We start from the raw sequence: 116502 nt of genomic DNA on the forward strand, positions 1-116502 counted from the left end.
GTATCTTGTGGGTAGCCCCCGAGCCAAGATTTGGAATTAAAGATCTAATTCGTGGCGTCAAATTCTATTCAAAAAAATATCTGCAGATTTAATCAGATCCGATATCCGAAAAGATCCCTTTTTCAGGTAATATCCCAGAAAAATGATACGATTGGACATGTCACACTGACTGCACCCGTAATATCCTCAAAAATAAAACTCAGGATACTTTATCTCTTTACTATTGATCCACGTGAGGATTCACTGTGCAGGGAATCTGCATTATTATGCTCGTGATCGCTATAACTGTAGCATCACGGGTTGTCCTCCAGTGAAGCTCACGCGGCTATAAAAGGTGGGTAAGAGGCCTTGCCAGAAGCACCATCTTTCTGAAGCCATGGCTTGTATTTGATGTTCTTGCTCTCGCCCTCTTGAAAGTTGTGTAGTGTTTTCCAGCAAAAGATGCTAGAAGAGTGCTTGCGAGTTGCAAGAGAAGTCTCTGCTACCAAATCCTGCAACCCTGCTTCTCTCAGCGGATCCATGCTGGAAATCATTTCCTTGCATATTCCAATGAGACAGGTTCTCTTTGGACTGGTTGCATCTAGTTGTGTCATACTCTTGGGGTTCCCGGGTTAGGAGTACCCAAGAACTGACATCTCTGGTGGAGAGACTTGATCTTGTCACAATGTATTCAGGGAGAAGGAGAAATTCCTTTGCAAGATGCAAGAAGAGGTCTTATGAGGCGCTTACTGTAATCTGTCTCGTTGCTCTTGAAACTTTTCTCCCAGAATACAAATATCATTATTCCCTTAGTGGGGATAACAAGTTTGTACTTTGTAACGGCCTTGGGCCGATCTAGCTATAGCAGGCCTCGCCCAGGAGATCCAGGAGGTGTGCGTGTAGGCCCAAGTTGTTGTAAAGCTTTAGAAGAAGTACTCGAGTTGTATTATCAAGCAGTTTACTATGTTCGAGTATTTTTCTCTTTTCTGGAATATAATCCTAGAAGAAGAAAAGTTATGTCGAGTAGTTTGTTAAGGGATGTGAGTGTTTTCTTTTCTGGAATGTAATCTCAGAAAAAAAAATGTCTCAAAAAAATCCAGTTTTTACCGCAAACGGTAAATAACTCTTAAATTTCTGGATATTTACCGTTTTGCCACCGCTACTATTATTTGATAGAACGGTAAACTAGGTTTTACCCCTCCGGCCGTCATTCCCCACTTTCACTGTTTAGATCTGTTCTTGCGCTCCTTGCTTTTCCAGATCTAAACCTTCTCCTTGCCCTCTCTAGATTTCATTTCCTTGATTAGGGTTTAGCCATTTATGCGCGTTAAGCGACCGGTGAACTTCCGGATGGCACCCAAGAAGTCGAGCAAGGGCAAGGGTGTGGAGGCGGAGCCGACCCGCGACGAAGGGTGTATGCCAAGTAAGTGCTCCAAATCTGACTTGGAAACCCTTGTTTCTGCTGGTCTTTTGCTGGCGAAATCCTTAATCCAATGGCGTTCTGCCTTGGGTCATGATCGTCCGTATGAAAATATAGGCGAAATCGTAGCTTTTGCCCCTTATTTTGAACGGGGATTGGGGCTCCCATGTTCTGGTTTCTTCTCTGGGCTCCTGTCTTAATACAGGATCCAACTTCACCACTCGATCTCAAATTCTTTTGTTCATATTTCCATCTTCGTACATTTGTGCGAAGCTTTTCTGGGCATCGAGCCCCATTTCAAACTTTTTTGATTCTTATTCCATCTTAAGCCCTAGCCAGATTCCTACAAATTAGATGTAGTTGGTGGTGCGGGCCTGCAGCTTAGACAAGGGAAAGATAAAGTGTATATCCCCTATAAGCTTTCTGGTAAAGTAATCGACTAGAAGCCAAAGTGGTTGTACATAGAAAACCAATAGGAGACCCTTCCAGCCATTACCCCAGGCCCCCCGATTCAGAGACTTGAATGGAATAAGAAACCAGTCGATGACAGTCAGGTCCCCGAGCTACTTAATAGGATTGCCAAGTTAAGGCAAAAGCACATAAACGGGGAAGCTGTTGTATTTGACTAGTTGAAGAGAAGGATCCAGCCACTGCAGGCTCGGGAAACATTCGGTTTCCAGTATCAGGGAACAACTGACCTGTCACATGGTACTCGGAGGAAGAGATCTCGAATGGAGAAGTCTTTAGTCGAGTACAGCGACTGCTTAGGAATGTGAAGGATGTACCTATTGTCCTTGATACTTTCTCGGCTGCAAATCCTCCGAAACAGGTAAGCGTCAAAGTAGTCGACTTATGTTTATCGAGTACCTTGTCTTAGCAAGATTCTAATAGAATTTGTTTTTGTGCAGGAGGACGTAGCTTTATATAAGAGCAGCCCTCCCTTGCCAGACACTTATCATCCTTTTTTTTCTCTTCTTCCAAATGCTCGTGCACTACCAGAACCAAATCCAGAAAGGTATGGTAAGTGACGTAAACAATTCTGATATTTGAATTTGCTTGTGCAGAGGATGGGAACGCGGCTAGTGACGATGAGGGTGGGGAGCGTAACCCCAGCCCTAGTGCAGGTGCTCGGGGGGATCACCCAAAGGGCGCCCGATCAGTTGCTCGGAAGCATCGGAGCTCTGCGCGGATTACCAGTGACATGTAAGAAGCTATTTTTATTGTAGTTGAGTACTTTTTTGCAAAGTTTTCCATCGACTTGCCTTTTTTCATCTGTATTTTGCTTTTTAAGTCCGCCGGCCAAGATGTTGTGGACTTCAGCATCTGGGGATGATGCTGTGGTGGGAACGAAGGTCCCTTCCACCACAGCGGACTCGTCAAAGGGGGCAGGAACTACTCTGTCGCAAAAATCTGCACTGGCGAGTAGTTCCAACGCCAGTGACACTGGGAACGCCGGGAACAACGGCAGTAGTGCTTTAATCAATAAGCCTCTCCCCAAGTTCGCCGTGAAGAAACTCTCAATGATAAGAGCATATGCGTAAGTCTCTTGGTACTTGTTTGCATATTTATCTTTGTATCGAGTGCTTTTTAACTCTGGTATGTATTTGCAGTAATGCGCTCCTATAGGCTAGGGGTCAGCAGAGGTCACATCCTCGCCCCCTAAGCCTTTGGCACAGAAGCCCCAAGCACTCCTGATGCGGACGCTCGAGAGGTGGAGATGGTGAGGTCCATTCTGCGGGATTCACCAACTCCGGATGTGGAGGAGGGAGGCGAGAAGCGCCCGGAGGAGGCCCCCATAGGTAAGCTTGTTGTGCCCATTTTTCGCTTTGCATCTGCTGCATTGGTTTTTGTAACCCAAGAATTTTTCTCTAGATCCCCAAAATCAAGGGGATTATGTGGAGAACATTGAAGAAGCGCCGCGTATAGAGGCGGGCCTTGTGGTGGGGGCCAGTACTTCCCTTGCTTCACCAGGAAGTGCCCTACCACAAGAAGAAAAGTTGAAGCTTGCGCACAAGTTCTTGACAGTAAGTAGTCGAACAATTCGAGTACTTGTGTTTGTATGATCAAGTAGTAGGTACTGATCTTTTGCCTTTGCACTTTGTCAGGAGTTGTTAGAGCAAGGGAGCAGCCAGCCCCAGGACGACTCAGAGCTACTTGCTCTAAGAGAGCAGGTGAAGAAGCTCTCGTCCGAGAAGGCTGTTATCCATGAGAAGAACAAGAAGATCTCCAAGGCCAAGAGATGTTAGTCTTTGCCTTTGATGTTGCAGTCGACTAGTTTGCTTCATTTGGTATTTATAAGAGTTTTTCTTTTAATCGAGTACACAACCCTCGCAAAATCGTTAAAGATTGAGGAAAGTTTGGTACTTGATCTAAAGATTCTTATGTACCGAAACACAGATGAAATTGAGAAACTCAAGAAGATCAAGGCGGACTCTGATAAGGAGATGCTGGAATCTTTGCAAAAGCTGAAGGAATTGTCAGAGTCCAGGGACGCGCTGCAGCATGAGCTTGAGGAGCTCAAAGTTGCGGCTCAAGCTATGGTGGACATCGTGGAGATCCCAGAGGACAACACAGACGAGCCGCTTACTCTAGCGGGGAAGCTACAAAAGGTTCCCCAATGCTTCCAGCGGTGTGTCTCGGAGACCACCCGACAGTATGTGGGACACATGCTCGGGTTGGTAAAGTCCTACTGGCCAAATACACCACTTGATCCGCTGGGTGAGGGTGCAAAAGCAGATTGTACTGAAGATCAATTTGATCGATATCTTACAGAGACCTCAACCGTTGCGGACAAGATAGTGGACAGCTTGAACAGGTTCTAATTTTCTTGGAGTTTTTGTATAAGAATGATGTAATGGGCTGCTGGAGCCTTAAATACTCTTTATTTTTGTACAAATGCTTGGATTTGTTTTGAGTACTTGGTGATGTTCGGCTGGATCTGCAAATCCATTAATTGTCGAGTAGTATTTACTGAAAAAGTATCACAATGAGTACTTTTGTAAGTTTGGCCGCAAAGCGCCTACTCTATCTTTAGTGGTAGATACAAAGTATCTTACCTTATAGAATACTCAGGGTGTTTGCCTTAAGAGGCAGGGTTTACTCGAAATTATAGTGAGTAGATATGTTCTACTCCAGAACATGGTGATGTTCGGTTAGGATTGAATCCCGTAGGATTAACCAAGTGGGAAAAGCACTAGAAGTAGGCAATCAAGCCGTAGTCTGAAGGGTATTTTCCTTTTGGAGGAAAATGAGTGTTGGAGCAGTGTCCTATGAACCCGGTTGTCCAAGCAAGTAGGAGACTCATGTCAACTACTCGGAGTACCAAGAACTGTAGGCAATAACTTATGAACTTAGTAGTCCCAGGAAGCGGGAGACTCTCGTCAACTACTCGGGGTACCAAGAAAACATGAGACACCCTATGAACTTGGTGGCCCGAGTAAGCGGGAGACTCCCGTTAACTACTCGGGGAAGCAAGCCCTTAGTGTAACACTCTCGGTGGTCCAAGCAAGCGGGAGACTCGCGTCAACTACTCGGAGTACTAAGAACTTTAAGTTATGTTCTGCCCTTTGTCTTTTTGGAGTAATTTCCAAAGTTGACCGGTTAGGATAGACCTCGTCAGGTCACCCAAGTGGGAAAAACTTCAAAAATATCCATAAATCTACTCGATCTAGCAAGTAGGGTGTCTTCTTTGAAGACTGGAGTCATCTTTAAAGTTGATCGATTAGGATGAACCTCGTCAGGTTAACCAAGTGGGAAAAACTTTAAAGATATCCAAAATCTACTCAAGCGAGCAAGTAGGGTGTCCTCTTTGAGGACTGGAGTCATCTTTAGAGTTGACCGGTTAGGATCGACCTCGTCAGGTCACCCAAGTGGGGAAAAACTTTAAAGATATCCAAAACCTACTCGAGCAAGCGAGTAGGGTGTCCTACACAAGGACTAGAGTAACTTCTAAGGTTGACCGATTAGGATTAACCCCGTCAGGTTACCCAAAAAGGAAAAACTTTAGAAGTATCCAAAACCTACTTGAGCGAGTGAGTAGGGTGTCCTACACAAGGACTGGAGTATCCTCGAAGGCCGACCAGTTAGGATGAACCCCGTCGGGTTACCCAAGTGGGACAGACTTTGGAGGTACTCCTGAACTAGGTCGTAGCCTAAAAAACTACTCAATGGTTGCTCCTTGATAAGCAGACAGGTTTTCGAGTAGTGTAGAAGGGGTGTGTAGGTCGTATGAGTGAGAGCAAAGTAGTCGACTTATGAGGAAATCAACTTTATTGAGAATTGTCGTGATTACAGGGATTTGTAAAATGACATACTCTTACTCTTAAGACCTAACCCTTGCTCGTAGTAGTAGATACTTGAGCAATGGTTTACATGACTAGACATGAAAGTATTAAGGATAATTCTAGTTGACATAATAGTCGACTAGATTTTTTGGTAAAGTTTCCTTCACCAGGGGTGCTCCGAGTGCTTTGCGGAATGTGTTGCACTCAAAGACTGTGTGGGAGCTCTATGGATGCATAAAGCACTTACGTAGGAGCATTTTGTTGATCCTGTCCCCTCCCGGGGGTGTTTCACCACGGTGATGAACATGGGGGTTGCCCTGAGGAAGGGTACTCGTCTGCTTGCGCTTCTTGAAGGATCTGGAGACATGCGCTGAGATGCGGTAGTTGGAAGAATGGATGTAAGCCTCTATTTCCTCATGCTCCTTTTTCCTTGAGATGATCACATTTCGTGCATCACGGCCAATGTTGATCACATTGCGTAGATCACTGTTTGAGTAGTCGTAGTTGTCGCCTTGCTGCTCTTGCTGACAGTTGGCGATGCGCTAGCGCTTGAATGCCCTTTTCTAGTTAAGCAGGCAACGACGCTCCTAGAGATCCTCCGCTATAGGCTCCTCCTCCAGTTGGACGGTTACTGTCACTGCTGGTGGAGCTGTAGGCATATCTTGTTTGATAGTAGTCTTGACTTCTGTGACTGCTGAGGGAGTAGCTTCCATGTTGTCGAAGAGGTACTCGTCGTAGTCGTCAGAATTGTAGTCGTCAAGGTTGACGCGCTCCATTGAATCGTTGTCTGATTCGTGGAGCTCAGAGATGCGAACCATGAGGATTTCGCGACAGAGATCCTTGATCTTTTGGCTTTGTGTTGCTTCCTGACAGATCCAAAGGAGCGCCTTTCTGGAAGGGGAGGACAGCTAGCTTAGGAGCCTCAAGGGTTTGAGGGGATGTCTCCTCCAGGCGCACTGTCCGTCCTTGAGGTGTCACATATATGACCAGGTTGGGCAAGTAGTTCTGGTCGGACATGGTTGTTTTAGTCGAGTTGGATTCGACTTCCTTTGTACTAGATTAAGCTATCCAATTCATCCTCCGAGTTGTAAGAGTACTCGGAGTCGGAATCGGTTAGGCCATCGATTTTGGAGTATGTATGTTTTGGGTGAGCGAGGAGTGGGATGCCAATCTCTACGCGGAGGGCGTTCTCATTCATCCAATGTAGCCAGGATTGGTTGGGAGTCAGCCCTTCTGGCTCTTTGATCCAAGGCTGGTCGAAGATCGACTTGCTGGATGGTTCGGGGGGCTTTGGGTGCTCCCTTTTTCATTTTGAGCTTGACTAGTTCCCAGAGGGCGTCTGCTATGTGTGGTGGATGAACCATGGCATTCATGAACAAGTCAACGTCGTCTGACCAGTCCTCGAGATCATCATATGGTTCGAGGTTGTCGAGACTTTCCATGAACTGATCGAAATCCTGATTGAATAAGGGGTCAGAGATGTCGGTTGGTTCAGGAATCCACTTGTGAGCAGGTTTCGGTGAGGAGTTCTAGGGTTTCCTAGAAGGAAGCGGTCCCATCCGGTCAAGGCAGGGGTTTGCCTCCTTGGGTTTCCCACAGATTTCTCCTTCTGAGTTCTGCTTTTTGCCTTTGCATAGTGCTTTCGGCTTTGTTAAAGCAGTCGATGAGCGCAGAGTCTACTCGATCGATCCCTGAGAACATATCGCCCGACCGTTTTGGAGGTGGGTTTAATGCTTCTGGGTTCTGCGAGGCGTTGGATGAGCCAAGAGCTGATTCTGCAAGCTTGATACATCCCTCAATCGATCGTGAGGCCCAGTCTACTTCATCGAGTAGTTCTGAGTTAACGATCTGAGCACGTTTAATAGACTTGAGATAAGCCACATATTTTCCGAGGGTTTCAGAAAACTGAAGATTTTTGGAATCAGAGTTTGCATCGAACTCGTCTGACTCGTGGGTTCGAGTTGAAGTCGACACGTTCTCAATAGTATCTGAATTAAGCTTGAGTAGAACGTGGTTTCCTCCGAGTTCCGCTGTGTTGCTAGTTTCGGCGGGTTGGTTGTTGGTTTTTGTTTCAGACATTTTGTTCATGATGAGGTGGCTAGAGAAGCCGCCCGATCCATCAACTGTGCAAGCCCAGGAACCGAAAACAAGGGTTGTGCCCTCGTGTAAGGATCACCGGGGTGTCCGACCCTAGAGGGGGAGGGAGTGAATAGGGTTGTTAACGCTTTCTATCCTAGGGCTCAATCTATTTGCATAAGATAAACCTAATATGTCCTACACATGCTAGTTATGACTAAGGTTTATCTATGCTACTCTCTACTTACCCCTAAAAGACTTGCAACCTAGCCAATCCTAATCAAACCAACTAGGAAAGTAAAGTTACACAAGATAGAGTAAATGTGGAAATGTAATATGGTAAGTAAAGAGGTAAGTGCAAGAGGGATGCAAACTCCCGAGTAGACACGGTCATGTAACGGGGTTCGGCACAAACGCCTACGTCCACGGGACACCGAGGCTCTTCCGATCACCGTCTTGCACTACGCCACCAAGGCGATGCCGGCAAGCAAAGGCAAGCGCCCACAAGACATCGAGTCTCGTGCACCGCCACTGTCTCTCTCGGTCACCCGGCCGAAATCCACTACGGAGCTTCTCCACCAAGGATGGGGTCTCCTCTTCCCCCGCACAAAGTGCAGTTGCCACTCCACACCAAGACGGAGGGTCACACGACGGATCACAAGATGCTTGCCGCAGCAAGGCTTTCACTCAAGCTAGTTCTCTCAAGAACTAAGCCTAAACAAGCACTAAGCACTCTCACAAGTGTGCTTAAGCCTATATGATGTACAATGAAGCTCTATGGTGGTTGGAGATGATCTTGAACTCTTGTATGCTTTCTTGGTCTCCAGCACTCTCAAATGAGCCGTGGGGTGGCATATATATAGCCCACACACCCCAAACTAGCCGTTGGAAAAAGGCTGACAAAAAACGCTATCACCGGTTGAACCGATGCTCCCGTTTTTGTCATCACCGGTTTAACCGGTGAGTGCATTTTCCAACTAGCCGTTATACTTCAACGGCTACCTCAATCGACCGACGTAATCAACCGATGCAACGTCGGTTTAACCGGTGAGTGCAGTTGCTGAAAAACTAACTCTCTGGACAACTGCACCGATGTTCACCAATATCTAATCGTCGGTTTGACCGGTGTATAGAATTTCCTCTGTCTTCATCTGTCAATGCACCGACGTATGTAATTTCTTTAGCGTCGGTTCAACCGGTGTAAATCCCTAGCCTGGTGTACTCCAAGTCAATGCACCGACGAGTGTAAAACACCCAACACCGGTTAATCTGGTGCCAAACCCTAGCGGAACCCCCGTAGGGGCGGCCCTTCGGGCCTAGCTACGCCTATCTTCTCTTTGTCATCACTTGAACCTAAAAGCCAGAGAATGATCATCTTAACAATCATATTAGTCCAAGTGTTGTGTGTGTCATCAATCGCCAAAATATTATATTGAAATATGGCATGAGAGGCCATTTTCGCTACACCTCGGGCACGATGTTGGCGTTGCTTGATCTAGCCATCGAATTCGCCGATGAACTCGTCGAATCACCTACCTGGCGCGCCAGCTGTCGGTGTTTACCGCCAAGCCTGCTTAGGCATACCCTTAGCAGTAGGATTATTGGTAGGGATCAGCTGCTCTGGAACTCGATGGTGTAAGGAACACAAGGATTTAGACAGGTTCGGGCTGTGAGGTGCGTAATACCCTACGTCCTGTGTGGTTGATTGTATTGCCTTAGGTGTTGATGTTTTGAGGGGGTCCCTGCCCGCCCTTATATATTCAGGGGGACAGGGTTACATGGAAAGTCCTAGCCGAGTACAGTTGGAGTCCTACTATAACACAATCGGGTAGTTTCCTTGTACTGCAGCTAGTTCTACGCCTATTCGGGTAGTTACAAGAGAAGTAAGGTATATCCATGTGCTATCCCTTACTCTAGAACATTATATGTCTATAAGCAGTCCCGCTGCCCCGGATCTGGCATCTGCCGCGCCGTCGCTACACCCTCCACCGTTGGCCTAGCAACAGAGGAAGAGATGGGGGAGCTCGAGGGACTGACTCACCAGATCTGGTGCTCTGACGCCGCGCCATGGCCGCCGCATCACCGGATCTACTCACGCCCTCCGCCGTCACCGCCACACCTAGCCCCCCGCTCGAGTTGCCGCTGCACCTCGCCCCGCGCGCCACCGCTCCTCACAAGTAGAGGAGGGGCAAGCGAAGGGGGGAGGGGAGGGGCAATAGCGGGAGGGGTGGAGGAAGGGAGGGGCACTGCCAGGGTCGCGCCGGAGGGAGCAGTGCCACTTTGGCCGCGCTAGAGGGAGTGGAGGGGAGGGAGGCGTGGCGGCCGACGCCGGGTGGCGTTGTGTGCGGTGAACGGTTTGATTCGGCCTGGAGAGGATAAGTATAAGGGCGGACCGGTTTGCCGTGTGCTGTATATCCGACACAAGGCAAACTCGTCTACTTTGTCGTGTGCCCCTAATCTGGCACATGGCAAAGTATCTTTGTCGTGTGTTTTCGTTTTTGCCGTGTGTTTCGCGGGCGGCACACGGCAAACTACCATTTTTCGGTAGTGATTTACCATATTCTCCAGGCCTACTTTTTTTGCCAATACTAGAACATTGTTTGTACTACTGGGGCCACTATCCTCACATGAGTCACATCCCCCTCTCCCCCCCCCCCCTCCTCCTTGCCACGCCGTCACTAGAGCCGGTCGTCGGAAGCCCGTGCGGTAGTGAGGATGGTGGCTGTGAGGCAGATTCTCTCTCCTAATCCTCTAGATTTAGATTAGGGTTCAAGGTCCCTAGTGATGGTAGTGCAGGGGCCAGCTGCGGTGGGTGGTAGCTCCCCGTGGAGGGGGGTTGGTGGCTTGCAATGCATCTTCCCTTGTTGGGGGTCCTACATCCGATGCCCGACGGCCTGTGGTGAGGGCCCGCCGGCCGGCGGCGTGGTGCCTCGAGGCCGTGGAGGTCCGGCCGCGGTGGGCTGGGCCCTCCCCCTATGCGTCGCCAACGAGCATTTCCTCGGCTTCACAATCGTGGCTACGACAGCAGCGGCCTGTGCTTGTGACGGCTCACGGCAGCGATGGCGCGCGTTGAAGCGACCTTTACTGGGCTGAGCTCCAAGAGGAGGCTGTCTATATGTCTCTGGTGGCCGCCACCGTGAGGGCCTTGTTGCCACTCTCTCGTCGTTCTGATGAGCACCCTAATGGGCATGCTGGTGGGAGCTACCTGGGGTCGTCGGCGTCGTGCATTGCTTCTTGGTGTGCAGGTTATCGGGCGAAAGCCTAGTTTAGTCTTCGACTACCGGTGATGAAGGTGTCATAGGTATTGTTTTCCTTCTTAAAGGCATTACCATGAGGACCTCAACCTATAGGGACAAATCCAAGTGAAAATCAAAGAACCGACACGCTGGGTTTGGGCGGCGGCAACATCTTGATGTTGCTCTACTCTTGAAGCGTCGTCTTGGAGTCCTTGTTGGCGATACCTCGATCAGCTCGGAGCAATCGGTGTCTGATCTGTTTGCATAGTAGAGATCGACTCAATGCGATTTTCTAACTCAGAGGGTGACCAAACGACATAGGAACATCGACGATCCTTACATCAAGAGTTACTAAGAAAACAGTTGATGTCAGATTTTGTTACTACATGAAGGACCAAAGTAAGGTGGAAGGAACAATGTAGAAGAATTTCGAAACTTAATCTTTTAGGCTGTCTTTTTGTTTCTCACTGTGTCTTGTCTTCTGTGATCCTCAGTTGGAGGTTGGAGCTTAAGTACATGTGTAAACTTCTAGCTTTGTGGTCAAGATCGAATTTTTCCTTTAATATAAAAATCCACACTTTGCTAGCTTTCATAATTTAAATGATTCCATATGGGTATGTCCAAGCAAGCCATCCTTTTTGTAGTTAAAAAAAGAAGCATGGTCTAATCTTTATTTTTGCCCTATCCTTGATGGCAGCAATACATTTTCTAATCATGTTGCAGCCAATGGTCTGAGCTTTGGGTCCCACCTCTAATTTTCCCCCAGTCTTCCGAGGGAAGGAAGCGGGAGCGGAAACCCAAGTATAAATTTTTGCCGCCTTCGGGCCTCCTTTTTGAACCCAAAAACCAACCACCAAACCGCCTTCCTTCGTGCCCTCCAGTCGCTGCGAGTGGGCCCATGTCGTCGTCCGCGGCGCACCAGAAGGCGGCGGCGGCGCCGCCGCCGGCTGAGGAGGAGGCGTCGGAGCACGGGCCCTTCCCCATCGAGCAGCTACAGGTCTAACTCCCTCCGCTGCACCATCTCCCAGCTCTCAAGTCGATCCCTCCAAGAACAGATTTCTTGGATGTTCCACCGTTTCTTGGTTGGTGGTCCCTGGGGGGCTAGGGTTCTTGATGCTTTCGCGCCCCTGAAACCGCGCGAATTCGAGGGTTTGATCGACGATTTGGTCCGTTAGGAGGGGTTCGCGGAGGTGGTTTAGCCCAATTTGGGGAATGTTCTTGAGGCCTCCCAATCCCCCTGTTCTTGATTGTTTTCTCCACCGAAATTCCACAAATGCTAAGGGAATGAAGGTTCTCCCGTCTGATTTTCGTGTTGGCGCTACCAAATCCTAATTTCTTGTAGGATATTGAACTATCTATCTCAATTGAACTGGATGTGATTTGTTAGTCTTATCTCAATTGGAATTTGGGGATCTTCTGTAGGAAAAAAAATACAGGTGTAGCTGAGCCATCAAATAATTCTTGTAAATTTTTCTCTGCAGGCTTCTGGAATAGCTGCACTTGATGTGAAAAAGCTCAAAGATGCTGGTCTCTGCACAGTGGAATCTGTAGCTTACTCTCCGAGGAAAGATCTTTTGCAAATTAAAGGGATTAGTGAAGCCAAAGTTGACAAGATAATTGAAGCAGGCAAGTAATTGTTTGCTTCTGTTTTAGAGCACATTGTTACATTTCTTTTTCTATGAAAAATAAAATTTCCGTGTGTACATCTGGCAGCTTCCAAGTTGGTTCCACTAGGATTTACTAGTGCTACCCAACTTCATGCGCAGAGGCTTGAGATCATCCAGATTACAACTGGATCAAAAGAGCTCGATCAAATTTTGGATGGTAATGTACTGCTGGCTATCATTACTTTTTAAATGCTTTACTGACATAATTGTGGTATATGATAAGTAATAACAAAACTGTGTAATTATGTTTTCAATTTAACAGGAGGAATAGAAACTGGGTCAATCACAGAGATCTATGGTGAATTTCGTTCTGCAAAGACTCAGTTGTGCCACACTCTCTGTGTCACATGTCAGGTATTGCGCTGAAATACCAATTCTAAGATACCACATCACCATAACCATACCGGCATGATTTCTAGAATAACATGCTACAATGTGTCTTTGTCTGTATATTGAAAAGGTGCCTGCTATTTACTTCTCTTTGGTCCAAGGAAAATATATTAATTTGCTCTTCTTGTAGTAATTGTGTAATTTGTTTTTTTTGTTTGACAAATGAGGTAGTGTTTATGCAGCTCCCATTGGACCAAGGTGGTGGTGAAGGGAAGGCTTTGTATATTGATGCAGAGGGAACATTCAGGCCGCAAAGACTTCTCCAGATAGCAGACAGGTGATATGGCAATTGAAATATTATTTGCTTCACTACTATATATACTCTAACTATTAAATAAGATTGTTTTGCTTACAGGTTTGGCTTGAATGGTGCTGATGTACTGGAGAATGTGGCCTACGCCAGAGCATATAACACTGATCATCAATCAAGACTTTTGCTGGAGGCAGCTTCCATGATGGTGGAGACCAGGTGAGTTTATCCCATGGTTCTTACGGCGGTAAGGCAATGTGTGGCGAGTCACCACCGCCCAGCCGCCTAGGCGGGCTAAGGCGACGCCTTAGCTTAAAACAAGGGAAGCGCCTTGTCGCCTAGGAAACTTTATCCATTTAAAAAAACTCGGCCGGGTGGGGAAAGACCGCCCCACTGGTATTAACTTAAGAAGAAGTCTCGGCTTCCCCGACCGAGAAAATCCCCGAACCCTAGCCCCACCCTGACACTGAGAGACGTAACCCCTGGGAACTATGCCTGGGCCATGTAAGGGTCCTCAGGCCGACCTGGGCCGTCTCACAACCAGTGCTTTGGCACATAGGGCCAGCGAGGGGATTTTTTTACCCTCAGCCTGAAATTCGCTCCCACGGGGAGTCGAACTCAGGACCTGAGGGGTGCCGCCGGAGTGACTAACCAACTGGGCTAGCATCCTTTGGCAGGAAACTTTATCCATTTATATAGAATTTAATATAATGATACATGCATAGCAACAGTAACAAACTAAACCTTTGATTTCACATGGTATTTTGGAGGTGTGGTAATGATAAGGTTGGAAAGATATCCAATTTGTTTTGGGTTGCTTACTTTGCTACTGATAAGCAGCTAGCAGCACTAAATAAGATATTAAGAAACTTCATTTATTGTCCCCGTGGAGCACAAGAAAAGGGTATTAGTCGTGATTCACGATCCACATTAACTTAAGAAGTTGGCACACTGGAATCAGGCAATGCATGCTATTTTAATGTGAATTGGTTCATATGTACTTTGCTGATATATATCACATGCCCTTTTTTTTGCTTTTTGCTTACTAAATCTTACATGGGTTCTTCATTGGACAAAACATCTGTACTATTCGAACTGATATCTTATGAGGCAGACCAATTTGTTACATTTGCTTTAGTTTGGAGGATCCTAATGGTGTGGTTCAATAAGAGCATTTTTTGTATGATAATGCTAGTGTAGCAAGTAACAGGGTATTTTGTATGATAATGCTAGTGTAGCAAGTAACAAGGTATGTGCCAGGTTTCTTGCTCCTGTCATAAAGCCATTTAGATCTTGGTGTCTTGACATCTTAATTATTTCATAAATTCAAACATTAGAACTCCATTTACCTTTTGCCCAACACATGCTTCCCATCCCTAGGATCGCTAAATTAAAGCTCTATTTCTGCAGGTTTGCTCTGATGGTTGTGGATAGTGCCACAGCCCTATATAGAACTGATTTCTCTGGTAGAGGGGAGCTATCAGCAAGACAGATGCATCTGGCTAAGTTTCTTAGGAGCCTTCAGAAATTAGCAGATGAGGTAATCAGCTTTTACTTTGATCACTGATGACAATCACGAAATATTAGTTCTACTGAATTTCATACATTTGGTCTTGCAAACATTATGCCAACCAAACATTTTATGTAAATGTATTGCAACCAAATAGGAACAATTGCTTCTACTTTTATTTTGCTGTATGCTGTTAGATCAGCAGATCATCCATAGCATCAACAGATTGGTCTCATTCCCATTTGGTATACTCACTGCTTTTATCTTTCCTTTTATTTTTCTTTTGCTGGCTCTAGTTTGGAGTGGCAGTTGTAATCACTAACCAAGTAGTTGCTCAAGTGGACGGGGCTGCAATGTTTGCTGGGCCACAAATCAAACCAATTGGAGGGAACATCATGGCTCATGCTTCCACAACTAGGTCCGCTACATCAAGTAACATGATGTCTATAGTGCTGTTTCTGTTCATTCCATGTTCTCTTAATCATGTCAATGTTGCGAAATCAGGCTCTTTCTTCGCAAGGGGAGAGGGGAGGAGCGGATATGTAAAGTAGTAAGCTCTCCTTGTCTGGCTGAAGCTGAAGCAAGGTTTCAGATATCATCCGATGGTGTCACTGATGTCAAGGACTGAAAACCTATTTGCAGCCTAGAGTGCTCCTTGCCTGCTCATATGAATCTCATGTTTGCTGTTTGCATTTGGATCACCAGAGATGCTTGAATTGGTGCAGGAACCTTCTTGTATGAACATGTCAGTATGGGCATTGTGCCTGAGTGTATCTGTTGTATCTTGGACTGGCATTCTCATCCAAAAGGTGTCATGATGTGTAGTGTGGCCAAATGATAGATGTACAGTCAACCACAATTTGGCAACTCCTCAGCATACTGCAAGCATCCCTGTCCATCTCAATGTACTTTCTTGCCATGATGCTAATGAAATAATTTCGTTTTTTTAGTGACAGACAGTTGATGCTACCACCATGGGACTCTCGGTTATTTCGGTTATTATGTAAATTATGTTCCTGGTATACATACAAGTATATTGAACAGTGAAATGGATACATATTCCTCTATGAAAATCTGTTTTTTATGTAATCTATTTAACTGTCCATACATACTCACTATTCAGTACTCTTATATCCGTACTTAGAAGGCAGTTATGTTGATCTTCGGTATTAGCAGTGATCCAACAGTCACCATCCTGCTGTGCGTACTACCATTCTTGCAGCATTTGACAGAGTTTGCAGGTTGAATGCTTTGGCCGTGTTTGGATGCAAAATTCCAAATTCCAAAATTTTTTTCCGACGCCTGCATGGAAATTTAAATCTAGACAAAATAAAAAATACATTGCGACTGCTGTCTGTAAATGGCGAGACGAATCTAATGAACCTAACTAGGCTGTAATTAGATGCTAAACTGCTACAATAATGCTACAGTAAACAACCTCTAATGACGGATTAATTAGACTCATTAGATTCGTCTCGCGATTTACAGATGAGTTTTGTAATTATTTTTGTGATTAGTCTATATTTAGTACTTCAAATGTAGAAAGATGTCTTTTCAAAAAATTTACGGGACACAACCAAACACAGCCTTTATCTCAAAGCTGCCATCGTATCCCTTGCATTAAGGAAGGCTGTACCATTGTGAAATCTTTGACCCAAGTACCTGGATGGATGTTGTATTAACAAGTATTGAATATAACTAGACATGAAGGCTGATTTTATGTGAAACAGAATGCGCATAGCCAGTTTAAACTTTAAACTCATTCAAATCCATGGCACTGGCGAGGAAAATGCAAGATGTCAATGGCTACCAAATTATCACAGCTAGCTACACAAAGTGTGTATGACAAAATTATCTTCTCTTGCACAACTATTCTCAAGAGTTTTTCAAGCATCGCATCAGTACCATAAAGGTGATACATCATAGTCAAAACTGACAGGAAAAACCCTGGATTCAACAGCAGTAACACCTCGATTGAGACAACAGTTTCCACATCAATGATCATAGGTACAATTGAATGAGCTCATCGCTCACAACAGATGGTGTGAGAACACCAAGATCGGTCAGGAGAAGCGTGAGATATTGCGGAGGGGTGTAGTCTCTTGCTGATGTCTCAACTTCCACACCAGTGGGTACTGGGACTCCAAAATCTATCGGCCGGTGAGCTGGCGTCATATCCTTTTGGTCCAAGGGATATAGACGAGCAAACTGAAATTAGCAAAGACATAGGCAACACCATCAGATGCTGGTTGCATGCCGCAAACTTCATGTTACAATGCCAATCAAAATGCATCATGGTTTACATAAACTTGCTGTGCATAACGGAACTAATCACTTAAGTAGTCATCAGTAGTGTTTCAGTGTCAGCACAATATGTGGCAGGCCAAAAACTAAAATTAATCTCAGCTGCTATAAAACATTCTCTAAGAGAATCCACATTCTTTAAGACATTTTTGCATCCCAGTACCAATTAAAATATATCAAGAGATGATAGTAATGAGGGAAAAGCTTGTGAATCAACAAAATGAAAGTAATTATCACTTAAGCAAATTATCATAGCACACATACCTTGTAACTTTCAGCTGCCACGTAAACAGGTTTGTTCATACTATGAGCCACAAGAGCTATCTGATAAGTGCCCATCATGTTGATTATTCCTCCGCTCTCAACAACCCCATCAGCACCAACAAATACCATGTCAATTTCATCCATGGAATAAGCAACAGCAGAATCAATTAGCACCTTAACAGGGATGCCCAATGCTGCAAGTTCATTTGACATTCTTAAACCAGTTCTGTCTGGCCTGCCCTCTGCAGTCAAATGAAATAACAAACAGACATTAGAAATTACAAGAGTTTGCAACCAATGCTTCATATGGATGCTTGGCTGCTTCCTATTGCTCTCAGAAGCAAGAAAGCGGTTAGGCCAGATAATCAAACCAGAGTAAATAAACATAACTCAAAACTGATTATAAATGAGAAAAATGTTGCTTAAGAGTGGCAATATAAAGGTTATGAAGGAAGCAAATAGTGAAACAAAGACTACTGCTATTTGCCATCAAATTGCAGAGCACTATGCATCATGATAATTGCATTTCATGCAGTGGCGGAGCTGGTGGATTTCGACGCCTAGGGCCACTTAGAACTAGCCCATAACACAACAGCAATAGCCGATACAAGCGCTTAAAATGTAAAGTATATCTCAACTCGAGGTCCAATCGTACAACAAACTTCGTAAAAACTTGAACAAGTATAAAGAAATATCTGAGTAGTGCCAATTTAGTTAACTGTTCCTTACTAGATAATTATGGCCTGTTGATTGGCATGGACCTTCAAAATATATGCTCTTCTGGCTGCATTCCTAATGTTTGGATGCATTTTCTCGATTGGTAATTTGGTATATGCATAGATCAGGATCAGCAACAATGTCAACATCATTGAGTATAACATGAGGATAATTGCTAGTAACTATTCCTTCTACTTCTACTTGGTCACCATCTGCATTGTTAACTCCTGTTCCTAATGTTTCTGATTCTGGCTGTACGGATTGAGCTACGATGAATGTTGGCTGTTTGAATTATAGGCGTAGGAGCTGGTGAATAAAATGATTTAAGTGTCTTGCACCCCTTCAGTGTATAATTGTTGTAGGTGTCTACAAATTGCAGCATCAACAGATCTATGAATTGAAGGATTCATGAGGAAATCAACTAATCAAGAGCACTGAATACTGATGAGTGATGACTGGTCTGCTGTCCTGCTCTGCTTTACTGCTTTTTTGGCTCCCCGCTGCCAGCAGTCTGGCACAGCAGCACCAACACCAACCCGCCGCGCTCACTGACTTGCTGCCTGGCGCCGGGCCGCTGCTGGCTGGGCCCCAACCGGCGCGCAGCAGCTACGCCTCAGCATAAATCCAAGTCACCAGGCGTTGGGATACGCTTGGACCATGGATGGGCAAAGGGCTGCGGGTGTGTAGCTGAGTGCTGTTGTGTCCGGACGCCGGTGCCGCTATCGCTAGGATTGGCACTTCGTCAAAGGAGAGGGCGGGCGAGAAAAGAGCGAGAGGCCTGGGGACGGGAACGGTAAATTTTTGTCCAGGGCTCTGCTGGTTTTGACACGAGCAAGGGCGACGGGTGCTTCTTGATGGGCTACGAGGAGCAACAAAAGGCTGCTTTGGGCCTTCATTGTTGTGCTGCTCGGCCACACAGCTAGGCCACTTCATGAAAAATCTACTTGGGCCATGAAAAATTAAAGAGGGATTTTGGGCCATGGCCCTACTGGCCCTAGGCCCAAATCCATCCCTTCATGGAATAAAAATGATATCATATAAAGATCAGAATAAGACTGACTGCCTAAAGGAACATAAAAGAAATTTAAGTTTGAACCCATTACGATGCACTTTCATGCAAGAATATACTATTTCCCATCACCAATCATTGTAGATTATTAGCATGTCACAGTGCACTTTCATGCAATGCGTGCATCTTGCAACTAGGTCACTGTACCTGTGCATAGCACCCGGAAGAGCTTGCGATTTGATGCAGCTAGCTTTAGAACTTCCAATACCACTCTGGAATACCCATGTACAAGCATAGTACATCCATCATAAATGAAATCCTGGCTGAGCATTGCAATTGTCTTGCGAGCCTGGAAAGGCATCATACCAAAGCATTAGTAAAAAGAAGGTACAAATTCTTGTGTATAAACTAGATTTTAAGTTTTGTATTGGCAGATAACCTTTAATGATATCTCTCCAAATTTTTCTCCACGCTCAATTAAGCGTGATTTTGCTGCATCAAACTTCTCATGCTCCAGATGTGAGGTCCTCGTTACAAACCGCATGAACAAATCACAAGCAGCAGACAGAGAAATGGAAGTAGCATCCCAGGACTGAAATACATAGGAATTTTTAGTGTTATTTACCAAAGTGAAAACTGAAAAGATCACATGAAAGCTATAACGAAATTAAAAAAAAACATAGAGCAGCACATGATATGCCATCCACATGGATAAATTATATTGTCAGAAGAGATTAACAAAGGAAAACCATGCAAAAGAAAATAAATGGTGACAGGTGACATCACGGTGAAGGCATGGATTTGCACCCAAATCAAACATGGAACTAGTAACATGACTTGACAAAGGCATAATTACCCATCCTCGGGTTCAGGTAACTGCAAGTATGAAAGCGCAATGCAAAAGGAAAAACTACATGAAGCATGATGACTTTGCACATTAAAACGATTATATCCATCGAAAAAACTGCAATATTAGGACTGCAAACACTGACCACTTGTGAATTTGCCACTCCCAGTGAATGACACGGTGGGACCATCTGTGCCTATGAAATGTAGGGCCAATGGCAAAACTGCAAAGGACAATGTTTGCGGTCCCATTTTTTCAAATTTCTCATATCCATCAAGGACTGACATTCAACAGTACAAGATAGGTTAGTTGAGTTGAGTCATTCGGAGCATTGTAATTAAGGTGACATTGTGCCACTACAAAACTCGGGCCAAAAGTGATAATTAAGGTCTGAACCACTTCTATGGAAAGGAAGTTTCAATTAGCTATCTTTGCTTAACATCAACACACACAAATTTCCAGAACGGATAAGCTATCAGCACCAGGAAGGCCAAGACCCGTCGAGGGAATCATGCTGATCACTGTAAATATGTACCCTAGCGCAGCAGCTGGGAAGCATGGAGCAGGTGAATCGGCCGGGTTACCGACCTTGAGCTTGTCGGAGGCCTTCTTCAGCTCGATCTCGAGCTCCATCATGGTGGTGGCCCTGCTGGAGCGGATGACGGCGGCGAGCGCCATGATGGCGGCGACCGCCTCCGCAGCCTCGGGCTTGCGGCGCCAGAAGTTGAACTCCTCGATCACGCCGCCGGCGCCCCCAGGGGACGGGGGCGGAGCGGCGGCCGCGTCCGCCGCCGCATCAGCGCCGGGGTTGGCGGCCGCGGCGGCCGCGGCGTGGGCCAGCCAGTCGCTGGAGATGACGGCGTGGTGCTCCGCGCGCGTCTGGTAGTAGGCGGAAATGGGCGGCGGGGCGGGGCTAGGGTTAGGGTTTTGGGCGGCGTCGGCCTCCATGGCAGGGGAGGTCGGAGGAGGGGAGGGAGACGAGGTGAGCTTGTGTCTCCGTGAGGGATGATCTCAGCCGTCCGTTGAAGGGAGGTGATAGTGTGGTTTGTGATGTTTGCTTTGGCACCAAAATTTCACCAAATTCATTCCAGTTTTAAATATACAAAATAAAAATGATTGCGTTGTTAATAAATTCAGGTCGAATGAATCTCAGAGTGAGCAAGGTGAGTTTAGAACCTTATATTCTCTCTTTATTGCAATAAAATAAAATGATTCTCTTTTGGCTCTCTTTCATCTTATAGTTGGGTCGAATATCTGTGCCTTTTTATAAGACACCCACTTTGCCTTCCCTCTCTGAAAATTGGCATGATCTCAGTGACGAAGATGCACTTTTGCCCCCCGACAACAATCCCATGTCCAATTTTCATTTTGGACATGGAATATATCTTTTTGCACAGATCAAACACGAATAATATGAATACGAATTACAAAAAGTGCACGCCCAATTCATTCACATTGGCAACCACGAAGATGCTCCCCTGTATAAAAAGTTAGTAGGTCGTTACTCTGCTTTATGGTTTAATTATCAAAATTCCTTTTTCTCAAACAACTAAGGGCATTTGGTCTAGTGGTATGATTCTCGCTTAGGGTGCGAGAGGTCCCGAGTTCAATTCTCGGAATGCCCCCTTTTTATTCATTTTTGACTTTCTTTTCCTGTTTCGATTTAATTCAGGCCATTTGCTGGATTCCACCCAGGGTGGCAGGGGTACCCGTTTCATGTTTTAAATTGACAGCGGATAAAGTTATTTAATTCAGGCCAGTTGCTGGATTCCAGGGTGGCAGGGTGTACCCGTTTCATGTTTTAAATTGACAGCGGATAAAGTTGTCATACAAAAAACTTCAGTTTCTTTTTTTATGGAACATAAAGACCAACACCTTAAATGCACTTTTTGGTGACATATAAAGAAAATTACCCAATTTACCTTTTATTTCATATGTGTATAGGATTTGTTTCATTTGTGCCAAAGCCCATATTAAAATCGAGCTGTAGTCAAACAAAGCAAAGCCTTTGTGCATCTTGACCCGGAGTGAATGGCTCAGAAAACCCTGGAAGTCTCCATCTCAAAGGAAAAAAAAAAACCCAAAGTCTAAAAGAAGGTATCTCTTTGTTACCTATAGGCTATAAAGTTACTGATAACCATATAATTTTCATGTAAACTTTGGAAAACTCTAACGTAATGTACAATCTCATTATTTTTGTCACAAAAAAGTGCGCCTTATCTCTCATTTCCGGTCTTCACCGAAACTCCAGGTGTTTTACGATCACCCATCCTTTATTAGCCAAAAAAAAAGTGGAGTTCATGATCATTTTCACCCATTATGATTAGCCGTTACCGTTTGCCATCATGTAGCTTTTGTATGCCGTTTAATCACATAGTCGATTTGTCTACACTATTGATTTTGTCTTTAGAGTTTTTTTTTTTTTTTTGCTCTGAGAGTTTGCTGGAAGTGTTTAGTTCATCACGTAGTTTCTAAACATGTCGTGAAGTTTCTAAACTCCCACGTCCGCATGTCGTAAAGTTTCTAAACCGGTAGGAGTTTTCCTTTTCTTTTTGGACTAAGTTCGTACTACGAATCTTTGTAATTTTGACGAATTCAGGGCCTGGAAGACCAGTTTAGGTAATCAATGTTCATTGACAAAAAAAAAGTCTCTTTGACCCAATTTTTTTTATCAACAAGCAATATTTAACTTCGATTCAAATAAGTTATTAGATTTATCATGGAAAATACTTTAAATTTTATAACTTTCACCATTTAAAGTATTAAACTTTTAAAAAGTCCATTTACTACACCAAACAATTTAATTCGTCTGCACACCTTGTAGACAACTGTTGACGTCTATCTGGGCCAACATATGATCGCGCTAGATCGCGCAGTACGCAGCGACGCTCCTTGCAGTGCCGCAGCACCAACCGGTCAGACCGGTATGGTGGACCGGTCAGACCGGTCTCGCCGGGGTAGCCCGACGAGGATCCAACGAACGCCCGCTCGGGAGGGACCCTGTGACATCCTGAAAATTCACTAAACAAATCATGCGCTAAGTTGTTTTTCGTTGAGCTCGACTCTCTCTTAAACCCTGAACCCTAGATTTTCTCCTGAACGACCGACACCCGAATTCATTTCGTGTCCCATCTCTTCCCATCCAACGCGACGCGTCGCGACCGACCGCCGCGAATCCCGCTCCCTCTTTTTCCTCCTTTCCCCCCTGGCCGCGTGCCTCGTTCCCCGTGGCCCGCACCCGCGTGGCGACGCCACGCGTGGCCGACCGCGGCTGCAGTCGCCGCTGGCGCGCACCGCCCCCCTCCTTTTCCTTTCTCTTTTTTTCCTTTTTCCCCATTTTCTTTATTCCTTTTTCCTTTTTTTTTTCTTTTCCTTCTTTTCTTTCTTCCTTCTTCTCTCTCCTTCTTCTCCGACGCGCGACAGAGCTGCTCCCAGCCCGGCCCGCCTGCCCCGCGCGCGCCTCACCTCCCTCCCGCACGCGCACACCCACTCCCGGCAGATCACCGCGCTGCACCGAGCCGCCCTGGGCCACGCCCCCCTTCCCCACTTCGGCCTGCCCTGCTCCACACAGGCACCTCACTCCCGACCGCCCTACCGCGCGCGCGCCCCGGCCCCTGCTCGCCTGCCTCGCCGCTGTGCGGGCACGCACGCACCGCGCCCCGGCACGCCGAAGCCGTGTACGCGCCCCGGGCCGCGACGCCCGCCCACGCACGCCGCTGCACGCCCCGCCGAGCCAGTCCACGCACGTGGACCGCGTGCTCGGAGCGCCGCCGCGCCGCCCGCCGCTGCCAGGCTACCCGCATGCGCACGCCGCGGCCTCCCCGCCCGCGCCTCCCCGCTGCGCCCCGCTCCGCTCAGCGCCGCTTGCGCGCGCACGCGCACGGAGCGCCGGGCCGTGGCAAACGCGCTGGGCCGCAGCGACGTGAGCTCCGCCGAGCCCACGTGCACGCCGGGCCACGCCGCGCGACGCCCGCCGCTACCCTGTCCGGCCGCACAGTGCGCCACTGCTCGCCGCCTCGTCGCCTGTGCTACCGCCGCACGCCGCTCCACGACGAACGGACGCGGCCGGAGCACCATTACTCCGACCCGTGCCACTCGCCGGCTGCCTCACCCACCCTCACCTACCCCGCTCCGCCTCGCCGACCTAGCACGCCTATAAAAGAGGGCGCCGGCACCGCTCCTCCACACACCAAGTCGTCACAGCCGCCGCCCGCCTCCTCCCAAGCCGCAGCCGCGCCGCCACCGCGAACCGCTCCGCCCAGTGCCGCCCGCTCCCGCCGAGCCGCCTCTGCGCAGCACCCCAGCTAGAGGTGAGGATGGGGATCGATCCGTCGAAACCATCTCTCCCTTTTCCCCCCGGTCCCGGCCGCCCCCGAGGCCCGGAGCGGCCGGATTGACCGCCGCCGACGCCCCTAAGCCGCCTCCTCTGTTCGGCGTCGGGAGGAAGGGGATGAGTGGCCGTTTTGCGTCTAGGCCCTCCCTCTCCTCCCATTCTATTAAGGAACCCTTTCCCCTTATAACCCTTTTTCAAAAAGAACCCTGCCCTTTGTCCTAATTTCAAGTAAACCCTTTCACATAAAAACATAATTCCAAGTATACCCTTGACCCTTCCAGTTTAGTCCGAAGGTTTCTAGAAATTTCAAATAGGCCCCTGCCTTCTCAAGAAATAATTACCACTAGGTCCCCGATTCCTAATCTAGCCCCTGAACCCTCACAAAACCTATCATTTCATGCGCCAAAACAACCTCGATCGACCCCAAACTTTATCATACCATTTCTAACATAATTATGGACCGTGCCTTTAGCAAACCACTCATAGATGTTACTTCTATTTCTATATTTTATGTTTCTCCGTTTCGAGCTCAATGATAAAACTTGTTTTTCCTGTTTCTTGATTGTATGTTTGTTTGTTTGCGTCGTAGACCACGGAGTGAACGAAGGAGAGCCCGTCAACGAGCAGTACTGTGAGCAAGAGAACGAGGACCAGTTCCGCGACCCCGAGCCCGAAGGACAGGACTTCCCCGAAGACTTCGAAGACGGCAAGTTCAATCCCATCCTTTGATGCATGTTTCTGTCCTAGTTTTTATAAACACGACCCAATGGCCTGCTTTATAAAGTTGCATATGTTTTACTTGCATGAAAACACGGTTGGATAGCCACCCCTTGATTTGTGACGACTATTCCTTGACCACCTAGATTAATGTCTGATTTTGCTTGGACGTTAATCGATATTAGAATGCTTAGGACTTTACTCATAATACGATTTGTTTTATAAAGAAAATGTGTGCGTGTGGGATGGGATAAATGTGGTGTTTTTGTAAGGAAAGTTTAGACGGGATGGATGGCATATCCACGGATTTGCCATTCGGTGTGCTCGTGCCAATGTGGCAGGGCAATGAAGGGAGATATCCATCTTGTCGTGTCTAAGGACCGAGTTGGTGTGTCATCTCACCTAACTCCACTTTCGTGCAAACCACTCGACCGTTGAATGGGCAACGGCGTAGCATAAATCCCACTAGTTGGTGTGGTAGCCATCAGGAGAGCTGAGAGCAACGGGTAACTAAGGAAAAGGGATAAGCCCCGAGTGACTTATGCCCGGTTATACCTAAGTGAACGGTCAATGACCCCTTGGTGCATCCCGTGATGGCTAGTCAGGCTTAGCTATGGTGGGTAATGGCTATGTTGGGATCTACACCGACACGACGGTGTTCGAGTTGTGGTATCCTACTTGTGGGTAAAGTTGCACACCTCTGCAGAGTTAAGAATCTATTCGAATAGCCGTGCCCACGGTATTGGGCGAGTTACGGTGTGGTCACATAACTAGTGTTTCTTTGGGATGGGCTAGTGTGAGTTGTTTTGGAATTGTGTCCGGCAGTTGTGCCGTGTGCTACGACGGACGGGGAGTCCGGTAGCAGTTTTAAAACCTGAACTCTGTGTTACTGCAAAAACTGATTTCTAAAAGGTTTTCCGTAAAATAAACCCCTGCATAAAATGTCGTTTTTCTGCAAATTAAACCGTAACCTTATCCTTGATTTACCTATGCATATTATTCTGTCATAACCCCCACCGTGGGTGTGGTTGGACTTGCTGAGTACGTTCGTACTCACCCCATTCTCACTTTTTACAGAAGAAGACCCGGACTTCGTGCCAGACGACGCTGAGTAGGGTTATCGTTCTACACCCAACCTTGCCTGTGGAACCGGCCCCGTTGAGATGCCTCCGCTGTCGCAGTACTCTGAGCCCGTAGTAGACCCTATGTGGTTTGCGGTCTGGTGTTATGTTGTAGCTTGGTTAATAATTATCATCATCTGTATCGAGTGTCCTCCAAGGTTTGTATGGTTTTGAACCATCTGATGTAATAAATGTGGCATCAGCCTCCTGGGACTGGTGCTTTGTATCACATTTAAGTCTTCTCTTATGAGGGGACGCTTCAGGTGGTATCAGAGCCGTAGGTTGGCCGTAGGACGTGACCCTAGGAGCGAAACCCGTTTTTAGACCCTTTACCTTAGGACTTTTCTATCCTTAATCCTTTCCTCACACAAACACTTACCTTTGGTTCTTGCCCTGTTCCAGATGGCTGACAATGGATGGATTGGCGGAATCTGTTTCGCAGAGCCCGGCCTTCCCAAGTTGTTGATACTCAGCCTGGAACGCATCGGAGTTGTGGATCCACCAGAGTTTCTCTATCGGGAGTACGACTCCAAGGGTACTCTTCGGTGTGACCTGATGATCTTCATAGCAAGAAGCGCCCGCTATCCTGATGTGGACCCTTGGTTCATCTCCACCACTGGATTCCGTTTCCCGGATACCTATCGGAAAGCCGCCCGTAAAGCCCTGCGACGGCTCCGAGTGATCTACAAGCATCACCTTCAGCGTACTCCTATGGGATTTTTCCCGCCGACTGAAGGAAGAGGACGCACATGGATTGCCAGGATGAGAGGACTTGGAAGAGAAGAAGAAGACCTGGAAGACACGGTCTCTCACCTATCCATCTATCTCACCGGCCTGGATGAGCTCTATCGCGAGCAAGCAGCACAACTGAAACAGCAGGTCCACAGAGCAGAAAAAGCAACCCAGGAGATGGAGGAACAACGGTCGAGGACTTTCCATGCCGAGTATTCCCTAGCCGCCCTCCAAGTCCAAATGGATGAAAAGGAGGAAGAGCTGGAAGAACAGCGGGCAAGAGCCACACGTGCCGAGAACTCGCTAGCCGCTCTTCAAGCTCAGTTGCGGAGATACGAGGCTCGCTGGGGAATAGGTGGATGGATAGAGGAAGACGAAGAAGAGGAAGAACCCATGGAAACCCATTGGGACGTTGGCACTCAGACTGAAGAAGAACCCGAAGAAACCCACTGGGATAAAGGAACTCAGACCGAGGATGATGTGATGGATCAGCACCTTCCACTGAAGAAGCGCTCCTTTAGAATTGAGGAAGAATCCCCATGATAGGAGTAGTCTCTAAGCTAGAACCCTTGCTCTAATAATCATGTACCCATGAAGTTGTACCCCATCATGATGCCATAAATAAAAACCATCTACCCCTTTGTGTACCGCAAATATTTGTGCAAGTTTTTCACTCTATCTTTATTTTCAGATGGCTGAGGAAGGATGGACCCAGGGCGACTGCCAAGCTGCACCTGGCTTTCCCAGCCTGTTGATCAACGCCCTGGAAAGCCTTGGCGTTACGGAACGCCCAAGGTACTACAGCCGAGAGTACGAGCATCATGGCACTCTCCGCTGCAGGGTGATCATTGTCATCACCAGAAGTGAGCGCCACCCCAACATCCAGTCGTGGCGAGTGACCGCTACGGGATTCAGGCACCAAGACACCTATCCCTTGGCCGTCAGAAAGGCACTTCGGTACCTATGCCGGATTTTCGAAGAACACCTAGCACCCACGCCAATGAGGTTCTTTCCGCCGGCCATCAGGACCCCTGTTTGGGAAGCCCGCATGAGAAGCCTGGAACGGCGCCGCCATGAAGTAGACCCTTTGTACCAAGTGGCTAACTATCTGGCCGCTTTGGACCAACTCTTCGATGAGCAGGCCCACCTGCTGAGGGAGCAGACCAATCGTGCCGAGCAAGCTGAACTCGCGGTGAGGCTCCAACAGGTCCGAGCAGCCCAAGCCGAGGCAAGAGCCGCAGCCGCGATCAGCAGCGAAGCAGTGGCACAGGAGAGCCTCAGACAGGCCCGAGACCGGCGCATGCAAGAATGGACCAGGAGTGGGACCCCAGTTCCGGCCATCGGAGAAGATCATGTTCTACTTGGGACACCCGTCATAGGATGGGGAACGCTCTTTGGAAGCCCTCGAGCTCCACCCGAGAACCCCGAAGGGTCTACTGCTGTCAGAGAAAGAGAAGTTGCCGCTCAGCCCCAAGAGAACGGGAACCCGGAGGACGACGAGCCGTTTGTTTCCCCGGAAGCTCGTATCACCCCAGAAGAAGACTCGCCCCGCGAGTAGAGTGTCCAACCCTACCCTGTTGTTGCACCCTTCTAGCCCTTTCGGTTTAAGTTGTACCCTTAGTTTGAACCTGTACCCGGACTTGTAGTACGCATTCTAGTCGTGTTTCCGTGTTGTACCCTACCTCGCTTTAGTAAAAGTTGCTTGTTTGCCTTGTTGTGTGCTTGTTGTGTGTGTGCCTTTCGGCAGAAGGTTAATTCTGCCTTTTTCAGAAATACGAATTAAATAACTTAAACATCACCTAATCCCAATCTCACAAAAACCCTACCAAATCTGCAGATGGTTTCCCGAAGCGTCACGAGGGCCTCCCGTGTCAGGGACCCTGCAGCTGCTGACGCAGGAGTGCGCCTTAACGGGCAAAACCACCCTCAGGAAGAACAAGAAGTGAGTCAGGGCAGAGGAGAAAATCATGGTGCACAGCTGCCACCACCACCACCACCTTTCGTGGACCTGGCACAAGTAATCCATAACCAGACTCTCATACTGGAGACACTGGCCAATGCTCTAGTGAACAGGCAGCCACGAGAGCAGACCTTTAATGACAAGCTGACAACTTTTCTGAGGGCCAAGCCACCCACTTTTGCCGGATCCAGCAACCCCTTGGATGCAGATGACTGGCTCCGCGTGATCCAGAGGAAGCTCGAGCCATTTGGGTGCCAGGATCGAGATAAAATTCTTCTGGCTGCACATCAACTCACCGGGACTGCCTTAGCCTGGTGGGAGAATTACTGCGCTGCTGCCAGAGATGCCTCCACCATCACCTGGAATGAATTCGTGAGAGAGTTCCGCCGCTATCACATCCCCTCAGCTACCATGAAGCGCAAGGCAGATGAATTCCGCGCACTTCAGCAGGGGAATATGACGGTGGAAGAGTATACACACCAGTTTATGGAGCTGTCTCGATATGCACCCGAAGAAGTGAACGACGACGAAAAGAAACAGGACATGTTCAAGAAGGGACTAAACCCAGAACTCAGGACCCTGCTCACCCCTCAGATCTATCCTGACTTCAACACCCTGATGAACAAGGCAATCCTCACTGAGAAGGCCAAGAGTGATGAAAGAAAGGATAACAAGCGCAAGTTCCTGGAGAGTAAGGCCCGCCAGCAGGATCGTTCCCAGAAGGCCAGAAGTTTCAGCTACAATGCACCAAGGACCCAAGCCCCAATGCAGTACAGAACCCAGTCCCAAGCGACAGGACCACGGGCCCCTAACACACAGCTCAGAAGCCAGAACACCATGAGGGCCCCACAGAGTAATGCGAGCCAAGTCACCAACAACAACAGCAATGTCAGGGCCTGTTTCAACTGCCGAGAGACAGGGCATTTCATCGCCGATTGCCCTTATGCCAAGAACAAGCCAGCCACTTCAGCTTTCTCCAACACAGTGAACGGACCCAAGCCAGTGCTGACCGGTGCCAACCGAGTGCCCCTCCGTGGCAACACCAACAACAACAACAATCAGCAAAGGCAATCCCAGCAGTCTTTCGGACGGGCTCGCGTCAACCACATCGACGCGCAGGAAGCTCAAGGAGCTCAGGGTGTAGTACTCGGTGAGTACCTAGTCAGCTCAACTCTTGCAACAGTACTGTTTGATTCTGGAGCGTCACACTCATTTATATCCTTGAGTTTTGTGGAGAAACATAAAATACCTACAGTACTACTAAAAACACCCCTATTAACCCGGACGCCCGGAGGAGACATCAGGTGTCAACTGGGTTGTCTACGGGTAAGGATTAATTTAAGTGGGGTAGAGTTTCTAGCAGATCTAGTAGTACTTAAGTCAGAAGGGATAGATGTGATCCTCGGAATGGATTGGCTGAGCAAACACAATGGCCTCATAGGTTGTATGGACAAGGTAGTCCACCTAACAAACCCAGAGGGAGTCCGAGTGACCTGTCACACCCGGGAAAGTGGAGCAAACCCGATGGTGTTTAGCATGGAAGCCAAGTCCTTGGAAGAAGTCCCAGTAGTGAGTGAGTACCCCGATGTCTTTCCTGAAGAACTTCCCGGTATGCCACCAGATAGGGACGTAGAATTTGTCATTGATCTTGTTCCTGGAACCGCCCCCATAGCCAAGAGACCCTACAGGATGGCAGCCTCTGAGTTGGCAGAGTTAAAGAAACAACTAGAGGAGTTACAACGGATTGGCTTCATCAGGCCAAGTTCGTCACCTTGGGGAGCCCCGGTTCTATTTGTCAAGAAAAAGGATGGAAGTATGAGGTTGTGCGTTGATTATCGAGCACTGAACGAAGTCACTATCAAGAACAAGTACCCTCTTCCCAGAATCGATGACCTTTTTGACCAGCTAAAAGGAGCCAGGTACTTTTCCAAGATTGACCTAAGGTCCGGATATTTTCAGCTCAAGATTAGGGAGAGCGACATTCCGAAGACAGCCTTTGTCACCCGATACGGACAGTTTGAGTTCACAGTAATGTCATTTGGACTGACAAACGCACCGGCCTATTTCATGAACCTCATGAACAAAGTGTTTATGGATGAGCTAGATAAGTTTGTCGTAGTTTTCATTGACGACATACTTATTTACTCAAAGAGTATTCAAGAGCACGAGCAACACCTGAGAGTAGTTCTGGAGAAGTTAAGAATGCACAGGCTATACGCCAAATTCAGCAAGTGTGAGTTCTGGCTGGAGAAAGTAGCCTTCCTTGGTCATATCTTGACCGCGGAAGGAGTGGCAGTAGACCCCGAGAAGGTCGAAGCAGTATCCAACTGGCAGCAACCAACCAATGTCAGTGAGATCAGGAGTTTCCTCGGATTAGCTGGGTACTATCGGAGATTTATTGAGGGATTTTCTAAGATAGCCCGGCCCATGACAGAGCTGCTCAAGAAAGAGAAGAAGTTCACCTGGACGGAGTCGTGTGAAAGAAGCTTCCAGGAGTTGAAGCGAAGATTGACGACAGCCCCAGTGCTAACCCTGCCGGATATTCATCGGGATTTTGTCATCTATTGTGATGCGTCCCGACAAGGATTGGGTTGTGTGCTGATGCAGGATGGGAAAGTCGTTGCATATGCTTCCCGTCAGCTCAGGACTCATGAGCAAAATTACCCGACTCATGATTTGGAGCTTGCGGCCGTAGTGCACGCACTTAAGATCTGGAGGCACTATTTGATTGGAAATAAGTGCGAAATCTTTACCGATCATAAAAGTCTGAAGTATATCTTCACCCAACCAGACTTGAACTTGAGACAAAGAAGATGGCTAGAATTAGTCAAAGATTATAATCTTGAAATCCATTATCACCCTGGTAAAGCAAATGTAGTAGCCGATGCCCTAAGTCGGAAATCCTACGGGCCTAAGAATGACCATTTACGAGAGGAAATGGCACGATTAAATGTGCACATTGTCCCTCGAGGTTCCAGCCAAGTGCTGAACGTTCAATCCACTCTAGAAGAACGAATCAGGAAAGCCCAGAGAGCGGACAAGGGACTGATGGAAATCCGGAAGCAAACCGGAGAAAATAAGGCACCAGACTTTAGAATGGATAATAGGGGAACATTGTGGTACAAAGATAGAATTTGTGTGCCCCAGAAGGGAGATTTCAGGCAAATAATCATGGATGAAGCCCACAACTCAGCCTACTCTATTCACCCAGGATCCACCAAGATGTATATGGACTTAAAACAGAAATATTGGTGGAATGGGATGAAGGCAGACATTGCACGATTTGTCGCCCATTGCGATACTTGTCAGAGAATCAAAGCTGAACACCAGAAGCCGGCAGGATTGTTGCAGCCCCTACCCATTCCGGTTTGGAAATGGGATGAAATAGGGATGGATTTTGTGGTAGGACTGCCCAGAACCCAGAAAGGACACGATTCCATATGGGTAATAGTGGACCGACTCACTAAAGCGGCTCACTTCATACCCGTACGTACCAACTACGGCGGAGAGAAGCTAGCCAAGCTTTACGTGGAGAATATAGTGAAGCTGCATGGTGTGCCCAGCCGAATTGTTTCCGACAGAGGGACCCAATTCACCTCTAGATTTTGGAAAAGTTTGCATAAAGCCATGGGCACCAAGCTAGACTTTAGCTCCGCTTATCACCCGCAGACAGATGGTCAGACAGAAAGGGTGAATCAGATTATGGAAGATATGTTGAGAGCGTGTGTCCTTACCTATGGCAAGGATTGGGAACAGAGTCTACCCTATGCCGAGTTCTCATACAATAACGGGTATCAAGCAAGCTTGGGCATGTCGCCGTTCGAAGCCCTTTACGGAAGAAAATGCAGAACCCCTCTGATGTGGTCAGAGGTTGGAGAACGTGCTCTAGTCGGACCCGCCCTCATAAAAGAAGCAGAAGAAAGGGTGGCCGAAATTAGAGAAAAGCTGAAAGCAGCCCAGTCCCGGCAGAAGAGTTACGCTGACAAGAAAAGGCGGGAAGTGAGTTTCAGTCCAGGGGATTTTGTGTATCTCAAGGTATCACCCATTCGAGGGACCCGAAGATTTCAGGTACAAGGAAAATTAGCCCCTCGGTACATTGGACCATACCGAGTTCTGAAGAAAGTTGGAGCAGTAGCATACCGTTTGGAACTGCCAGAAGAAATGTCAGATATACATCCAGTGTTCCACGTCTCACAGCTAAGAAGATGTTTGAGAGTACCCGAGGCAGAACACGTGCCAGTAGAAACGATAGATCTACAGCCGGACCTACGATATCAAGAAGTACCGGTCAAGATTCTCGACACGGTCACCAGAAGGACCAGAAACTCTGAAGTATGGATATGCAGAGTCCAGTGGAGCAGACACGGAGTAGAAGAAGCGACGTGGGAACGAGAAGACGCTCTGAAGGAGGAGTTTCCCCACCTGTTTAGGAACCAGCCGAATCTCGAGGACGAGATTCATTTTAAGTGGGGTAGGTTTGTGACATCCTGAAAATTCACTAAACAAATCATGCGCTAAGTTGTTTTTCGTTGAGCTCGACTCTCTCTTAAACCCTGAACCCTAGATTTTCTCCTGAACGACCGACACCCGAATTCATTTCGTGTCCCATCACTTCCCATCCAACGCGACGCGTCGCGACCGACCGCCGCGAATCCCGCTCCCTCTTTTTCCTCCTTTCCCCCCTGGCCGCGTGCCCCGTTCCCCGTGGCCCGCACCCGCGTGGCGACGCCACGCGTGGCCGACCGCGGCTGCAGTCGCCGCTGGCGCGCACCGCCCCCCTCCTTTTCCTTTCTCTTTTTTTCCTTTTTCCCCATTTTCTTTATTCCTTTTTCCTTTTTTTCTTTTCCTTCTTTTCTTTCTTCCTTCTTCTCTCTCCTTCTTCTCCGACGCGCGACAGAGCTGCTCCCAGCCCGGCCCGCCTGCCCCGCGCGCGCCTCACCTCCCTCCCGCACGCGCACACCCGCTCCCGGCAGATCACCGCGCTGCACCGAGCCGCCCTAGGCCACGCCCCCCTTCCCCACTTCGGCCTGCCCTGCTCCACACAGGCACCTCACTCCCGACCGCCCTACCGCGCGCGCGCCCCGGCCCCTGCTCGCCTGCCTCGCCGCTGTGCGGGCACGCACGCACCGCGCCCCGGCACGCCGAAGCCGTGTACGCGCCCCGGGCCGCGACGCCCGCCCACGCACACCGCTGCACGCCCCGCCGAGCCAGTCCACGCACGTGGATCGCGTGCTCGGAGCGCCGCCGCGCCGCCCGCCGCTGCCAGGCTACCCGCATGAGCACGCCGCGGCCTCCCCGCCCGCGCCTCCCCGCTGCGCCCCGCTCCGCTCAGCGCCGCTTGCGCGCGCACGCGCACGGAGCGCCGGGCCGTGGCAAACGCGCTGGGCCGCAGCGACGTGAGCTCCGCCGAGCCCACGTGCACGCCGGGCCACGCCGCGCGACGCCCGCCGCTACCCTGTCCGGCTGCACAGTGCGCCACTGCTCGCCGCCTCGTCGCCTGTGCTACCGCCGCACGCCGCTCCACGACGAACGGACGCGGCCGGAGCACCATTACTCCGACCCGTGCCGCTCGCCGGCTGCCTCACCCACCCTCACCTACCCCGCTCCGCCTCGCCGACCTAGCACGCCTATAAAAGAGGGCGCCGGCACCACTCCTCCACACACCAAGTCGTCACAGCCGCCGCCCGCCTCCTCCCAAGCCGCAGCCGCGCCGCCACCGCGAACCGCTCCGCCCAGTGCCGCCCGCTCCCGCCGAGCCGCCTCTGCGCAGCACCCCAGCTAGAGGTGAGGATGGGGATCGATCCGTCGAAACCATCTCTCCCTTTTCCCCCCGGTCCCGGCCGCCCCCGAGGCCCGGAGCGGCCGGATTGACCGCCGCCGACGCCCCTAAGCCGCCTCCTCTGTTCGGCGTCGGGAGGAAGGGGATGAGTGGCCGTTTTGCGTCTAGGCCCTCCCTCTCCTCCCATTCTATTAAGGAACCCTTTCCCCTTATAACCCTTTTTCAAAAAGAACCCTGCCCTTTGTCCTAATTTCAAGTAAACCCTTTCACATAAAAACATAATTCCAAGTATACCCTTGACCCTTCCAGTTTAGTCCGAAGGTTTCTAGAAATTTCAAATAGGCCCCTGCCTTCTCAAGAAATAATTACCACTAGGTCCCCGATTCCTAATCTAGCCCCTGAACCCTCACAAAACCTATCATTTCATGCGCCAAAACAACCTCGATCGACCCCAAACTTTATCATACCATTTCTAACATAATTATGGACCGTGCCTTTAGCAAACCACTCATAGATGTTACTTCTATTTCTATATTTTATGTTTCTCCGTTTCGAGCTCAATGATAAAACTTGTTTTTCCTGTTTCTTGATTGTATGTTTGTTTGTTTGCGTCGTAGACCACGGAGTGAACGAAGGAGAGCCCGTCAACGAGCAGTACTGTGAGCAAGAGAACGAGGACCAGTTCCGCGACCCCGAGCCCGAAGGACAGGACTTCCCCGAAGACTTCGAAGACGGCAAGTTCAATCCCATCCTTTGATGCATGTTTCTGTCCTAGTTTTTATAAACACGACCCAATGGCCTGCTTTATAAAGTTGCATATGTTTTACTTGCATGAAAACACGGTTGGATAGCCACCCCTTGATTTGTGACGACTATTCCTTGACCACCTAGATTAATGTCTGATTTTGCTTGGACGTTAATCGATATTAGAATGCTTAGGACTTTACTCATAATACGATTTGTTTTATAAAGAAAATGTGTGCGTGTGGGATGGGATAAATGTGGTGTTTTTGTAAGGAAAGTTTAGACGGGATGGATGGCATATCCACGGATTTGCCATTCGGTGTGCTCGTGCCAATGTGGCAGGGCAATGAAGGGAGATATCCATCTTGTCGTGTCTAAGGACCGAGTTGGTGTGTCATCTCACCTAACTCCACTTTCGTGCAAACCACTCGACCGTTGAATGGGCAACGGCGTAGCATAAATCCCACTAGTTGGTGTGGTAGCCATCAGGAGAGCTGAGAGCAACGGGTAACTAAGGAAAAGGGATAAGCCCCGAGTGACTTATGCCCGGTTATACCTAAGTGAACGGTCAATGACCCCTTGGTGCATCCCGTGATGGCTAGTCAGGCTTAGCTATGGTGGGTAATGGCTATGTTGGGATCTACACCGACACGACGGTGTTCGAGTTGTGGTATCCTACTTGTGGGTAAAGTTGCACACCTCTGCAGAGTTAAGAATCTATTCGAATAGCCGTGCCCACGGTATTGGGCGAGTTACGGTGTGGTCACATAACTAGTGTTTCTTTGGGATGGGCTAGTGTGAGTTGTTTTGGAATTGTGTCCGGCAGTTGTGCCGTGTGCTACGACGGACGGGGAGTCCGGTAGCAGTTTTAAAACCTGAACTCTGTGTTACTGCAAAAACTGATTTCTAAAAGGTTTTCCGTAAAATAAACCCCTGCATAAAATGTCGTTTTTCTGCAAATTAAACCGTAACCTTATCCTTGATTTACCTATGCATATTATTCTGTCATAACCCCCACCGTGGGTGTGGTTGGACTTGCTGAGTACGTTCGTACTCACCCCATTCTCACTTTTTACAGAAGAAGACCCGGACTTCGTGCCAGACGACGCTGAGTAGGGTTATCGTTCTACACCCAACCTTGCCTGTGGAACCGGCCCCGTTGAGATGCCTCCGCTGTCGCAGTACTCTGAGCCCGTAGTAGACCCTATGTGGTTTGCGGTCTGGTGTTATGTTGTAGCTTGGTTAATAATTATCATCATCTGTATCGAGTATCCTCCAAGGTTTGTACGGTTTTGAACCATCTGATGTAATAAATGTGGCATCAGCCTCCTGGGACTGGTGCTTTGTATCACATTTAAGTCTTCTCTTATGAGGGGACGCTTCAGACCCCGTCGGGACAGGCGCACCTTGTGTTGACCTAGGCTCGGCAGGCCAGCTAGGGCGCCCCCTCACGCCATGGAGACGAGAGACGAACAACACATATGGTTGGAAAAGATTAGGGCAAAGAAAAGGTAAAAAATATAAAAATGTTTGATAGATTCGATTGGATACTCTCAATCGGCCGTGACCCTTTATATTTATAGGGTGGGGTGGACTTATCCCGCAAGGAATCCTATCACAGATTTAAATCTACAAAAAGTTCTAATTGTATTCGGATTCCAGGTAGACCGGTCTGACCGGCCGGTGTTGCCAGACCGGCTACACGGTCCAGACCGGTCAGACCGCTCCCATGCACCGATCAGATCGTCTGTTCGACCTGTACCAATTTTGATCGTCAACAATAACATTTTGACTCAAGTTACTCTTCAAAGTTAAAACTATTTCAGTCGGTCCAATGAAACCTGCCACTATTGAGATTTGAGATTCGTAGAAGCTGAGATCAAGTTCAAAATTTGTAACATGATTAAGGGAATGAGTCCTATGCTACAAAGTACTTCAAACTTTCTTCATCGTTACTACTTTTCATGCGACCTTGTATATCTACGAGTTTAGTTGTCACGAACGATTTTGCAAAACAGAATGACAAGGTGGCAGACCGCCCTCTGCAATCTCATCCTTCGCTTCGCCCCCAAAGGCCATTCTAGCGGAACAGTTGCTGCTGCCTCGCAGCCCGCCCTCTCCGCTCCTAGTGGCGGACCCAGAGATTTTACAAAGTCTGGGCCAACATAGCAGTCGAGAACAAGTTTACACAAATATATCAACTACTAACCTAAGCAAACTTGACGGTGTTATTCCATTTTAGTTATTTTTGTGACAATCTTATCAATTAAATATGACTACTGACAAAAAAATAAATGCAAATAGTATACTAATTTTCAGTAAGCTGCTCGGCTCCATGAGATTTTAATAACTAGCAAATCAATTATTGATCTATCCGTTGATGCTTAGATGCTACGAGCAATGGAGACATGATGTTTGTTTGCCTTTGTTGTGCCTTGCCCAACTGCTATTGGCCCCTGCTCACCGTATTTTTCTTTGTCCGACTTAAATGTGCGCATGCAACTGCTGCACTTTGGTGCTCGCGGAAGCCCGGGCCACTGCCCAGGGTGGCCGGGCCCTGGGTCCGCCGGGATTCCCTTGGCTCCCGGGATTCCCTTCCTTGTGATGCTCCTCCTTCCCCTGCATGTTATTAGCGCTAGATGCAGCTCCGGCGAGTTGCAACTCGCCACCTCCGTCCCTGTTTCTTCCTCTTCTTCTCCAGTTTCTTGCCCTACTTGACCAATCAAGAAGAGACTAGGAAGGGGACGGGCTGGCGGAGGGTGCTGTGCACGTCCGACCAGTAGGACGGCAGCGGCTACGGCCATCGCGACGCCAAGAGCGAGAAGCGCCGCCCGCATGCGTACAGGGCAGACCTGGGGGGCGACCTGCGGACTGCAGCGCCGGGTGCGGATGGGTTGGGAAGGGTGGGGTAGGTGAGAAATAGAAGGATTTCAACCTTATATAACTAGGGTTTCAAGATGGGCTTTTACTGGGCTGAAAGACTTCGGAGGCCCAACGGAGCTCTGCGGGTACATTTTAGGATCCGCCCCAAACCCGAAATATTTCGGGTACCCGAACCCGAAAATTTGTGGGTGAAAATCAAGAACCAAACCCGAACCCCGCAAATTCGAAACCCGCGGATATCCGCACCAAACCCGCCCCGCTGCCATCCTTACTCTATCGGAAGCCCACGAAAATTCGAGGAAGGTGACTGTCGAGCAAGTTCTCCTTTCCTCCTTCCGCTCTCTCCTTTAGCCATCCAATCTTGCTCTTGAGCCACAATGCCCTAATGGTCCACCTATGTGGCTCGATCCATTCTCCTCGTGCCCGGATCTGATGACCTTGCTGGCCGAGTGGCCGAGATAGTTGATCCGTGCGCATGGTCGGGCTTCACCTTGCCGGACTGACGCTAGCATCGTATGAATCGCCCGGTGGTGGCTGGGTTCGTGTGGCTCCTCCCCACCAGCCCGGATTTGGATCCTGCAGAGGGCGCATCGCTATCGGGGCATAAGTGCTCCAGTCTAGGTGACTGCTATGGCAGTGGCAGTGGCAGGGCTCCTTTTGCCTCCCCCTCTCCACACGCTTGGTGGCAACGGCGAGGCTGCTCTCTGTGAGGCTGGCAGTGGTGAGAACATGTGGTGCTATGATGTCGTTGGTGGGTGGCTGCATGTTCTCAGATGACCATGGTACTGGTAGCACAGGGGCGGAGCTAGCGGTGGGTCTAGGGGGGCTCCAGCCTCTCCTAGACCCCCACAAACAATTGAGCCCCTCCTTGAGCCCTCCTTCATTTTTTTAGGAGAAAGAATGAGGAAGAAGAGGAGGAGGAGGAAGAAACCCAGCCCCCCTGATCTATTCCTGGATCCGCCACTAGTACCAGCGGGACGGGGGGAGGCTGATGCCTTGGTAGTTGGTACCCCTTCGTACTACGAGGGTGACAGGTAGATAGATTTCTTGCAATAGTGATTAGTAGTGAAGCTAGAGCAAAATTAGTGGTAGGTGCATTTGCCTTGTGGGTGCATAAGCTTAGGATGTGAGCCAGGTGCATATATGCTGAAAATGTGATCTAAATCATTCATTTTTCATTTGTTGTGGGTACATATACACCCCCTAGGTGCTATGTACCATCGCCCTTGACACATAACACTTTGACCCAAAGCGGCATGCATGTACTGCCTCCATGACGAAGTCAAACCATCCTTCCTAGCTGCACCCCCTAGGTACTATGTACCTTCGCCTCTAACGCATATCATCACTTTGATCCAGAGCTACCATCACTTTGATCCAGAGTGGCTTGCCTGTACTGCCTACATGATGAAGCCAAACCATCCTTCCTTGCTACGGGGGAGTGTGAAGTATGCGATGGGCGTGTGGTTTGCTGCTAGCATTGCCGGTATTTAAGGGGAGGGGGGAAGGTAGACGAGGATTGCCGGGCATAATTTTTACAGTTTAGTTCTTTTTTAGAAAGCCTTTTATATTTTTGCTCACTAACATGTCGTGGGTGCATTTGCTTTGTGGGTGCATAAACTTAGGACGTGGGGTGCATATATGGTGAAAATTTGATCTAAATCACTGATTTTTCATTTTGTGTGGGGGCATATGCACCCCTAGGTACTATGTACCTTCGCCCCTGATGCATGCAAACACCTTGACCCGAAGCGGCATGCTTGTACTGCATTCATGACGAAGCCAAACCATCCTTCCTAGCTGCGGGGAGTTGAAAGGACCTTGTTTGGTTTTGGTAATTGAGTGACAACTTAGGTGGACTAATAAGTGTTCATGTTGAGATACACAGGTGATTAGTCCAAGCAAAGACACTAGTATGAGTAACATGTGCCGTGGAGGAGAAATGGCTAAGGGTTGATGATATACTCATATAGTGTGATAAAGGAACTCATTGCATATGAGACATGACATGGAGTCGTGTGGCTAGATGGAGAAGATCAATACAAGGCTTTGTGTCGATGGAGCGATTGCAAGTGTGAAGGGCAAGTTGGAGGCTTTGAAGCGACAAACCGCATGTGGCAGGGAAGCTTGAGCAAAGATTTGGCGCCGATGGACCAAGACAATGGTGAAGAGCAAGCTCATTTGAGATTGATGAACCAATAAGCTCACATGATGATATGAAGTAGATCATATCATTCAAGGAAGATCATGCCAAGTGTTGACTCATGATGATGATCAAAAGGCTTGATGGAGGTTGGTGCTTGTGTGGCATCAATATTTGAGAAGATGATATGGAATGCGTAAGACAAAGGTATAACTAGTAGGGCATTTCATTTCACCACTCAAAGGTTGAGTAGAGAAGTGCATGACCGGATTCAGGATAAATGGCCGTACTATCAAGAGGGACAAACTTGTTTGCATACCGGTCATCTAGTGCCACTTGAGCGAGCTAACTTTTGCATACATTGCTAGGATCGAGCGGCATTGAAAGTTTTTCAAAAATAATTTGAAAATTCTAACTAAGGCTTAATGGTGTCGATTATCCCGTGGAAGATCATTTGGAGTTGGTATGCTTTGGAAAAATGGTTTTTTGTTGTGTTCCTAACTAAGGGTTGGATCTTGGAATGCAATTCTGGGTTGATCCATTTTGTTTTGGATCATATATTCAATTGGGTTGTGTAGTCCTCTGAATAAACTTTTCATAGAGTCAAAGATCACCTAATTTGGACATCGAAGTCAAAAAGTTATTACCATTTTACCGAGTCTCAGTTGTGCTAAAAGTTGAGTTGTGGACGGTCCGCACTAGGGCTGCGGACGGACCGCCGATATCATGTTTGAGATCATACAGAACTAGTTTTGGTCCTATGTGGGGAGCAAAAGTGAACTGCGGATCATCCGGCCCCTATGGGCGGACCGTCCGTCTTTAAAACCTGAAATAGACACAGAAACTTAGTCTTTCTGTATTGGGTGTCCAAATGAACTGCGGACCGTCAGCCGTTTGTGAGGCAGACCGTTCGCCCATGCTGTAACGGTCGACTCCGAGAAGCATTTATTGAGGATATAGCCATTGGGTTTGAAATGGTAGACCGTCCGGGCCCTGTGAGGTGGACTATCCGCGAAAACTCTATTTTCACGGAATTTGAGTGTAACGGCTAGTTTGGAGCCTTTCTCTATAAATAGAGGTAGTGACCGGCCATTTGAGGTGCTGAGCATCTTGGACACTTGGTTTCCTTGTGTGAGAGTGCTTGAGAGTCCTCCAACTCACTTGAGTTTAGAGCAAATCATATCCGCTAAGTGAGAGAGCGATTCTAGTGCGTTGCATTGAGAGTTGCAAGAGATTGGCACTAGGTGATCGAGTTGCAAATCGGTGGTTCTTGTTACTCTTGGAGGTTGCCACCTCCTATACGGCTTGGTGGTGTGTCTCCATCGTGAAGCCCGCAAGAAGATTGTGCAGTGCTCCGGAGAAGTGATTGTGAGGGGTATTCTTCTCACCCCGCGGGAGTCGGAAAGAGCAACTCTAGTTGAGCGAGATGTGAAGAGCAACAAGTGGTCCGGCCGGGTCAAGTGCTAGAGCTCGTCTGAGTACTCCACATGGGAGAGTCTGACTTGAGAGTCACCACTAGCAAGAGGACCGGTGACAACCTTGGAGCTTGTCTCAACAGGGACTAGTTTAGTGGCAACCAAGTGAACCTCGGGATAAAATCTTGTGTCTCCCCGCTGGTTTGATTTTATTTATGCATAATTTACAGTTGTGGTGAAGTTGCTCGATATTGTGGTGCTTGTGTTTTGAGTGCAGGAACTTGGAGATATATCTGAGGAAGTCAATTCAATCATCATCTCCAAATTTGACTTGATTCGGATCTCTCTAGCCTCACTCTTCAGTTTGGAAGTTCACTGCCCAGGCAAAACCAGTGGCCCCGGATTTGCCAAACCAGTGGCACCGGATTTGCAAAACCAATGGTACAGGATTTTCTAGTCATACACAATCTTGTATTTACTTACTCATATTTTGTGCTTATGTAGTTGCTCTTTTAATTTGTTAGCTTGCTAGTCTCCTTCCTTGTTTGTGTAGCATAGATAGCACCCTTGCGTGACTAATTGGCTTGAGTAGCCTTGTTAGTCATTTTGCTTAGTTTGTGTAGCTAAGTAATTTTGAGTTTTCTAGTTTGGCTTGTGTAGCCTTACTTTTGAGAACCTCTAGTTGTGTTTAGGTTTTGTGCGCTTTTGCATACTAGTATGAGTAGGAGCTTCTTCTTTGTTTCTTAAGTACTAGTGCATAGATTTGTGTGACCTTGCAAATTAGAATTGTGTAGGTGAGCTCTATCTAGCTCGGCACTTTAGTTGCTCAATTAGGATCCTTTTGTAAGGTGCAAGTTTTAGATAGAGGGGTGTAGTCTTGGCTAGATGATTGATTTAGTTCCGCATTTGTTTCGGTTAACCGGTAATGTTTTAAGTTTTAGAAAAGACTATTCACCCCCCTCTAGTCCGCCATCCCGACTCTACAGGAGTGCGGGGGTGTGTGAAGTGGGCGATAGGAGTGTAGTTTCTAGCTGCGGGGAGTGCGAGTGACGGGGGTGTAAACCCGGGACCCCTGACGGGCTTGACTCGTGCAGGGGCAGCCCAACCAGTCTCCTGGGCCGGACGCGGCGCAGCCCACCAACCAGCGTAGGTGGTTGCCTTCACTCGTAAGCCAACACCGCTGGGAGCCTGACCTCCTGGGACACGTGGAGGCTCCCCGACCTAGCGCCTCATGTCAGAGCCGTACCGGACGACCCGGACTGTGTGCTCCAAGGTTGCCACCCTCCTGACAGGCGTGCCGATCAAGACAGGCCCCCGTACAGGCTCCACGACTCTTGTTCCCCTTATCTTGCGGCATAGACATAGGCTACTGGGCTCTTTGACAGAGGGACAGCACCGCAAGTTCGGGCCCCGCGACACTACGGGGGAGGGCGTCAACGGACGTCGCCTCCCGCGCCGTAATGATGGTTGCCCCTGCGCACCACTCCATTATGCCAGCGAGCGTGACTGGACGTCCCCCGTGTAGGGTCGAGATGGCGGACTAGAGGGGGTGAATAGTCCTTTCTAAAACTTAAAACATCATCGGCTAACCGAAACAAATGCGGAATTAAACTAATCGGTCTAGCCAAGACTACACCCCTCTATCTAAAACTTGCACCTTACAAAAGGATACTAATTGAGTAACTAAGGTGCCGGGCTAGGTAGAGCTCACCTACACAATTCTAGTTTGCAAGGTCACACAGGGCTATGCAACTAGTACTTCACACACTGTTGGAGCTCCTACACAATTCTAATGAGCAAAAGCACAAAGCCAATCTAAGCTCACTAGATGCACAATGGACAAGGCTACACAAACCAAATCCAAAGGCTCAAACTAGCTTAGGTACACAAACTAAGCAAAGTGACTAACAAGGCTACTCAAGCCAATTAGTCATGCAAGAGTGCTACTTCTATGTCACACAAAGAAGGAGGGAAACTAGCAATCTAACTAATTAAAAGAGCAACTACACAAGCACAAGATATATATGAATGAAATACAAGGCTTGTGATTTTGAGAATGCAAACCACCGAGAAGAGTAGACAAAGTTGACACGATGATTTTTATCTCGAGGTTCACTTGGTTGCCACCAAACTAATCTCCGTTGAGACAAGCTCCAAGGTTGCCACCGATCCTCTTGCTAGTGGTGACTCTCAAGTCACACTCTCCCACGTGGAGTGCTCACACCGAGCTCTAGCACATGATCCGGCCGAACCACTTGTTGCTCTTCGCGTCTCACACAACTAGAGTTGCTCTTCACGGCTCCCGCGGGGTGAGCACAATACCCCTCACAATCACTTCTCCGGAGCACCGCACAATCTTCTTGCGGGCTTCACAACGGAGACACACCACCAAGCCGTCTAGGAGGTGGCAACCTCCAAGAGTAACAAGCACCACCGGCTTGCAACTCGATCACCTAGTGCCAATCCCTTGCAATCTCTCAAAGCAACGCACTAGAATCGCTCTCTCGATTAGCGGATATGATTTGCTCTAAACACAAGTGAGTTGGAGGGCTCTCAAGAACTCTCACACAAGGACACCAAGTCCTCAAGGTGCTTAACTTCTCAAATGGCCGGCCACCACCTCTATTTATAGAGGGAATCCCCAAACTAGCTATTACACTCAAATCCCATAAAAACAGAGATTTCGCGGACGGTCCGCCATTCAAAACCAACGGCTAGAAATGCAATGATTACGTGTTAGAGTCGACCGTTAGAGCCCTTCGCGGACTGCCCGCGCCCTAGGAGCGGACCGTCCGCCGTTCAAATACTCAGAACACTCAGAGAGACAACATCTCTGGGCAAACTGAAAGTTGAGGGGTGGACCGTCCACCCTTCACTTCGTGCAAACCACTAGAACCTACAAGGTTTCTGTCCCAGAAATTTCAGTATGAGGCGGACTGTCCGCACCCAAGGTCCGGACCGTCCGTAGTACAATTTGTACCACCACCCAGATCAAAGAACAGTTCTGTTCGAGCTCAAACGAGACAACGGCGGACCGCCCGCCATCCTGAAGCGGACCGTCTGTAGGTATATTTCCAGCAGAAATGTATCTCGGTAAAACTGTCATAACTCTTAGCTCCGATGCCCAAATTAGGTGATCTTGGACTCTATGGAAAGCTTATTCAGAGGGCTACACAATCCAACTGAATATTTGATCCAAAACACAATGAATCAAAACAGTATTCCACTCCAAAATCCAACCTAATGTCCGGAGAACACCGAAAAACCTTTCTTGCTTCCCAAGTTGATCAACATCAACTCCAACACCTTCTCCTTTGCAAATGTGCCAACAAAACCAAGTGAACAACACCATGTGCATGTGTGTTAGCATTTTCACAATCATTTTCAAAGGATTTTCTCTTGATCTCACCACGCCACTCGATCCTAGCAACATCGCAATGTTAGATCGCTTAAGTGGCACTAGATGACCGATATGCAAACAAGTTTGCCCCTCTTGATAGTATGGTCATCTATCCTAAATCCGGTCATGCACTTCTCTACAAAATCTTTGACCGGTGAAATGAAATGCCCTACAAATCATACCTTTGCCTTGCGCATTCCATTTCATCATCCCAAATGTTGATGCCACACAAGCACCAAACTCCATCAAGCCTTTTGATCATCATTATGAGTTAACTCTTGGCTTGATCTTCCATGAATGATATGATTCACTCCATATCATCACATGACCTCTTTGGTCCATCGATCCTGACCTTGCTCGCTCTTCACCGTCACCTCGGTCCATCGGTGCCAAGTCTTACCCAAGCTTCACCGCCTCGCGGTCCATCACTTCAAAGTATTGACTTGCCCTTCACCATTGCAACCGGTCCATCAAGCCAAGCATTGTCTTGATCTTCTCCACTTTGATCACATGACTCCATGGCATGTCTCATATGCAATGAGTTCCTCCATCGCACTATATGAGCATAGCATCATCCCTTAGCCATTTCTCCTCCATGGCACATGTTGCTCATACTAGTGTCTTTGTGTGGACTAATCATCTGTGTATCTCAACATAAACACTTATTAGTCCTTGTCACTCAATTACCAAAACCAAACAAGAGCCTTTCACCCCGCCGGACCTCAGTATGGCACCCCTCACGGGACGCGCTGCCCTACGGGCAGGGGCTACAAAAGGAGGAGGTGAGGTAGCCCTGCAGATAAAGGGCGTAGACCCAGGCGGATAAGACCAAAGGTGATCCCCGAGCGACCATCCGGGTGACCAGGCTGTCCCGACTGGTCAAGGATGGGATAGCGCTTGGACAACCCGTTGCCCAAGAAAACCAGCCATACTCAAGCCTCCCCACTCCCGACTGACCGAGTGGGCCCCGACGACTGACGAGGACGAAGGACTCCCAGACAGGGCCAAGACATAGTGCTAGATATATGTAAATAGGGGCCCCACCTTGGACTATAAAAGGAAAAGCTCCCCACGTAGGAAAGGGTTGGACTCCTAGAGGTTCGACACTTCTTGACACCGCTTGTAAGCTCCCCTCAGAACTTTGAGCACCCGGGCTCGAGAGCAATAAAGCAAGAACACCACCCCCATACTGAACGTAGGGCATTTCCGCCCGAACCAGTCTAAATCCTCGAGTCTTTGCGTGCTAGACCATATCCGATCAAGCGCACAACAAACGAGCAATCGAGTAGTTTAGTAGTCGCCCATTTCCCGCAGCGACAGCGAGTGTGAGTGAAGTGGGCGATAGGAGTGTGGTTTCTAGCTGCGGGGAGTGCGAGGGTGTGTGAAGTGGACGATGAGAGTGTGGTTTGCTGCTAGCATTGCCTGTATTTAAGATTGCTTGTATTTAAGGGGAGGGGGAAGGTAGACGAGGACAGCCGGGCATAATTTTACAATTTAGTTCCTTTTTAGAAAGCTTTTTACATTTTTGCTCTCTAACATATGGTGGATGCATTTGCCTTGTGGGTGCATAAGCTTAGAATGTGCGGATGCATATATGATGAAAATTTGATCTAAATCACTCATTTTTCATTTTCTTGTGGGTGCATATGCACCCCCTGGGTACTATGTACCTTCACCCCTGATAGTGATGTCATGCAGGAGCAATGGGCGAAAGCTTTATCCAACTGTCTATGTGGTGTCAGCAACGGTGGCGTTATTGGGCATCGTTTTCCTTCCTTGAGGCATTTGTTGTGATGCTTCCGCAAGATTAGTAGTCTTCTACTCCCTCCATATTAGAATATAAGTCATTCTAAAAATTTTAGGACAAATTAACAAAAAATGGTAAAATAACCATGTTTACCCATATTTATTGGCCATATTTGCCATTAATTGATTCTTCCATGCACTTGCATTTTCTAAATAGGGTAATATGAGTTTAGATAAATTTCGAATCCTAGAATGACTTGTTTTTTGGGACGAAGGAAGTAGGTGAAAACTTTAGTTCGGTTCATCGGATGGGCGATGATGGCATATTCGACGTCTAGTTTTTCTTGAACGCGTTGCTTTGGAAGCCCTTTAGCTCGATATTTATTTTCTAAGACGGAGTCTGTTATGTGAGAGATAGAAGAGAAATATTCCATACAGACGACTAGATGGACAACGACGATAAAATGAAACTTAGTTTTCTAAGTTTTTACTAGTGTTGTAGAGTTCTCCATTTTGTTTTTTGAGCTCTGATTGTTGAGAATTAGCCTTTAAGAACTCTTTGTAACCTTTAGCTGTGTATATCGACAGTGTGGATATGGAAGGTTGGATTTTATCCCTAATCTAAAAACACAAAAATAATCGCAACACATTTTTTGAATCGTGTTGCATCAACTCGTGCCAGTGCCTTCTACAGCTGGTCGGCTGCAGAAGTTCTTCGGCCCTCCTACTAGGGATGGAAACGGTATGGAAACGGTAAAGAAACAGGAAAATGGATATCCGAAAATATCCGAGATATCCGAATTCGTATCCGTGCGAATCCGATCTGTTTCCATCCTAATTCCTAAGAGATGGAAATTGGAATAAAATACAAATATAATTATCCGAGATATTCGAATCTCTGTCCGTGCGAATCCCATCCGTTTCTATCTTTAACTCCTACCCTATGGTCCAGTTCCTCAAAAGTCAAAACCATTGGTGGGGAGCTGCCGTCTCACTGCGCGGTGGGCCCGCTCGAATTACCACTGGCACAAATGGCCCCTCCTCTTCCTCCCTCTCTCCCCTCCCCGCAACCCCGCGTCTCCCTTCCCCTTTTCGTCCCCCCAATCCTATTCCTCCCATCCCCGGCTCCCTCCTCACCAAACCCTAGCGGCCTCCCTCCTCGGATCCAGGGCGGGGGGTTAGGCAGAAGAGGAGGGGCGCGCCGGCGGGGTCCGGGATGGACGGACCCAAGCGGCAGCTGCGGGTGCGCCTCCGCGTCACGGCGCGCCGGCGGGGCGGCGACGGTGCGGACGGCGGCCGCCCCGGCGCGGGGGCCGGCGCGGGCGGGCGGAAGCGCCGCCTTGACGCGCCCGCGCTCAACTCCGCCGCAAAGCTGCAGCGCCGCGAGATCGGGGGCCGCCAGCTCGCCGCGCGCGGCGGCGGGCCCGCGGCCGCCGTGCCCGAGCGCTTCCGGAACATGCGGCTCCAGGTATTTATTTTCCTTCGCCGCCGCCTCCGTTACTCGCTGCTGTCGTCCGGGTCGGGGAGGCCTGCGGCTGTGGGTGGGCCGGGCCGAGGCGACGCAGCGCGCTGTTGGCGCCGGGCGAGCCTAGGGTTTTGGGCCGGCGCCGGTGCTGCGCGGCGTCGAAATGGTGGGAGTCCATGGGTAATTTGACATGGAATTTTGATCTTGCGCGTTCCCATCATGCTAGGCGGGAAATTTTCGTTCCTGAGAGGACAAAGATTTGGTCTTAGGGATTCCCCAATTTGTTGAGTTCCTGCAAAAGGTCCGCCTTTAAGGCTAATAAGATTCATTTCATGGTCGTTTCCTGACTGAGTGTGGAAAATGGAAAATGTGAAATGACTTGGAATGGACAATTCTAGTATGTCCATTATGTGTTTCTGTTGTATAAAAAAGATATGATCTTGGATGTTCCTCAATTGTTGAGTTTGTGATGTAGCTGTCTTCTTGATAAATGAGATTCCTTTTAGGGTTATTGTTTTAGTGTGGAAGGATCAACTGTTAGCTTTCACGTGTCTGATGCTCTAGAGTCTAGAAAGTGGTGGAGCTACAGCTTCCCAACGGGGTTATGCCGACCCCAACGAATTTTGAAAAAAGCAATGGAAATCACTGTTTATAGTTGTTAATAATGCTTGATGACCTAATCATTTGATAGACATGACCTTGGTGAACTTTTGGTCTTGCTCCGCCCCTGGTTCTAGATGCATTATTTTGAACACATAATTCTTGTGTGTTCTCTTTGTTGGTGCACAGGGTGAAATTAGTTGGGTACTCTTGCTTAGGGCTGCGTTTCCTTCGGTCTCTGATTGTGCTAGGTGGGAAATTCTGCCCTTTAGAGAAAAAAAGTTTTGATCTTGGGGATTTTCTTGTGAAGCTCTTTGAGGAAAATGGGATGCCTCTTGAGGGTTATTTCTTGTGTGTACAGGATTGACTTGCTGATTTTCATGGGTTGTGCTGTAGATACCTCAGTTTGAACATGATTTTTATATGCTTTCTTTGATTGGCACCTGCAATGCTGGGGTTGAGGATGTTAACTGCTGGACTTGAACTGGAGTTTGATATAAAATGGAACGTGTGAAATGACTTGCAATGAACATTTCAAGTACGTGCATTACACTTGTGTTTGTATACCTTGACTTTTTTCACTCTTTTGTGTGTCATTGTGTGTACGTGTGTTGGGGGGGGGGGGTGATGGGGGGGGGGGTAACATGATTGAGCATTTGAACTACTCAAGATACCTCTCTTCTTCATGCCCTGTGTATTCCTTCCTATTTGTCTGTACCATTTCAGAATTTTTATATGGTTATTGTGGTTCATTGATGCACAAATCTGACTAAAACTGCCATTTCTGTTTAGTAGAGGTACCCCAGTGCTGGGTCCTGATTCTTTCTTTGTATCTTTGTTCGAATGTGTTCTGGGTTCATGTAACTACATTGACATCATAATCCTTTTGTCTGGTCTGGTGCAGGAGGAGTTTGATACGTATGATCACAACGCTCACCTATTTGTGAAGCTGCAGTTTCTTAGAAGACGATCCAAAATTATTGAGATTGTTGCAGCAAAGGATATCATATTTGCCTTGGCTCATTCTGGTCTTTGTGCTGCTTTCAACCGAGGTTGGTGTTCTAAAGATGAAATATGTTTGTGACACATTCCGATAAAAATATGGGTGCCATCTGATCTCTGCCTTTGTATTTTTGTGCCATCAGTAACAAACAAGCGCATAGCCTTCTTGAATTTGAGCCCAGATGAAGTCATTCGGAGCTTGTTCTACAACAAGAACAATGATTCACTTATTACTGTATCAGTTTATGCTTCTGATAATTTCAGCACATTGAAGTGCAGAACAACCCCAATTGAGTAAGAACATATGCTCCAGAGATTTCTCTTAGTTCTATGTCACTTTTCAAGAAGTAATCTATGAATATGCGCTCTTAATGTAATTTACAGTTTTTCCTTAGCATGGTTCGTAAGGCGTCGCCTAGGCGACGATTAGGCGTTTAGGCGTGCTGGGGGTGGTAGGCATCCCCCTCGCCTTGCCAGGATGCCTATGGCATCCACCTGGGCATCCAAAGGTGTTCGTCTAGGCGTCCTGGAGGATGAGGCGGGCGCCATACATAGGCACTGTGTGAAATCGAGGGCTGGGTGTGTGCGGGAAATCAAGGGGAGATCCGGAAATCGAGGTGCGGGCGGGAAATCTGAGGAGCGGATGGGAAATCAAGAGGAATATCTGCCCAATCCTGGCTTAATCAAGAGAGGGAAACAGAAGAGAGGGAAGAAGGGGAGGGAGGCGGGAACTCATGGGCTCATGGCGGCAGCGGGATCCCCGACCATGGCGACCCCACACGTCTCTGCCTGTTCTCGAGGCCAACGCCGCGCATCTCCCGCCGATGGTCCCGTGCGCCTCCTTTGACAAATGTCCTCTGTCCCCTCGGCTGGTCCACGGCCCTGTGCGGCCCACCTCTTTGGTCCCCGCTGGTCCATGACTGTAATACTGCATGTAATTCATTTTCCAGTCTTTCCTTCCCTATGATCTGCTGCTCTGCTCGTGCTTCCCTTCCCTCTACTCTGCTGCATGTGCTTGCTCTGCTCTATCATCTATACCTCTACTGCTTGCTGGAGTAGTTGTGCAAGAGCAACTGGAAAGGGGAGAATGAGTGGTACAACTCAACATATGCATGTATATGCTACTAAATGTTGCTGTTATGGTATGTTTAGGATATGTTTATGGCGTCGCCTCGCCGCGCGCCTTTAATGCCTAGGCGTTGTGAATTGACTTAGCGCCTTAAGAACCATGTTCCTTAGTCCTGTATATCACATATTCAAGTGTTTTTTAATTGACTTATGATAGTTTTTGGGCTCGACTATATATGGTTTTTGTATTGGTAATACTCTTTCAGGTATATTAGAAGGAATCAATTAGATGCCGGATTTCCTCTATTTGAATCAGAATCTCTGAAGTGGCCTGGATTTGTGGAGTTCGATGATGTGAATGGAAAAGTACTCACATATTCTGCACAGGATGGGTAGGTCTTCGTAAACTGTTTATTGCATGAATAGTGCTTTTCACAGCAGTATTGTTCTAATTGTTATCGTTTTATCTGAAGTATCTATAAGGTCTTTGACTTGAAGAACTACTCCTTTCTATATTCAGTACCAGATGAAAATGTGCAGGAGATAAAGATCAGGTTGGTGCTCCCTTTCCTTCATTTGTTCTATCTATATTCCTGTATTTTAGAGGACAAACAATGACTTCTCAATTTGTTTTTATATATTCCAGTCCAGGAATCATGCTCTTGATATATGATAGAACTCCAAGTTATGTTCCATTAAAGATAATATCAATTGAAGATGGAAAGCCACTGAAATTTTTTAAGCACTTGTTGCACCGCAACAAGAAAATTGATTTCATTGAGCAATTCAATGAGAAGCTCCTTGTCAAGCAAGAGGATGAAAACTTCCAGATACTTGATGTATGTCATATTCATGAGACTTGTGTAATCTTTTTTTTAGCTTCTCTTACTGCATGCAGGACTAATGATTAGATGGTCTTTGTGTTTTGAAGGTGCGGACTTCTGAGCTAATTGAAGTCAGTGTCTCCAAGTTTATGACCCCTTCAGCATTCATTTTTCTTTATGAGAACAATCTCTTCTTGACATTCCGAAACAGAACAGTTGCCGTATGGAATTTTCGGGGAGAGCTTGTGACTTCATTTGAAGACCATTTACTTTGGCATCATGATTGTAGCACCAACAATATTTACATTACTAGCGACCAGGATCTGATTATCTCGTATTGCAAATCAGAGGTTGTGGCGGAAGATGGTACAGGTATCGTACTCAAATGCTGATTATTGAGTAAAAAATTAATAGGTCTTTTTATATCAGGTATCGTACACTGATATATAAGTTTGTTGGATTGTTTTAATATTAAATCTGCTATAAAAATTTATGTTGGCTGCCATTACCCTATCATATATCATATATGTGGAACATACTATAGAACGTCCTTTAGTTCTGTAGAACTATTTGTGGATTATCCTGGCATGTGTCATCTGCAGTTACTCCGATTGGATCCATCAACATGAGTGAGATTATGACAGGCAAGTGCATTGCCAAGATCGCTGCCAGCGACCCTTCCCTCAATGTCACCCCTCGCAGAAACTGTCGCAAGAAGCGGTCCTCTGTGTGGAGCACAGTTCCAGAAGCCCTGGAGGATGTCACAGCGCTGTTCTATGATGAGGACAGGAACGAGATCTACACCGGCAACAGCCATGGCCTGGTCCATGTGTGGTCTAACTAGATAGTAACATGTACATAGTTTCGCCCTTTTGATTCTGACATGAAGATCCGATTAGCTTCACTGCATTCTGTATAATCCCTGGCCCCAGGGCTCACCTAGTTTTTGTATTTGGCGATGATAGAATGTGTTTCCTTGAGCAGCTGTGCGAACGTGAAGTGTTCTTGTAAATGTTTATTTATTTTGTATTGTCATGGCATCTACCAAGTTTTTTTTTTCAGAAATTAGCCTCTCAATCAAACTTCGGTGGATACTGTCTGCCAAGTTTCTGGCGGTGAGGCAGTAAACGTCTGAAGTTCCAAGATTAAATGTAATAGCAGCAGTGATAGGTGAAATGGTGTGTATTGTAATAGCAACAGCTTGAAATCCTGATGGCTGCCTGTGGCTCATTGCATATAGCTATAGGTTGCTACATGATCCTATGTGAAGTGAAGCCCTCCTTTTTTAATCATTGTGAAGTGAAACATGAAAGAATTTCGGTACAATTAGAGATGGCAGCGGATCGGGTTTGGTGCGGGTATCCGCGGGTTTCGGTTTTTCGGGTTTCGGGTTTGGTGTTGGTTTTTCGTCCACGGTTTTCAGGTTCGGGTTTGGGTTTGATTTCGGGTTCGGTTTCGGGTTTTGGTTTCCACCCGTGGATATCCAATGGATATCCGAAATAAATCATTTGAAATTAAAACTCATGTTTTATAATATTTTAATGATAACTTGTTTACTTAGACTATTAAATTTATTGAAAGTTGACTCATGAAAATATTTATTATGTGTTGCCTCTTGTTTATACATGCGAATATGTGTATATTTATCCGCGGATTTCGGGTATCCATTCGGGTTTCGGGTATCCGCGGGTTTGGTTTTGGTGATGGATTTCCATCCGAATCGGTTTCGGTTTCGGGTTCGGGTTTCGATTTTGGATTTCGGTTTTGGGTGCACGGAGACTCCACCCGATCCGAACCCGACCCGTTGCCATCCTTGGGTACAATTTTAACCCCCATGAATATAATATAAGTAATGCTGATATTATATCAATATTATCGAAGACTACTACATGACACTAATCGTCATACAAAAATATAATGTTACCAGTTCTACAATGGTTGGATGGAGTAACTGTTAAGCCAAGCTTTTATAGACTGAAAGCTGGCCTCCGTAACCTGGTTGGTTGGATCCATCCAAGCCCAGACCACGTCTTCCACAACTGCAACAAACTTGCCGCAGATTAAGGTCGTGTGCAGCTTCAGTTAAAACATACTATACATATATAACATCCTGTAGATGGGTGAATCTGTCTCGACAAATTGAAGTCGACGACGTTCTCCGTGATCTTCATCATCGTCCATCACTGACTGGCCCGGGATCTTCATCATCGTTCTTCACTGACTGACCCGGGCGCGGCATGCAGCTCCAGGTACACAGATGACCAGACCTCACCCTCGTCTTCTGGTGCCCCGGCATGCGCTAGGGTTACTTGTGGCGACTGTCACCGGCGTCGTTACCTCTGTGTCCTCTGTTGGAGTTTCAACTCCCTCGTCTTTTGCAGGAAGAATTCGATACCTACGATGGCTGCGACGCTCTCCTATCTGTGAAGTACAAGTGCCTTACAGAAAGATCCAAAGTTATTGAGATTGTAGGGGCGAAGGATATCGTATTTGCTCTTTCTCGATCTGGGCTTTGCGCTGCTTTTGACCGAGGTAGGTGTTCTGAAGATGAGATCTGTACGTGGCACATTCTGAATATCTGATAAAATCTGTTCGTTGTCATTTGGCCTGCTCTGCCTTTGTACTTCTGTGTCTGCAGTGACAAATAAGCGCATAGCCTTCTTGAATTTAAGCCCAGATGAAGTTATTCGGAGCATGTTTTACAACAAGTACAATGATTCGCTTATCACTATCTCCATTTATCCATCTGACAATTATGGATCGTTGAACTGCAGAACAACCCCGCTTGAGTAAGAACATATGCTCCAAAGTCCAAAGTTCTCTTTTGAAGAAGTGCCCTATAGATGCTAAATATTTTTTTAATGTTATTACTGTTTTTCCTTATTCCTATCTATATATATACACTGTTCAAGTATCGTTTGAATCGACTTTTGTTGAACAATGCAACTTACCAAAGTTCATGGGCTGATTGTTCCTGCAGGTATGTTAGAAGGAATGAGTTAGATGCTGGATTTCCTATTTTTGAATCCGAATCTCTGAAGTGGCCAGGATTTGTGGAGTTTGATAGTGTGAATGGAAAAGTACTCATATATGCACCACAGCAAGGGTATGCCTTCTTTAACAGTTCATTTTTTTTCCACAGCCATATTGACCTAATTGTCATTCTTTTATGTGCAGTATCTATAAGGTCTTTGACTTGGCGAACTACTCCTTTCTATATTCGATACAACATGAGAATGTGCAGGATATAAAGATCAGGTTTGCGCTCTTTTCTCCTGATTTGATCTATCTTACAGCATTCTAGGGACCCAATTGATGCATTTTAAATTTCTTATTTCAGTCAGGGATTCATGCTCGTGGTATATAATAGAACGCCGAGTTATGTTTCGTTGAAGATGTTATCCATTGTAGATGGAAAGCCAATTAAATCTTTTAAGCACTTGTTGCACCCCAACAAGAAAGTTGATTTCATTGAACATTTCAACAAGAAGCTCCTGGTCAAGCAAGAGGGCGAGAACATTCAGATACTTGATGTATGGCAAGTTCAGGAGCGATATATTACATTTGTTTTCCCCCTAGAGGAACCCCTAATTCTTGCGAGCCTAATAATTGACGTTGTTTATGCCGTGAAGGTGTGGAATTCTGAGCTAATAGAAATCAGTGCCACCAAGTTTGTGAACCCTCAAGCATTGGCTGTTCTGTATGAGAGGAATCTCTTCTTGATATTCCGGAATAGAACGGCAGCTGTATGGAACTTCCAGGGGGAGCTTGTGACTTCTTTTGAAGACCATTTGCTTTGGCATGACAACGTTTGTAGCACAAACGCAATTTATATTACTAAGGACGAGGGCCGGATTATCTCGTACTGCAAATCTGAGGCAGTTGAGGATGATGGTACAGGTGCATTACTCAAAACCCTTCATTTTCTCGAAATTGCATCATTCATTTATATAAAAATAAAAATGCAACTACTTTCATCTAGAGAACTACTACACTGATGTATAAAAATGCTAGGTGGTTCTGACAGTAAATCCTGTAGAGCATCAATAGTAATCATGAGTGTGGAGCGTACCATGGAATTCGGTTTGTAGAACTATTGGCTGCAAATTTCCTGACACATGTATCATCTGCAGTTACTCCAATTGGGTCCATCAACATGAGCGACATTGTGACGGGCAAGTGCATTGCGAAGATTGCTGCCAACAACCCTACCATCAGTGTCGCCCCTCGCAGAAATGGTTGCAATAACCGGTCCTCGGTCGGCTGCACCCCTCCAGAAGCCCTGAAGGACGTTACAGCAGTGTTCTACGACGAGGACAGGAATGAGATATACACCGGCAACAAACACGGTCTGCTGCATGTGTGGTCCAATTCATCCGGGTTTATTTTCGGGAAACTGTGATTGTGCAGTCTTCTGTATTTCCTTGCTACGCACCATGCTAGTAACATAGAATTTAGTCTCCATGTCAAACTTGGATGGATATTTGAAATGATCCGCCGAATACTGTTCTGTTCTTTCAACAGCGCTGTCATCAGAATTTTCAGTTTTCAGAAAACTCTAGTTCTTTTTCTGTAAGTACCTGAATCAAATGATATGCAAACAATTTTTGATAATTTTGCTGAACAACCAGCTCAGCTGCTTGTTCGCAAAGCGAGTAACATTGGAAGGTAGTCTAAATGCACGGTGGATTTCATTAGCATTAATGCACCTGTTGCTTAGCCAGAATATCCGGACCTGAGTACTCTGATACTCATGCGTTGGTTTTGGACTCGTGACTTTGAAATATTAAAGAAATTGACGGCATTTTAATCCCCATGAATCGGATGTCAAGTGATGCAAAGATCATGCTCAGTATGAAACCTAAACACTTTGGCAGATAACACCCCGAAAAATGGCATATGCTAGTACAGTTGCAAAGACAGCAACAGGACGTTATTTTCTCATGAAGAAAAACAGAATTTGTTTTTCAAAGAACCAGGCACTATGTCTACAACAAAGTTCCAGAATCAAGTTACAGGAAATGTGGAGCGAAGAGGGATCCTAGATATTTACATCATGCTAGAGAACAAACATGCTAGCTTTCTACCCAAAGGGTTCATAATGCAAAGAACAAATGAAACATTGTGCAGAGCACACTCCAAGTACAAGGACTCAGTAGTTCTCCTTGGGAACAAAGAAGTCAAATGTCACATCAACGCTACCAGACGATTCTCCAGTGTCCTTGAAGTCGACGCCAACGATTTTCCCTCTGTATTGCTCTTCAGATTCCTGGTACTCTGGCTTCACACGGCGCACGGGAACAGTCACAGAGTACATCGTACCAAGGCCAGCATCAGTTGAGATATCCACTTGGACGTTATCCCGTGATTCTATCTCGACAAACTCAGATAGCGCCTCAATGACATTCTCCACAATCTTTTTCTTTGCTTCATCACTAACTTCACACCTGTCTGAGAATAGGATCATCTTAAGCCTCTGTTTTGCAATGTTTGCATTGGAGTTTTCCTTTATGGTTGGCGCAGGAAAGATTATCTTCCATGCTAATTTCAGACGGTCAAGAAATCCCATGTTAACGACATTGTGAAGGAAGCCTTCCATCTCTTGAGTTATAGGAGAAAAATCCTTCCTTGAAAGAGCATAGGTCTGGGTGGATCTCTGTGAACAGCTTTGACGTTCAATGATTAACCGGCTGTTTGTAAGCATGTGATTGCTAGATGCTCCACGAGGAAAAGTACAAAAGTGAGCCTGCAGCATGACAAAATTATAATGTTGAGAATTCCAGTATAAACAATGCCAACATATTAGAAGCACATTGCAGTACCAAAGCTAGTGGCAGTGCTTGGTATGTTTCCACTGACAATACTAAACCTCCAATACTGAAACTCGCACAAATCTGCATGACAGCATCAGAGCTATACACAGTACTAGGTCTAATATCTTGTATGTGTGACACAGCAGTACACTAGTTTAATTATTCATATATGAATCATTTTATAGTTAATTGAGCAAGCATGCTTCAGGCCTTCTATCAACAATACACTAAAGAAATGTGCATATGAAAAAAAAAATTAAACACAGAGCTAATCTAACAGAGCAAGAATAACAAGACAGCAAGGCAGATAGAAACCACATTTCATGGGGTGAACCCCTCAAATTTGGTCAAACATAGCCTCAGGAACTCTCTTAACTCTTGATTCCTGATGACAAGGCCAGCCTACTCTTATGTACCATCTCAGTTTAGGATGAAAAAAAAATGACATCTGGTTTGAGATTTATATTTGAAAAAATTGAAAAATATACTAACACAAAGTATTTTTATAAATACAAACTTTCTTCATTTCTAGCTACCTTTCCAACCAGATTCATACTCTCCAAATCTGCTACCAAGTACCGATGTACAATGAAAAAAAGAAGGAACCAATTAGTCTGGGAGCTCCTTGTAGGGTCTGGCAAGTAGTTTAGTAGCTGGAAATGGCATGCTTTCATGCTCATCTTACCAGAACCTAATACTAATACTTCCACAGTATGAAAAAACATGGCACGAGAAAATTGTACAAAGCAAAGGGAAAAAAAAACAGAAAAGAGCCCGATACTAAGCAAGCTTAAATTTGGAAATCTGATTGTCTGGTTTTTGTCAAGCAAGTTTGAGATTACTAGGACTACTAACAAACACACCAGCTTCACTAGCACACTAAACCCGCATGAAATGGAGACGCCAAACGCCTATCAGTTTACATTCATTGCTAGTTTGCTACACTTTGGTGGAGTAAATTCTAATTTTCCAATGTATTACGATAGGCAGCAAAAAATGATTGCAATTAAACGAGACCAATAATAAAGGAGACAATGGCTAACTTTAGTTTTGAGCATAGCACACTATCAAATAGGACACAAAAGCTGTACATACAAGGTAGCAAATGACAGCATGAAGAGGAAATCCTTTCACCAGGAAATCAAATGCAGGGCACTTATTTATGGTCGGACAGCATGCAAAGATACAATCAGTAATTCCAGAAGGGTATACTTGAGGTAATTCCCACAAATGGGTACATGAAACCTGATCCACATCTCCCACCAGCTTATGTTCTGAATTCAGATATGTAGAATCCAAGAACGAACATCAGAGTTACAAGCCAGAACAAGAACCAAATTAACCGAACAAAATGATAAAGCAGCTTCAAACTCTTTTGTCCCAGGAATGTTGGGGCAGGCCACAGGCTAACGAGCAAAATGATTAATCTTGGAAAGTGGCAGCTCCAAAAATATACCTAATACTAAAGGGTTATCCAGAAACACAAGGGTTCTAGTGGGCCTTCCTCACACCCCTGTGGTCCCTGCATACTGCATTCGATTACACTACTCCCCTCCAACCCAGCAGACCTCTTCCTCCGCCCCTCAAATAATTCAGGCGACTCCTCAAATAATTCAGGCTAATACTGCATTCAGACGATTTTACTATAAAAAAAATTCAGGCGACTCAAATAATTCCTCCGATTCAATCAGCCGAGTCTGTTGTTAACACCTAGCCGAGTATTAGCCTACCAATCAACCAAAAAAAATATACTTCACTGCGGACATCACCGCAGAGCACGCCCCGCTACTACCCACCAGCAGTAAGTGCACCACCGAGAACCAAGGCAACGTCACCCACCGGGGGCTCACACAAATCCAGCAGCAAAAGAGCCGCTCCGCATACTCCAACCAAAATCCGGGCCTTCGAAGCCAATCCAGCGCCGTACACGCGCGCTGATTCCAGCTCTATCGCGCAGGATTAAATCAAATGCTAGGGTTCTGGGAGGAACGGACCTTGGCGCCGGCGGCGCGGCGGAGCGGCGGGCGGAGCGAGGAGGCGGACGGGGCGAGGAGCGCGCAGGCGTCGCCGCCGCAGCCGCCGGAGACGGGCAGCGCCATGGGAGGATGCGAGTGTGCTAGGGAGTAGGGACCTAGGGTTTAGCTCGCCGGCCGCTTTCTCCGTGCTTGGGGAGCGTCGGCTGTTGGACTGGGCTGGACCTGGACTGGACTTGGAAGGGAGCTGGCTGGTGCCTGCCAGGTGGCACCTCGGTCCACGGGAGTCTGACAGTGGGCCCGATGGACTGGATGGACCACGGGAAATCCGTGGTCACCTTTGTTCTCAGTTCGAAAAATTGCTACGACCTTTCAAAAAAGAAAAATTGCTACGGCGACATCGTAGGCGCGTATGAGGTCGTAGCCTTTGCGGACACTTCTCTTGCCTTATTTTTTTGCAAAACACGAAAGCATGAGCCTATCATTGGGAAATTAGTGCCAATTAAATATTAAAATAAATTTAGAAAATTATGGTCACCCGTATCAAGTCCGAAACTCGAAACCATGTAGATATGTTCCATCACAGGAAATCTTGTCAACTAAGCTACCCTCAATTTGCCTCGCTAATCTAATTTTGTTCATCCTCGAGTTTTGTTGGAGTGATTTTTTATCATATTTGGTGGAGCGCGTGTTTCTTCATTACACTGTTCAATTTTTTTTAGATATGGAACTAAACCGGTCTCTATATCCATCTTGTGGGTAAAAAAATTACAAAAATTGAAAGAAATAAAAAAACAATGATAAAGCTATAAGACTAAGTTTCAATCTTCTTCGTTCTCATTTCAACCTTGCAATGTCTTCATGCAGCACCAATCCATGACATATCTCGTTTACTAAAAAACTTGATATTTGGATCGTCCATTGCTTTCCAAATCTTTTCACGAACTAATCTCTGGGTGTGAGAAAATATTGGCATCACCTCCAAGAAGAGAGTGTTACCACGAGGTGTCATCAATATCAATATCTTTGTATTGTCGGATAAGAATTCTCTCAAATGGTTTTCCATAACACTTGTGGATGATCGATAGATAGTGCATTGGAAAAACCTCTGAAAAGAAAACGGCGCAAGAAGCATCACGGTTACCGGCCGGTGTAAGGCTAGATTGGGATTTCCCCTTAGAGCAAGAGCAATGAATCAGCCCGCTTGCCGGCGAAATAGGCTCGAGCGTGGCTCAGCAGCAGCAGCATCGAGCTGGGCCAGCAGCGCATGCAGCCAAGCCGAGGAAGCGCAACAGCACATGCTACGAATGGAAGCGCATTTCGCCGGCTTCAAGCCGCGGTCTCGCGAGACGCCTACTCCGTGCTCTTTCTCCTTTTCTCTCTCCGCTAGAGTGATTTGGCCGGCTTGCAGCTAGCCATAATACTTACTCTTACGCGCCATGGAATACCTCGAAGTCAACTCCGCACAACTGCGCCCAAGAGCGCCAACCGGTGGTCCACCTTCGAGATCCGAGGCCTTCACCAGCGATTGTTGCTGCTACCGCCCCCATCCCGCCTTACGCCGGCTCCTCGGGCGAGGCCAGATCCGGCCTCACCATCCCAAGATCTGTGCGCCGACCCCTACCCCTCATCCTGGAGTGTCTGCAGGCACGCCGAAGCGGTCGTGTGGCCACCCGCTGGGAGAGGAGCGGCGGTAGGGTAGCGTGATGATGGTGGGCAGATCTGCCCAGGGCGCTCAGGGGGTGCCAGATCCGAGCCCTACCAAACGAGGGTCGGCCATCATTGATACAGAAGGGGGAATGGGGAATTCTAGGGAGATGAGCTCCGCCGCCACCTTCATTGTGGCTCTGCGGGCTTCCGGTAGCGAGCTCCGGCGACAACACAAGGGGAGGAGGATGTGGGGACGAGAGGGATGGGAGGCAGCGCCACTTGAGAGCAAGCATTATAGTGGGCTAGAAGCTGACTAAATTCTATGTGGAGAAAAGAGAGAAGAAGAGAGAGAACATAGCGAGCGGCTCGCTTAACCCTGGCTGGGACATGCGTCTCAATCACTGCTCGTGGGCCTCGATGGCCTGAACCGTCAGCATCCAGCCTGCAACGGCGCAGAAGCGAACACGAGGGACCGCATGCAGCCGACCAGCGGGCGGCGTTGTTAGCCATGCTCTGAGTCACCCTGCCCTGGGGCAACGGCAGACGAAAGGGTGGCTTCGCCTCAGGTGATCAGAAGACGATCTTGATTTGCTATTGAAGAGATTCGTTGGGTTCTTAGATTCAGCTTGACATATGGTAAATTTCACGAACTCCACGTTTCCAACCATTAACAGCATTGGTTTAGTCGGAAACAGAAATCAGTAAGTACTACTGCTGCTACTAAAAAAGGACCAGCATTAGAAATTTTGGGAGCGCTTCACCTTCAGGTGACCCAAGGACTCAGGATTCATGAGCGTGATCTGTATAGAATGTGCAGCTATGTGCTCCAGTTAACTATTACCATTAACAGTATGTCTGTCATGTACAGCATTCATACATGGAAGATATACGGTATTGGGGTTGCAGTTCATCTTTTGCAGGGGGCGAGATGTCATGTCCCTCATCTGTTGAGGGTCACCGAGAACACAACAGAGAGTATGAACCACGCCAGGAAGAAGTAGCCAACGAGCTTTGTCGGGACCTCGTCTTCGGGTTCCTGTTCCCAATCATGCAACAACAACCCCGGATCATGTAACGCACAACAAAAAGCAAAGTCACATGGATTTAACTTCTTGTTTTCTTATCAGGAAAAAAAGTGTTTTCCTAGCAGGGTCTTGGATGGAGTTTTGCACTTTGAAAATTGCCAATAGCTGTCTCATTGTCACTAAATTATGGGACCTACATGTCATCCTCACAACCAATTGTAGTTCTCAAAACTGCATTATTTGAGAGTGTCATTTATCAAATTCCCTGATTTTCATTTCATCTGAAAAAAACAAATTCTTCTCCTGGTCTATGTAATATGGTTGTGAGGTATTTTGTACTCAGCTTGGGATTTGCAAGATCTAATAAAAACTCCTTTGCTGTTTCTTGACATGGTGTAGTTTATTTGTAAAGCCCTTAGAAGCAGCAACCTTTTTATAATCATTTTGGAGAATGCTAATGGGTTTGTCAGAGTTTTAAAAATGACAAGTCATCCCAATAAAATGAAAATTGCAAACCTGTGGAGGATCCGGTGCCGACTCCAAGGGATCTACTTGAAAAGGCCAGACATATCGCTCAGGTTGCCCACTTCTGGATATGCTCCAATCGTATAATCTTCGCTCTTCCTCAGTTGATAGTATGGTAAATGATTCCTACAGATGTGTAGATATGATTGAAGTACTGGAAAATGGAATGGGTGAGGTGAGGTATTATGGCTCCTAGTTTAGCATCAGAACCTTTAGGAGGTCAAGTTCCTTGTTGAGCTCCTCCTCTTCCAGTTTTTTGCTATTTAGTTCTTCACACCTTTTCTCATAGGCGGCGTTTACCTGATTTCGATATTGAACTCAGTTATTGAAAGATCATAGTGCTCAGCTGAAAGTAGCTACCAATTACTGACAAATAAAGGAAGCCATTAAAACAGTAAAGTGAAGTTGAGAGTAATAAACACACAGTGGAAGTAAACTCGAGGAGTTCATGCAAGGATAAAAGGTACGAGACTGCCTTTATATCTAATCTCCACAATTAGACTCTGGATTTTTATATGGTCTCTCTGTATTGTTCCAATTTTATCGGATGTCTCCGAAAAGATATTTTTATGGTCTCTCTGATGGAGCTAATTGACTGAAACACGACGCACTTGACAGCCATACAAATTTAGTGAGGCCGCATGTTTACTGATTACTAATGTTTTTGCCCACTCAATAATGGGCCCATGCCATTGTGGGAAATTTACATTTACCTCATCAGTAGAAGCTAGTCTTGTGACTCCAAGCCTCCCATAGTGATCAGCATCTGTAATAGCTGCAAGTATGGGAAAGATATGCTTCAAGACAGAATGCAGTAGAACATTGTAATTCTGCTAGAATCTGAAAATTTAATGCATGGGGAAAAAAATCCGAAAGTCCCATGAAAACGACAACTTTATAATCTGCTACCATTTCATCCAATCCATATTTCTGAAGAAACTGTTGAGCAGGAAACAACAGCATCGACGCGATTTATATCCCCAAGGGAAGGAAGAAATGTGCCACGGGGACCAAGAAACGCACCGAGGCCGCGCATCGCCTTCTGCACATTCTCCGCGGAGATGAGCGAGTAGGGCGGCCGCGTGGAGGTCGCGGCGCCCCCGGCGACGTCGGTTCCCGCCTCATCCACCTCGGCCACCGCGGCGGCGCCCTCCGAGCCCGCGGCCCCGCCGGCTGCGGCGGCGGCGCACCGCGCGCGGAACGACGCCGCAGCCGCGAACCGGGTGGGGAGGGAGCGGAGGCGGAGGCGGAGGCGGGGGCGGGGGCGGGGGCGGGGGATGGAGTGCGAAGAGTGGGAGCAGGACGATGTTGCGGACGCGAAGGCGGACGGCGCCGGCGGGGAGGTGATGCCGAGGGCAGCCATGGTGGAGGAGGCTAACGGTGGGAAAGAGGAGAGCGCGGGAGATAAGGGAGGTGGGGATGGAAATAAACGGTTTTTGAGTTTCCCTTTTTCTTATTTTTCATTTAATTTTCAGATTTACTAAAAAGAATAAAAATATAATATTTCTAGCCTCAAATAGAAATTCTCACCAAATTGTATCAAATAGTAAAACCGTGAGTATATGACATCTGCCACTGTGATGAGTATTCTCAGATTTACTAAAAAGATGAGTTAGGAAACTAGGTGACATGAATGAGATTATATATATGTAATGGGATTAACACTGAACATAGAGATTTGAATCTTGAGCGATTTAGGAATCACCTCATATTCAAATCAAACACCTGCAAAAAGCACACGCACTTAACTAATACGGTCCTTTTCCTACTACTCGAAAAAAGTGTCAACTATTAAAAGTGTCAACTAGTTAGTCATATTTGTTTATTTAGAAAATAACCTCGTTTTACGATGGATGGATGAAGTAGACAGGAGTGGTTTATCCGGGGACTTGCAGTGACCACATGCCCTCAATCCGATAAGAAAAGGGATCCCATAAGAAAATGGCATGCCCTACAACTCTCGCTGTCGCTCGGTGCCCCGTCTCTTTCAGTTCCACCTCAACAGGGCGTCTCCCCAAATTGACTCCCTGTCCCTCACCCCCCACTCCCCAGGCGGCAGTCGAGCTCCCAGCCGGTGCCCGGTGAGTCGCGAGGAGGACGGCACGCGAGCTCTGGGCTGGGAGCAAGGTTTTATTTCCCAACCGGAAACCGGTTACCGCCGCCCTCCGGTACCGGTTTACCGGACCAGTTAGGCCGGTAACCGGTGGAAACCGGTTGAATTCAAATCCAAATTCAAATAAATTCAAATTTTCCCGTGCAACCGGTTCCGACCGGTTTACCGGTTTACCGGTCGGTTTGACCGGTTTGAAATTCAAATGCTCCCGTGCAACCGGTTTACCGGCCGGTTTTACCGGTTTACCGACCGGTTTGACCGGTTTACCGGCCGGTTTTACCGGTTTGATCGGTGGGCCTTCATGGGCCGGCCCATATTTTTCTTTTTTCTTTTTTGATTTAACTTTAAATTCCCACAAACTATACTAAATGAATGAATTTTTGAGAAAATTTGACACCATTAGATTCATCACACCTTGAAGTATTTTTAGGAATTTTTTGGGAATTTTTCATTTTTTGAATTCAAATTTAAAATTTGAATTTTGGCCGGTTGGGTACCGGCCGGAACCGGAACCGGACCGGACCGGTTTGACCGGTAACCGGTCAAACCGGACCGGTTCCCACCGGTTAGGTTAACCTTGGCTGGGAGCGGCCAGGCCGGCAATCGGCGCAGGCGAGCAACTCTCTGCAGGTGAGGGGACTCCCCAAATCCCAATTTCTGATTTCCACGTTGTACAGTTGGTGGCTTTGCGCTGCTCATAGATCTTTGATAAATGAGAAGCAGAGATTTTGCCCCAGCGGTTTCTCAGCGCACTGAAATGTGTCCTCATCCCTCTCAAGTTCAGTGATGGACTGATGGTGATGATATGTATAGAGATTAAAGGTTCAGAAAAGTGAAGTCTTGCTCAACTTTCCATAAAGCTTCTTGAAACAAAGAACCACGGACGTGGTTTTGTGCCAATTCTTCCTGTAGCAACTGCAGTGTTGAGAGTGTGTTCCCTCGATGTATTATCTAAGTTGAGAAATAAGAGGGGAACAAATACCTAACGATTGCTTGTTTACATTTTTTTTCTGAGCAATTAAGTTCAAATAGTGACATTCAAGTGCTTCCAACCATGAAGGAACGCAAAATTAAGGCTAAAATTAAATAGAATTTCCTTTAAATATTTTGTAATTTCTATTTATCAGCTGGGACATCCTTATTGTGGAAACTTTGCACTTTGTTCTTTATTATTCAAGATTTTATTTGAATTGCATACCATACGGACGTTCTACCCCTAGTTATGACCGACTCCATGGCTGCGGTAGTGCGGTTGGCACTGCGCAAAGCTGTTTCAATTTGATCAACCGGTGAAAAAAGCATGCCTGCTCACTGGACGGTTATATTTCAAGTGCTGGTTCCTAATTTTTCTCTAATCGAGTTCTCGATATCTCCCCTCTCCCGTCAAGGACCCAGCATTGCAGATGCAGAGTATTGCTTCTTGCTTTCTTCCGGCTATGTCTTGTTGTGCAATGATATATCTGCCTAACATTCAGGTTATAACCTGTGTACCCTTTTCCACGCACCAATTTCAGCATACCTTTCAGTTTGAACCGTGCTGCTACCACGGATTAGACATCCGCTCAGTCATCTGCATCCCGGACCCTAACACATAGTAACTATTTACTGTTGTTATTCTTTGAAATGTGCATCCAGGAGCCAGATATTTGGATGGTCACTAAGCTAATGGCAGAGGAGGATCACTAGAGATGGCAGTTGGTAATGTTGTCTGTTACTCACTCCTATGAATTTACCTGTGGTATGGTAATTTTCTTATGCAGATGGTTTTTATACTTATACCTGCAGCAAAAACAAAAGCAGTAGTAAAACGATGCAAAAATCTAACTTTGGAACCAAAAGATCTATCGTTTGAAGAATTACGGCAAATGACGAATGATTTCTCCCAGAGCCAAGAAATAAGTAGGGGCGAGCTTGGAGTTGTTTACAAGGTACTATTATCGGTAGTAACAATTTTTTAAAAAATCAATCTGTAGCCAATACTTATAAATAGATATTGAATAGGGAGTGACTACAAATGGAGAATTGATTGCTGTGACGAGGCTTTTCGATCTACTAGGACTTGACGATGAGCATATCAAGGAGTTTCATAAACTTAGCCGGCTCAAGCATCCAAACCTTGTTCGACTCCTTAGCTATTGCTATGAAGATAATGGAGATGCAGTTCATAGCCAACAGACAAATAGAGCGCTTTGCTTCGAGTACTTGTATAGTGACAGCCTCCAAACATATATTTCTGGTACCGTGGTGCTCCAATTCAAGAATTTTATTATTTATGTGAAGAAAGAAAAAGACCTGTGTATTTGCATTTCATCCATTCTCTCTTCCTTTACCTTTTGCAGATGAATGTCAAGGACTTGACTGGCACACACGCTACAAAATTATTCAGGGGATTTGTGAGGCTTTATATTATCTTTATGAGAGACAGAAAGAACCTATTTATCATTTGGACCTAAATCCACGTAGTATACTTCTGGATGAGAACATGACGCCGAAACTTGCATATTTTGGTTACTCTAAGATTTTTGGTAAAGATTATTTAGCGGACATCTGGGACAGAGACCCTGAAACACTGTAAGTTTCGTGGTGTGAACGAATCATACCTTTTTATAAACAACCAAAGAGCTTGCTACTTTATTCCAATTAGTTGTGTTTAATGGCATGCAGTAAATACTGTCCACCAGAATACATACACGGTGGGACTGTGTCAAAAGAGTTTGATATGTTCAGCTTGGGTGCCGTAATCATAATGATGTTGACAGGACGTGCCGACTACATCAGAATTTCTAACAGATCTCCCCAACAATTTGTCGATTTGGTAAGAAATGCTCTCTCCATTTCTAACTGGGTAAATGGTCATTGTTTAACAAATTCTATGCTACGTCTCATATTTCTATAACATCAGCCATTCCTTATTGTTCGGATTCCACAGACTGTAAAAAATTGGAGCAAAAGGCTGCAGCAAACATTTAGTGGTTCTCGACTAGAACTATGCTGCCATCAAGTAAAGAAGTGCATGGAGGTAGCATTCAGATGCGTGGAGGAGGACAGACATGAAAGGCCTGATATAGTCGATGTAATCTATGCTCTGAATGAGATTGACAATACTATTGATTGGATGGAAGATGACCTTCATGACAAGGTAATAATGATCACTAGTAGCATATGACGAATTTCCCTATTTGTGTTGTGGTAAGGGCATTATAACCACCTGCTGTAGCAATTATAGCAGCCATATGCCATATCCACATCAAAAAATAGATATACAAAAGACCTCTCATTCAACTGTGAACTTTAGCATGTACCCAAAAATGTATAGTCCCATGCGTTGGCAATATTGTATAGTATAATTTACCACCCCACATTGCTATTCTTTGATCTGCACTATCTCCTGTTACTGCTACCCTTCCTCCTCGGCTCACACTGCGGCAGCAGGATGTCGAGGGTGGCAAGACGGAAGGCAGTCGTGGCATGCCAAGGTCAGGAACTGGTTGGTTTGGGGGCCTACGATGGTGGTAGGTTTCTGATCTTCTGTGCTTCTCTTCAAACAAACCTTTTTTCATCTTTTGGTGATACTTCGGCATGCCCAAGGTCATGAGCGTCCATGTAGAAATTGTTGTGGTTAGCAGGAATGATATTTTGTAAACAGTCACAGTGTCACCAATAACTAGTGTACGACAGTGCCAAGAGTAATGAACCTTGGATGAGCCAGCAACAAACAATCACCAAGACAAGAAAAAAACATCAATCACTGAAGATACTGGATTAAAATACTCAGACTCATGAGCACTCTCGCGGGCTAGCAGCTAGCAGAGCGTGATCTCAAGTAGCCAGCCTGGGTTCAACTCTTGCATCTTCTTAAATCAAAGCGTGGGTGCAGTCTGCACCTTCCCGTCCAGTTTTTTTTTTTAATACTCAGACTCTTGGCAATACCTGTGAAACTTTGATTATTTGTCTCTTTTCTTATATTTCAACTTTATATGCAAAACAGATGTGATTTATCTTATTTCCATATTTTGAATTGCAGGTTGATCAAAGAGTCGTGGAACTATCTGTGGGTGAAGATTCCACTCACAGGTAGGCAAATACTTCTTGTAAGGAATGTTTGAACTATATGATGCTTTTAGTGATATCGAACATATTGTTGAAAGAATGATATGAGGCGTTCTCTTTTTCAATATTATTCAATCATGATTTGCTATCTCAGATTATACATGGTTATCAATTAGCCCTTGGGAGCGTATTGGCCAAAAACATTGAACCATTATTTGGCATAAATTTAGAGTTTGTTTGTAATAGTTGCAGACAGATCTCCCTTCTACGAAGGGGTCTGAAGCTGGAACATTATCCCCATTATCTAAAAAAATATCAGCACATGGCTTTAAAAATGAAATATTCTGTATTTGCCTAATTATGCATATAAATATGGAAAGAACTAAAATTTTGGATTATAATTCATTTTGTAAATGTAACAGTAAATTTAAACTAAAATGAATTCACAAACTTTATGGTGTGGATTTAGAAAGAGAAAAGTGATATGAAAGGCAATGTTCACCATGCATTGCATGACCACAGAATCCAAGTTTGTCACTACTAATAACCATAAAGGAAATTTTTCAAAGGACACGACCAAAAAAAGTGTGGCTTGGCTTGGAGTACACTATTATGTTCAATGATTTTGGCTGCTGGATGACAATATGTAGATGTGTCTCCAAGATACCATACAATAAATTAATTGTTTCTAGCTAAGAGAGATGGTATATGTCTCTTTTTCGGTTTTCGGGCTCGCTTATCATTCCCTTCCTCTCCCTTACCACTCCTGTCCTTTATCTCTCCCTCCTTTCTCCACCCTACCCCAACAAGGGTTGTCCCATATCCATGTACCCTCCATTCATTGAAGCACAACACCAGCCATAAAGGCGGGTGGTGAGGGTTCAAATTGTTGAGGGTATAATAGTCAAGGGTAGTATTGTAATATCCTAATGTCTTGGGTTTGGGTGCTCTCATGTATATATCCCCATTGGGGCTATTCAATAAAGATACACATTCTCAGATCTTCTCCCTCTCCATTCGTAACATGGAATCAGATCAAGTTCTCTGAGATCCAGCCGCCACCCTTGTCGTCGCCGCTGCACTGCCCCTGGGAGCTTCGTCTCGCTCCTGGGGGCAGCATCTCCAGCCCCAAACCCATTTCCTTTTTTTAGTTGTGTCGTAGTAGCAGCAACAAGATCTCATCTCTGTAGTCTGTCCAGTCGTAGGAGGGGAGCAGCAACCCTGCCCGTCATGGATCCGCCGCCACCGTCCTCTCCTCCACCTGTTGCGGCTCGTCCCGGCGTCGATTCGTCGCCGTCGTCGTCCACCCGTCAGTCATGGAGCCGCCCATCGCGGCCATCAGCTCGTGGCGGCCCATCCTCATCTCCACTGGTCACGGAGCCGTCCGTCGCACCGCCTCGTCGTTTATGCTGCTTGCTTACTATCTTAGTGTTGCTGCTAGTATCGACTACTATATCAAGTGTTCTTGTCTTGTCTCTAGTTAGCATCTATGTCATGACAGTTCTAGCAGTATCAATCCAACTCCACATGTTTTCTTCAAAAAAAAAAATCCAAGTCCACATATTTTTCTAGTTCGTCAAAGCCGTGCATGTCTACTAATCCATTGTCAAATCAGTGAATCTTCTTTTTATCATTTTATGGTTAGCTGAGTCCCGTCGATTTAGCTAATTTCGTCATCATCATTGTGGTGCGATAATGCCCTCTCGGTCCCTTTTGGAGCTGTCTTTCTCCATGTCATGATCAATGGCGGTCTATTTGTCTTGATGACCTTCCTGTCTCACCACTTGCCATCTTGCAGTGGTGCTTTCTACCTTTGGCTTGTTTGATACATCTCACTATTCTTGTGTTTAAAGTCTCCAAAGCAAGATTCATATTTGAAGAGTCGGCGTACTGGTTTGTGAAGACTTGAGTATTTGCTGAAGTACTGTTGTGAAGGTAATACCCACTTGTGGAGGAGATCATCTACATCGACATGTTCAAGAGTTGCATGCTTTGATGACGTCTTTGATTTCATACTTTGGATGTATCAATTTCATTTTTATTTAGCCTAGTGCTTAGTATCAACTCTTCAATGCAACGACATTGCATTCACGTTGCATTTGAGAGGGAGTGTTAAGGGTATAATAGTCAAGGGTACTATTGTAGTATCCTAGTGTATAGATATCCCTATTTGGGGCTATTCAATAAAGATACAAATTCTCAGTTCTTCTCCCTCTCCATTCGTAGCACAAATCACAACGGATGCGGTCACCTAAGAGGCGCAAAGGAATAAAGGCCTAGATCCCATCAGATCCATTGAGCAAAGGAAGGGCCTAGCATGGCTCGGAAGTCGTAGCAAGTTCATCAGCTCAGCATTGTATGTTAATGGCCTTTGGTCACCAATGATATTTTGGTGCACTTCCTTGCCATGGTGGCACCATTTGAACAAGCCAACATTATTGTGCCCATTGCCATCACCACTAGCAAGGAGACAAGACCAAGAGAGAGTTAGGAAGAGAGCTGTTAGTGGTAGTGAAAGAGATGAGAGAACGAGACTAACATGTAGGACCAAAAGCATTTATTCATTGTCATCTTGTAACTATTCTCTCTCCTCTTTGTTGGAAATGAATATTTACTGTTCTAATGTGAGGCAAACAAATTTGAACAAGAGTGTGATGGGTATCAGCTCACTCTTTTAGTGTCCCACATACAAATTCTCTAATTATGAAGGGTTCTTCAGCCAACCAACAGTCCATTCTTCTTCCCATCAAAAGGAGATCCAATGGGCCATCTATCTTCTTCAACCTCTAGCCATCAGTCTCACTTTTTCTTTCTTGAGCTCTTTGGCCCCACCACTATGCCATGTGCCACTACTCAGCCTCCGACACAACCCTCCGATAAGACCATACCCTGCTCCTGGTGCTCAATCAACTGTTGTTCCAGCCACCTCCGCCCTAAAACTACCCACGGCCATCCTCCGCTAGTCCGATGGAGTGGACCCCTCTGCCTGCCTGTCCTACACACTAATCACCTCTACCACCATGCCACCCTTCAGTCATGGCCTTCCCTCTTAAGCCTATCAGAGTTGGGTGAACCCTCAACCCAAACCCTAACCTCGCTTGTGACCTTTGGATTTGGAGATGAAGTCAAGCTTCAATTATAGCTGGAATGGAGACCCGAAAATTCTTGTGGGAGGGAGGAAAACACCTGGACATCATATATCTTTTCAAGATATTAATCAACTATTAACATCATACAATCAATTGCTAAGATTTAGGTTGTACCTCTTGACAGGTCTTCAAGGATTTTGACCATCAATATAAAGGTGAAATTTGAAATTAGGAACGCTTCAAAAGTAGATTTAGACCATTATTTCTCTTGCACTATTTTGTCGATTGCTATAAACATCATCTTAAATGTAATGCAAATATGGATCTACTGGTGTAACTTGTTTCATACTAAAAAAAAACTCGACCTGCGAGGGGCAAGCCGCCCCCCAGGCATTAATGTAAGAAGAAGACCTCTCACGTAGGCCGAGAAAACCCCCGAACCCCTGCCCCACCCTTACACAGGGGCGCCGTAACCCATACCGTAACCCGTGTGAGAGCGGGCCAGGGTGAGCCGGGACCTATTTCCATGTGCTTTGGCGTGTAGGCTGGCGAGGGGATTTTTTTAACCTCAGCCTGAAATTCGCTCCCACCGGGAGTCGAACCCAGGACCTGAGGAGTGCTACTGAGACCACCTAACCAATCCGGCTAGGCACCCTTTCGCGTTTCATACTAAACACATGTAATTTGACAATCAGCCTAAAAAAATGTAATTGGGCAAACTTTTGGTCAAAATTTGTAAATCTTGAATTCTTCAAAACAGAAAATGGCTAATAGTTATGGATGGAGGGAGTAACATGAGTACCATAGCTCCTGACTTAATAGGGATTGTTGATTAATATTCACTTCTTTGTGACTGGTGGAACTAGCACATGAGATATGAATTTTCTGGATTGAATTACTGTCTTTTGGATTGGTTCTGTGCAGGTAGCGTATAGGCTATGCAAGGCCATGTACATGCGTCATGTACTTAATTAAAAGATGATTTATATGGATTGACAGTACACCGTGCGTTTTTTAGGCTACATCCATGCTATTGAGTTTGCAATTCTATATAAAAATGTGTTTTTAGGTGTACGACTGCAGTTGTTTTAGATTCTAAAAGAATAGGTTTCAATTCCACTAATTTTCAAAATGTCTTCGTTAATTAGAATTGATGACATAAATATGGAACTCAAGGTCCTGGAGTGTATAGTTGATGGAAAGGAGGACCCAAGTAATCTAAAATTGCCACTTTTAGAGCTCATCACAAAGAAATTCGCTAATGAGCTGAGAATCGGTAATGGTGGGTGCGGAGAGGTGTATAAGGTAAATTAATTTCTTATGGGATCCCTTTCCTCATAGAAGGTTTGAACTTTTGTGGAGCTAATAGCCATTCTCACAAAGAGTCTAAACAGGGCATCCTGCAAAACAAGGTCATTGCTGTGAAGAAGCTTCACAGCAGCTATACGATTGAAGACAAGATGTTCCATCAGGAGGTTCAAAGCTTGATTATGGTTAAGCACCGAAATATTGTACGCTTTCTTGGCTACTGTTCGCATACAGAAGAAAAGGCAATGAAAATGGAAGGAAAAATTATTATGGCGCAGATACGGGAAAGATTGCTCTGTTTTGATTATATGAGCAAAGGGAGCCTTGAGAATCATCTCACTGGTAATTTATACTGTCTTACTAGTATCTATATAATCCGCTGTTGTGTTTCCTAATGGTTTAACCATTCATTTATCTGTTCACCTTCCCGTGTTGGACACCTGTTTAAGTTAAGGTTGATGAATTATAAGTGACTAATAAATCAGAATGGGACAGAGTAGTTTGTAGTTTAGCATGTATAAACTAAAAAATGTCTCATGCTTCCATCTTAGTATTAGAACCATGCTAAGACACCATCTCGTCCACATAGGTGTACATCATCAATCCTTCTTTCCACAGCATCATAGTTGTGGCTGGATTTGCATCCATTATCCAAAAGTCAGGTAAAGCTAATGATATTTCTTTTTTATGATGTTACATGCTGCTGTCCTTTTTAATTGCAAAAATTGCAAAGACCCATTTGCAAGTTCGGGGGTTTGTCAAAATTATCAATAATTTACCTTTGTCGGTCTACCCCGTTATTAGAGTATATTTGGGATATCTCTATAATAGGTAGGTTATGATTGTATCTGGACTCTACCATACCATTATACACCAATTCTATTATTCTACATGGTATCACGAGATTACGGTTTGGGATCCTAGGCTAAACCTTCCGCTGCCGCCACCCTCGCCCCTGTCTTCCTCACGCAGCTGGTCATGCTCCACGGTGCGCCTCCATAGCGCCCCCTCGACGAACTTCTAGCGCGCCCCTGGGAGATCACCCATGTTGATCTCTGTCGGGGGCAGCGCCCTCCTCGATTTCCGTGGCGGATCCCGTTAGTTCGCCACCCTCGTAGTGTCTACCAGCAGCAGATCGGAAAGTACCTCATCATTCGCCATGGAGACGTCGACGACACATCCGTACCACGCCGCCGGCAATCGCGGCCTCCAAGTGATGCCTGCGCTCTACACCGTGCTGCCGTGGTGGCAGCAAGGGCCCGTGCGTGGCTCATCCACCTCGTCGCCGGCAGACTCCCTGGCGGCCGCTTTGCTTCCACCCCGCCCCGGCGGGATCCGCTGGCGCCGCTCCTGGTGGGATCCTCCCTCCTAGCTGGGAGCCGCCGCCTCTGCGGGATTCGCCGCTCCTGGCGAGATCCGCCCGCCCCGGCGGGATTCACCGTCTCTCCTCGGCAGGAGCCACTCAGCCCTGGCGGTGCGGCTCCCATGGCAGAATCTGCCGCGTGGACCGGCTCCAGTCTGTCTGTCTTCGTCGCCTCCCGCCAGGCCACCCCCTTCGCCCTCTCTCTCTCCCTCTGTCTCTGTCCCTCCCTCTCGCTATGGTTATCGAACCTAGTGGGAAGAGAAGGAAAGAGGTAAGAGGGTGAGGGTCTAGGCCACGTGCACCCCGGGGTTCTACACAAGATGCTGCTGGTTTATTTTCTTTGGTTAGTTTCTCTTATTTTTTTACTCGATCACTGATCGAGATTGAGTCGCCCACCGCCCGTCGACCTTGCGCCTCTACTTCGACGTCGGCGTCGACGTCGATTTCACCGGCCTCTTCTTCATCTCCGACCCTGCGACATGGCGAGATGGCCGGCACCCTAGGGGGCGCTTGTTTGCGCCGCCGCCTACAACGCCGCCTCGTCCGCATGTTGGCCTTCACCGGCTCCTCGTCGCCTTCACCGACTTCACCCACCGTCGCTTCGCCTCATGCTACTCGGTCTGATCAACCGACGTGCGTGATCCACCTGGCTCCCGTGAAGTTTGTCCTCGTCGTGCGCGCTCCTTCACTGAGTACAAAGGGATGTCGCTGCTTCGCATCTTTGGGCAGCAGTGGTTCCACCCGTGGTCTCCTCCGCCATTGTATCTTCACCGCCGCCGGCTACGTCCACGACCTCCTCGTCGACTACGCGTCGATGTGCCCTTAGCGCATGGTCTTCATCAAGCCATTCGAGTTCTTCACCATCTCCTTCGAGCATCGCCGCCGCGTCGCTTGGATTATTCGGCCTTGCACAGGAAAATTCGGGCTCTCCTCCTCGCTTCGTCCAGCATAACCGTCGCCAGCGTCGGCATATTCTACCCCGCCGTTCTTCTACGCCTGCGACCGCTGTGGAGGCCTTCTCTGCTGGTCCCCCTGGCGATGGCACCTGGTTGGGCATCCTGCTTTGCACGTCTGGTATTGACAACACCGGTGCATGCCCATCATCCCCGACGCATTCCCGAGCCTGGCAAACTCGGGCATGTGTCGCCCGATGGCCTGATTGCATCGACTTCGGCATCGCTCCCTCTACGACTGCCTCGACGCATCGCCATCTTCGTCTCTGGCGTATTCTCCATTACGCCACCACCATGGCGCCTTCTCGTGCGCCCGCGGCTTCATGTGCGGCTACCTCGTCTTCGGCAACCTCAACAGCTCTACGTCGACCTCGGCTACTCTACCCACGGCATCTTCGACCATGGCTCCTCGCCCTACAGCTCGGCTACCTCGACATCGGCACAAAGGGCTACCATCCGCATGAGTTACTTGCCGGTTTTCTCTCCAGTCGCAGCATCCGCACATCGACGTTATGACTGCGGGGGGATGTTAGTCTGTTGGCTCCTACTTTCGGCTTCTTCTCCAGTCCCACCGTTTGCGGTGCTCCCGCTGTGACTGCGGGGGGATATTAGAGTATATTTGAGTTATCTCCATAATAGGTAGGTTAGGATTATATCCGGACTCTACCATACCATAGGAGAGACTTGCCCTCCAAGTCATGTACCCCAATATATACTAGCCTAGGCCTCAATGCAACACAATAGTCCATTATACACCAATTCTATTATTCTACACCCATACAACTTGTTCTATATCATGAGCTTAACAAATAAAAGATTTGTAGGTATATGATTTGAAGACTTTACATCTCGTACCAAGTTACATATAAAGTTGTAAAGTTCTTCCTCGATTGGGTTGCTACCTCGGACAAAGCAACTAGATTTGCTATCTCTTATGTTCTTCACCAATAAAGAACTCCTATTGAAAAGGTTTACCAACTTGCTCTTAAGATATATATAGCTACTTTTGTGGAAACTGTGTAGTAACTCAGCTCCATAACTAGCAGATCAATGACTGGACCTGATAGCAAGGTAATCAAGTTGAATAGATAGCATAACATCCCTGAGTAACCAGGGGTACAATATATAGAGATAACTAAACCCGAACATTTCTCATGACTAAGCCAATCATATCCTGTCTGTTCTCTGGACAGGTGACAACTCAATCTAGCTCATTAAGTCACTAATATGTTATTTACTTATATGGTTGCTAATATTATTTCGTGGATCATGATGTTACATAGGACACTCAATTGATAAAATAAAAGAGTATGATCAAAGAGAGTTTAACAAACTAAGTAAAATGTGTTAAAAGAATCCAAACAGCCTGCCACAGTCACCCTTTTTATATTAAGAAGAAAGAAAGGGTTTTAAGAAAACCCAAAAGACAACACCAACACCCCAACCACACACACACACTAACAGCATACCACAGTCACCCTTTTTTAAAACCTCAGACTTCTCACTGTTTGCATACAACATCCTGCTTGGTGCTTGCTATGATGGCAACAATGATAGTGTCATGCATGTCTTTGTGTGATTAAACATGTGATTTCACTGTTTCTCTGGGTCATGCAAACTGTAGCACCATATACTTCTCACTGTTCATATTTCTTCTTTTACTTATCCAGATGAATTAAGGGGACTTGAATGGCATACACGCTATCAAATAATTTATGGAATTTGTGAGGGCTTGCATTATCTTCACAAGGAAAAACATATTATTCACATGGATCTCAAACCTGCCAATATATTATTAGATGATGATATGGTACCAAAGATTACGGATTTTGGTCTAGCGAGACTTGATGACAAATCACGAACTATGAGTGCAGACCGTCTTTGTTCCGTGTAAGTAAAAACTTAGAGAACGCTTGCCTCTCTAATTTATCATTATGTCATAGTGCATCGAATTTTTTTATGTTCATGCAGGGGATATTGTGCTCCGGAATACAGGTTTCATGGAAAAATGTCAGCTAAGTCAGACATTTATAGTTTAGGTGTTATAATCATGGAACTGGTTACTGGAAGTAAGGTGAAGCCAAATATTACTAATGTAAGTGATAAATTGCAACTAGATATGTCCACTTCACTACAGTATCAGAAGTAAGACCATCTCTAAATCTGTAATATTTGAGTAACTAAGAATGTTATATCATACATCATAGACAGTCTGTAAGAATACCGCTTCTACTATCACAGATGGTTACTATTTACAAACACTGAACTGTAGACGATATGCAGCGACACACCATAATTCCTGCTGATGATTATATTATCATAGACCTTTTTTTACCTAGAAGAATTTGTGATGATATTTCAACTTTCGCACTCATCAAATTTGAATCTCCTGCTCACCTTGGTCTGAGCCTTCTTTAAGATAGGGCAACAAACATACCCTATTCACTCTCCTATTCTCTTCTCAGCCCTCGTCCATTCTTATTCTGTGCCTCTCCTCTCATCCCCTCCCCTGGAATTTGTGCACCATGTGTGGTATAGCATTGTGATGTCATATAGCGAAAAAGCTCCAGTTTTTACTCTCATTCCTTGGGACTTTGCTATGATTTGGACACAAAAGCCTTTGTCTACGACTTGGAACCCATTTTCTTGGGCCCCAAGCTGTAGAGAACTGGGATATAGTTCTCTGTATGGTACTTAAGGTCTTGTGGTCAGTATTCACATGCAGATTGTATGCACTAATTATCCTGGTACCGTTCTTTATTTGGTGAAAAAATGCCAGGTACTTCGAAGATGGAAGCACAGCTGGAGTAAATCAGCGAAGGTCCCTCCATTTGGGTACGAACAAGTTACTAATTGCCTTGATTTGGCGTTGAGGTGCGTGCACATGGATCCAATAGAGAGGCCTAATATATGGGATATAATCCGTGATCTTGACAAAATGGATTGTACTGTGCACAATAGCAATGATATTGAATATGCAAATGACCAGGTAAGCTCGTATATGCTCTCTTAAACTGCAAGATCGCTATTTATTAGCTATGACACAAAAATAAATGGGAGTTTTAATCCATTTATATCTTCTTTTTTATGGTAGATAAGCTGTTACTTGGGGGACATGCTGGGGATTGAGCCGCTCCAAGTGCATTTACCCTTTGAGCTTAACAAGCTCGTATCATTCACCATTCAGCTGGCCAACAATACGTACTATAATATTGCCTTCAGGGTCTTTACGACCAGCCTACGCCCCTACTTCACAAGCCCAAGCAAAGGCATCGTTAAACGACAGACCAAGTTTAATGTCACCATAACGTTGCAAGCTCAGAAGAAGGCACCGCTAGGCAACAACTGCAAGGATGAATTCATTGTGCAGAGTACCCGAGTAAAAGGGAGTGTTACAGCATTGGATGTAACTGCAGACATGTTCAACGAAGAGGGGTGGGTTAAAGTGGTTGACAATGTGATTCTGATGGTTGTTCTTGACTTACCACAAACGCTTGGTGACTAGGCACATTAAATCCAACAAATAAAGGGCTCTCAGCACAACACAAGGCATGGCCTTCTAAGCTTCAAATAAGACATGCCCCGGCTGGCCAGGGCTGCAGGTGTCATTTTTGTTACAAAACATCTGTATTTTCCCTCACTAATGCAGCAGCCATGGAGTTAAGGCAAATTGCAACAGCTATGGAATTAAAGTCAGGGTAACAGCCATGGTTCATTGTTACACAGTGCACGAATAGATTACACTAATTCCTGAAATTAGTGACCTTGTAATCTCCCTATATTTGTAACATTGAGATCAATGAAAATTAGTCATTTTCACTATCTAATTGTCTCTACAATTTCTACTCCTAATAATTTTGGTCCTAGGCTGCAGTAGACCAGGGTCTACAGTTCTTCTAGTAGGGCTAGCATAATTACTGCATGTTGTATAATGTACGATTATGTGATCTGTATCTTGATAAGTGTTCCGAAATTCTCCATCTGATCACATGAATTAAGCTAAGAGGTGCAATAACCATGCGAACTGATGGTGATTTCAGATTCCTTGCGGAGGAACTTGTCCACCCTGGTTAGAATTCTTGACTCAGCACAAATATTTGCTTTTTTACCTAGATTTGTTATAGAAACTGGCAGTACTATTCCTTCAGTTGTAGGCGGACGTTCATTTAGTCCTCTGATCATACTCGAGGAATGTAGTGGTTGAGTTGGTTTAAAATGGTGGTTGAGGAGCTTATACCACTCAATAAAGCTTATTACCCTTCACTTTTAATTTTCCATGTTTCCATTTCCTTCAATAACTAAGTTCTAATTCTTGTATAAATACTTAATCTTTTGCTTCGTTTTATTGACATTTCAAGGCTCGGGACACCGTAGGTAGTGTTTGCTTCAGGAGGGAAAAACTTATGAAACTCCTAAAAAATTAATGTCTTGGCAATTAGAGGTTCCTATCAGATTACCAATTCAATCCCTATTATCTAAAAAAAATTGGTAATCACCAAAATACACATCGCTCTCATCTAAATGAATACGATTTTCCCTCTACTCTATTTTTTACGATTGGATTTTGGTAACTTGTTGCAACAACCATTATCAAAAACACAAAGGTAAATGCTACACTGAGAGGCCTCTCGATTTAAGCTTATCGCGAGAGGCCTCCCAATTTGGAATTCCGAGGTAGGGGATGAAGCAATCCGATGCCAGAAAAGGAAAAAAAATGAAGAAAAGTAACAAATCAAGTAGAGGAAGTAACAAAGGAGACAAATATTCTAAGATTCCAACGATCTCCTTCATCTCTGACTGGTTGTGAGTGGGGCGGCTGACGGCGGGTCGCTGTCGGTGGGGTTAGGGTTAGGGGATTCAGGGGTTGGGGAAGCTTGCATGGCCAGTAGCCTTAGAGGGATGGCTGTGGGCGGCGGACGGGCCCGACGGAGGAGACTGGGTGTGGGCAATGAGGCTGGCGACGATGGTGCCGCCAGCTGGGTGGTAGTGGACAACCGGTGGGCAGGGTAGACGCTAGGGGCGGAGGAGGATGAGAGGAAGGGGGGAGGGAGGGGAGAGGGTGATGGGATAGAGGAGGGCGGTCATCGCTGGCGTTGGGGGCGATGCCGGCGAGGCGGAGGATGGCGACGGCGGGGATGGGGATGCATTGGTGGAGGAGTAGTAGGAGGGGGGGAGGGGGAGGGGGAGGGGGAAGGAGAGGGCAGTCCTCACCAGCATCAAAGATGACACCGGCAAGGGTGTAAGTGCATCTAGGCCCTAATGGGTTTTGGTGAGTTGATTGATAACACGATTAAAGGGCTAACTATATTATTGAAGTTGCCATGAGCAGGGATTTATTTACAAATCAATTATTGTCATTAACTCATGTGATATAGAATCAAACAAAAGGCAAATATTAGTGAAAGTCAAGCATGTTGTGAAGAGAAACAAGAAACAAGTGTTCATGCAATGATATTAAGTGGTTTCTATATATGGCTTGGCATAGATTGAAAGGTGCTTGATTAAAAGAATGATTGCAAAGCAAGACACATATAAGAGATTATTTCTTATTCAAGTCATTGATGTTTGGAGGAAGCTTGAGATATGGAGTATTATATATGAGATCAAGCTCAAGCAATCAAATAGAAAGTTCAAATGGAATTCATTGTTGATGTGCAAAGCTTAACTTAATGTGGCAAGGGTAAGTGATGAAGAAGCCAACCGAGATGACTAGTGCGAGGAACTAAGCAAGCTTTGGTGAAGCGACGGCTTACCATGTGCGTATTGCTAGGGTGAAGTTGCTAGTATCCGTGGGGTTTACGAAGTATCATACCTAAGCTATGTTGAGAGAAGCAATGCAATGCATCAAGTATATTATGGAGTGACTTGGATTCAAGGACATATTTTTCTATGAGTTGGAATTCCTAAAGTCACTAGCTCAAGTATGGATTTGCTCAAGAAAAGAGAATGCAATGTTGAGATTCCGAGATTGACAAAGTCAAAGTATGGCAAGACTGAAGTGATTCAAAGCTCAAGTGGTTGAATTGTGTTTCATATTTAATCTTGAGTATATGTATGTCGTACTATCAAGAGGGATACAACATTGATTATTTGACTCGGTCAAAAATGCTCACAGATCACCCAAGTGAGGATCCTGAGAGAAAACCTCTGAGAACTAACTTAGAAATTTTTGGATGATCATGTCTTGACTTGGTGGACCAAGAGGAGTCTTTTAGCAGTGGTTCAGGGTTCTCTGACCCTGACCGGTCTGATCGGTCATGGGGAGTAACGGCTAGTTTTAGCTAGACCGGTCTGACCGGTTTAGTCTGACAGTCTCAACGGCTCGTTTTTGAATTGTGGGTATTTATACCCCTTGGCCCTCTCTTGCGGGGACTGCTGGTTTCTTGCATTTTCCTGAGCTTATTGAGGCATTTTCTTGACCAGCTAGCTCTCGCCAACACTCTTTGTGAGTTGTGCTAAATAGATTGCATATCCTTGGATTGGGTTGAGAGACTGAGTGTGTGTGAGCAAAGTGACCTTTGTGAGAGCTGCATTTCGAGCAGCTGAGAGCAACCATAGCTTGAGCACTCTTGATTCCGTCAGAGATTCAAATTTGCATTTGTTACTCTTGGAGGTGAGCCTCCTAGACGGCTAGGCGTCACCGGCTAGCTCCCGACGGTGTGGTGAGCAGCGACAAGTCTGTGCGGGCGTGATCTTGCCCCCTTGGTGGAAAGGATCAAGATAGTGGTAAGGAGGAGTGGTTGAAAAAGACCCAACTCAAGGAATCGAGTTGCAAGAGACTCAAGCCCAACGAGTTCCTCAACGGAGAGTATGATTCACTTTGGTGAATCTGAACTTCGGGAAACAAATCCTTTGTGTCCCCTTGTGATTTGCCTCACTACTTGTTTCTCTAGCTATTACTTTGTGCTTCTGCTTCGATCTACTTAGTTGTATTCTTTCTGTATGTGCAGGGACTTAAAATATATTATATATATAACCTGCAGAGGCATACACCAAGTTGCTTTTGTGCTAGATTCAAAAGAGGGGAGAAACTCTGATATTGGGCAGGTTTTGCATAGGGCCGGTCTGACCGGTCACGTTAACCGATCTGACCGGTTGCCTACTGTTTTATGTGGTTAAGTCTTGGACCGGTCTGCCTGACCGGTCTATGTACTGACTTTATTTTAAAGTGTTGATTTGTGCAGAAATTTTAGAACGCCTGTTCACCCCCTCTAGGCGATATCCAAAGATCCTTTCAAAGGGGCTGGTTGGAACGGGGGTAGAGGGCGGCGAGGCAGCAGGCTGAAGGGAGATGGAGGAAGAGGGAGGGAGAAGACGGAAGAGGAGGTGGCAAAAAGGAAGAGGCATGGTCATGATAAGGTGGGGGGGGGGGGTGCTCTCGCGGAATCCTAATCTGGAGAGTCCCCTCTGCCTAGGTGCCTCCAAACACAAAAGCGATTATTGGTAATGGATAGAGAGTACATTTTGAGTATGAGGTATAAGTAATCTGTTGGAGATGTTCTTAATCCCTTAAACTATAATTCCTAGACAGTGAACATCAAAAGCGATTCAAAATCATTTAAATAATTCCTAGATGGTTTTGTATAGCGGTTTCGCTGAAATGGCATGTGATATATGAATAAATTTATACGAGAAAAAGAATGCGGGGGACGAAGGGTCTCTCCATCGAGCTTTATCTCGCGAGAGCCCTCTCTTCTTATCCAACCTCCTTTATTGTAACCATTCCTTTCTGCATCTAATGTCTACTTATCTGCATTGTCTTTTTCACCTAAATTATTAAAGAACACAATTGTACCGAACACAAGCCTATACAAATGCCATTTCTTTCGTTCCTAATCCAAGGTCTCGCAGATCGAGATTTGCTTCCCAAAGTATAAAATGGCATGGTGACCAGCATCTTTTTCTGCTGTGACCTTCCGCCGAGCCCATGGAGTCTGGTTGAATGCCTTTGGATTTTGGGAACAGATTCAATCGAGCAACGTTGGTTGTGGAGGTCAAGCATCCCTGAAGGAAGAATTTTGGTTCTGCAGGCGTTTGAAGTGTTGGCAACTGAAAGACTGAAGTCTAGTTACCGAACCCATGGATTGGACACCATTCCCAGCGAGGAATACATCAAGTAAGAGAACCATCCATCTGCTGGTCGTCAATTTTCAGGCCGAGCATGGGAGGGGAGGCCGGAGCAGATGTCAGGCTTGCCAATACTGAATAGCCTGACGACAATGGCCGCAACACTGATGAGGTTGTTCGTCAAACCACCCATGTAGAATGAATGATCAAGATCCCCCTTCAGCCTTCCGTTACCATGCGCATCTATCGAACGCTCAAGAACTCTGTTAGCATGGTCCACAACTACTGTTACTGTTCATTCCGTTTGCAACAACTATGACAACTGAAAACGGCAGCTTTTGACATTTTGGGCTATAAAGCCGAGAAACACAAGAAAGAGAATACTAGTTCTTAGATCGGGTACATCAGGCTCTCCTCGATATCTCATCTGTATCCGGCCGAATTTATTTACCCTATAAAGCTAGTACCATAGTCTGAACTCCTACTTTTGCAATCTGCCCTTGCTGTGTTTCCTCGTTCCTGCCCTGTTCATTGTCTGATCAACGATCATCTTCAGGATCTGACAAGTTGATATCAGAGCCCGTGATTTGTGCTGAAAAGATTTGTGCATCACGAGATTTGTGCTCAATGATTTATGCCTCCGCCATTGGATGACACTAACCATTGTTAAACCAAGGTGGGGAGGATAAATGCACCGGTACAGTTAGTTAAGGGGTTGATTTGTGTCTAATGAAATACGAGAGATGAATGCCATATTTTTGCAATACTTGAGGGATGAAAACTACAATTTTTCCTTACCTATGCATGTATTTATTGAACCTCGTCGTGTGGAGGTTTGAGATGTCTTGCAGCGGTACGAAGGGGTCAGTTACATTGAACCTGGACACCCCTCTTTAGCTTTTGCGTTGTGGTATATGGTTTGAACTTTTAGGGGATTTGGGATTTGGGAATATGAGTCATTTGATTCTCTAGCATGGTGTAGTCTCCTCTTGCCTTTTTTCCCCTTGCCTATACTTTGCTTCCTAGCTTTGTTCTTTTGTTTAAAACACAATACACAAGCATACATACATATATGCACACTCACTCTATGAATAATTTGGCAGATTTTGAGATTGACGAAATTACTAGTTACATGTAACGATATCCCAGTGAAAAAAAAATCACAAGTCATGCTCATCAACAATAGATGGAGGAAAAAAAAATTATCTCAGCGCTTTTAGCTTCTGACATCTGAAGCACATGCATCATGAAACTTTGGGCAGTAACAAATGAATGTATTGTCTGCCTTTATAACTAAATTTGCTAGTTGCTTCGCCAAGAACTCAAGATAAACGATGAATTAGAGCACAAGCAGGTATATATTCAGGTACATACATAAAAAGCAATGTATTTCTCGATCGATTGCCTAGTCACATGATCTGAATGTCTGAAAACAAACATTTGCACACGGCAATTCATATATATCTTGCTTTCTGCGATTCGGAGCTCACACACGAAGATCGACGACCAAGAGGCCTCATCACGAGATTCAATTCCCTTCACGCTCCAGCTTCTAGCTAGTAGCTAGTTAACCTAGGCCTCATCCCAGCCAGGTGCACAGCCAAGTTAACTCCATCCATTGCGCCAAGTCCACATACACAGGCGGCATCTCAGCAGCCTACTCTTCAGTCGAGCTAGCTAGCAAGACTTATAAATAGCAGCCAGCAATTCTAATAAGCTCAGCTCATCATCACAGATTAAACAAAGTAAGTAAGCCACGGGAGGTGGAGTAAATAAAAGTCCTAATTGGTGTTTGGGGGAACTCTGGGTGTGGCAAGCAGCAATTTGTGCTAGGTCAGTGCACTACCGGAAAAAGGTATTTTGCCGTGTGCTAGAATCTTCGCCGTGTGCATTATTTCGGGCATACGACGAAGGCCTCCTTTGCCGTGTGTCGCCAGAAGAACACACGGAAAAGCAAAAACACACGGGAAACCTTACTCTTCGCCGTGTGCCAAGGGCCAGCACACGGCGAACTCCCATCTTCGCCGTGTGTCAGCCAGTAGGCACACGGCGAACATGAATCACGTGCGGGGCACACCCCTCTGCCGTCAGGGGGCCTCACAGCCGTTATTGTTTGCCGTGTGCCAGTCGGTTGACACACGGCGAACTCCCCGGCTGCCGTCAACACTCGGACGGACGTCACGCCAGTCCCTATTCGCCGTGTGTCCACGCTGGCACACGGCAACACATAGACCTTTGCCGTGTGCCTGGCTCTAGGCACATGGCAAAGATTATGTTTGCCGTGTGCCTTAGTTGAGCACACGGTGAACACAAAAAAAAATCATGTTTTTGCTTCCAAATTTTTTCTACACTCTTCATAAATTGTTTGGTACTCTATGTTTGAATATGAGATTTTTATAGATATATTAGTTGTATTAAACTAATTTATTTCAATTTATTGTTTTATTTCGTGTAAATCTAATTTAATTCCAAAGGGTATTAAATAATAGGAAATTTTTTTGAAAAAATGATATTCATAATATTGACTGTAGTGTTAGAGTTTATGTAGTAGTTGAAACAAAATTTCAAAGATTGTGGTAATGAAACATTACGACGATCGTGGTGGCAAATAGTTTTTGAATTATGTAAAATTCGAACGATGTCAGAAAATTATGAGATTTGCCTGAACTTCATGCTATCATACGTCGAATGTATGGTAAAAATTTGAGCACGATACGAACATTTTGTCATGATGATGCTTACAAACTGAGAGTTTCCCGAAGAAGTTTCCGAGAGAAGAAGAAGAGAAGGTTAAGTTTGTACATGTTATGATAGAAAAATTTCAGTTTGACGTTCAAAATTTTTATATAGATAATATGTGATAATGATTTAGTCATGTTGAAAATTCAAATTTTTTCGGCTCCATTTGGTATTTTTAATGTTTTAATTGCAAATAAACTACTATAATTGGCATAAGTAAAATGTGATTAATTATGACATGAAACAATAGAATGGAATTAGTTAAAAAACTCATTAAATTTATTGAGGCCATATAAAAAATTTGAGTGTTTAGATTTAGTTGTTTTTTGAAAAGTTCAATATCAAATTTTGAACATTAAATTATTCACTGCAAAAAAATTTCGCCGTGTGCCTAAACTGAAACACACGGCGAAGTCAGGCTTCGCCGTGTGTCCCGGATCTTGGCACACGGCGAAAACAGCGTTCAGGACTTAGCCGCGCCACCCCCGTCCGCGCGCCCCCAACCCGTCACACGCACACTGCCGCCTAGCTAGGTCAAGAGCTTCTCATGCAGCCCCCGTCCACCACCGCCCGTGCCGCCCCCGCCGCCGGCTTCCCGCTCTGCTCCGCTCCGCTGCGCTCCCTCCCCCTCGGCGCGCCACCCGCGGTCCACCGCCCCGTGCTCCTCCTTGGAACGCCGAGGCCGGTCGGCGCCGCCGCCACACCCGGCCTGGTCCGGGGCAACCACGCCCCGAGGCCGCTCCGACGCCGGCCCCGCCTCCGCCGTCCGCCGCGGCCCCATCCTCCTCCGCGCGCCCAGGCCGGCCCCCGCCGCGGCCGTGCGCCCGGCCTGCTCTCGGGCCCGACCCCGCCCCCAAGGCTGGCCCCGCCTCCGCCGTCCGCACCCACGCCCCTGCGCCGCCTGGTCCGCACGCCGCCAGACCCCCGCCCGCGCCGCCCCCAGGAGCCCCCGCTGGAACCTCGTGGTCGTGCTGCGGCGTGCAAAGGCAAGGTAATTAGCTTGCTTCTTGTGTTCTTGTACAGATACTCTGCGAGTGCATGTTCTAGATTGGTAATTTGGTAGCCCAATTAATCATGGTAGCTTGAAAGTACAGATACCCTGCGAGTGCAACTTGAAATGCAACTTGATAACTATATTGATGACTTGAGAAAAGATGATAGCTTTAAAGACCTAAATAATCTTGTTGACCTCTTGATTAAGCTTGTAGAAAATTGTATTGCCTGTGATGATATATGCTATATATATTGACCTTGAGCTTGAGCATGAGTGTTAGTCGAAGTGTGTTATTTCTGTTCTATGGATATGCTTATCATGGTTGTCATGAAACCATGTGACACATCCATGCCCAAGCAGCAACTCGGATGTGATGATGTTAAGATTGGGCTGGATGTGTCACATGGTTTAATGGCGGTCATGAATTTATTTTAGGTTTCTTATGCTTCAAGTTCAAGGTCAAATGAAAGGGAACATATCTGAGGCATGATTGTTAGTTGTCGACCACTGTGCTGTTTTATCTTTGCAGAATTTCAAACTGAAATGTTCAATTATTGATACTATGTAGTTGTTTTTTTAGGAGAGGTTGTGGCACCGTTGTTGACTCGTCACTTTGCGGGACAGTTAGGTGAGTCATCACAGACTTTTATTTACTTATCTTGTTTGTGCTTCACGTAACCTAGGCGTCTCCCGTTCGAAAGAGATACGGTTCGAAATATGCAGCTCTTTGCATATATGGAACCGTATGTGTTTCGAATTGTCCCCGTTTTTGGGACAGTCCGAGGATGTGTTGATGTGGTTAGTTTCCATGCTCTACTATGATTCGAGATAGAGTATCGGTATCATCTCTTTGTTGTTCTCTGGATACACAATCTCCCTGTCGGGACGTGTATTTGGAGAACAGCGGGGAGGTGCTGCCGAAATTCTGTCTCGGATAGTAGTAGAGTATGGAAACTAACCACAGCTACACATCTTCGGATGGGTTTAGGACCTATCTTCACTTATTAGAGCATGCTAGACATCGTGTAGTTGGTATTGATTTTTAAATCATTTCCTCACATGGCAAAGGATGGATGACCGTGAGTGGATGTACAAGGGCTAGCAGAGCGAGCAAGAGTATGTTGAGTTTGCTCTAAAGGTCAATGGCTTCTTGAAAAAGGCATTTGATAGAGGACAGAGTAGAATGCCGTGTCCATGTAGCAAGTGTGAAAATAGAATACATCAATCACAACTCAGTATGGGTAAACACATTATCAGAAATGGGTTTGTGGAAAAATATACTCGGTGGATCTGCCATGGTGAAGCCCATCGTGCAAGAGAAGAGGTCGTCAGACAACGCATCGATGATTATGATGCTGAAGCCGGTTGCGCAGACATGTTAGCAGACTTTCATGAAGCACACTTCCAAGAAGTACCTAGAGAGGAACCGCCAGAGCCTACCGCAAAGCAGTATTACGACATGTTGTCTGCGGCATAGAAACCACTCCATGGGCATACCAATGTTTCTCAATTCGATGCTATTGCACGCGTACTGGCCCTAAAGTCTGATTGTGGCATTAGTTGGGATGGCTTCGACAAAATGTTGACGGTTTTTGGTAGTCTGCTTCCGGAAGGACACATTCTTTCAAAGAGCATGTACGAGGCACAAAAACTTCTTCGTAGTCTTAAGATGCCATATGAGAAGATACATGCTTGTACGAAGGGATGTATGTTGTTTAGAAAAGAACATGCAGACGCAAACTACTGTACAAAATGTAAATCATCTCGTTGGCTGGAGGTAGACTCTGGTGACGGTCAAAAGAAACAGCTCCAAATCCCTGTGAAAATCATACGGTACCTTCCATTCATACCGAGAATCCAACGTCTGTTCATGACCGAGGAGTCAGCACAACAGATGCGATGGCACAAAAATGGCAAACGCTACCGTCCTGAGAAGATGATACATCCATCCGATGGTGAAGCATGGAAACATTTTGACAGGCGTAACACAATGGAAGCGGGGGAGGCTCGAAATGTACGTGTTGCATTGGCAACAGATGGATTTAATCCTTATGGAATGACGGCTGCCTCGTACAGTTGTTGGCCCGTGTTTGTTATCCCCCTTAACCTCCCCCCTGGAGTTATCTTTCAACGACAGAACATATTCTTGTCGTTGATAATTCCTGGATATCCGGGGGATAATATGAGTGTGTATATGGAGCCTCTTATTGATGATTTGCTTAATGCTTGGGAGGAAGGTGTATGGACATATGACCGAGCTACAAAGACAAACTTCAAAATGCGAGTGTGGTACATGTACTCACTGCATGACTTGCCAGCGTATGCGATATTATGCGGCTGGTGTGTGCACGGGAAGTTCCCTTGCCCAGTATGCAAGGCAGCTATGAGGTTCATCTGGTTGGCGAAGGGTGGCAAGTATTCTTCGTTCGACAAGCACCGACAATTCCTCCCTATTGACCATCCATTCCGACGTGACATCAAGAACTTTACGAAAGGTGTCGTGGTTCATGACCCTCCACCACAGATGATGTCAGGTGCCGTGGTCCGTGAGTGGTTACAGTCGTTGAGGGTTAAAGAAGGTGGTGGTTTTGTGGGTTATGGCGAAGAACATGCCTGGACTCAGATGTCGGGCCTGTGGAGGCTCCCCTACATGGATGATCTTCTTCTTCCTCATAACATTGATATGATGCACTCGGAAAAGAATATCGCTGAGGCACTATGGGGTACAATTATGGACATTCTTGATAAAACAAAGGACAATGTTAAGGCCCGAGTGGATCAAGCTAGTTTATGTGATAGACCAAAACTGAATATTCCGCCACCCAAAGATGGTAAGAAATGGAAAAAGCCTCCAGCTGAATTCGTCCTGAAGAAGCACCAAAGGAAAGAAGTACTAGAATGGTTCCAAACTTTAATGTTTCCTGATGGGTATGCAGCGAATCTAAGGAGAGGGGTAAATTTATCTACTATGCGAATCAATGGGCTGAAGAGTCATGACTACCACATATGGATTGAGCGGCTTCTTCCGGTGATGGTTCGAGGCTATCTCCCTGACCATGTCTGGCAAGTGCTGGCGGAGTTAAGCAATTTCTTCCGCCAGTTATGTTACTTTTTAATTATGTCACATTTTTTTTCTTTCTCTTTATAAGATCGTTTTGTATATATGTGCTGATTGGTTTACTATTTTTAATTGCAGGTGATTGAAGAAAGATGCCGGGCGGCGGACTTCAACGATCGGTCGCCTCACTGTACAGAAGAATGATGCCACACTCGGATGCTGGTGAGGGCTCCGATAGGGGTTCCGAGTTGGGGCGAGGCAAGGGTCGAGGGAAGGGTGGACCCAAGAGGGGGGAGGGAAGGGTGGAGGCAGGAGGCGTCGAGAGCCTTCGCCTGTACCGCCGTCTGAGGAGGAGGAGGAGGAGGAGGAGGAGGAGGAGCCTGCCCAGGAGCGGGAGGAGGAGTGGCAGGCGGACGCGCAGGAGGAGGAGGGGGAGTCGTCTGAGGAGGAGGACACGACCGAGGATACCTCTACGCCGGCTGTCTGGTTGCGAGGTCCCTCGCGACTCCCAGATAGGCCGATACCTGTTGCCTTGCGCTCGCTGATTCAACCGTGCGGGGATATGTAAGTAATTTGACATGTTATTACTACCTTTTCATTTTCTAACTCGAAAATCACGGTACAAACTAATATTTTCTCTTAATCACTTTTGCAGGAGTTGGACTGTCCTCAGTGGCGGTGCTCACAAACGCAAGGTCAACGACATCCTGGGTCTTTTGTGCAGGGAGCACTTCCCAGGCCTGGTCCACTATCAAGGACGGTACGAGCCGGCCTGGACGTGGGACCACTACATCGCCGCCAACAACGATCAGTTGGATCGGAGCGGCAGAGCCTTTGAGAACAAGGCGGAGCGGGTAAAGGGCGAGCTCTGGGTAAGTTTTTCCCGGCAAAAAATGGTGAATACATCACATTTATTGAACATTTGGTTAATGATGACATGATCCATCGTCTTTATATGCAGGATTTTTACAGGTGTGATGAGGGATACGAGGAGCGGGCGGCGATTGTGGCTCACAATCAATGCGTTAAACTCGTGAAGGACATGCATTATGAGGCGCAAGTCCAGTGCGTCATCAACTATTGTGCACATTTCCTAAAGCAGAAGATCAGGAAGTCTGAGGCGAGGGATTTGAAGCTGACTCGAGAGCAATATTTACAGGTAAGTTCAAATTTATTATAAGATGAAAAACATCGTTAAATGTCTCTTTTCTTACATGTCATGCATTTGATCACGTGTAGGTTCCTGCGTGGTGGTGTCGTAATGACACCGTGTGCTGGGAGCGCATAGTGGACAAGTGGTTCGACCCCGAGTGGCAGGCTTTGCACGACGCTGGCCGGCAGCGGCGATTGCTGATGCCAGGTCCAGCGCACCATCAAGGCAGCCTCAACAACGACGAGTACAGGGCTAGATGGGTACACACTACACAGACTCATTTCTCTAATCTAACGTTCAATTCAGCATAATTTGTAATCAACTTCTTCCTTTTTCGCAGTCGTCCTCACATGAAGGCCAGGAGTGCCCCCCGTTCCTGGGATGGGCTCTAGCCCGCAAGGGCAAGGCGACATCCAACGTCACCTACAACCTTGACGACCCGCCCTCGGCGTACAACAACTCGTCCATCCACAATCGTATCCAGGCGTACACAGAGATGGGAAGACAGGTCCATGGGGCAGACTGGGATCCGAGGACCCAGCCCCTTGATGGAGAAGTCATTATGAGGGTGGGAGGAGGTAGGAAACATGGGCGCTACTACATTGGCGACGGCCTTTTAGACACGGCACTCCCACCCTCTCCCAGATTCGAGCGAGGAGCACGGCCAATAGCCCGGCCATACGGCCACGGCTGTCCGCGTCGCAGCTCCAAGTGCAGGAACTTCAGGTTATTTCTTATTTATTCATAGTTCATTCGTTTTGTACGTATATTTGCTTTGCATTGTAACATTATCATGAACTATTGTAGCACCAAATGCAAGCGCAACAGGCGGCGTACGAGGCGGCACTGGCAGAAGAGAGGAGGATACGATAAGAGAACGAGCAGAAGCAGGCGGCCGAGATGGCCCAGATGTACAACTACATTCGAGGTCTTTTTGTCCAAATGGGTAATCCCATCCCAGCCATGCAATTCCCTATGGCTCCTCCTCCTCCTACTCCTCCGGTGAGTATTTTGAAAACCCTTTAGTTTTTTTTGAAGTATTAGATACTTAGAGAACTTTAGACTTAGAGATTGTGACTTACATTACTCACTTAACGATTTAGGGGACCTACATCTGATCCTTTAGTGCTCTATTATAACTTGAGAACTTGGTTTTTGTCTCACCTGCAATTTACTGTCTTACTTTTTTTGCAGAATCTATCGGCGGCATCGAATACGCCAGAATTGTCGCCGGGCATCTCACCGACTCTCCCACAGCAGTTGTTCCCGCCTCAGTTCGGCGGCGCCCCACCGTTCGACGACCCACCACAGCCATAAACTTGTTTATTTCAATATTTATGGACTTGTGAACTTCTAGATATGTATTTGTGAACTTCTGGACTTTGCATTGGACTTCTGGATGTGTTTGAAGTTATTTCCGGCTAGTTGTGATATATATGTGATATGTAATGCCTGTGATATATATGTTGTGATATGGGGTCCTTTATACGTGAAAAACAAAAAAGAATAGGATCTAGTCCCTGGCACACGGCAAAGTGACCATGTGACTACCCTGGAAACCTAGTTCGCCGTGTGCCAGGGCTAGGCACACGGCGAACTGACCATAATTCGCCATGCGTCATAAGCTAGGCACATGGCGAAACTTACTGATTTGCCGTGTGCCAGAACCAAGGACACACGGCGAAGTCTGAAAGTTCACCGTGTGTCCACGGTGCAGACACACGGCGAACAGACGCCGACGCCGTCAGCTAGCCCGGACGGCGTCTTCTCGCTTTTTTTCGCCGTGCGCCTATATATACACACGGCGAAAAGGTTCGCCGTGTGCGCGACTTTTGACACACGGCAAATAAGGGCTTCGCCGTCCCTGTAGCTGCCGTCGGCGCTTTGCCGTCGGCCACCGTCGGCGAAGTCTTCGCCGTGTGCTTATGGTTCTTCGCCGTGTGCCTCGGGCACACGGCGAACTCGTGGTCTCCGGTTGTGGTGTGTGCTTTGGAAATTCTTATAGACCAGCATAGGATAAAGTCTAGGGGCAAGAATTTGCATTGGTTGGTCGTTGTGCCCAGGAGTTCCCTACAAGCACTTCACAAGGCACAGCTTTGAGAGCTTTTGTGAAGTGTTTGGGGGAACTCTCGGCACCACTGATCATTTAGCAGAAGTTGTGCCATGCCAGATGAGTTAATGCCGGTCCACATTTGCCATTTGGTGTTACCAGGAGTTCCCTACAAGCACTTCATCAGGCCTTGCATTGGCTTAAGGGCTCTTGTGAAGTGTTTGGGGGGAACTCTCGGTGTCACCAAGTACTTAGTAAGAATTAATAAAGATAGATACCATAATAGAGGTGCAGCATGCCAGCACTGGACAATGTTCAGTGTTACCATGAGTTCCCTTCAAGCACTTCACGTGAGGCAACATTCAAATTACTCTTTTTAAGAGTTTTATTATGTGCAATGTGAAGTGTTTGGGGGAACTCTTGGTGATACTCAACATCCAAATGAGTCTAAGGTCGGTGATACTCAGCATTCACGTGAGTTTTATCTAGTGGCAGGACCAGAATTCTTTATGACATTAGAATTACTCCCTCCTTCCACGTTTATAAGGCACATACGCATATCAAGATTCAAACCTTCTCATATTTGACTAATAATTTTTTATTTTTATAGTATAAATTTAATATGATTGGTTTCGTAATCAAATATAGCTTATAATGATTATAAATTTATAATCATAAATGATATAATATATGATAAATAAATGGTCAAAGTATAGTTTAGAAGACCGTGTCATGTTCCATCATACCTTATAAACGTGGAAGGAGAGGGAGTAATAAGCTACTAGAAACTGTGGCACAGCTTTGCTTCACCCTAACTGAGTTGGGCTAGTGTTTGGCCACATTCTAATGGAACATACGATGTTTGGCCACCCTTAACTGTGCACTGATTATTTACTTGATTAGTTCCTTTCTTCCAGTGGATATGTTGCCAATGCATCTGAGAGTGGCCAATTCAAAGGTTGGAGCATATAAGAGTTTGAGTATGCTTAAGAGTTTCAGTCTTTCAGATATAGATATACTCCCTCTGTCCCACAAAGACTGTTTATTTAGCCTTCAAATTTTGTCCCACAAAGACTGTTCATATAGATTGTAGTAAAGTTCATCTAATTAAAGCAATATCAAATACAAAAAAAATAATTGCATAGAGAAGGGTATGAAGCCAATCAAATGCTTACTTTTCTAGTTCCAATGCATTTACAATTATTGGGGATGTTATGGCTGTTGTTGGGATTGAGATCGTGAGGGAGCGGTGGTGGTACTCTAAAGTACCCGCGGTGCTACAGTACCGAGGGAACTGTTCACAGGAGGAGGGCTGCGAGGGCGAGAGAGCGGCGGTTAGGGTTGGGGGCGCTGGGAACTCCGGCCGCGGGGCTTCGCCCACGGCCGGCAAGAGAGAATGGATTTCCTTCTAATCTCTTACTTGATTAGATTGATACATCTCCTCTCCTTATATAGAAAGGTTTACTTGACCCCTAAGCAAGCGACTAATTAACCATAATGGGCTAAGACCCAATAGGCCCTTGACTCCTCTAACACTACACCCCACCTGGACATGCAGCTCGTCCTCGAGCTGCAACCTAATGATGACGCTAACAATGACTCCACTAGACACAAAACGAAAACCTAAGAACAAGCCTTTTACATCTCGGCTTATTTTAAATAAACTGCAATTCTTTATTTTTGACTCTTGAAGATATGGCGGACACCCTCCTTGTGCTGGACCTGCACATAAGTAGCCGCCTGGATCCCATGGAGACCATCGGAATGAGAGGGGAGGACAGGTATCGCCACCGGAAATTAGTCGCAACAGCAACCAGCGGAGATGTCCTCGTGGCGGCCGGTGACGGAACGTGATGGCGCTAGGCAATGTGCCTCCGCCGATGACAAGGAGGAAAGCGTCTCCCTTATCACTGCTGTAGAATTGGAGTTCGCTACCTAGAGCGCGCTTGAAGACAATGGCGAGTTGGCGCGAGCGCTGGTGGCCTTCCGACGGGACAAGGTCGCGCCCCCAATTGCCGAGGTCGATCGCTGTCAAAGCCGCCTCTTGCATCTCCAAGCGCATCTTCTGCAGCCGACGCCGCGCTAGGAGGCCGCGTGCTGCAGCTTGCAGCCGCACCGCTGCAAACACATGGCAGGCATCCTCCCACGCAAACGCCTTCTTCTTCCCGAGCTGTGGCAAGGCTACTGCTGTAGGGACGACTGGATGCCAGCAGCGCGCTGCAACCGGCAGCGGCGGCACCGCTGCCTGGGTGCCATCTACGCCCCCGTAGAAGATGCCCTCGCCGTGCTGCTATGGAGGCACGGGGCTAGGGGCAGTGAACGATGGGAAGGCGGCCGTGAACCTTGACTCCAACAAGGTCAGGCGGGCCTCCATGCGCGCCTCCATGTCGCTCATGCTGCTCAGCAGCTTGGTCATCAGGGCGGCCAGACCCTCCATGGTTGGCGGCGGCGGTGGTGGCTCAGACTTGTCGTCGCCTGGCATATCTGATACCAGATTGTTATGGCTGTTGTTGGGATTGAGATCGTGAGGGAGCGGCGGTGGCATGCTACAGTACCCGCGGTGCTACAGTACCGCGGGAACTGTTCACAGGAGGAGGCTGCGAGGGCAAGAGAGCGGCGGCTAGGGTTGGGGGCGCTGGGAACGCCGGCCGCGGGGCTTCGCCCACGGCCGGCAAGAGAGAAGGGATTTCCTTCTAATCTCTTGCTTGATTAGATTGATACATCTCCTCTCCTTATATAGAGAGGTTTACTTGACCCCTAAGCAAGTGACTAATTAACCCTAATGGGTTAAGGCCCAATAGGCCCTTGACTCCTCTAACAGGGGACCTAGGGAACCAAATAAATAGCTCAGTTTTCAATCACAACTACTATGGCTAATTAGGGGTAATATGATCATCTTCCACTATTAGTAATATGTCTGAAATTTTCTAAATGAACAGTCTTTGTGAGACGGGGGGAGTATAACTTAAGATATCCATTTTTATAGACACAAAGATACAATGTTCCAATCTTTCACCCGTGTTCACACAAATAAAATTGCACATTTGAAGAAGTTGCTTCATATAGACATAACATTTTTTTATGAAATAGGAGGGGTATTCCCCTACTGGTTATATATTAAAAGTAAAAGTAACAAGCAAAGAGTCTCCAAATGTTCAAGATACAAAAAAGGACAAAAAGAAAATCAAAGCTATTACAGAAGGTCTTCTAACCATCGAGACATAGGCTCCTTGTAACGTGTTTTTGCTCTCAAGATAACTAGAGAAAATTCTTTCTTGAAAAAATCCAGGCAGTTTCCTGAGGAAGGCTGCACACCTCTGAAGATATAATCATTTCTTTGCATCCACAGACTCCAGCAAAATATTATCATGATCTCCATAAAGAAGGGAAGATTGAGTTGATCCCTAATTTCCTCCAAAATCATAAAAGTATATGATTCCACCAAGATAATGTCCAATTTGATCCAGCATGATTGGGCAAATGAGCATTGGAAGAATAGGTGGGTAAGTGATTCCTCTGTATCCAAATTACAACAAACACATGAATAGGAGGGCAGATGCATATTTCTTCGTCTGAGCAATTCACGAGTGCTCAGTCTATTCCTGAGAAGGAGCCAAAAGAAAAATTTGTGCTTGTTTTGACATGAAGACTTCCAGATTTTCCTGAAAAATGGGTGTGTTGGCATAGACCCAGTTAACTGTTTGTAGGCTCTAGAGGTGGAGTAGATTGGTGAACCCCAAATGTAGTTCCAAGTATCTTTCTCCACAGTGGCTGGCAAGGTCAAGATATCTTCAGCCACTTGCAACAGTTGTGTAGCTGCCAAAGGTGAGAGGGGCAAATGCAAGAAGTCTTCGAGCTCTTCTGTATTCAACACCAGGTGGAGTGAGATACCAACATTTTTTTGCAAAGGAGAACAATTGTGGATAGTGTAGTCGGGGGACTTTGTTTAACCACAGATCTTCCCAGAAAAGGCATGACTTGCCATCTGCCACATTCACCACAGCAAGCCCTTTAAAAGAGTCTAACAATTTTAAAATATCCCTCCACCAGAAAGATCCCACTCTGTTAGAAGAGTTTGGTAGAGCCCCAGTACTATAATGCCTTTCCCAAATCAGATTAACCCAAGGGATGTCAAATCTGTTGTAGAACTTGTGTAGTTTTTTCAGATGTAAAGCCTCATTTTATGTCTGAAGGTTGAGAACTCCAAGCCCTCCTTCTACCTTGGGTAAACAAACCAGTTCTCAAGCAGCTTTAGAAGGTGATCTATCATTCAAATCTGCCCCCCTCCAAAGACTATGCTTTTTGTAGGTATCCACTTGTTTAATCACAATTTTATGTAACTTGAAAGTACTCATACAGAACATAGGAAAAGAGGAGAAGATAGAATTTGTCACTTCCAATCTGCCAGCCTGGGACAAGAATGCAGGTGTATATGCTAGTCTTCTTTCACATTTTGTCACTAGAGGCAAAAAATCCACCACTTTTGGCTTAGTGAGACCAAGTGGTAAGTCAAGGTATGTGAATGGTAAAGATCCTAGCTCACAGCCTATGAGTTGTGCAAGCTGAGTAGCCCTGTTATCTTCCACATTAATTGGAACCATCATGGATTTTGAGAAGTTAACCTTGAGACCAGTGGAAGTTGAAAACTCATTCAGAATATTTTTAAGGGTTAGTAGCTGATCTTGACAAGCCTCCATAATTACCAATGTATCATCTGCATACTGCAAATTTGGGAAATCTTGGCTGTGCCGGAGAGGAATGGGTAGCTATAGAATATTATCAGACCGAGCTTTGTTTACCATACTCTGAAGAAGATCTGAGGCTAACACATAGAGTAAAGGTGAGAGAGGGTCACCTTGTCTAACACCCCTTTTGCAGTGAAACACCTTTCCAGGAACACCATTAAGCAGCACAGAAGAAGTGCCTGAAGAGAAAATATTTTTCATCCATGAAATCCATCTTGATCCAAACCCTTTGTGTTGCATGATGTTTAGCATAGCATGATGTTCCACCTTATCAAAAGCTTTCTCAAAATCCAATTTGAGTATAATGATCTTCTTTCTGGAAGAGTGACACATATGAAGATATTCAAGTGCCCAAGCTAAGCAGTCCTGGATTGTTCTTGTTTGGATAAAGCCATACTAGTTTTTGTGGACGATTTCTTGAATAACCCTCTGTAGTCTATTTGCAAGAAGCTTAGTTATAATCTTCATGGAAATATTAAGGAGTGAAATTGGCTGAAAGTCATTAACTCTGGAAGGACCATCAATTTTGGGTATAAGCGTAATATAAGACCCATTGATGCTTTGCAGGCAGACATTTCCATCGTAAAATTCCTGACATAGATTATAAAAGTCATGCTTAATAATAGGCCAACATTTTTTTTTGATGAAGTCTGTGTTGAAACCATCTGGACCAGGAGATTTATCAGAGGGTAGAGATGCCACCACAGAATCAATTTCATCATATGTGAAGGGCTCCTCCAATGTGGAAAGGTCATGATGTGACCTCAGCAATGAGTCCAAATCTAAAAGCATTGACGCAAATTCATATTGTCCCAATCTATCTTTATATGCCTCCTAGAGTATATTTGCTTTTGTTTGATGAGCAGCCTGCAAATTACCTAATGAATCTTCCAAAAAGGTGATCAAAATTTTCCTTTGTCCGATAGTGGCATTAGCATGAAAAAACTTTGTCCCAGCATCACCTTTAGTAACCCATCTGATTGTACCTCTTTATTTCCAATAGATCTTTTGCTGCTTTAAGAGAGAAATAAGTCTATGTTCTAATATGTATCTGAAATTCCATTCTTGCAATGACAAATCTCTAAACTCCTCAAGCAAACCCAAGAAGCTAAGCACCAATTTCACATTAGCAATATTAGCTTTTAGACTGGATAGCTAGCTTGCCATGCCCTGATAACTCTTCTAAGATTCTTAAACTTGGCTGTGATCACTTTGGCTGGATCAGACTGAAAGGTTGGCAAAGTCCACCCATGTTGGACTACATTTAAGAATTGCTCATGCTCCATCAAGTAATTTTCAAACCTGAAAACTTTGCCTTTTGGAATGGTTGTGTTAATAGAGATAAGGCAGGGAGAGTGATCAGAGGTTTCCATTGTGAGAGTGGTAACAAAAGTGTCAGGGAAAGAGTTTGTCCAAGATTGAGAGGTAAAAAACCAGTCCAATCTCTCAAGAAGATGTGAGAGTTGTTTATTGGTCCAGGTAAACCTTTGAGCATGTAATGGTAGCTCCACAACTCCTAAAGCACTAAGGGCCTCAATAAAGGACATCATATCAGCTAAATCCCCTCCTGTCTTATTTCTATCAGCTGGTTTTCTAATGAGATTAAAATCGCCTGCGAGTAGCTAGTTAACCTCTGGTGGCATCTGAATATCTTTGAGCCAATGCAAGAAGAGGTGTTTGCCCGAGGCTGTGCAAGGAGCATATATGTTTGTCAACAGCCAGGTGGAGTCATCATGTTTGGAGGTGAGTTCCACAGAAATACTGAAATCGTTACTAAAAGCCAAGTGACCATAAAAAGGATAAGATTTCCAAATGGTTATGATGCCTCCAAAGGCTCCCACTGATGGTAAAAATTCGAAGCTGTCAACTTGTCTAGGACAGAAATTTTTGATGAACTGCAAGTCAAAATTTTCTTTTTTTGTTTCCTGAAGACAGACAATGTCGCAATTGCTCTCTATGATTTTATCCCGAATAGAAACATATTTCTTATCTGAATTTATACCACGCACATTCCAACAAAGAACCTTGCAAGATTTGGAGATTAAGTTGCTATCCATAAAAAGACTGATGGGGGAGAAGAGATATAGATGGCCTAATAAAGATCATCTAGCAAAATAAAGTACCAACAAGTTTGCAAACACATAATCTAAAAGATTTATTACAAACCCAATGACAGCTAACACAAGTAGATAGATGTGCTAAGATAAGATTAGCAAAAGGAGAAATGCCAACAGCTTCAATTCTTGGGCTTCTTCTTCTTAGACTTGTCATCAGCATTGTCTTTGTCAGAGGATTTCTTCTTTGCCTGCTTCTTCCCACCAGGGCTTGCAGGCAACTTTTTCTTGTTCAGTATAGGTGCTGAAATACTCTCTTCATCCAAATTGCAGAAAGATGCTCCCAGATTCCTAATAATAGATGTGGAGAGAGTGGGTGGAGTGATTGTGCAACCAAGACAGCCTTTGGTGCACTGATTATGCTTGAATCCATTTTTCTGTTTTTCCATTCTCTTACTCCTTCTCAAGGAACTGTCCTCAATCAGGTCAGAGACTCCTTTATTTTGCACTTTATCTAGAAGTGCCTTGGACCAAGGACCAGGTGTGGCCATAGCTTTAGTGGCAAGACTGTCCATAGGTGTGGTGGGAGAGGATTCCTGGGGGGAAGCAATTCTTTTCCCTTTTTTGTCTAAAGGAGGTACTGGTGAGAACTCTTGTTCAGGTTCAATTTCCTTAATCTGAATAACGTTTTGAGGTGGAGGCAGATCTTTCAGACATGCAGAAGAGACTGCAGGGCATTTTTCTGGCAGCACAAATGGAAGAGCATCTGACCCATTACCCACAAAGGAGTTCCATGCTGACGATGCTAGAAATTGTTTTGCCCAACTAAAACTGGTAGGGTTCACAAGCATAGCTGTGAAGAAATCTGCCCAAACCTTGGGGATGGAGATAGGAGGTGCAGAAGAATTGGGTGAAAAGAACTGTGACCAGAGCCTAATTGCTTCTGCATTGTTCTTAAAATTCATTCTTTCTACAAAGACAGGATCTGCACTTGGCTCAAGAAGCTCTACAAAACCGAACTGGATAAAATTATCTCCAGGCATATCTTCCTCCACCTGAACATTTTCCTCTTTCTGATTATCCATGAGTTCATCTTTATGGGTTTCATCTGGCATAATCTGAATGTTAGGTATGAAAACTTCCACTTGCACCTCGAGGACAGGAATGATCTGAATCTGATCTTCCTCATCTTCCATAAACTGACCTTCATCATGAATTTCAATAGGGTCTATATTTGGCAGCTCCTGTTCTGCTTCATCAACAGGTGGGACCCTTGTGCAAGATTGTCAAAGTCTCCAAGATCCTCCTCCACTGCCATATTCAGATCAATCTCTAAGTCAGGATTTTGTAGTAAGTCATTAAGTTCAATGAAACCTTCTCTAGGCTGAGGTATAGCAGGAATGGCAAAGACAACAGGAACATTAACCACATTGTTAGCTTCTGGATTAACAACTTGATTAGCATTAGCCTGGATATTGGGTTGTTGTTCTAGCCAAAGTTCCCAATCTTGGGCCATTGCTTGATTATCTTGGGCTTGATTTTTCTGGACCTGATCCTGAGCCTGGGGTGCATCATTTTGATGGGCTGCATTTTGTGGGTTGTCTGCAGGAGCACCATGAGGCCCAATTGGCTGTCCAAAGCCAAAAAACTCAAAGAAATTTGGATGAGCATCATCAGGTCCATTAGGTGGAGGTGATTCATTAGCTGGAGCACCACCTAGAGGGCTTGCCTGGAGTATTTCACATTGACAGGTCCAAGATTCTCCCTCAAAGTTCTCACCCTCTGAACAGACAATGAACCAAGGGACCTCCTCAAGATTAACCACTCTAGCTTTGATGATAATTCTGGCCAAATGGTCTGGATCTTCCTACCAAGCAAGCAGTTTACCAAAGTCTGCAATAGCCTTCTCAATGTCATGTTGCTCCCAAAAATCCAAGTTAAAACCTAGGAGCATAAGCCATACTTCATGATTCATGGTAGAGCGTCTGTTATTCCAACCTTTGTTATGGGCCTTGAATGTAATGTGATAGTTGCCATAATTGTGGGGACTATTATGAATGAGGAAATCACGATCATACAGATCAAATTTGACAAAGGCCTGACCATAAGGGCAGGGTTGCAGGGACCGGTAACCAATTCTCCTATGGTTCCTCAGAAAATCATCAAGAAGGTCCCCAATGGAAGTGAACGAAACTTGCTCTGTTGGAAGAGGCTCAATCGATGCAATCGCAACATCACTATGGCGTCCACGCAAACCCCCAATCACTGCTCTAGACATGACCTTTCTACCCGGAATATCCACTCTGGTGCAACCTCTAGGCATGAATGGACAAGGATCAACAAAATGATAGGCCATGATCTCACCCGATTGAGTCGGAACTGCAGGATTGGGGCAAATTACTGTAGCACCATCGCTTGATGAGGGTTTTCTTGTTTCTTGCGCGTCCAGCTGAGCTGCGCGATCCTGGAGGGAGGAGAGAAGCGACACCGATGAAGCGGAGAGGTGAGCTGGGGCACCCTCCGATGGAAGATTGGGGGCGGAATGTGGCAATGCTTCAGCGTTCTCGACTTGGCTATGGAAGTCGAGGGGTCAGTGTAGGAGTTTCCAAGAAGAGCTTGAGGAAGCTGAACGAAAGAGGAAAAGATCGATGGGGGGGGGGGCGGATAAGGCCCACTGCTCAGTGAAGTGAACCAGCCAGGATAGGAGGAGAAATCAGCCGTAGCAATCGATGGAAAGGAAGGGAACTTCTCTGACAAACACAATCCCGGGAATCGAGGCAGGAACCGGCAATGAATGGTGACATGGCCTAACCTGAAGCAAGCCAATCAACGCACTCTGGATGCACACATGGGCCGAGTATGGCTATGGGAGAGGCAACGGGTGCATTGATGCTGGCCCAAATTAAGGCTATTGAGTGCAAACTGCGGGTGTTTCGCCGGTGATGGGTGGGCCTGGGAGGAGTCAATTTGAGAGCCCAAGTTGAGAGACAAATTCAAATTTAAACCACCCGGGAATTTAGCTCTAGATTCCGTGTTCGTCGCTGGCACTGTGTTGTGTGCAGAGCTTGAAGAATGAATTGGCTTCCAAACCTTTGAATAAGACTTGACAGTTGACATATTCCTTAGAAGATCCATGGAGTTTAGGCGACTAAATGCAGATGGACGCTTATGATGGTGTGAGTGACCAAGAGGAATTGCATTTGCGCCCGATAAAGGTGGGGAATTCTTAGCAACATCAGCGTAAGAACGCTTATCTTTTTTGGAGAGAACCTGAACACAAGGGTGATGAGTGCAGGTAGCATCAACGATAAAAGAGTTTGCAAGATGCATCCCACGTTCATTCCACAGATTGAAGGCTAATTTACAAGTGGGATTGGTGACAACACCCAATTTGTAAACCATGAGACCCACATCTCGGGAGAAAACCGTGAATTTAAACATCCAATCTTGGATTTCAACCACCGCAAATTCCGATGCAACACCACCCAAGATGGATTGGAGAATAAGTCCCACATTTTTCTCATTGATTTTTAACTTAGATCGAGCAACGGAAACAATAAGCCAGAAACTATGCTCATCATTAGGAAATGGCGAGTCACAGGAGCGCCAAGGAGCGATGGTACCTTGTTGGAGAAAGCAATCCCCGGAGAGAAATCGAGGATGGAAGAATCCATAGTGAAGAAGGAGGTCAGATGAAGGAGCCATTAGGCGAGATCGCCGTAGGGAGAGGAGTGGAGACTCTCGCCACGGTCATTTTCTCGCTCTCGATGTCAATGTTTTTGCGCCTCTAATTCGGATTGGTGCGGCTCTTATAGACATAACAGTGCTTCAAAGAAAATAATGCAGGAGGCCAGCCTTTGAAGATTCTGAGTTCTATGCTATTTAACTGAAGTTATGAGCTATTAGCAAGTCGTACTGATACTAAATGTATTGTTGGATAATAGTTCGGTACTAAATTTGAGGGTGAATTACATTTGTTTGATTGTTCTTAGTAACTACCTGTATTTTTTAATGTCCGATTATTACATATTTGTTTGTTATCATGAAGCAGTTGGGGACTCGATGTGATTTATCTAGTTTTATGTACCAGAATGGGATTATCCTTGCAAGACTAAGCACATCTTTGCTGTTATAATTGAAAAATTAATATGTTTGTGGTATGTCCAAATTAGGATTTACGAAATCAAAACCAAAATTAATCCCAAGCAATGTAGGAAAATAAAAAAAATTTAAATTATCTTAAGGGACTTGGTTACAAAATATACATTGTTTAATATCAGTAGGAACACTCATGTATCTTATTATAATGCAATTTGGAATAATATGTGATTGTGAAAAGGCGCTATCTAAATAATAGAATCATTACTTAGTAATCCAGACTTTCATAAATTACATTAGTTTGGAATCTAAGAGTTGTTGCCACAGGGAATCAGGGATGCGTATATGTTAATTTAAATCAAGAACCATATAATAGCTATATGTCTTATTAATATTTTTTATACAACTTCTTTGTTACTAAAGAGCATGCAAGGGCAAATGCAATTTCTTGATAAACAAAATCTAGAATATTAGAATAAATTCTGGCGGAAATTTTCAGGCCAAACATAAATTCTACTATCTATCAGCACGCAAAGGCACACAACGGGAATAGAGGAGGAGGTACCTTCAAAGATTTGTTATTATTATACACCTGGAAGCTTGGCATTTTGCCTAACATCTTGCAGGCACTGGAGGCTCCGACAACTGCAGAACTGGAGGGACACCATCTTGGCGTCGACTTGCAGCTGTTCGAGTTGCTCGTGGAGCTCACGTTCCGTCTCTGCACTGCAGCCTTTATCGAGAGGGAAGCAATGAGGTTCTTTTGTCACTGCCGTCATGTTGCTCTGCAGCTATTGAGGCTCCATGGCCGCGGTGTGGAGATTCAAGGTGCCTTGCGACGAAGAGAAGCCCACCGACATCCTATCCGGGGGTGGTTCCGTTGTGCGTCGATGACCGCGGAGGCGAGGCCGTGAAAATGAGGCGACGTGCGACGTGGCCCAATAAGAGTTCGAAAATTTCACCAACTTTAGCTTTATGATGAAATGAAATACGTGGCATTAAATGGCGTGACAAAGCACTTTGTATATGCGCAAAAGTTTTAATAGGTGAGGGTCGTGCGAGCGTGGGCCGGGCCGGAAATCTTGAAATCCGCATTTAGTGGGCCGCAGCTCAGAGCTTCCTCTCCCCGATGGCGCCGCCGCTCGCCGGCGTCGTCCGCCTCGCCGCGGCCTCCCGCGTGCTGGTCCTGGCCCTCTCCCTCCTCGCCCGCCTCCTCTTCCGCCCCTACGACACCTCCGCATCGCTCAGCCCGCCCTGTCTCTCCTGTTCCCCCTCCACCGCCCCCTCCTCCGCGTCCACGAATCTCTCCGCCGCCGTCTCGTCGCTGGCCGTCTGGGATGGCGTCCACTTCGCCCGCCCCGCCGAGTGCGGGTACGAGTACGAGCAGTCCTTCGCCTTCCTCCCGCTCCTCCCGGCCTCCCTCGCGCTCCTCGCCCGATCCCGTAAGCAGAGCCGCGCTTCCCTGCCCCTATTTGTTCGGATGCCGATGCGCGCGCTTGATCTGATCTTGTCGTGTTGATCGACCCTTCACCCGTGCAGTGTTCGCGCCGCTGGTGCTGGTGCCGGTGCTGGGGTACAGGGCCGTGCTCGTGCTCTCCGGGTATGTCCTCAACAACGTCGCGTTCGTTGCCGCCGCGGCCTACTTCTACAGGTGATCGACGTTTGATGAACTCTACTGTTTACCTGTTCGTGTTCTACAGGTGTTTCTATGCGCTTCATGTACTGTATTGTCACTTGCACGCCTAAATTGGGACATCTTAAGTCATTCATCGGTTCTACTAGGTTCTTGATTTGACTATGCTTGATAGCGTCACACTTTGGAACTTGGTAGCTGTGTTTCCTGTGTATTGTTGGAGTGGTGCCAATTCAGTGGTTTTGAGCGAACATGTTGTTTGGTTGCTTCATGAGATAGTCTGCTAATCTTTGATGTGTTTCGTAGATTGAGATTCTTGTGAACTAATTTCCCTGCTGTGGCGGTCACTGGGTTTGTCTTGTTTTACAATATGTTTTGGTAGTTGCAATGCAAACTCTGTGCGCAAGTTTTATTTAAGTGCAGTCGTTGCATGTGTAGGACAATCCATCTCTAGTTGCTAAAGTTTGCAGTTTTCCTCTACTCAATCATGTTTGATCATATGGTTATGAAAGGTCGGAAGTTAAACCAACTCTTTCCGTGCATATTGCTGCATTACTAAGGCAATTATCAATTCTTATTTCAGATTGTCCATGATGATCTTGAAGGACCAAAGAGCAGCTTATCGAGCATCTGTTCTGTTCTGTTTCAACCCCGCTTCTGTGTTTTACTCGTCATTGTAATATTCTTTCCCTTCGGACCATTACTAGCAAAGAAACTCATATGTTCGGCATACCGTAACAGAAACGTAAATTGTTGTTTTGGCAGGTATTCAGAAAGTCTTTATGCACTGTTTTCTCTTGGAGGACTGTTCTACCTGTTTTCGGGTGCTAATACTGTTGCAGTGATAATGCTCGCTCTCTCTGGTTCAGCTAGGTCAAATGGAGCACTTAATGCTGGTTATTTCTGTTTTCAGGCCTTGCTACAAGCATATGATGCTGCTGTCCGAAAGAAAAGGCCCTTGGTACGTTCCACTTCACTTGTTATTGTAAACAGAAATACTTGACATGAAAAGACTGGACGACATGTTATATTGCGTTAATTTATCTTTTGTTTCCATAAGATGCAATCAGCATAGACATGCTTATCTAATAAGTCTTCTTTCTTTTATTGACCAGTCGGTGGTGCTGGCTCTTGTAGCTGCAGCTTTGCGTTCCATTTTCATATTTCTACCATTCTTTGCTTTCCAAGCATATGGATATTTGAACATATGTGTACATGGGAGCTCTGAGGAATTGAGGCCATGGTGCAAAGCAAAAGTTCCGCTTTTGTATGGCTTCATTCAAAGCCACTACTGGTAATTATTTCTATCTTAAAGTAGCATAATTTTATTAGTCAAAGCTAGCATCCTCTTTGTCCTTGCTTACCTCTGGAATTCTACTAGGGCAGTATTGCATCACTTTATGTATGATTATATGCCTATACAGGGCTCCATGCGTATTTTGATTGATGATTTGTTTTTTACAACCGTAAGAACTAGATGCCCATCTTTCGTGGATTTGACTTGCTTGTTCCTTTGCTGTTCATCCTGGGATCCATTGCATTAATTGTTAACTAATCATCTTATGTGCATCAGTCTGCTTGGTTGTCATATTCTGTTATGGCAAGTGGGCCGGGCCACAGGCCTAGGCCCACAAGTACTGCGCGTGAACAGTACCGAGGGTACTGTAGTGCCGCCATAGGTTAGGGTTTAGGATAAAGATTAGATTACTTAAGGGTCAAGTTTGTTAGGCGCCTTGTCTATAAAATGCTGCTAGGAGTCCTAGGGTTAGGCAAGTAGAAAATAGATCAAAGAAGCAGCTCAGAGCCTCCAGAGGGAGGGCGAGTTAGCCGATCTATCCAGCTGTTCTAGTATGGATAATCAGTCCACATCAACTTGGTATTCAGAGCTTTTGATCCTGCGACATTTGCTTCCGCCGCCGCCGCCAAAATTCCCACCCAATCCCACCCAGATTGCATCTGTACGCCCCCTCCTCAGATTACAGCTACTCATCGACAAGCCATGGAAACAACCACCGCAGTCCCCAAGATCCGCATTATGACCTTCGATGGCAGTACCGATCCACTTCTCTGGTTGCACCGCTGCAACTAGTGCTTGGACGCGTGGGAGACACCGGAGTTCCTGAAGGTACGGACTGTTTCTTTCAAGATGACAGGCCCAGCACTATGGTGGATCGACGAGATCGAGAGGACCATCGGCGTACCTACATGGCTGGAGTTCACTGGCGCGGTCCGCCGACGATTTGCTTCGGCTCCGACATGTGCACCCCCGCCGGCTGAATTCAATGGGTTGTCGCTGCCGGCGTCTTCATCTCCCACCATCGCCGAGATCCTCGCCAAGATCGACTCCTTCTGCGCATCTTCTTCGGCATACACTGCGGCCACAACAACAGGGGTGGCTGCCGCTACATCTCCTCCATCGACGGCCGCGACATCAGCAACATCAGCTGCGCCGCCGGCATCACCTCCTGGACCGCCGCTGGCCGCGCCGTCTCCGCCTGCAGCGGTGGCGCCCACGCCGTCGGCGCCAGCCCCATCTTCACTGGGGGCCCTGACGGTGATGCCTCCGCCGTTGCCCGCCCCGGTGACACCAGTTGCGCCGCCCGCCACTGTCGATCCGCTCGTGGGACGGGATCAGCAGCCCCCGCCCGTCCTGGATCCATCGCCGCCAGTCCATCGCCGTCAGTCGAAGCTTTCCACGTCGGCGAGCATCCTCATCAGCAGGGTCTCCGTCCATCGCGGATCTGGCTGCTCCACCTGTCGAGGTGTCGTCCGCGCTCCTCCTTGGGCCGTCTGTCGCGGCTTCCGTCCTCCATCGCGGTGGATCCATCTCCGCCCGCCGCCCCCCCATCCGCGACTGTCCGCCCGTCCGCGGCCTCCTGCACGCCATCCGCGCTCCTTCGTCGTTGGCGACCCGCACGCTGTCCGCGTGTGCCTCTGCCCATACGCGGCCGCCCACGCGTCTGCGCGCGCCTTCGGGCGTCCACGGCCGTCCATCCACCTGCTGCCGCCCATCGAAGGCTCTCCAGCGCCACAGATTAGGCCGCCCGCCGCCCCGCGGCTGCGCTCGTCTCGGCGCACGAGCGCCTTGCTGGTCTGTCAGGGGGCTTTCAGCGCGCTCCTGGCCGCCGGGAGTCTGCCCCTTGGCCGGCCGGATTCGCTTCCGCCCCTGCCAGGCGTCCGCCGCTGCGGGTGCTCGTCTCGGTTCCCTGCCAACGGGGATTCGGTTCCCGGCGGGATCCACCTTACCACCAGTAAGGATGGATTCGGATGTTTATTCGAATGTCAGATTTTTGGTCATTTTTCTTCGATTATGGACAAATAAAATATAGAATTTACTATGTAAATTCATAGCCTTATATTTAACATTGATCTTGTAAAGATTCATAAAAACTAAACCTCAAATTTATCATATATATTCTCAAATAATAAATATAAAAATTCGAATACGGATCGGATACGAATTCGAATCTTTTTCACCTTTTTAATTGTAGGGAGCAAATAATACATAAAAAAATCTATACAAAATTTTATTCTTTTGTGTAATAATATGCTTGATAATATAAAAAAAGATTAGCATAAAATTTTAAGCATATCTATTTTAAAATATCAAATTTGTTCTAAGAATTCGGATGTCTAGATCCATCCTTAACCACCAACGGTCCCTATACAGTCTGGCCACGGTGGCGAGGCCCAGGTGGAGCTGCTGCAGGAGGCCGCGCTTCCAGTCCTTCGCGGCGCTTCACCCAGCAGTCGTGCCTCTCTCAGCCCCAGGGATGCGCATGTTTCCGCCGGAGACCACCGCCACCGACTGCATCCAGATCGTCGCCTCCTTGCTCGCAAGGGAAGTACCACCGGCAAGTTGCGCCTCCATAGATGTGGCGTTCGCCGCTGCACGTCTCCATCCTCTACCCCAGGGAGGAGTGTGCTCTGGGCACCGTACAGATGGCTACACCAGGGACGACACCCTTCGCGTCCTTGTATCCGTGTGCCAGCGCCTTGCTGGTCCGGCCGTGGCCCCCTGTGCTCCATCACCCGCTTGGAGTCCCTCGCCAGAGCAACCAGTCTTCGCCTCCAGGATTGCCCCGTCGGCACCTCGGGAGGCTGACTGACTGGGATCAGCCCAGCTGCGACCTCCATTATGGGCTGCTTTGGGTTGACAGCAGGCTCATCGTCAGCAGCTCTTCGGCGTCGTTCAACTGCTCCCCACCAGCAACATTGGCTCCAGCCTGAAGTCATCCCGTCTGCGCCAAGTTCGTAAACTCCAGCTCAAGGATGAGCTGTCTTCGAGGGGTGGAGAAGTGTTATGGCAAGTGGGCCGGGCCACGGGCCCGGCCCACTTGCACTGTGCGTGAACAGTACCGCGGATACTGTAGTGCCACCATAGGTTAGGGTTTAGGATAAAGATTAGATTACTTAAGGGTCAAGTTTGTTAGGCGCCTTGTCTATAAAAGGCTGCTAGGAGTCCTAGGGTTAGGCAAGCAGAAAATAGATCAAAGAAGCTACTCAGAGCCTCCAGAGGGAGGGCGAGTTAGCCGATCTATCCTGCTGTTCTAGTATCGATAATCAGTCCACATCATATTCCCGTGCTAAGTAAGATGAACATGGTTACAAGACAATTAGTGCAAACCCATCCTCATTTGTTTTCCTTTGAATTTTATTGGAATATTGTGATTTTCACCATTTTTCTAGGATGCAGCTGTTGTGTGCATTTTCTGAAGTCAGCATATTTTACCTCTCTAGCATGCATAACTGCTCCTTATAAGTTACTTTTGGTTTCTTTTTAGGGGAGTTGGTTTCTTGAGATACTTCGAAGTGAAGCAGCTGCCAAACTTTCTTTTGGCCTCACCAGTATTGTCGCTTGCAATTTATTCGATCATTCATTACACAAAAATGCTTCTCCAACTTTTGCAAACAACTAGCATTCACAGGCAGATTATCACTGCTCTTGAGGAAAGGTCAACTGAGTCATATAAAAAAACAGATGATATGACAGTGTTGAGGAGTGAATTTTCTGCTGGACTCACTAATAAAGCTCATGGTACTATTACAATCTCAGTGATTTACGTTTTACTTTCTTTTTGAAAAATTATTGGTCATTAACAATTTTTTCTTGGATTATCTCGATGCCAAGTCTCTTTGAACTGACCTAACAAATATTTTTCTTGAAATTACATGTGAAAAGAATTTTGTTATTGAGGATAACCGTACAATGTTGGAGTGACCTATGGATATAATTTTTTTTGGATCAATAGATAGGCATAAAGCTTTCATACCTACCTTACAATATTTCCTTGACAGGAAACTCTAAGGTTAAACAGAGAAAATCAGTGGCCACCGAGACAGCTTCTGCAACGTTCCATGACACACTGTCGGCTAACCAAAATGTCAAGGACAATCAAGATGAGGGCTCCATATTACTTGTTCCATTTGTTTTGCATCTGGCCTTCATGACATTCACAGCTTTCTTTGTAATGCACGTCCAGGTCAGTACATGCTTTTCCTCATTAATAAAAGCTTGTATGGAGGCCCTACTGATTCATTGCTTACATACCAACTTCTGTTTGATGAAGGTATCAACACGGTTTTTGTCTGCTAGTCCCCCGATTTACTGGGCTGCTGCTCACATTTTGGCTTCCCCGAACTGCTCCTCCAAAAGATGGGGCTACTTGATATGTGTTTATTTCATTGCGTACATTCTTCTAGGTAGTCTACTGTTCTCCAACTTCTACCCCTTCACGTAGGAACCGTGGCATTCCTGGTTGCAACATCCAACAGTGAACACCACAATGGATTTATATAGTGCTCATCTGTTTATCGCTTTGGGTGCATTAACTCAACTAGTTGGAGCTAAAGGTTTCCGTAGGTAGGCGCTCCCCAGGTTCAGCAGATATATATGTCGATTCACTTGTTTGAAACTTTGCTAGGTTGACAGTTTCTTTACATTTATAATATATCAGCCAATGTATTACTCGTTCTACTTGTTGGAAAATGTTTTTGTTTGATGTGGCTGCTTCATAGGCTTGAGGTTCAAATTAACCATATTCAAGTTTAGATACCTTCTGTGAAAGTTCTGGTCTAGGGATTGGCAATGTTTACGAGGAAATCAGCACATGGCAATAACAGTGATGAACTTCTGCCAAGTTAAATTTCCAAAAAAGTTTAGTATTAATTCCAAAATCTGATAAAGGGCGTACCTAGTGCCGTAGGCTTCCCGCACTGTGCGGGGTCTGGGGAAGGGTTGTTTTTTTAAGCCCCAAGTCTTACCCACACAAATGTGCAGAGACTGGGGCTCGAACCCGGGACCTTCCTGTTACAGACGGTAGGCTCTACCGTTGCACCAGGCCCGCCCTTCTAATTCCAAAATCTGGTACGGTACAAAATTTCCAAAATCTGATACAGTACAAAATTTAGGTAGTACATGTTCAGATCTCATAAGTCACAAGGCCTGGAGGCAATCTCTGGAAGAAGTTACTAAACTGAGCATAGAGGTGATAAATATTATTCATCAACTGTGAGCTTTCAGGTTACATCAGAGATGTTCAAACAGAGCAGACTCATGGCAATTGGCAAAGACTTGCGCATGGAGTGAACACTAATGTGCTCGAAGATCCAGATTATTACAGTGGTAGCTGCATCTTCTCAAAAACAATTAGAGCAAGGGCCATAAGGGGGGCTTTAAGTCTCTTCCATGTCATCAAGAGACACCTTTAGAGACATATGCTACAATAACCTGTCTTTTAGATTGTCTCTTGTAGGGTATAGGAACATTAAATTTGTACATACAAAAACAATAACAACTCATGAAATGCGTGCACAAGAGACAGATTGGGCTCCAAAATTGACTCTTGTGCTTTGTTTTCTGTGCTGGAGGTGTCTCTTAGGTAAGTGAAAGGATCTTTGGATGTCGCCTAGAGGGGGGGTGAATAGGCGTTCTTAAAATTTCTGCAGATTCCAGCACTTAAAATAGAGATTAGTACACAGACCGGTCAAAGACTTAACCACATAATACAAAGGACAACCGGTCAGACCGGTTGTGTGGACCGGTCAGACCGAACCTATGCAGAACCTGCCCGAAATCAGAGTTTCTCCCTTCTTTGGCTCTAGCACAAATGTAACTTGGTGTAGTGTCTCTACAGGTTATATCAAATATATCTCTAGTCTCTGCACACGCAAAAACAACACAACCAAATAGATCGAAGCGGGAGCACAAAGTAATAGCTAGAGAAAAGAGTAGTGAGGCAAACTACAAAGGAGACACAAGGATTTGTTTCCCGAATTTCAGATTCACCAACGTGAATTCTACGTCTCCGTTGAGGAACTCATTGGGCTTGAGTCTTGCAACTCGATCCCTTGAGTTGGGTCTTTTTCAACCACTCCTCCTTTCCACTATCTTGATCCTTTCCACCAAGGGGGCAAGATCACGCCCGCACAAACTTGCCGCTGCTCACCACACCGTCGGGAGCTAGCCGGCGACACCTAGCCGTCTAGGAGGCTCACCTCCAAGAGTAACAAATGCAAATATGAATCTTTGACAGAATCAAGAGTGCTCGAGCTATGGTTGCTCTCAGCTGCTCGAAATGCAGCTCTCACAATGATCACTTTGCTCACACACACTCAATCTCTCAACCCAATCCAAGGATATGCAATCTAGTTAGCACAACTCACAAAGAGTGTTGGGGAGAGCTAACTGGTCAAGAAAATGCCTCAAGAAGCTCAGAAGAATGCCAAGAACCAGCAGCCCTCAAAGGAGAGGGCTAAGGGGTATAAATACAACACTTCAAAAAACTAGCCATTGTTCTGTCAGTACAGACCGGTCAGACCGGTCCCCCAGACCGGTCAGACCAGTCGGTTCAACTAAACTAGCCATTGGACTCCGACCGGTCAGACCGGTCCGGGCCAGAGAAGCCCAAACCCGGTTTACATGACTCCACTTGATCCACCAGGTCAAGACTTGATCATTCAAGTATTTCTAAGTTATTTCTCAGAGGTTTTCTCTCAGGATCCTCACATGGGTTATCTATGAGCACTTTTGACCGAGTCAAATAATCAATGTTGCATCCCTCTTGATAGTACGGCATACCTATACTCAAGATTAAATATGAAACACATTTCATCCACTTGAGTTTTGAATCACTTCATCTTTGTCATACTTTGATTTTCTCAAACTTGGGATTCCAACATTGCATAATCTTCTCTTTTGAGCAAATTCATACTTGAGCTAGTGACTTAGAGTCCCAATACATTTGCAAATCAATCCTTGGATCCTCAAGTCACTCCAATAAGATATTTGATGCATTGCATCGCTTCTCACAACAAGGCTTGGATATGATTCTTCGAACACCCCACGGATACTAGCACTTCACCTTAGCAATTCGCACACATGGTGAGCCGTCGCTCCACCAAAACTTGCTTAGTCCCTCGCACTAGGTATCTCGGTTGGTTTCTTCATCACTTACCCTTGCTATGTTGAGTTAAGCTTTGCACACCATTAATGAATTCCATATACCATTCTCATATCTTCATTTCTTTGTCTTGCATTGTAATCATGAATGAGAACCATATTTCATGCATTGCAAGCTTCCATAAATAAGACCAATATATCTAGCTCACAAGTGTATGTCTCTTTTATTTTTACTAAACCATGAAGTCTTGCAATAATGCTTTCAACAATTTGTACTTCAAATATGCCAAGCCATAAATAGAGACCATTTGATAATATTTCATGAATACTTGTCTCTTGCTTTCCTTCACAATATGCTTGACTTTCAACAATAAGCTTCTCTTTTATTTAATTCTTTTTTACATGAGTTAAAGTATAAATGATATACAAACAAGTCCCTGCTCATGATACCTCAAATAAAGCGTTAGTCCTTTAATCATGTTTGTCATTCAATTCACCAAAACTCATTAGGGGCCTAGATGCACTTACAGTAAGAGCCCATGACACTCTCTCACCTCATTTCTCTCTCATCCACTTAGGACTGTTGCTGACATGGACGGGCTAATAAACCCTTATTGTACCTGCTCTTATAGCAACAATTGGACCTGCCACATCTCCCAAGGCACAACCTGCAAGACATACAAGGATACCGTTAGTTGATGTTGCTTCATATTTATGCTAATGCACTGACCTTATTCTGCTAGTTCTACATGAACTATGAACATACTTTTTTTTTTGAGAAAACAAGCGCATGCAGCATCCTATTACTTGCACTCAAGAGAGCTAGGAAATTATTACTAACCAAACTATTGTCCATGCACTGGATGGATGAGGGCACCGATGCCTGCTCCAACTGAGGCCCAAACCAAAGAGAAACAACTTTTGATGGTAATGCCATAAACCTTCGTCCCAAACAACTTCGGCGAAAACTACTTCGGCCCTCGCCCTCGTCGTTGCAGCTCGACTTGAGGGGCTCGACAAGAGCTATTTCACTCCCATCCCCAGCCACGACATCAGCAGTTTCGACTACGCCTCCTGAATAATCTTTGCTCCCTCCGCTATGAACCCTGGCCAAGAGGTGCTATGGTGGGTCCATGGTGGACTAGCATCACTTTGCGCATCAAGTCTTGTCCGGTGCTCGAGAGCGGAGAGCCGAAGACGCTGCATCCCCTACTTCGACTACATCAACTACGACGAAGAGTGATCTGAGACCTACGCGATGAAGACAAGCGACGAAGATTCATCATCGCCGAAGACCTTCATCATCGTTAAGACCGAAATCAATCGCCAGTAGGAGTATTATCGTCATGTAGACATGGGCCTGCTAGGTGTGCGTGCTCTTTTCTCCATTTGTTTTGCCCCATTGAGTTTTCAGATGGAGTTTTTAGCGAGGCGTACGAGCGGGCGGTCATGAGGACAATCCTCGTGGCCAAGGTCATAGATAGAGCTGGGCCACGTTCTATGTATTCCGCTATTAGGCTTTGTAGTACCAATCAAACCAAAATACCTAAGAGGCTACTGTTGGGAGAATGACCTAGCCCATGTCGTAAACAGGCCTGATGTGGCAGCCCAAGGGCCTAAGTGTAAGACTTGTAATCAGGGGAGCGGCGGCAAATTGTCACCTACCTCCTCTCCTATAAATAGAGATGACCCAAGAGGCCAAGAGGCTCTCTCCCCCTCATGGGCATTTCTCTTCTCCATCTCTTTGCTGCTTGGGGAAATCTT

General features: G+C 46.3%; 9 protein-coding genes and 1 non-coding gene across 16 annotated transcripts; 7 read left to right on the forward strand and 3 right to left on the reverse strand.

Annotated features, from left to right (window-relative positions):
* Positions 1-11835: 11835 nt before the first annotated feature.
* Positions 11836-15783, forward strand: LOC120666240 (DNA repair protein RAD51 homolog B). The gene is made up of 9 exons (XM_039946030.1): positions 11836-11991; positions 12476-12620; positions 12708-12818; positions 12924-13015; positions 13234-13328; positions 13407-13520; positions 14712-14841; positions 15108-15229; positions 15316-15783. The coding sequence occupies exons 1-9, from the start codon at positions 11893-11895 to the stop codon at positions 15437-15439; spliced, it is 1032 nt and encodes a 343-aa protein (XP_039801964.1). The 5' UTR covers positions 11836-11892; the 3' UTR covers positions 15440-15783.
* Positions 15784-16605: 822 nt separating this feature from the next.
* Positions 16606-20956, reverse strand: LOC120666241 (translation initiation factor eIF-2B subunit alpha-like). Its single transcript, XM_039946032.1, has 5 exons — positions 20541-20956; positions 19545-19697; positions 19313-19454; positions 17380-17621; positions 16606-17019 (listed from the first exon to the last, which is right to left on the reverse strand). Exons 1-5 carry the CDS (start codon positions 20898-20900, stop codon positions 16813-16815), a joined length of 1104 nt encoding a protein of 367 aa, XP_039801966.1. The 5' UTR covers positions 20901-20956; the 3' UTR covers positions 16606-16812.
* A 549-nt stretch (positions 20957-21505) lies between these two features.
* On the forward strand, positions 21506-21577 carry TRNAP-AGG. The gene has a single exon. It is a non-coding gene; the product is annotated as a tRNA-Pro (tRNA).
* A 26418-nt stretch (positions 21578-47995) lies between these two features.
* Positions 47996-53173, forward strand: LOC120666242. Its single transcript, XM_039946033.1, has 8 exons — positions 47996-48393; positions 49895-50042; positions 50136-50286; positions 51327-51452; positions 51534-51614; positions 51707-51899; positions 51992-52256; positions 52487-53173. Exons 1-8 carry the CDS (start codon positions 48142-48144, stop codon positions 52726-52728), a joined length of 1458 nt encoding a protein of 485 aa, XP_039801967.1. The 5' UTR covers positions 47996-48141; the 3' UTR covers positions 52729-53173.
* Positions 53174-53888: 715 nt separating this feature from the next.
* LOC120666243 lies at positions 53889-56508 on the forward strand. The gene is made up of 8 exons (XM_039946034.1): positions 53889-54133; positions 54266-54416; positions 54523-54673; positions 54865-54990; positions 55062-55142; positions 55225-55417; positions 55517-55784; positions 56018-56508. The coding sequence occupies exons 1-8, from the start codon at positions 54122-54124 to the stop codon at positions 56284-56286; spliced, it is 1251 nt and encodes a 416-aa protein (XP_039801968.1). The 5' UTR covers positions 53889-54121; the 3' UTR covers positions 56287-56508.
* A 276-nt stretch (positions 56509-56784) lies between these two features.
* LOC120666244 (cell division topological specificity factor homolog, chloroplastic-like) lies at positions 56785-59892 on the reverse strand. Of its 2 annotated transcripts, none has more exons than XM_039946035.1 (2): positions 59692-59892; positions 56785-57630 (listed from the first exon to the last, which is right to left on the reverse strand). In XM_039946035.1, exons 1-2 carry the CDS (start codon positions 59794-59796, stop codon positions 57037-57039), a joined length of 699 nt encoding a protein of 232 aa, XP_039801969.1. In that variant the 5' UTR covers positions 59797-59892; the 3' UTR covers positions 56785-57036. The 2 variants fall into 2 exon arrangements, with proteins under 2 accessions (XP_039801969.1, XP_039801970.1); XM_039946036.1 differs by lacking the exon at positions 59692-59892 and adding an exon at positions 57707-59663.
* A 2208-nt stretch (positions 59893-62100) lies between these two features.
* LOC120666245 (NAD(P)H-quinone oxidoreductase subunit U, chloroplastic-like) lies at positions 62101-64284 on the reverse strand. Its single transcript, XM_039946037.1, has 5 exons — positions 63894-64284; positions 63584-63645; positions 63081-63170; positions 62862-62996; positions 62101-62356 (listed from the first exon to the last, which is right to left on the reverse strand). The coding sequence occupies exons 1-5, from the start codon at positions 64231-64233 to the stop codon at positions 62261-62263; spliced, it is 723 nt and encodes a 240-aa protein (XP_039801971.1). The 5' UTR covers positions 64234-64284; the 3' UTR covers positions 62101-62260.
* Positions 64285-64898: 614 nt separating this feature from the next.
* On the forward strand, positions 64899-79289 carry LOC120666246 (U-box domain-containing protein 51-like). Of its 5 annotated transcripts, none has more exons than XM_039946038.1 (15): positions 64899-64984; positions 65563-65613; positions 66619-66681; positions 66769-66911; positions 66985-67219; positions 67323-67554; positions 67648-67798; positions 67886-68122; positions 69008-69057; positions 73271-73427; positions 73517-73772; positions 77417-77636; positions 77718-77841; positions 78526-78735; positions 78841-79289. In XM_039946038.1, the coding sequence occupies exons 3-15, from the start codon at positions 66672-66674 to the stop codon at positions 79249-79251; spliced, it is 2436 nt and encodes an 811-aa protein (XP_039801972.1). In that variant the 5' UTR covers positions 64899-64984; positions 65563-65613; positions 66619-66671; the 3' UTR covers positions 79252-79289. The 5 variants fall into 5 exon arrangements, with proteins under 5 accessions (XP_039801972.1, XP_039801974.1, XP_039801975.1 ...); XM_039946040.1 differs by having other exon boundaries at positions 64944-64984; positions 67913-68122; XM_039946041.1 differs by lacking the exons at positions 73271-73427; positions 73517-73772 and adding an exon at positions 68416-68495 and having other exon boundaries at positions 64944-64984.
* An 11893-nt stretch (positions 79290-91182) lies between these two features.
* LOC120667912 lies at positions 91183-92377 on the forward strand. Its single transcript, XM_039947899.1, has 5 exons — positions 91183-91476; positions 91566-91763; positions 91844-92017; positions 92098-92265; positions 92336-92377. The coding sequence occupies exons 1-5, from the start codon at positions 91183-91185 to the stop codon at positions 92375-92377; spliced, it is 876 nt and encodes a 291-aa protein (XP_039803833.1).
* Positions 92378-105769: 13392 nt separating this feature from the next.
* LOC120666247 (GPI mannosyltransferase 2-like) lies at positions 105770-112339 on the forward strand. Of its 2 annotated transcripts, XM_039946045.1 has the most exons (8): positions 105770-106146; positions 106244-106355; positions 106921-107013; positions 107103-107298; positions 107453-107631; positions 111122-111375; positions 111636-111820; positions 111908-112339. In XM_039946045.1, exons 1-8 carry the CDS (start codon positions 105834-105836, stop codon positions 112076-112078), a joined length of 1503 nt encoding a protein of 500 aa, XP_039801979.1. In that variant the 5' UTR covers positions 105770-105833; the 3' UTR covers positions 112079-112339. The 2 variants fall into 2 exon arrangements, with proteins under 2 accessions (XP_039801979.1, XP_039801978.1); XM_039946044.1 differs by having other exon boundaries at positions 111636-112339.
* The last annotated feature ends 4163 nt before the right edge of the window (positions 112340-116502 follow it).

Source organism: Panicum virgatum, chromosome 3N (assembly GCF_016808335.1).
Source record: "Panicum virgatum strain AP13 chromosome 3N, P.virgatum_v5, whole genome shotgun sequence".
NCBI lineage: Eukaryota > Viridiplantae > Streptophyta > Magnoliopsida > Poales > Poaceae > Panicum > Panicum virgatum.

Excerpts from the sequence above, each read along its gene's own strand:
- LOC120666246 (XM_039946038.1), top strand. Across the intron at positions 73,773-77,416 it reads CCTTGAGAATCATCTCACTG|ATGAATTAAGGGGACTTGAA; the intron begins GTAATTTATACT and ends TTACTTATCCAG. Across the intron at positions 77,637-77,717 it reads GCAGACCGTCTTTGTTCCGT|GGGATATTGTGCTCCGGAAT; the intron begins GTAAGTAAAAAC and ends ATGTTCATGCAG.
- LOC120666244 (XM_039946035.1), bottom strand. The coding sequence starts at position 59,796 with ATGGCGCTGCCCGTCTCCGGCGGCTGCGGCGGCGACGCCTGCGCGCTC. Across the intron at positions 57,631-59,691 it reads GCCGCGCCGCCGGCGCCAAG|GCTCACTTTTGTACTTTTCC; the intron begins GTCCGTTCCTCC and ends GTCATGCTGCAG.
- LOC120666245 (XM_039946037.1), bottom strand. The coding sequence starts at position 64,233 with ATGGCTGCCCTCGGCATCACCTCCCCGCCGGCGCCGTCCGCCTTCGCG. Across the intron at positions 63,646-63,893 it reads GAAGGCGATGCGCGGCCTCG|CTATTACAGATGCTGATCAC; the intron begins GTGCGTTTCTTG and ends CCATACTTGCAG. Across the intron at positions 62,357-62,861 it reads CGGCACCGGATCCTCCACAG|GAACCCGAAGACGAGGTCCC; the intron begins GTTTGCAATTTT and ends GATTGGGAACAG.
- LOC120666242 (XM_039946033.1), top strand. The coding sequence starts at position 48,142 with ATGGACGGACCCAAGCGGCAGCTGCGGGTGCGCCTCCGCGTCACGGCG. Across the intron at positions 51,615-51,706 it reads GTGCAGGAGATAAAGATCAG|TCCAGGAATCATGCTCTTGA; the intron begins GTTGGTGCTCCC and ends TATATATTCCAG. Across the intron at positions 51,900-51,991 it reads AAAACTTCCAGATACTTGAT|GTGCGGACTTCTGAGCTAAT; the intron begins GTATGTCATATT and ends TGTGTTTTGAAG.
- LOC120666247 (XM_039946044.1), top strand. The coding sequence starts at position 105,834 with ATGGCGCCGCCGCTCGCCGGCGTCGTCCGCCTCGCCGCGGCCTCCCGC. Across the intron at positions 106,147-106,243 it reads CGCGCTCCTCGCCCGATCCC|TGTTCGCGCCGCTGGTGCTG; the intron begins GTAAGCAGAGCC and ends TCACCCGTGCAG. Across the intron at positions 107,299-107,452 it reads TCCGAAAGAAAAGGCCCTTG|TCGGTGGTGCTGGCTCTTGT; the intron begins GTACGTTCCACT and ends TTTATTGACCAG.
- LOC120666241 (XM_039946032.1), bottom strand. The coding sequence starts at position 20,900 with ATGGAGGCCGACGCCGCCCAAAACCCTAACCCTAGCCCCGCCCCGCCG. Across the intron at positions 17,622-19,312 it reads CTTCCGGGTGCTATGCACAG|AGGGCAGGCCAGACAGAACT; the intron begins GTACAGTGACCT and ends ATTTGACTGCAG. Across the intron at positions 17,020-17,379 it reads TGGCAGCTGAAAGTTACAAG|TTTGCTCGTCTATATCCCTT; the intron begins GTATGTGTGCTA and ends TGCTAATTTCAG.
- LOC120666243 (XM_039946034.1), top strand. Across the intron at positions 54,417-54,522 it reads TTGCGCTGCTTTTGACCGAG|TGACAAATAAGCGCATAGCC; the intron begins GTAGGTGTTCTG and ends CTGTGTCTGCAG. Across the intron at positions 55,418-55,516 it reads AGAACATTCAGATACTTGAT|GTGTGGAATTCTGAGCTAAT; the intron begins GTATGGCAAGTT and ends TATGCCGTGAAG.
- LOC120667912 (XM_039947899.1), top strand. The coding sequence starts at position 91,183 with ATGTTATTACTACCTTTTCATTTTCTAACTCGAAAATCACGGTACAAA. Across the intron at positions 91,477-91,565 it reads GGGTAAAGGGCGAGCTCTGG|GATTTTTACAGGTGTGATGA; the intron begins GTAAGTTTTTCC and ends CTTTATATGCAG. Across the intron at positions 91,764-91,843 it reads CTCGAGAGCAATATTTACAG|GTTCCTGCGTGGTGGTGTCG; the intron begins GTAAGTTCAAAT and ends GATCACGTGTAG.
- LOC120666240 (XM_039946030.1), top strand. The coding sequence starts at position 11,893 with ATGTCGTCGTCCGCGGCGCACCAGAAGGCGGCGGCGGCGCCGCCGCCG. Across the intron at positions 12,819-12,923 it reads GCTCGATCAAATTTTGGATG|GAGGAATAGAAACTGGGTCA; the intron begins GTAATGTACTGC and ends TCAATTTAACAG. Across the intron at positions 13,521-14,711 it reads TCCATGATGGTGGAGACCAG|GTTTGCTCTGATGGTTGTGG; the intron begins GTGAGTTTATCC and ends CTATTTCTGCAG.